The 112285-nt window shown below is 40.2% G+C and overlaps 5 protein-coding genes across 7 annotated transcripts; 4 read left to right on the top strand and 1 right to left on the bottom strand.

Moving 5' to 3' along the window:
• The first annotated feature begins 6180 nt into the window (after nt 1-6180).
• LOC129177903 (leucine rich adaptor protein 1-like) lies at nt 6181-11555 on the top strand. The gene is made up of 3 exons (XM_054769513.1): nt 6181-6732; nt 9322-9506; nt 9586-11555. Exons 1-3 carry the CDS (start codon nt 6535-6537, stop codon nt 9926-9928), a joined length of 726 nt encoding a protein of 241 aa, XP_054625488.1. The 5' UTR covers nt 6181-6534; the 3' UTR covers nt 9929-11555.
• A 640-nt stretch (nt 11556-12195) lies between these two features.
• pgap6 (post-glycosylphosphatidylinositol attachment to proteins 6) lies at nt 12196-24080 on the top strand. Of its 2 annotated transcripts, XM_054769008.1 has the most exons (13): nt 12198-12396; nt 12861-13044; nt 13111-13312; nt 15191-15318; nt 15400-15665; nt 18419-18711; nt 18808-18901; nt 18973-19087; nt 19548-19681; nt 20347-20525; nt 20609-20755; nt 20848-20964; nt 22808-24076. In XM_054769008.1, exons 1-13 carry the CDS (start codon nt 12333-12335, stop codon nt 23135-23137), a joined length of 2253 nt encoding a protein of 750 aa, XP_054624983.1. In that variant the 5' UTR covers nt 12198-12332; the 3' UTR covers nt 23138-24076. The 2 variants fall into 2 exon arrangements, with proteins under 2 accessions (XP_054624984.1, XP_054624983.1); XM_054769009.1 differs by lacking the exons at nt 12861-13044; nt 13111-13312 and having other exon boundaries at nt 12196-12396; nt 22808-24080.
• Nucleotides 24081-25789: 1709 nt separating this feature from the next.
• Nucleotides 25790-44207, bottom strand: rgs11 (regulator of G protein signaling 11). Of its 2 annotated transcripts, none has more exons than XM_054768812.1 (17): nt 44051-44207; nt 40202-40298; nt 40015-40065; nt 37974-38080; nt 37781-37832; nt 37643-37701; nt 35101-35177; nt 34923-35004; nt 33112-33180; nt 31846-31869; nt 31696-31757; nt 31300-31413; nt 29959-30074; nt 29779-29866; nt 29551-29689; nt 27758-27840; nt 25790-27681 (listed from the first exon to the last, which is right to left on the bottom strand). In XM_054768812.1, exons 1-17 carry the CDS (start codon nt 44111-44113, stop codon nt 27561-27563), a joined length of 1404 nt encoding a protein of 467 aa, XP_054624787.1. In that variant the 5' UTR covers nt 44114-44207; the 3' UTR covers nt 25790-27560. The 2 variants fall into 2 exon arrangements, with proteins under 2 accessions (XP_054624787.1, XP_054624788.1); XM_054768813.1 differs by having other exon boundaries at nt 40154-40298; nt 44051-44111.
• Nucleotides 44208-44616: 409 nt separating this feature from the next.
• Nucleotides 44617-51987, top strand: ints15 (integrator complex subunit 15). The gene is made up of 8 exons (XM_054769100.1): nt 44617-44718; nt 46799-46999; nt 47093-47314; nt 48960-49125; nt 49374-49651; nt 49731-49968; nt 50069-50108; nt 51584-51987. The coding sequence occupies exons 2-8, from the start codon at nt 46805-46807 to the stop codon at nt 51807-51809; spliced, it is 1365 nt and encodes a 454-aa protein (XP_054625075.1). The 5' UTR covers nt 44617-44718; nt 46799-46804; the 3' UTR covers nt 51810-51987.
• Nucleotides 51988-63771: 11784 nt separating this feature from the next.
• On the top strand, nt 63772-88080 carry tfr1a (transferrin receptor 1a). Its single transcript, XM_054769563.1, has 18 exons — nt 63772-63922; nt 74177-74226; nt 74425-74662; nt 77343-77526; nt 77619-77844; nt 77944-78066; nt 79828-79923; nt 81290-81429; nt 81514-81665; nt 82508-82627; nt 82708-82793; nt 82877-82940; nt 83018-83085; nt 83151-83218; nt 83291-83384; nt 83496-83717; nt 83796-83948; nt 85335-88080. The coding sequence occupies exons 2-18, from the start codon at nt 74194-74196 to the stop codon at nt 85575-85577; spliced, it is 2310 nt and encodes a 769-aa protein (XP_054625538.1). The 5' UTR covers nt 63772-63922; nt 74177-74193; the 3' UTR covers nt 85578-88080.
• The last annotated feature ends 24205 nt before the right edge of the window (nt 88081-112285 follow it).

Here is a 112285-nt window from a genome sequence, read left to right as displayed (position 1 = left end):
AACATGCTAACACCTAGCATTGCTAACATGCTAACACCTAGCATGATAGTGGTGTTTATATAAGTGTCTAGCTATAAAAATGGCTAAAAATGGTACGATGCTGTTAGCATGCTAAAAATGTTAACATGATAATGTTTGTATGCTCACACGTAGCATAATAGTCCTAAGTGTTTATATATGTGTCTAACTATGAAAATGGCTAAAAATGCTACTGTGCTAATGTTAGCATGTTAATACCTAGCATGATACTGCTAAGACTTATATGTGTCTACACATGAAAATGGATAAAAATGCTACTATGCTAATGTTAACATTCAAGATTCAAGAGAGTTTATTGTCATGTGCATAGTAAAACAGCAGTTATACCATGCAATGAAAATCTTATCCTGTTCATTCTCCCAAGAAAAGAAAGAAAACACAAGAAAGAATAAGAACATAAGAAACATAAACACATAAACATATATACCAATAAATTAAGCAACAACAACAGAAGAGACATTAATACAAGTAAATAATGCAAATAAATAAATAAAGTGCTATGAGTGTGTGCGTGTGTTGCGTGCGGCGTGTGCGAGTGCTTCGTTGAGGAGCCTGATGGCCTGTGGGTAAAAGCTGTTTGCTAGCAATGCTAACATGCTAACGTTAGCATACTAACTTCTAGCATGATAGTGCTACTGCTGTTTATACAGTATATATTATGTGTCTACCCATGAAAATACAGTAGCTAAAAATGATAGTATGCTAAAAATACTAGTTTGTTGATAATTTTTTGCTTTAGTTTGTGTATTTGTTGACTTATTTTGCACTTTTGACCTTATTGTGCTTAAACAATTAATATAGAATAAAAATAAGAAAGTATTATTGTATTATTTTGTGGATATTGTTAAATGATCTTATATTGTTTGTAATTTATTATTACATTTATTCACGTTAAATTGTTTACTAATTAGTTTGTTGATCATTTTCTTTCTTTTACATGTTTGCTTTTGTTTACTTATTTTACACTATTGGCTTTATTTAGCTCAAACCATTAGAAAATAAATAAAAATAAATAAAGGGAATAATTGTAGAATCGTGGTCAACAAATTAAAAGCAAAATCATTCAATGATCCTGAACATTTTCAAGTAAAAAGTACAAGTAATTTACTTGGTATCAAAATTTGCAGTATCGCCCAAACCTACCAGAGAAGAAGTCATGTGCTCATGAATTGTTCTCTATGATCCTACAGCTTGTTCTTTCACATTCTGCGTGGATTTCGGCACACCTGGAGGTTTATTCCTCTTTGGGGACTTTGGGAATGAATTTGGATAGTTTTGGGGGGAGTCTAATTGTGCAGTAAAAGTTCGAGATTTCCCTCCCTACCCTGATCCACTTTGTGTGCATGTGCACAGTGCCGTCTGCAGAACCCAGAGGACTTCCTGGCCCACTGGCCTCATTTGTAATGCCCTTTTTTTTCTTGATCAGCAGGCTGTGTGCACGTGCATGCACATGCACCTTTGGAAAAGGTGTATTCTTACAAATGCCTTCTGCATTCATAAGAGAGTTATGGCTTTATAAAGGCTTTTTGGTGCATGTTTGTCGCACTTAAATGTTTCAGATCATCAAACAAATTGAAATATGAGTCAATGACAACACAACTGAACACAAAATGCAGTTTTTAAATGAAACTTTTTATTATTAAGGGAGGGGAGAAAAAAACATCCTAACCTACATGGTGCTGTGTGGAAAAAGTGGTTTGCCCCCCCCGTTAAAACGTAAGTGAGATTAATTGAGATCTATCAGCCTGGAAAAGGTTATGAAGCCATTTTTAAAGCTTTGGGACTCCAGCGAACCACAGCGAGAGCCATTATCCATAAATGGCGAGAACATGGAACAGTGGTGAACCTTCCCAGGAGTGGCCGACCAACCACAATGACCCTAAGAGCGCAGCGACAGTTTATCCAAGAGGTCACAAAAGACCCCACAACAACATCCAAATAACTGCAGGCCTCATTTGCCTCAGTTAAGGTCAGTGTTCAGTGTTCCAAAACCACCGCTGACCATAAAGAACATTAAGGCTCGTCTCAATTTTGCCAGAAAACATATTGATGATCCCCAAGACCTTTGGGAAAATACTCTGTGGTCTGACCAGACAAAAGTTGAACTTTTTGGAAGGTGTGTGTCCCATTACATCTGGGGTAAAAAAATACGCTGCATTTCAGAAAAAGAACATCATACCAACAGTAAAATATGGTGGTGGTAGTGTGATGGTCTGGGGCTGTTTTGCTGCTTCAGGACCTGGAAGACTCGCTGTGATAAATGGAACCACGAATTCTGCTGTCTACCAAAAACTCCTGAAGGAGAATGTCCAGCCATCTGTTGGTGACCTCAAGCTGAAACCAACTTGAGCAGAAATAAATGTCAGTTTTCCTTTTCATGCTTGTACTTGAATATAACATAGTAAGCTTGTTTGCGACCATTATTGTAAAGAGCCTATTGTAGAGTCTCTCCAAGCCCCGTTTTCCTATCAAAACGTTGAAATTGCATGGTATACCTTTTACCTTTTACCTCTTTGCATATTTCAGAGCGTTCGACAGACCAGCTGCCCAAATAAACCTCACCCTACTTTATGATTCACCGTAATTCACTTGTAACGGCACAGACAGCTGCCGTTAAATGTTATCTGTTCCTAATGAAGGTCTTTCGACAACCTGCACGTTTCTTTTTAAGCAATCTGAAATGTTTGCTCAGGTTTATGATTTCCCTCAAACTGGAAGTTAGGGGCCCGGGCTCGTTAAAAGCATAATTCTTTCTGTGTGCCACTTTTTTTTTTAACCCATTTTCTTCATGTAATGCCCGGCTCAGAGTCATTCCCTTCCTCCCCACCAGGCTGCAGTCAGTTTATGCATGGCCCCTCCCCATGGAAATTACAACATTCTGTCAAGTATAACAAATTTGCTGGCTGATTAAATTGTGGAACCTGTTTGGAGCAATCAAGTATATTTGTCAAAAAAAAAATGTGGATGAATTAAGAGTTGGGCGCCTCCCATAAAATGACATATGACCTCTTTCTTGTGGAGGTGATGAGTCACTGTGTTGACCTAGGCTCAGTTTTCAGGGTTGCTCAGAGTTTGACTGCCAAGACGTCGCAACTTAATCTCTACTGGACCTCATGAATCGTAATCCCAGGGGCGAAAAATCAGCCCTGAACCTTCAACCTTGAAGGCATCATCTAACACCTGTGTGTTGAAATGTGTGATGACTGCTGCCCCCTACCGGCCCTGTTTGGTCGGCAGGCCATCTCTTTAGATGGAAGTCACGTCAGAGTGGTAAGTTATGAGCAAAGGTCACCAAGTGGCAGGCCCAGCAGATGTCCTCCTCCACAGAGACTCTACTGTGTCCTGTAAATGTGTCGCAGACAGCTCGTGTGGATGGAATATTAAGACACCCGCTTCTTTGCATCACAAGGGGAAAAAAAACACCAACCTTACCAATAAAGGACTCAGTAATGAGTAGCTGCAACATTCTTGTTAATCACCTTAAAAATGGGTTTGGGCATGCTTGATGCCAGCGTTTCCAGGAGGCTCGTGGGGATGTTGCTCCAGGTGGTGAAGATGGCTTCACGGAGGGCATCCACTGTCTGGAACTGATGTTCCCTTGCCATCCATCCCCAAATGTTCTCAATTGGATTTAGGTCAGGTGGAACACGCAGGATGGTCCAAAAGAGTGAGCTTATTCCTCTGGAAGAAGTCCTTTGTCAGGCGGGCATTGTGAACTGCAGCGTTGTCCTGTTGAAAAAGTCAGTCATTACCACACAGACGAGGGCCTTCAGTCATGAGGGACGCCCCCCTGTAACATATCCACATAGCCAGCTGCCGTTTGACGCCCCTGCACAACCTGAACCTCCACTGTTCCACTGAAGGATCATGATGGCACCCCTTCCACTGTCATCTCAGGTGGGATCTCCTTGTCATGCCAGTAACGTTAGAAGCCATCAGGACTGTCAAGGTTACATTTTTTGTCATCAAAGAATAAAACTTTCTTCCACCTTTCAATGTCCCATGTTTGATGCATTGCCAAACGCGCAATTTTGTGGCACTGAAGGAGACAAGGCCTTTGAAGAAGTGTTTTCTTCTTAAAACCCTTCTGTCGCAGATGCCGTCTGATGGTTATTGGCCCTCACTCGGCATCTGTAACAACCTTCGTTTGGGCCGAGGATGGGCTGCGTGTCTTGACGGACAGCCATCGGATTCTCCGGCTCAGGGCCGGTGACATCTTTATGGGTCTACCATTTGACTTTTTTGTTCCATAACACCCCAGGAGATTTTCAGAACTGTAAAATGACTGTTTTACTGCGTCCAACCTCAGGAGCAATCGTGTGCTGTGACAGGCCTTGCTCTGCCAGTCAGCGTTCAAAGAGAGAAAGCTTTTTTGCCGTCGCCATCAGGAGATCATGACAGTGTCAACACCTGACAGAAAACAACATTGGATCCCCATGTTTGCCAACATTCTGTCTTTTAAAGGCTAGGCTAAACTTTTGGACTTAAATTCTTGCAGTTTTTTTTTTAAACTGGTCTTAAAATATTGAGCGTATGAGCTGGTATGGTTTATTATGATCAAGAACAAGAATTGTGTCTCAGCCTTTGATCTTTCAGGCTAACAGTTTAGGAAATCCTAACAGTACAGCACGAACGGTACAGGTTGTGCTACCTTTGCAGCAATCTTTGTCTCCCTCTGCTGGTGGTGAAAATGCAAGGCAACCTAGTAGTGCTCCACAAATATGGGACCTTCTGCAACAGTTAGGAACAAGAACTTTCTTGGGATTATTTGTTTTCCATTGTAGGAAAAATGCCACAAATTTATTCTGACACAAGGTGGCTCCTTTGATGTGCATTCTTTTTTATTTAGTTTTGTATTTGTTGCACGCTTTAATTCCAGAGTACGGTAAGACATTAAACAGAGCAAACGGAAAGAATTGTGTCGTATTTTCGACAAGGAAATTGCAGATAACTGAACCACATTGATCTGATTGTATCATTCCAATACTTACACCCTTGGTAATGATACCGTCAATATTTGGAGCGGTGCAGAACTGCGTCACATGGAGCCGTTTTTCTCCGAATCGTGTTCCCTTTAGGAGCCAAACCAGAACGTGTCTCCGCGTGGCGCGAGTGAGGCTTGTAACTCGGAAACTTATTTGGATGCATCTTTCATCTTGCCCCATGTCGATTCTATTTACAACCAGGCCGACCGCAATGGGAACATCCTTTAACCCGTTTAAATTAGTTTAGGTTAACGCTGCATTTTACAATACTAGACACATTTTTGGTGCATTACACTACTAATCATTCATCTTACAACTGTGGGAAATTACAGGTATGGGTAGATTTCACACAGATTGTAAGTAGAACATCAATACAGTATACAGTGTACACAATATATGGGATATTTTGTTATACATGTATATATGTTGTGTACCTTTTTAAAAGTCTTTTTTTTAAACCTGTCTTGGAAAAGATGGTTCATCATATTCACAGTAGGGGTGGGCAGACTGATCCGTACTCAAGACTCGTACCATAGAGTGATACTCGGTTTGATACCAAGGCTTGTATCAGTATTGAATCAATACTTGCATGATGAAATCTTTTTCTTTTCATAAATACGTATGTTTTTTGTTGTGCTGTTGATGTTGTTGCATTATCTACAAATCATTGAGTAATTTCTTGGCCACAGGAGGACTTTGGGAATAAGGGAATAATTGTATTACTGTATTTTGCAGATATTGATATTGGTGGAAAAGCATAACTTTTTCTTCCTTACATTACACTTTTTTTTAATATTTGTTCACTTTTTTTACAAATATTTCAACTTTCTTCTTGTATATTTTTTCCTCGTAATATTCTGACTTTCTCATAATATTTTGACTTTATGTATTATAATTTTGCTTTGTTTCTCATATTATGACGTTTACCCCTATATTTTTCAACTTTGCGTTTTTTTCTCCTGATGTTAAGATGTTACTCTCTTAATATTTCGTTTTTATTCTTGTAGAGTTACTGGGAAAACATTTTTTTCCCCACGTTGCTTTTACTTTTGCTGTTGTTTTTTTTTTTCAGTTTTCTTGTTTAATTGTATTTTATTGGTATTGGTATCTGCAATACCGTGCCTCTGTTAACGAATCGATACCAACATTTGCAGTATCGCCTCTAGTGTAAACTGTTGGCTGGTCACGTGAAGCCGTATACACTATTGGCGCATGCGCGCTCGTCGCGTGCGCAATGTAGCAGGTGTCAACAATGAAGCTTGCGCACGAGACCAGCAGAATGAAACTACCGCCATTGTTTGGCTTCTTTTTTTCCACGCACACACACGCTAACCAGCATCTTCTATGCTGTCAATGGCGACACAAGAGATGGTCATCGCTTCTCCGTGGAATGTTCGTGAGCATAACGCAAACATGAGCGAATGTTGGCTTTACCTGCTGCTACTCGCAGATGTGACGTCCAAGGGAGCGCTGTTCCATCTTTTCTTCATAACTGGAAGCAGACGTCAACATGGATGAGGGCACTGCTAGTAATGTGACGCCAGATTTGAGGGAGCTGGAAAGTAAAGTGGGCAGGAAAACACCTGAAAGTCTTCTGCTTTGGATGAGGGATGACGTAGACGCGGATGTCAGTACGACAGAGGACCTCCAATATTCTCCTTTAAGCGATGCTTTTGCCGACAAATTGAGCAACTTAAAGCAAGAAATGGTAAATATTCCTCTCTCTTTTTTTATTTTATACGATATTTAAGAGTATAAGAAGTAATGTCAGTCAGGTGATATGAAGCCAACTAAAAATGGGCGATACTACCAATTTTGGTATCAATGTGATGTGTCGGTCGCGAACGAATCGGCTGGAAGAGCCAGCTGTTTGAAGTGAACGACGGGAGCCGGCTCGCGTCGCTGGGAGCCAATGAGTTTTTTCCTCGTCTTTTTTTCTGTTAAAGGCGAATGCCATTGGTCGAGATGTGTGGCACACTGAGCAGGAGGCGGGGCGGAGTTAGGTGCTCTTAGCGGATTCGTTCCTGAGGCAAGGTAGCAAGGTAAATACTTGAAATGACAATAATAAACAGCAATGTAAAACAATGTACTGTAACAACATCAACAAAATAATAATGTCTTATATTACGTACAATTAACTCCGTTTTCCCCTTCCTGTGTCCAAGAACTTATTCCCCGAGTTTGTTAATATATAAATATAACAATATATGTGAACAACACACCAAAAAGCTCACGTATTTGTGAAAATAAACTGAGGGAACAAAAATATCGATCTCATCACTGATCCGATATTGATCCGATGATACAAGTCATCCCTCGCTATATCGCGGTTCAAACATCGCCTGTATCGCAGCTTTTCAAAAATTAATAAATGATTGCTGTTTTGTGGTTGAATACAGCCTATTGGTTAAATAAATATGCATATTTAAGTCAATTGTACTTATTCTTGGCTGGAATTATGCTTTTTCAAGCTAAAAATGGCTAAAAAACAGTTCGGGGTGTCACAAGATCTTGCGAGATTAAAACGTGACAAGATTTCTCGTTCAGAAAAAAAAATGACAATAATAATAAATTCATGAACTGGGTCATTTTGCTGGACAACATATCGCCATGTGCATGCGTGTCCGTTTTCCTCGTCTCTCGCCTCCCAACAGGCAAGAAGAGGGTCTATTGACGTCTTTTGCTTTTTTTCGCAGCAGCTACCGATCAGTCTTATTCATCTTGTGTGTGAATTTCTGACTTGTAGGCAATGTATTTCTGTCCCAGTAGGGGGCAGCAGTTCTCTTTTCCTCCAACCGGCAGCAACAGATTGTCTATGAAGACGATGGATTGTGGGTTGAGAGAGGAAAATGGCAAAACACATGCAGAAAAAACACAGGCAGCTAACACTGTCACAGAGCTTGTCTGGCGGTGGATCTGCCTTTAGCAGTGACGTGATCGCGAAAGATAGAGGTGACATGGGTGATGTAGGTGACATAGACACCAATGCAGTTGACAAATGGCAGCTGAAGCGACAAGCTAGTGGTTAGCGTTGCTGACACCGGAAGCAGTTCAGAGTCGGGTGACTCAGAACTCAGAACCCCGACCCTGATTCTTCTGACGAGTGGCTGCCGTCTGGATCGGTCAGCAGCTGGGATTCATCCCCGCATCCAGCAGACGCCACAGTCACTCTGCTTGAATTTGCTTCTCTGCAGAAAAAGCTCGTTTTTTCATTTTGTTGGTCAAAATCAGGTGTTTTTGCTGAAACTACCTTATGTTCTACCGCCGATATCTAAAGACCCAAAAAGGCTACAAACAAACATTTTTTCTGATGAAAGAAGAGGGTCTAAAGTGTCTTTAGATAGTTTCAATGTTTATGTAGACCTAAAACTCAATATTCTGTGGGTCTTGAAAGATCAACAAAAATGCCCATAAACTCTGGCAGTATGGAGCTCTCTGCTCTGATCATGGCTGGTAGTCAAAGGGTTAAAAGTGAAGTTTAAAATCTTCTCGTAGAACCAATCTCATGCGTCATCTCGTGACACCCCTACTAAATGAACTAACTAAAATAGAAATACAAGGCGGAAGAAGCATGTTAACTGAGAATGTAGTGTTCTGCATTGGCCACTAGGTGCCAGTAATTGTTCGGTGAGACGGGCACTTGACGTGATTGTCAGAACAGGCATTTATTACAGGTTTAAATGATGTCATAACAGCCACAATGACAATAACAATCATTGTGATAATAACCCACGGAAAGCTAAAACTCAACTCTGAACCTCACTTCCTGTTCTCACCTAGGGACAACATTTAGTGTGACACACACGAGCAGGAGTTTTATTTACGTCTTAAGTGGCTTATTTACTCTTATTGTGTCGACTATATTGGGTCATACGGGTGTAAAGCTGCCATTACAATACACTGATGAGACAATAGCCACCGCAGGAAGTATGCGGTCCAGAAAAAAACAAGGAAGTGTTAACTTGTGAGTCTATGTTTCCTTATTTATGTCTAATATGTCTTCATTTTCCCTGGTTATATCTCCTTTATTGGGTAATACAAATGTAAAGGTGACTATGTGGGTGTTGTTTTATGTCTCGATGGCTCTAATAATGTTAAAAACTGCATTTAGAAGATCATCAACAGGTTGTCTATGCCATAACTATTCAATTATTAAATATATTAATAAATAATTCAATTTATTAATATTGAATCCTACTTTGAGGAAATTCGTATATAGTTTAGTATATAATTGGTAATGGTGTAGTTTATTCCCAATGTGCTTTACTGTTCCCACCATTCTCCACTCTCCACGCAGAGGTGGATGCGTTCCGCAGACGTGAGGATTCTGCGGCAGCTGGTGTCTGTGCATGAGGGTATTGAGGCCATGCGTTGGCTCCTGTCGGAGCGGAGCGCCTTGGCCAGCCGTGACAGCAGTTTAACAGGAAGTCTGAGCAACCTGATGATGGCAGAGGAGCATGGACCCTCAGTGTCTCCATGCAGGTGCACTCTTGTGCATGGCGTAGGAAATATGTTGAATAAATGTGGACGGGATTGCTTCATTGAAAATATATTCTTACAGGGACGTTCCAAGATCAACCTACGCTGAAAATGTGCACGGAAGCTTTAATGGAGGCTCATCAGATGGTGACGCTAATCATTCACATGGAAGGAGCACTGTAGAAAGACAGAGCAATTTCTCAGACTCACAACCTCGGCATTCCGGTACTCACCCGTCACTTGGTACAAAGGCATGTGCCGAGCCTGTCGGCGGAGTTCTACTCGGATCCACCACCACACCAAGAGACGTGAAGGCTGATGAAAAGTCAAGAGAAGAAGATGAGAAGATGGCTAACGAGGTTTTGTTTGGGTATGATGCTCGGTGGTGCTGGATCCAGTCACAGGATGATGTGACGTTTTTGTAATTCTGCAATTATCCATCCATCTTCTATGCCGCTTATCCTCACTCTGGTCGCGGGTATGCTGGAGCCTATCCCAGCTGACTTCGGGCGAGAGGCGGGGTACACCCTGGACGGGTCGCCAGCCAATGGCAGGGCACATATAGACAAACGACCATTCACACTCACATTCATACCTATGGATAGTCGCCAATTAACCTAACATGCATGTTTTTGGAATGCGGGAGGAAACCGGAGTACCCGGAGAAAACCCACGCACACACAAGGAGTACATGCAAACTCCACACAAAGATGCCCAACGGAGATTCGCACCCAGATCTTCCAGATCTCCTGACTGTGTGGCCAACATGCTAACCATTAGGCCACCATGAACCCCCATTCTGCAAGTAGTGCAACTTAAATGAATTATCCTTAATATAAAGCTATTTTTCTACAATAGAATGCCAATATTGTCATGTGAAACTTGAATATGAACGCAGGCTGTCAGTTGCAAGATGTGCATATCAAATAGTTATTTTGAGCTTTGCTTTAGAAATACTGTTATTGCATATTGAAATGCTCTTACTATTCTTTTCTTGAGTTCTTGTACGCTGCTTATATTGCCTTGCATATGTTATGCGACTATAAAACAAGGACAGTGTTTTCAAGATACTGTACAGTGCATACAAATGATCCTCTTAGAAGTGCATTCATGGGTTAGTCAATAAACAGCAATGTGGTGTTGCTGCTGTCTCTGCACAATTAATGGAGTTAGCCCAGTGTTTATGGTCTTTGTGGCAGGGGTGTCCAAGCTTTTTCCGCAGAGTGTGCATTTATTCGGCTGACTAGAAATATTTTTCAGACACCTACTGCAGTGGCGCACATAAGGATATTTTATTCATCAACCAAGAGAGTGAGACACACGCTTCCTTGTTCCGTTAACCTTAAGGGCACGCTATCATAAACTAGCCACGCATTTGACAGTAGTCACAATTGAGAGAAATCTCACCCTCCACACGGCTAACGTTAGGTAAGGTACATTAACGTTCATCTCGCCGATTTGAGCTACGTTCAGTTGACCTTGTCTCGGGTCTTTGGCTCCATTCTGGGTGTCTTCGGAGGAGTTGAAGAAACACTGAAGCTGTGCTGTTGCATGTACTATACATAAGCGCCATGTTACAACGAATACATTACTTCGCGGTTCGAACATCGCTCCCTCATGCTGGCTTTTTTTTTTTTTAATGACTTAATGATTGCTGTTTTGTGGTTGGGTGACTATGGCCTCTTATTAGTAAAAAAATACTGAAAGACAAGTCATACGTACAGTACGTAGTATTCTAGTCACTCGGCGTCAGTAACGTTGCACTGATGAGACATTATCTTACATTCCATTACCTTAACACTGCATGGAGTCAGCCTTGGCATCTAGCATTTAGGGAAAAATGAAAGGATGCAAGGGCCACTTGATATTTTGTAAAGCAACGGTATGCTAAGAAATGATGTATATATTTCAATAAAAACAGCTTTGTAACATCGTTGGAAAATTAGTATGAACTTCAGTCTTTGCTTTTTGTCCCCTATTTGCCTTTTTCCCCCTCAAATATTTCAACTTTTTTCTTAAATCTTTGTGAATGTTCTTCTCATAACATGACTTTATTGCCATAGTACAACTTAATCCCCAACCTAATCTTCCAAAAATTACAACTTTATTTTGTTTGGTTCCTCACTTTTAAATAATGCTGTATTTTTTCTTTAATAATTCAACTCCATATAACTAAAATGTCAGTTTTCCTCATAATATTTTACATATTTACATATTTTTATTCTGATAAAATTGCGCCTTTTTTCTCATTAGAATGCTCTTTTCTCTTTTTTGACTTTATTCTCATAAAATTACAGCTCTTTTTTTCCATTTTTGCTGTTTTCTTTAACGTTTCTTATTTTTTTCTTTGCTTAAATATATTCCCATAATATTTTGACTCTTGTAACATAACTTTTTCTGCAACCTAATTTTCCAAACAAATTACAACTTCATTTGTTGTTTTGTTTGTCATATTATGACATTGAAAAGTCTTGTTTCTTCAATATTTCAACTTTGTTACTAAAATGTTATTTTTCCTTATATTACATCCTTGTCAATCGTCAAATTTTTCGCTTTTTTCTTTTTAAGTTTTCCTGGTAAATTTAATTTTAAATTTGATAGCGCGAGGGTACACCGTATATGACATGACTTATCGTGACTTATCATACGATTCATCCTTCGAATAAATAAGCGACCAAAATTCCTTTATTCACACCCGCCCCCCGTGACGTCACGTATGTACACCAGGAACCCGGAAGCGAAGCATGAAGATGGGGTCGAGGGTAGACTTGTCTGGCGTTGATACTAAGCAAAGTACGATGTAATGTTTCCAACAGTCGCGACGGAAACATGGGAATGTATTTCACAAGTGGTCTACTTTTCTTCGTCCTTGCAACAACGGCGTTTGGAGACGGTAAGCGACAACTAATGGTGGGAACGGCACATTAGCCTGTTGGCTAAGCAGGTGTTCAGGGACGTTACAAAGTGCACATACTGACCTGATGGAAATCTTAAAACCAGTTGGAAAAAGTCGACCCATTTCATTTTTTTTGTTTGTTTTGTTTAAATTACAAGTTCCACAATGTTTTTCCTTTAATCTCAGAACCCCTTCTTGCTTTTGCATATTGTAGCTCTACTTAAAACCTCATTAAGATCTAAATGTGCAAAATGCAAATCCGAGCCATTTTTCAACTGGTCTTAAGATTTTGATCGGTTCTGTAGGTATTACTGCGTTCACGCAGTTTTCCCCGTATTTTTCTCTCATTTCCCGTCCCCCTCCTGTTGAAATAGCTTCCTGTAAATCTCCCCTATTTTAGCCTTCATTCAAAAACGAATGAACACAGGTGACGGTGCTTGTCGTTATACAACATCTCACAGATGGGGAGGTGACATTCGTATCAGAATTGTCATCCAAGCCCGCTCAGAAGCTCTCAAGGTATGGTTGGTACGGTAACGTAAGGTTGCAGAGGTTTCATATACCTGAGGAGACCGCCGTCGCCCGCTGGCTGTTCACCGTCACCAAGGGCCACAGCTTTCACTGCAGGCAGCGTAATGTCACCATGTAAGATTCAAGTTACTTCTCTGTCGCCCGCTCAAACTGTCACTGCTGAATTTATCTCTTTTGTAGCCACATTCGGCAGGGGGCTCCTCCGGTGATAAACCCGGCTGGCACAGCGTTTCCAAATGCAACGCTGTTGAGTCCTTCTCTCACCCTGACCCTCCCAGTGACCTCGCTCAGCTCGACAACGTTCAACCTGTCTAATCCTGCACCCGGGGACTGGTTTGTCGCTGCCCACTTGCCAGAAGACGACGGGCGCATTGAGCAGAAGGTGCGTGTGGTGGGTGCCGGCCACTGTGGCTGCACGTTGGTAAACCTCGCTCTAGTCCCAAATTCAATTCAATGTGGCAATAAAGATCATTACACATAATTCCTCACTAGTTGTGTCAGTCAAAATAGCTACGTGGCGTTCACTGGACACACTCGTCATGTGTTACGTCCAGTTAGCATTTGCAGTCAAAACATTCCCGATATACACGAAATGAAAATGATTATGCAAAGGGCAAGGCAACCGAAGTCAATGCGACATATTAAAATGCTTTCAGCAACGGGCGCATTTTGCAATTCACCATGAAATAAAAGTTTAAGAGAGGGAAAAGTAGAAAAACAGGCATTTCTGTTGTGGCGTTCATGACTCAAAGCAAAGCCCTCAAACAATTCACTTTTTTCTCTACTGAAATAGCCGCTACAAGTGATATAGGCATCTTACCGCTCAGGTAGTTTATCCATGATCGGAAGATGAAAGTTGCATCTCTGTGTGTAGTTTGACACATCTGTTCACCATTGCCGCGGGGGAGAAAGAGCCACTCAGGAGGGGAGCTTACTGTCAGCAGATTGATGTGGTGTGACATGTAGAAAGTGACGTTTATGCAATCCACCCAAACTACCTTTGCAATCGACGCAATAGGCAGCCCTGATTTTATACATGTCATAGTTATGTCACATAGGTATCAATGTGGCATGAAGGGTTTGAAAGACATGCACTTTCATCATCATATTGTCATAGTCTTTGATGAAAACACATTCAGTCTTGTCCAGTCACGTGAGGCTTATTTTTAAAAATATCTCAAATAGATTTGACAGAACAATTACATTTACAGTTCATGGCGTCGGCCTTGACGAATTAGCTCTCACAATTTCAGCCTCATTTGCAGAAGTGGCGCCATCGGCTGTACTGATGATGTTTACAGTGATTATAGCGAAGATTTGAGCGGCGTGTCAGTAGTTTTTCGAGGAGGAAGAAACATTTGGAGATGAAATGGAGATCCTGCAGAACATGGACTTAGTGTAAGCATTAAGACATGGAGATGAAGATTGATCACCTTCAAATCACAGAATGGTGAGTGTAAATTACCCCGGGGGTTGCTTATCCTTCAATTATTGTTTGAAATGGTCTCCTTAATGAGCGTATGTCGTACTTTCAAGCTTCAAGATTCAAAAGTTTTATTGTCATATGCATAGTAAAACATGCAGTTATACTATGCAATGAAATTCTTATTCTGTTCATTCTCCCAAGAAAAGAAAGAAAACACAAGAAAGACTAAGAACATAAGAAACATATCTACCAATAAATTGTTGTGCTTGCTTAGTGTCGACATGCACGGCGCCACACATTCGCGCTCGGCTTTAACAGGGGGAAAAAGAAAACAGAGCGGTTGACGGCTCCTTCACCTCAAAAGAGCCGTTTGGTTTTGTCAGCTGCTCGCTGAGAAGAGGGATACGTGCTTTCATCGTGAAAAGAGAAAAAGAGTGTCTGCAGGGGGCTGATTACTCACCAAATATAGCGACAAAGTCACTAAGTTGGCAACACTGATCCCTCCTGCTGCGTGTTCTTATTCTCTGTTATAAGCGAGGGCCAACCCCTAAAGTTAGCCCAATTTTCAGAGGAAAACAATCTTAGGAAGTCGCACAAAAACAAAATAAATGAATGCATGAGGAACACTGCCACTGCATAATGCTATTTGTCGGAGCGAAATGAGAGGCGTCTTTGTGAGAGTCTGCAACCTGTTCCGCCAGAGCAAGCGGTTGATGGACTGGTTGGTCAACTTTTAACCGACTACTGTAAACAACATTGGCATCCTGATGCATACGTTTAGCAGGGATATACTGTATTTCCACGTGTTCTCACTTTTTTCTTTATATTCCTCAGGGCTTCCCGTCCTGCTCCTATTTATTCCAGCCTCGGCTGTCAATCAGAAGGGCAGTTGACACACCCATTTTACAGCGGGGACTGCCGCTGCAACAGACTGTGACCTCAAACAACCCGGCACGCCTTAAGTACGATGTCTACACATTAGACTTCGTCCTTTTAACGCCACTGTGACTTAATAGTTGTACAATTGACGCGTGTCTGTTTAGGTTGTACGTTCCACAGTTTGCCTCCTCTCTCTCTGTGTCTGTGGATGATTGTGCACCAGTGGAGGGCACAGGAAGTGAAAGCTGTTCACTGGTCCTCAGCCTGGGCTCAGATTCACTGGCGGATGGCCCGGTTCAAGTGAACTGCTCAAGGAGCCGCTGCTCTGCTTCTCTCACCAACCCACCTTGGGACACCTGGTTACGAGTTTTCGTGGCGAGTGTTCAGAACAACCAGACCGTGACCTTTGGCATCATATCAAACTACGAAGGTAACGTACACTTCACATGTGGATGTTAATTGTCAGGAGAAGGAAAGTTGCATGTTCTTTTGCTGCTGTTGACTAGGGATGCATACCCAAATTTGGTAGCGTATCGCACCAGTGCGGTAGTAATCGGATGGGAAAATGAAGTAGCTACGGGTGCCTTATTTTCATCTTAAATTACTGCAGACGCATTATATTGGAGATGATCCGATCAGGGTTTCAGGCTGCCGATTCCGATACCAATCATCCATGAGTGAGATTGACCGATACCGATCACATGACTTTACTGTAGATTTTTCAATTTATTTCTGATGAGTGGTGTTGGCCAGGAGCACCGTTAGACATTTCCAAGGGCCCCTGACAAATAGGTACTTATTCAAAAAGAAACATTGGGGTGGATCGTTTTTTTTTTTTTTTTTTTTTTTACCTTTATTTGTGTGAAACAATTTTTGTACTTTTTGACACAAACCTGAGTTTAATTTGATGCATGTTTTGGATTAATACAAATACATGGGAAATCATTTTTAAGATCAAGATAACAAAATTAGCAGACTAAAATGATACAAGTAAATATCTTTTATTAAGTAGAAATCTGTCTTAATCTGCTTAAATTAAAAGAATAAATTGGGTGTCCAACTTTCATCACTATCAGAGATGTGAAGTCTTTGTTTTATTTATGACTGGCAACGTTTCAATTACACACTAATTTACTGACCAAGCACATCTCCACTCAAACAGTGTGGCCATCTTCTTTATGCTATTTTGGGCTCCTTTGTCGTCATATAAAGTCATGAAGTCTGAATTCAACAGTTATAATAAAAAAAAAAAACTACTAATTTGAAGCAAAAGCTTTGACCTAAAATCAGCTGGTGAGCTAGGTACCCCCGTCATAGTCTCACCGTCATAAGGCTGGACACACGATGCATTTATGTTCATTAAACAACCACAAACTAATAGTGTTTTGAGGACAAGACATAATTAGTATTATGACAACAAGATAGTGAAGCTGTTCAGTGACACTTGAAAAAGTTGGCACGTACCGCATGAACGTGATATCCACTTGTAGCTTAGCCATGGGACAAAAACGAGCTCCAAACTAACCGTATTGCTTGTTTGTTGCTGTGGTAAAAAGTCACATTTGAAGGCCCAAGACAAGAAGCTAGGCAGACACCTGGCTAGCTAAGCTTCAGCCAGTGACAGCTAGGCAAGGCGTGTAAACAAAGATGGAAGAATAGTCGATCGGCAGTAGGTTTGGGAAGGGAGTGATCAACTATGCTGGCACCGATTGGCGTAGACTGTGTCAAGCTCAATACGGGGCGCTTCATTTTGTTGGCAACCCTGCGTGACACAGTAGAAATGTAGGGTTTGCTGCCAGACGTCAGTCGTTTTTTGTGAAAGGCTTCGAAAGGCGTTTATTGGCATACGCCGATCACGTGTTTTGTACGGTGGCCGATCGATTGGAGCATCCCTAATTCATATTATTGAAGTACGGTATTTAAATTACAGCGAAACCTCGGTTAGCGTACACCCCTTGCATCCAAGTGTACATTTCCCAGTTAGCATACAATATTACGTAGCGTCTTGTCGTGTTATTAATACACTGCGAGTCCATCTATGTTCTTAATGTATTTTTATCACAAAACATCCGCGTCAGCAGCTTGCTAACACACAGGAACCGGAGGTCAGCTCCGTCGCCTGTCAATGTCATCAGAGGTTGACTCTAGTCTAGTTCTAGTTCTAGAAAACTAGCACAGTTACGCCCTAAGTCTCAAAAATGTTAACCCAAAACATGTTGTCATTGTTTTACAATTCTAATTTTACATGCATAAAACAATTTGAACACGCTGGCACTCGAAACTTGCATTGACGACATTTTAGGTTATTTTGCAGCCGTGATCAAAAGAAAAGGTGAGAAACACGATTGAATTCAAGAAATAACTCATGGCAAAACATGAAGGTGGTTTCCCTGTTGATCTTACTGCCACATTGTGTCTTTGTCAATAATCATGTCTTCAATGAAAAGCAACTTTAAAGGGAGAGTTGGGATGCTTTGACATGAACTTGTATGACATCCCCATCAGCAGTGGACTACAGCCACAGTGACTTACCTCCCCAATTGGTCCCGTGAGTCCAGTTCCCGTCGGAGCTCCGTGACAAGGAACGTAGTCCCGCTCAGTTGCTGGGGCCATTTAAGTAAAGAGTCTGGCTTCTCAAAACAATGTGCGTTCAAAAGAGGAATACATTTGCACCTCCAAAAAAAATTAGACCTCACAAAACGCTCTGCGTTACATTTTTCTCCCGCCGTATCGCTACGCACTCATGTGTCTGTGATGGAGACACACGCTCGCCGTGGAACACATACGTAAGCAAGATCCGCGGAAGTAGAGTGGCATTACCGCGAGCGTCTTCATCACGTTCGACCTTTTGGAGCGGATTAATGACGCTAACCAAGGTTGCACTGTACCATTCTGTTCAACTTGCATGTCACAAAATTCTGTAATAATAAAAAGGCATTGTTTTGGGACATCATTTTCCACTGTTTAAGTACCGGTTTGGGCACCGTTGCAAAAGTACCAATTTGGCACAGGTATCGGATAATATTTAAGCGATACCCTTTTCTCCAAAAGTGGTGCAATACAGATTATTAAGTAATTTGGTACACTTCACAATTTTAACAATGGAAACGTCCTAAATGTTGCTGTGAGGCTTGAAAGTAATGCCTTTCCTCTTCTGAATATTTTATTTTCATTGTGTTTCAGTGGGGTGTAAGCCACAAAGCGTGGGTCTTGCAGCAGATAATAACAGCAATCTCGGCAGCAACAGCAACTCCTCAGCAGCCAACAGCTCCAATGAATCTCTGCCTTTGATGCCGTCCACATGTCTGCGGAGCGTCCCGGTGCTCTACGAGGAAGCCGACATTCTGTCGCTCAGATTCACCCCAGTTAACGGACCCAATGTCAGCGTGGCGACGACGCAACCGACACTCCTAACATACCCGCTGCCGGCACAAGCCACAGGCGGCACGCTCAACTTGAAGCTCACGCTGAACACTGTGAGTACTGCTGAACTACACACGCGCTCCATGGAAAGGTGCGCGCGTGCGTGTTTGTGAAGTCTTACTTGGATTTGTGTGCTGCGTTTGTGCAAGACTAATGCAACACTGGGGAACAGTAGTACTGTGGTGGCCTGCCTCTCTCCCCGAGCACCTGTCCTTGAACTCAGCTCTCAACCATGTCGCACAGGTACGGCCCATGATGAACATTTATACAAAACGCATGATTTGTTTTTTGAGCCCGTGTGTATGTTTCTGCAGCTCTGTTCGGAGGGTACGGTGTTAGTGTGAACGCCAGCTCTCCCAAAGCCGTGGTGCACCTGCCTTTCCCGCTATCAACAACATGGTACCTCACTCTGCAGCTCACGTGCAACAGGTAACTAACACTTGGAGATGATTAGGGCGTACTCACGCTAGGCCATCCGTGGTGATTATTGCCGCTTTGTGCAGGGTCAATCACTTGCAAATAATTGGAGGACGCATCTTTATCACGCCAGCGTGCTGTGAATTCGAACGCATGTTTTATCACACATTTAATGGAAAACAAGAAGCAGAAGTGTGTTGAGGATGGCCAAACAGTAGGGGGCAGCAGCAATTCCCCTTTATAAGCTGGTGGACAACTGCTAATAGTATAATACAGGATATGCCTCACATCATGTACTAGTACAGCACGTGGGTATATTGACATTTCCACACGCACCGACTTCTGCTCCTTCATAATTGAATGACATCGCTAATTTTTTTTTTTCAACTAAGGGATGTTTACTTCAGAAGAGAGCGGTCAAATTCCACGTGATCAGCAGAATTCTTTATCGACATGTCTCGTGTGTTTGCAGCAGTGACTGTGGGAATGTGTCCGTGGTCCCAGAGGTTTTTGTCAGTGCCTGTGTGGAGGACTGCGGCACATTTGGAGAATGTAGACTGCTGAGCTCCTACACCTACCTGTACACAGCCTGTTCGTGCAAGGCTGGTATGACCAACACACACACAATAATTTACTCCTAATTCAGTGTTTCCCACAGAATGACATCTTATTTGTGGCAGTAGATGGTAGGGTAGACTCACACATGCGGTGCCTATTGGCTCATCAATGTAACATTACTGACACCTTGTGACCAGTGCAGAATACTGCTTTCATCTTTGACTGCATCTTATGAACGCCTCATATTTGGATTTTACATCATTACGCCATTTTATGCTTAATTTGGACAAACAATTATGTACAATTTGCTTAAAAATGCATCATTTTTACTAATAATAAGCCGTATTGAAGCAGAAAACAGCGATTTATTAATATATTTTTGAAAAACCATGAGAGCAAAGCCGCAAAACTGGAAGTGTGAAGTGGTGAGAGATTACTGTACATGTGACGTCTTGGCCAACAAAGTCAACAACAGTAGTAACACAAGAAAAATGAACAATGGAAACAAGTGGGCTGCATTTTATTCTAATGTGAAGTGAAAAATAAATATTTAAAAAATTAAATAAAATATACAAATAAAATAATAACAAAAAAAATCAAATAATTCCAACAACAGCTAGTTTGGCCTCGGAGGTTCTGCCGTACGTCTTATTTGGTGACATCCCGCTACATCCTCATTGTGTCATCATGTAAATGTGTGTTTGCATGTGCAGGCTGGAGAGGTTGGGGCTGCACAGACAACTCCACGGCTCTGTCACTCAGCCGCCAGTTGTCGGCCACCCTGCTGCTCACGCTCAGTAACCTCTCCTTCCTGCCGGCGATTGTGGTGGCCGTCCGACGCTTGTACATCACAGAGGCTTCCGTCTACCTCTTCACCATGTTCTTCTCTACAGTAACACTCCAGCACATTCATGCAAAGGCTGTCGATGGAAAAAGGTGGGACGGGACTGCAATATTTCTTTGTGATTTGTGCAGTTCTACCACGCCTGTGACCAGCCAGGCGCAGCCGTCCTGTGCATAATGAGGTACGACACCCTCCAGTACTGCGACTTCCTGGGCTCCATCTGTTCCATCTGGGTCACCATCCTGTGCATGGCTCGTGTCATGGACACACTCAAATATGTAAAGACGGAGGACCTTTTACTGTTGCTGAGTATTTTCCACAAGCACTTACTGTATGCATTGTTTGTTCCTATGTGTTTTTGCGCATGAAGACTCTGTTCCTGCTTGGGGCTCTGCTGATAGCCATGTCGCTGCAGCTGGACCGCAAAGGTCTGTGGAACCTGCTGGGCCCCGTCCTCTGTGCCATACTCTTCATGGTGGCTGCTTGGGTAAGCGGGGCGCCCTGGTGCCAATCTCATAACCAACCATTCCCACTCATAGTCACAGTTGAGTCTCCAGTTAACCTAACATGCAAGCTTTTTGGTGGAGGACACCAGAGTATGGTAGAATGGCGAAAAACCAAAATAATTTATAGGCCCATTAAGTGTCTATTTTTGACACACGGCTCACTTCCTCCCCCTCCAAACCCTCCTGCTAGCTTGCTGTTGATGTTGTCCTCCTATTTCGGATCAACATTTGCAATAAAAGTGACTGTTGGGATTATTAGATGACATTCAGCTCCAGAACCTTCAATAATATGTCTGACACACTGCTAAAATAGGGATGTCCAAAGTGCGGCCCGCAGAACATTCTAAAAAATATAATTTAGCAAAAGTTAAAAAAATCGAACAAAAAACCCAGCAAAACTGGAAAAATCAGCAGTAATTTTACAAGAAAAAAAATCATATAAAAATAAAATAACAACAAAAAAAGTAATCTAACAAGAGAAAGTCGTACTTTTACGAGAATAACATCATGATTTTATCAGGAAAAGTAACATCATTTTGGGAGCAAAAAGTTTAACGAGCAGCAAAAAGATGTTTTAGTTGTAATATTATGACAAACAAACAAAACAAAATGATAATCTTTGGAAAATGAGGTTGTAGAAAAGGTTATGTTCCGGGAATAAAGTCAAACTATTATGGGAGTAAAGTCATAATTGCAAGAAGAAAATGTACAAGTAGAAAGCTGAAAAAAGAAAGCGGAAATGGGGGCGGGGGAGCCGCAATTTTACGGGAATAAAGTCTAAATATTGAGAGAAAAAAGTTGCATTCTAACAAGAAAAAAAACTATTTTAAGAAAAGAAACTCGTAATATAATAATGAGGAAAAAGTGTCATTTTAGTAGCGTAGAGTTGAAATATTAAAGAAAAAAGTCTAAACATTGAGAAAGAAAATAAAATTGAAATTTTTTGAAAATTTGGTTGTGGAAGAAGTTAGAATATTAGGAGAATAAAGTCATAATATTACAAAAATAAAATACCTGAAGATTATTTAAGAAGAAATATGTGGATTTTTTTTGTTTTTTTTGTTAAAGAAGCAAAATTGTGGGGGGAAAAAAGCAAAGAGTGATGTTCATACCAATAATAGGCTTTTCCACCCATACAGTATCACAAAGCTCAGATGAAGTTTTTTTTTGAAATATATATAACTTCTTAGCATATCTACACTGGTTTAAAAAAAATATCAACGTGGCCCTTTTTCACGATGTGGCCCTCCTAGGAAAAAATTTGGACACCCCTGTTTTAAAGCAAAAAATGTATAGGTACTCAACACCAATAATGACGATCCATGAACAGATGGAATCGGCGTCACAGGGCACAACTATGGTGCGTTCAAAGCCCACCGAACAAAGCGTGAAATCTCAACGCTAGATGAAACAACACCATCAGTGAAGCATAAAGCCAAAAACATAAGTGATTCATGTATGGTGCACATTTGACCTGTATCATCACGTACATGATTACCAACTTATGGACACAGACAGCCTCTTTTCAGAGAAAAACACGTAACCAAAAAGCAAATACGCAGGGCCGTGGCACGGCTCAGGTGGTAGAGTTGCTGGTTCGATCATCCGTATCAGCCCATATCCAAATATCCTTGGGCAAGATGCTGAACTCCCAGTTGCTCCTGAAGGTGCAGCATCAGTACGTGAATGTGCTAACAGCGTCAAAGTGCTTTGAGTGATTGGAATGCTTCCACTATAATACTCAACCCACCAGCGTGACTCTCAAATCACCCAAACACACGTTGAGTAGATCTCCACTCAGTCTGGTCCTGTTTGTGTTGACAGATATACCGAGGGGTGCAACGCCGCCATTGTTACCCCCCATCCTGGCAGAGATGGGTATTCTACCTTATCCCCGGGGCGCTGTGCGCTCTCATCGGGGTGTGTTTGTACATTTTTGCCGAGACGGAGGCCAACTACTACTACACGCACTCCCTGTGGCACATCCTGGTGGCCACCTGCGTGGTGTTCCTGCTGCCTCCCCGTGAGAAGAACCTGGTTGCCATCGGCTGGTCCAAGGGGTGGAGGCTCAATTGGAATTGGGACTGGAGTCCTCGAGTGTGTGGATACACACTGTGCCCGAGCAGCAAAGACGAGCTCGACACGGTCACGTAACACTCGCACACTTGTCACATTGATTCTGTGCAACTGCTGCAGAGATCACAGAAGACGCACTGGAGCATCTGCTTCTGGCATCTTTGTCATGTACTTTAGCCGTTGGGAAGCTCGCGTTCACACATTGGCGCTCGGGGAAAAAAAAAAAAAAAAAAAAAGCAACTTTGCAAACCTCCTAAAACCTTTGACCTCGTGACCAGAAGTTTGTGCATAGTTTACGAAGGCGGCTCAGTGAAGTCCTACGTGAAGTCTACTCACCACATTTAAAGCTTTCTTGTATCCAATTCCGATCCCAGGTTTTATTTTTGCAAACTTTCTCACCATGTTTTTGCCACGATGTCATCCTGTCAAGTGAGTTCCCATGTGTCAGCTGCACTGTACCACTTTTTCTTTTCTATTGATTTCATTTTCAAGCACTTTGTGTGTGTATGTGATTTCCTTAAAAAAACATAATGAATGTACTGTAGATGCATATATCGTTGTGTGCCTCACCCCCTTTTTTCAGTGTGTTTTTTTTAAATGTTTTTCTTATGCAATATGTGCATTGCTCCTTTTCTTGGCTCGCGTCTCCCTTCAAATGTCTACTTCATATTTATAAGAGTAAGAAATACATAGAGAGAGACCAGGTTGCCTCGTTTTGCATGTGTTTGACTTACAAACCTAGCAAAAATAAATATGTTGTCACCAGTATTGTGTTTTTGTATTGCTCTGTACTGCAATGTTTAACACGCATACATAACGGCAGTGGATAGGAGTAGATTATCATAATCCTTAGAAACGTGGAAAGTGTGTGAAGTGCTGAAACACTGCGTGTGTGCGTGCATGTGAGATGCAGTAGCTTGAATCCATTAGTAAATTTGATACTCAGATCCTGCAAAGCTGAGCGAGTGCAAAAGGACACACCATGGCTTCATACTTCGTGCAATGTTGAGGTTAAAGTAATGTAATGTAATGTAATGTAATGTAAAGTCAAGTCTCAATGTTTTGTATCTTTAGTGCCGCCTAGTGACCAGAATACTGCATATCACTTGTATTTCAACATCCATCATCCATCCATTTTCTATACCGCTTCTTCCTCATTAGGGTCGCGGGGGCATGCTGGAGCCTATCCCAGCTGACTTCGGGCAACAGGCGGGGTACACCCTCGCAGGGCACATATAGACAAACAACCATTCACACTCACATTTTTCAATTTAGAGTCGCCAATTAACCTAACATGCATGTTTTTGGGAATGTGGGAGGAAGCCGGAGTACCCGGAGAAAACCCACGCACGCACGGGGAGAACATGCAAACATGAGAACATGCACACAGAAATGCCCAAGGGAGAATCGAACCCAAGTCTTCTCGATCTCCAAGCTGTTACTGTGTTGGCCAACGTGCTAACCACTAGACCACCGTGCGGCCCGTATTTCAATGTATTTAGACTATTTAGACTATTTATTTATTATAGACTATTTAGACTAATAATAGACCACAGTTTACCACAAAATAGAGATCAGTTATTAATTCATTTATTTCTGGGGAAAAAATGCGATATAGTGAAGGAGCAATAATATTGCGAGGGACGACTGTATTTCCATAATTACAGGATCATAACCATTGGAAAATGTGCTGAGTCGTCTAAATCACAGTCGTCCCTCGCTATATCGCTGTTCGAACATCGCTTCCTCACGTTTTTTGAAACAATTGTTCATAAATGATGGCTGTTTCGTGGTTGACCGTGGCCTATTAGTCAAAGAATATTGAAAAACATGTTTCGTGCAGTATTCTGGTCACTGCCTGCCGAGCCAGCCAAACCAAGCTGACAAAGGTCTCCTCTCATTCTGTGTGGAAGTGGTAAGTTTTCGGCTTCTTTCTTTGTCTTTCTTCCACACTTCGTTTGAAACACTTTTTTCAAAGGATGGTTCGGATTTGTTGACATGAAGTTGTATGACAGCCCCATCAGCAGTGTAGTGCATCAACAGTGACTTACCCCCCCCCCCCCGCTTGGTCCCGTGAGCTCAGTTCTGGTTGGATTCCGGGGATGAGGAACATAGTTCCGGTTAGTTGCTGGGGCCACTTAAGTAAAGAGTTTGGCTTCTCAAAACAATATGTGTTCCAAAGAGTAATACATTTGCGTCACAAAAACGCCTCCTGCAAAAAAATCCAATCGCTCGGCCGCTGTACAGTGGCGGAGCTACGTGGCGGCCAACGGTGGCCGTGGCCACCCTTGGTCACTCTCCGGCTACCGCACTGGCCATGTAGACATTTCAGTTATCAACTTATTGCCACCCGTACGTGAGTAATGGTCTCACCTTGGCCACCCGATTAAAAATTTCTGGCTCCGCCACTGCCACTGTAACCACTGGTTGTTTATACTAGGGACCGTCGATAAATGACTATTGCATTGATGAGAGTTTGTTAAAAAAAAAAAAGACATATATTCTAAATTTTGTTACTAATTCCATTACTTTTTTGGAGAAAATAACTACTAATTCGAACTAATTGCCCATCACTGCTTTTTAGTCTGACCAGTGTTGGCCAACAGAGGGAGCCAGTCAGCCTGAAACGCAACCCATGGAAAAGGAAACTAAACATTTCAAAACAAAACGAGACAATTGAAGTAAAAAAGAAAAAAAGTTGACCAACAAATGGTGATGACACTGAATGAAGAATGTTGATGTTTTATTGCGATGCAAACATGCTCAAGCAAATATGACAGTGGTCGCAGTCAGCAACTCCAGCACGGGATGAACAAAAACAGCAATTAAACCAGTAAATTTGGCCCACAGCACATTCTGAAGATATAATTTAACATAAAAAAACAGCAAAAAGGGACAAATCAGCTGTAATTTTAAAATAATAAAGTAAAAAATATTAAGAGAAAAAAATATTGTAATCTAATGATAAAAGTCGTAATTTGAAGAGAATAATGATGCAAAATTATGATGAAAAATAATGTCATTTTAGTAGTGAAATACTCAAGAAAAAAGACATTATTTTGTAAAAGTTGTAATATTATGAGAAATATTTGTGAAAAATCAGGTAGCGGAAAGAGTTGTAACGTTACGAGAATAAAGTCAAAATATTATGGGAATAAAGTCATAACCACAGGGAGAAAATGTATGAGAAGAAAGCTAAAATAGCAGCAGCAGAAATGAAAAAACAGCTGGAGTATTACGTGAATAAATCAACATGTTAAAAGAAAAATTTGTATTCTTATGAGATGTTTTTTTTTTTTTTTTTACAAGAGTAAACTAATATTTTGAGGAAAATGTCATTTTAGTAACATAAAGCTGAAATATGAAAGAAATGTAATATTATAAGCAACAAACAAAACAAAATCAAATTGTAATTTTCAAAAAATTAGGTTGCGGAAAAAGTTATAATGTTACGAGAATAAAGTCAAAATATTATGAAAATAAAGTCATAATTACAAGAAGAAAATTGACACGAAGAAAGTTGAAATTGTTGGAAAATTTAAAAGAACGACAACAGCAGAAATGGAAAAAAAACAGATGGAATTTTACAAAAATAAAGTGTAAATATTAAGAGGAAAAAAGGACAAAAAAGTCACAATTTTACAAGAATAAACTTGTAATATTATGAGGGTAAATAATGTCATTTTAGTAGCATAGAGTGGAAATATTAACACATTAATAATAAAAATGTTATTTTGTAAAAGGTAGTAAAATTATGAGAAAAAAAAAAAACAAAATAAAATGGTAATTTCTGGAAAATTGCGTCGGGGTAAAAGTTATAATTTTATGACAATAAAGTCATGAGTACGAAAAGAAAATTACCGAAGATTATTTAAGAAAAAAGTTGAAAAATGTGGGAAAAAAAAAGCCCAACAACAACAGTAAAAATGGGCAAACAAAGAGTGAAGTTCATACTAATAATTTGCTTTTTCAAGCTGAGATGCATTTTTTTCTTCGTCTTAGCATATCTCCATGTGTTGCTTTACAAAATATCAAAGTGGCCCTTGCATCCTTTCATTTTTCACTGTGTGGCCCTCGCTGGAAAAGGCCCTCAATTAAACGCTAAAGCAAACAAACATGCTGCGAAAACATGTAAATCACGGAATGCTGACCTCTACTGCCCGAGGAACAACCGCATCACACAAAATGAGTGTGACGGTTATAAAATGAATGGAGACAAATGAATCAGGAGTCGATATCAAACATTTTAGGACTGAAACAGGATGTGGACTCACAATGAATACTCTGCAGGATGTTGCTGTTGCACTAAAAGCTCTTTTGCAAACTGCTGGTGCTTCGGGAATACAATTTGATGCTTGCTGAGGTGCATCGCTATGTGCGCTGTATATATGTTATTTATTTATTTATTCCAGGAGGTTCACAAAGACAGAGAAGCTTTAGCTGTTGCATAGTTTGACTGAATAAACTGATTGTCACGAGGGTGACCTTTTTTTTTTTGGGATCAGACGGCCGCAGAGCTGGTACCTGCCTGCCCAGACGCTTTGGCATGCCCATCTTCGTGGCTGGCAGCCTGAGCGGGGGAGGGGCTGGAGTGCCGTTGTTTCCTCATGAAGGGGAACACGCTGGCGAAGGAAGTAAAGGTTGAACGATATGTAAAAATACATTCATGTGAATGAGTGGTGCAAGCGAGTGGGTCACCTTTTCTTCGTCTCCTGCGGAACAATGGCTCTGGCCAGCATGTTCTTGTAAAGATCAGATTTGAGATATCGGGGATAAGAGTCCTGCACACACACACACACGTATTCACTCTATCATGCTTTTTCAGAAATATATTAACTCATTCAATACCGACAACGTATTTATACGTCTTTTACGTTTTAGGCAAAAAGATGTGATGATACAATTTTGAGCCATAAAAACGGCCTCAAGGTGGCAGAAGGGCATTTGATAAGCAGGGATCATGTCAATGGAAGAATCACACATGACAGGAAGGAGGAAGTGAGAGCGCATGGAGGAGTGTAGCGTGCAGAGGTTACGCAATATAGGGAAATTTTAACGCGTGCACACGCGTGCACACACATAGTTCAGTTCAAATGTGCAACTGTAAATAGTTCAAGGTGTTATATTTGCGAATAAATTGTTATTTTTAATGTAAAACAACCCCTTTTTTGTGTTGTTGATGTTGTGGTATAGTTGTTTATATATTTCCAGCTGTCACAAAAGCAAACAAATATTTGTGTCAACGTGAAAGTTATGCTTGAAATGTATCTTTTTCACAGAAAGCTGGCTTTCTCCCTTTTATAGTTGGGAACTGATATTTTCCTGGAACTTACCTATGTTCAACTGCTGATTACTAAAGGACGGAAAAACCTAAAAACAAACGATGAAAGACGGGAGTCTAATCTGTCCTTTGGTAGGTTCCATGTTTATGTAGCCATAGAAGACAATAATCTGTGTGCCTTGAAAGATCAGTCAAAATCGTCTAAAATGGCTGCTGCTGAAGGGGTGAGTTAATTAAATCTTGTGGTTTCATGGTTAAATACAGCCTATTATGAGTAAAAAAAAAAAAAAAAAGCATATTCATTCTAATGTTATGTATTTTTTGCCTAAATTAATCATTTTCAAGCATAAAAATGGCTAAGTGAACTAAAAGTAGAAATATAAGGCATTCAAAGACGTTGACATAGTATTCTACACTGGTCACTAGGTGTCGGCAATGTTCCTGTCATGTTCGGCGAAACACACAAGCACCAGACTTGATCGCCGGAACAACAGGTTTATTGCAGGTTTGAATTATCCACAGTAATCAATAAACAAATAAAATCCCTCATACAGTTCTCTTATTATTTCTACTATATTGGGTAATAAAGGTGACTATAGGGGTGTTATTTCATGTCCGGAGAGCTCTAACCTATTTACAAGGTTTTCTATGCTCTAACTATGAAAATATTCCACTTAAAAATAAGAAGTCCTACTTCACGCTGGTCTGGAACCAATTAACGGCGATAAACGAGGGATGACTGTAGATGAGTCCAAGGGACAATGTTAGACTTTGAAAACCCCTCAGCGACTGTACCTTACATTGCATGCCTTGAAGCGCATACGTTTAAAAGTGATAAAATATCTCTGAAAATTGTCGGAGAGAGACATGAAAATTATTTGTTGAAATGATTCCGTGATTGATGACATGATTTTTGGCTTAATTCTTTTATTTTATGTGCTTGCCGAGCCCAAATGTTTGCGCCAAACAGAGTGAACTCGAAAGTGGAGCGCAAGCGTATTTAAGAGACAAATTGCATGCTGAGTATGACAAATTCATAACTACTGCACTAATATTGAAAGTCCTCCCTGCCTCTCGCGTCCCCCCCGACAGTTTGAGAAGTACTGGCCTGGCCGCGCAGATTCATGAAGCCATGCTAGGTTAGAATCAGCTTGCGTTTCGCTGGTGAGTTTGCTCAATAAAACTGTAGATGTCGAAAATCACCCCCGACCTTCTTCATGAGGAAGTAGATGTGAATTTGCGCGTCGTCCATGACGAAGCGATGTGGGTGTTTGATGCCCTCTAAGGTCTTATCCATGGTTTTGCTGTCAATGTTCACCCAGCGTGCCGCTCCGGGTGCCAAGAAGTTTCTGTTTCACGTACAGGAGAGCAACGATCACCAAAAAGGTAAAAATTCACGTGTGTGTTTGCGCAGGTGGGTCAGTTTTTCCAGACTTACTTGTATATTTCTTCCACCTTCTCTACAATCTTGGAGCTTTCTCCGTGTCTGATGTCCTCACAGGCCTGCCAGAAGCACAAGTTCTCCGCTGACGATAGGAGGGGAAAAAAAATAACGACGGAGTGAATTTAGAAGTGGTGCGAGTTCAAATCAGTCGCAGAAGCGATTCTGTTCTCTCACCGCTGAACTCTTTCTCCAGGTAAGTCATGAATTCACGCCGCCCCATGGTGTCGTTGAGAAGTTCCATGAAGCTGAAGCTCCAACGTTCCACGCGAAGACGAGTCGGGACGGGCACCCTGCTCACAGCAATTGTGATTATTGCTCATCATTTCAAGGTAACTTTATTGGAGGAATAGGTGGGTGCTCAAAACGGGGCCCGGTACTCTTCACTAAGAAGCATAGCAATTTTCAGGTTCTAAAAATAAAAGGTAAATAAACAAGCATATAGAAATGTTAATGATAGAACCCTACAGTGTTTCCTCAAATAAGGTGCTCTGTTGTAATTGACACAATAGAGTATCAACAAGATTATACATCTGATATACCCTATAACAAGCTATTTTTGGTCGTTTTTTAATTTGAAACAAAATAAAATCTAAGCCAAATCAAATCAAATGAAATCTGAAATATACTTCCTAAAATAAGCAAAATAAAATAAAAGTTATATAAAATAAAACATTTAAATACCCATTGTCCTCATTGGGGCGCGGGTATGCTGGAGCCTATCCCAGCTGATTTCAGGCGAGAGGCCGGGTAACATTTAAATATATAAAATAATATACAATAAAATAACATAAAATAAGCAAAATCCAATCCAGTCAAATAAAATAAAATTTGAAATATACTTCCTAAAATGAGCAAAATAAAATAAAAGCAATATGAAACAAAAAATAAAAAAATATAAAATACAATACAATACAATAGAACAAAATTAAATCTGAAATATACTTAAAATAAGTGCCAAAAAATGTGTCCAACAAAATGTGATTAAAAATTGTACTTGTTTTACCAGTCACATTTTCTTTCTCTTACATTATTATTATTATTATTATTATTATTATTTTGTATATAAATTCTATTTTAGCACATATTGCTGAAGATGAGCAATTCAGGCTAACAGCATGGAAAAATATATATTTTATATATTTTATATTAATAATTCATATAATTTATATATTTTTTTTAATTTATTTTTGACCCTGATTTATAGATTTTAGTGTGTGTGTGTGTGTGTGTATATATATATATATATATATATATATATAAATTATATGTATTATAATAATTATGTAATTATTTTTATTTGAATGAAATACTAAAAATAAACAGCCACCATGTGATGTAATGCAGTGTGACATGATGGTACAGTATATTATCATTATGTTTATGTTATGTTTATGTTAGAATACACAGTATATGACAAAGGATGGCTGGGTCTGGGGTTAAGTAAGCGTTAGGAAGATGCAACAACAGCGCGTGTGGACAGTTCATACTCTCCTTCGAATGTGTGTATTCGCTCACATTTCTGCATTCATGCTCCAAAGTGCAGTGTCATCAGAGATCCAGGGGTTACTGGGAAGACAGCCCTGCATAATGGGATCGTGGTTCTGGTACTGCTCGCTGAATTTCAAAAAACTGCTCAAGCACAGACACACGGACACACATGCAGACGTAGTATTATTGTATTAGTACTTCAGATCATAGCAGTTAATGGCCACTAATTCCAACTTGCCTCAGGAAGCATCCATTAGCGTCTCTTCTAGTGAGCGCACTAAGCTGTGTGTGTGTGTGTGTGTGTGTGCTGAAGGAGTGAAAGTTCTGTTCAGGAGGCTTCCAGTCCATTAGAGCATGCGTGTATTTGGACGTGTGTGTGTGTGTGTGTGTGTGTGCGTGTGCATATGTCTCTCCAGTACAAACCCTTCCAGGCAGATGGATGACTTGACACGATTTCTTCCCAGGGCCCTTCTGCACGTATGAATCTGGAAAACACACACACATGAAATGACTGGACACGCAAACAAGACAGATTAGAACACACTTGTGATGAATGTGATGAATGTCGTTTACCTCTCTTTTGTAGTAATCACTATTCTAGATCTGTTCAAGAACAATACAATGCATGTTAACGCTCACTTACACAATGAAAAAGTCAATTATTTCATGTAAAAAAAAAAAAGTAGCATTATTATGTGTTTATGTATGATCATTTTTAATAAATTTTGACATTTTGTATTATTAATTACTACTAATTAGTTGATTTTTATTTCTAAATATAATTTAATTCGTCATGTGTTCATATTCGATTATATTAAAAGTATATTTTTACATTTTATATTCATTTTTAATGTTTTATTTTCTTTTTTAATAATGTAATCATGCTTTTATATGTGATTGTTTAATATATTTTGACATTTTCTATTAATTATTAGTGATAATAATCATTTATTTAATTTTCTTTGTTAAATTATTTAATTAATCATTATGTGTTTATATATGATGATTTAAAAATATATATTTTGACATTTTGTATTATTAATTATTAATAATGATAATGTATTTTATATAAAAAATGTTTAAATAATTTCATTCATCATTATTGTTTATATATGACTTTTAAAATATATATTTTGTATTATTAATGATTAATACTAAATAGTGTTTTTTTAAATTAATCGTTATGTGTTTAAAAATAATATATGAATATTTTGACATGTTGTATTATTAATAATAATAATTGATTATATTTTTTAATAATTTCATGGATCATCATTATGTATTTATGTATGATTATGTTTTATAATATTTTTTGACATTTTGTATTATTAAATATCAATAATAATGGATTTTAATTTATTGATTTTGTAAACATTTTGTGAATCATTGTTTATGATTATTTTTTTAAATTTTGACATTTTGTATTATTAATAATATTAATAATAATAATTTATTTTATCATTTTTAATATTAATTTAATTAATATAATGTGTTTATTTTTTATAATACATTTGGACATTTTGTGTTATTAATTAGCAATAATAATAATTGATTTTATTTTGATGGACTTTTGAAGTAATTGAATTAAAAGTATTAAAACATATTACGAAATAAAATGACCTTGGCCAACCAAGAAACGATTGCTTCATGCTAAAATCAACAAAGCCACCAGAAAGTGAATCTAATGGTGCTCAGTTAATAATCATGCAGACGCTTACTTTGAAACAATCCCAGCAGCAAGGATGCGGAAACACATAAGAGGGATCGGAGTTAGTGTTATTTTCTCATACTGTACATAAGGTAAAGCCAGAGTAACAGTGTTTTGATGCCTTCACTGACCAGTACAACTTGTAAATTGTAGTTTTTTGGTCTTTCAAGGCCCATGTCGAGCACATTATGCACCCCGGGCTGAAAAACATAAACAAGCATTGGCACGTTAATAGCTTTTGTGTGTGCGTGTGTGTGTGTCGGGAGAAAATGCGCGTGAGTGAGCACTCAGCCAGCTTTGAGCTTTCCACTCCACTTGCTTGAGCCTTTTTATTCCCAGGTTTCCCTTTCATTCTGTCCGTGCCCTCGTTCCTAATTCATGCAGGCACGCCAAGATGGAGTCCCTCCTCCAAAGTCTTGTCCTCAGCTTCCCTCTGTCTTATCTGCATTACAGGAACTCCCCATCACGGCCCCTTCCCTGCATAACCCCTCCCCTTTCAATTCCTCTATTAACGCATATCATATTAGATGTTAATATATATACTGTATGTTTTTGTTTTTCTTTACCCTGTGTTCCTCCACCGCTGTCAGCGGAGGCTTTTACCAGATGGGTTGAATATTTCATGCAGCAGGCAGAAGCATTGGAGCTGAATGTTACAAGGTCCTCGGACTTCTTTTTTTTTATAGCAAGGATTGGTGATTTTTTCCCCCTGGTTAGCGTTAAGAAAATGCTAGTAACGATAATAAGTTTACCCAGGCGCAGACTCTATCATTAAATAGTGCCTGTTTGTCAAAATTATAACGACAAACCCTCCCGCTCGCTTGACGTTGACGTTCTCCTCCGATTTCGGATCAGCATTTGCTATAAAAGAGTGATCGTTTTAACTGCTAGATTAGATTCAGCTTCGGAACGGCTCCCTCGTCTCGCTTCCATGTGGAAGTATTATAAAATATAAATGTTTCATTTTTGCGTCGCACAGCAACTTTGGTGCGTTCAAGGCGGGAAATCTCAACACTTGGCGAAAAACCATGATCAGTGAAGCATAAAGACATAAACATGTAAAAATTGCTGGCCACAGCCTTAAAGGAAAACTGCACCTTTTTTTTTGGACTGTTGCCCATCATCCACAATCCTTACGTGGAACATCAACACACATTTCTTTCCCTTTTCTGTGCGTTCTAACGAGTGTTAGAGTTAACGAGTTAGTATGAGCCCGCTAACATTGCACATCATGGGCGGTACCTATTTCGACTATGAAGACCCCTGTTGGCGTTTTATTGAGGGTTGTTTGGTTATGGCTTTGTCAGCTGGATATTTCTGGAACGCACAGAAATATGTGTTCATGTTTCACATCAGGATTGTGAACGATGGGCAAAATTCCCCCCAAAAACTGCAGTTTTCCTTTAAGTACATCGAGAGTATTTGTCAGTTGAGTGTAGTTTATGGAACATCACTGTTTAAGGAGGGATATTACATGAGGCACAATCAGCACCATGGACAGTGCACGGATGTATTGGCACACGGTGCACATCAACCAGGGGTGCACATGGTCTGGCCTGGGGGCCATATGGGGCCTTCAAGTCACTTTCTACTAGCTCTCTCAACATAAAATCAAGGACATGTCATAATTTCACCTTAAAACAATTACAACCTGCTGTTCTGCAAATCTACAGTATGCATATACAACACAATAACACTGCATAGTGTATCATAGCTTTGGATCACCTTGACTATTGCATTGCATCAAACAAACCAACTGATTAACATTATAATTAGCATAGTTTACTCTAGCATTGCATTATATAGAACAATCTTTCAACATAATATGACATAGTCAAAGCAAAGCGTAGTCTACCATATTATAGTACAGCAAAAAAAGGTCGGCTTCCAAGCATATTTGCAGTGCAGCATGGCATACACTATCATCGCTACTCGTACATACCGGGGGTCTGTTGATGAGCCAGTACGCCTGCTCCTGACACTCGAGAACAATACGGTCAGCCTTTCGCCTTTGTTTGGATGCTCTGAAGAAAAATGACACTATGAGGATAATACACTGTGTGTGTGTGTGTGTGTGTGTGTGTGTGTGTGTGTCATTGTGTTAGTGTGAGTGCATGTACCTGAGTTGCTCTCTGGCTTGCATCACGACAAAGTCCCAGGTGTGGTTGATCCTCTTGTGCAGCAGACTGTACCGCTCCTAAAAAGCCAGGGCAAGGATGCAAATACTGATAGAAAATATATACTGTCATGTATACTTATACTATACTTATACTATGCTTATATTGTAATGTATACTTATACTATACTTATACTATGCTTATATTGTAATGTATACTTATACTATACAAGTGGTGGCACACAGGACAAATGCAGCCCGTTAATGACATCATGCCAGCCCGCAAGGCCGGTGACTAGCATTTTTAGAGACAATTCCAAAAAACAGCACAGGACACAGAGGATGCTTGGCAAGTGTTGTGTCCTTAAGTCCATATCGGGGATCTTTGACTGGCGTTTGTGCAGTTGATCCTTAAAATGCAGCAGAGCGCTCTTGACACACTGAGGATACTTGACGAGCTTTATTATGGTAGGTCTTTAAAAACATGTCATGTAGAGGATCTTTGATTAGCATTTCTGCAGAAGTGCCTGAAAACAAACAGCAGAGAGGCCCTACCATACAGAGGATCTTTGATTCGTGTTTCAGTTCTACGGTAGCTCTTAAAAGCAAACAGAAGACCTGTCCTGTCATGTAAAGGATCTTTGACAAGCGTTTTCACAGTAGGTGCTTTATGTCAGCAGAGCTCTCCTGTCTAATAGAGGATCTGTGACAAGCATTTTTGCAGCGGGTGTTTTGTCATATGGAGGATCTTTGATGACCGTTTTTACACTAGGTCCTTAAAAATAGCAGGAAGGTCCTGTCATATAGAGGATCTTTGTGCAGACATATCATGCCACGTAAAGGTTCTTTAACGAGTGTTTTTGCAGTAGTTCCTTGAAACAAACAGCAGAGTGCTCATGTCATTTGGAGGAACTTTGACTTGCATTTTTACAGTAGGTCCTTGAAAAACAGCAGGGAGGTCCTGTCATAGACGGGATCTTTGACTAGCATTTTTGCAGTAGTTCCTTAAAACAAACAGCAGAGCGCTCCTGTCATTTAAAGGAGCTTTGACAAGCGTTCTTGCAGTAGATCCTTAAAATCAGTAGAGCAGTTCTGTCTTATAGAAGATCTTTGACCAGCGTTTTTGCAGTAGTTGGTTAAATAAACAAACAGCAGAGCGCTCCGGTCATATACTGTAGAGGATCTTTGACTAGCATTTTTGCAGCTCCTTAAAACAAACAGCAGAGTGCTCCTGTCATTTAAAGGATCTTTGACTAGCATTTTGTACAGTAGAGCCGTGAAAACCAGCACAGCGCTCTTGACATGTAGAGGATCTTTGACGAGCATTTTTGCAGTAGGTGTTGAAACAGCAGACATATCATGTAGACGTCATGTAGAGGATCTTTAACAAGCGTTTTTTACAGCAGGTCCTTAAAACCAGCAGAGTGGTCCCGTCATATAGAGGATCTTTTGACCGGTGCTAACGTGGTGTTTGTGTTTTCATGTTTTGCTTCATTGCTTGATGAAGGTAAAAGTGTGAGTCTTGTGAAAGAAGTACGGCCCCCAGCCCTGATATACTACAGCAGGGGTGTCCAAAGTGCGGCCCGGGGGCCATTTGCGGCCCCATGCTGTGATTTCATCGGCCCGTAGCACAGTCTAAAAATGTAATTTCACAAGTAAACTTAAAAAAACAACAACAAAAATGGGAAAATCAATCAAAAGTCCAAATATTAAGAGAGGAGTTGTAATCTAGCAAGGAAAAAAAGCCATACTTTCACAAGAATAAAGTCATAGTTTGAGGAAATATTTCATTTTAGTAGCATGAAGTTGAAATATATATTTTTTTTAAAGTCAAAAACAATGAATAAAGTTGTAATTTTTGGGTGCAAATGTATAACATTGGAATGTATATAATATGTAAAATATTAGGAGAAGAAAGAAGAAAGTATCATATTTGGAAAATTATACCAAAAAAACCAACAGCTCTTACTCTTTACCAGAGTAAAGTCAAAATATTAAGAGAAAAAAATAGAACAGTTCCAATTTTATGAGAATAAACTTGTAAAATGAGGAAAAATATCATTTCAGTGACAATGTTGAAATAAAGCAAAAATACATGATTGTTTTAAAAGATATAAAGTTAGAATTACGAGAAGAAAACTTACAAGAGGAAAGCTGAAATAAAATAGTTGGAAAATGAATTTAAAAAAAACAGCAGAAATGGGGAAAAAAAACAGCTGTAATTTTATGGAAATAGAGTCAATATATTAAGAAAAAAAGTCATAATCGAATGAAGAACAAAAGTTGCAATTTTAGAAGAATAAACTCGTATTATTATGGAAAAAAAATGTCGTCTTTAGTAGTTTTTTCTTGAGCTGCATGTAGCTCCTTAGCATATCTCTATGTGTTGCTTTACCAAATATCAAAAGTGGCCCTTGCATCCTTTCATTTTTCAGTATGTGGCCCTCGCTGGGAAAAGTTTGGACACCCCTGTACCACAGTACATTTGACAAAGTGACTCTGGCCTACACAATAGACAATCACACGCGCGCACATTTGCACCTCACCTTTTCATATTCCATCAGCTCTCCCTGTTTTCTGATGTTCTTTTTAGCCAGGTAGATTGCTGGTGCGATAAACACAGTGACAAAGTGCATTATATGATTGATGATGGCGACCTCTGCACCTTCACCTCCTCGCCTTACCATAGTCCAGCTCAGAGGCAGGCCACCGAGTGCTGGTCCAGAAGTAAGGCGTCTGAAAAAGACAACGTTTTCAATTCCTGGATTATACTGTAAGTAGTCATTTAAGACTTTGACAACTGAATACATGTTGACGGGTTGCTGACTGTGTTTTTTTTTTATGAAGTTAGACTGCATTCCATCGGGTACAAAATACCTGGAAGCGGTAGGGTGATTCATCGGGGTGCAGCACAAGGGATCGTGGCTCCTTGAGAGGGTACATGTAGCCATACCTTACCATCATACCACCAAGATGCAGAGCCTCTGGTACAAAACACGACAGCAAATGGCGATAAACCACAGGTTTGAATTGAGACGCCCATAAATGTGTCTGTTTTTGACACTCCAACACAAACCAGCAGGAGGTCATCAAACCAAATGCCTCTTTTACACGGACTAAGCATGTAATAAAATAAACGCTAACACACTAATATAACACACAGTAATATTATACTCATTTATAACCCGCAAGGCATGCTGGGAAGCCCACACACACTTACACAACAGAAAGTTACACTTTGATTTTATCATCATTATTATCATAATCATTATAATATTGTAATTACATTATTAGACCTTTAGAAATCATTCTCAGTGTATTGCGGATCTGCAACAATCAATCACTGAATCGATGGTGAATCAATTATCTAATTAATCGACAACTATTCTGGTATTCCATTCGTTTTTTGATTTAAATAGATTTTTTAAAATTTGTGTTTGGTTCCTTTTGATTTGGTCTGTGAAGGGCAGCGGTGGCCAAGCTTTTTCCAGCCAGGCCCACATACTGAAAAATAGAAAAAAAAACAGAAGTTATATAAATTTCAAGAAAAAAATGCATCTCAGCTTTGTGAGTATGAACTTTGGTCTCTGCTCTCTTTTTCCCATTTTTGCTGGTTTTTTTTGTTTGTTTTTTTTACTTTTTCCAAATATTTCAACTTTCTACTTATATAATCTTTGTAATTTTTCTTTTATTCAGGTAATATTTTGACTTTATTCCCATAACATTCTAACTTGTCTTTGTTTTGTTTGTTTCTCATAATATTACTTTAAATAAAATAGCATATTTTTTTCTTTAATATTTCAACTCTCTGCTACTAAAATGACATTACTTTTCCTCATGATATTACAAATTTATTCTGGTAAAATTGCAACTTTTTTTCTCATTCGAATAGGCCTTTTTTCCTCTTAATATTTTGACTTTATTCTTGTAAAATTACAGCTGTTTTTTTTTCTATTTCAACTTTCTTTTTGTAATTTTTTTTCCTCTGAATTATGACTTTTTTTGTCATAATATTATAACTTTTTCCCCAAACTGACTATATTTTGTTTTGCTTCTTTCTCATCATTTTAAAACTAAAAAAATATATTTTAAAAAAAATTAATATTAAATCTCTATGAGACTATAATGACATTATTTTTCCTCTTAAAATTATGAATTAAGTCTCGTAAAATTGCAGCTTTTTTCTTCGTTAGAATATGACTTTTTTCTGTTAATATTTTGACTTTGTTCTCCGTTGTTGTTTTCTGTATATTTCTTGTAAAATGATGCTGATTTTTCAATTTTTGCTGCTGTTGTTGTTTTTGTTTAGTTTTCAAAAAAAAGAGCTGCAGGCCGCACATTTTGGACACCCCTGCTCCAGGGCCTAAACGATTATTCGATTAATCGAAACAGCAAGCTTCAGATTCACGGACTAAGACAATAATCGTTGGTTGCAGTCCTGGTATATTACACTGTAGTGTGCACTAATCAAAGCCAAGCATTATTGTCTTTTTAAAGGTACCATTTTTAATACAGATCCTACAATGTGGTGCAAGTGTGGCCTCGACTCAATAGAAGCGAAATGTCACGAACCAATTTGTACTGGCTTGTTTTGGTGAAGCATCATCATACCTCAACAATTCATTTAAATTAAATTAAAACCTTTGTGATGCATTTTTCCAACCTCTAATTTATTCAGGTAGCACCAAGTCTCCTGAGGTTGCAAAACTCCACATGGGATCCTAATCAAAGCAGGTAATCAAGCTTGGATCCTCTGGAGGGTGCGCTACATTTCTTTCTAATGGAAAACAGCACACCACATGAACGCACCATATCCAAGCAACACTCTTGCAACAACACACACACACACACACACACACACACACACACACAGCTCCTGTGTGTCAAAGCGACACAGGGAATGACAGCAAATCCTCACCTTCTTCACATATGTTGTATTTGTGGACGAGCCACTCAATGACGTCACGGCCTGCAAAAGAGGGCAAACTTTCCTCACTCGCTCTTCTTGCATCGCGCACAATACTCTCCAAAAATCCGCCCTTGCATTATGCATGTACCGCTGGGACCCGAGACGTGCTGCAGCGTGCGTCTCTACACATGCGCACCTGTCATGGCGTGCGGTATGACAGTTATAAGGAGCCTCTGGTTCCTCATCTTGACGCCCATGTCGGGGTCCTGCATGGCCACAATCACTTTCTCCATCTGGAAGTTAAAAACAAACACCATAAGCAAGAGAGGAATTTTCCAGGCGGGGTTTTTTCTTTTTTTTGTAATTGCACTGGAGTCATACGGGGTTACATCCACCGTACCATCCCACGGGATGGATCCTCCCTCCTAAATAGAATGCTGCGGCATATCACATCTTGATGATGCAGGCAAAATTGCCCTGCCGGCAACCGTTATCAAAATGATACTGGAAATGTCTATATTTGTGTGTTTTGGCACGATGCTCGATTATAAACGGACTTCTGAGAACCGCCCTGACATGGCCTGTGTCCCCAAGGCAGCATCTTGATGACAATGATATCAATGTATGCTACAGTAGATGCCCTCTCGTCTGTCTGCCGCTATAAATCATGGTGGATAATGTCTGCAGTGGAATTACTGGCAGCACACGTCGTAGATCACTGCAGGATCCTTGCAACAAACACTTACATAAGACAGGAGAATCCTTCCTGTCTAATGATTCCCATCCATTAAGCATCACTTTCTGCCATCTGGTGCCCTCCTCAGACATCATTCGGCTTAAACCATCACATGCAAACACTCGCTGTCGTCCTTTAGTCCTCTCAGGTGCTGCGCTACATGTGAACAGGGAATTCCATTGTATAGTTGCGTGGTCTTGGCATGGAGACGTGTTTGGGGTTTGATAACAGTTTGTTATCATTTCATTTGCTATCATCGCAGTAATTCAGAATAATATCTTTCATCAAGGAGAGATTTGCTTTGTTTGCGTGTTTTTTACTATTTTTACAGAGGGTCTTTTTACTGGCGTCTTTAAAAACAAACAGCAGAGAGCTCTTTCACAAAGAGTGTCTTTGACAAGCATTGTTGTTGTAAAGGTCCTTAAAAATAGCAAAGTGGTGCTGTCTGTTTTTGCAGTAGGTCATTCAATACAGCAGGGGGACCTGTCATATAGAGGATCTTTGACTGTCATTTTTGCAGTAAGTGCTTAAAAGCGGCACAGCGCTGTTGGCATATCTACAGTAGATGACCTTTGACTTGCTTTGTTGCGGTAGGTCCTGAAAAGCAGCAGAGAGCTCCTGTTAGATGGAGGATCTATGACTGGCGTTGTTGCGGTAGGTTCTTAAAAACAGCACACAGCTCCTGTTCCATAGAGGACCTTTTCACGGGAGGTTCTTAAAAACAAACATCAGAGCGTGCCTGTCACTTAGAGGATCTTTGACTAGCATGGTCACAGTAGGTACTTCAAATATATATAGTTGTAATTTTTGGAAAATTAGGTTGGGGAAAAAGTTAAAATATGACGTGAATAAAGTCAAAATATTACCAGAAGAAAAAGAGAGAAAGTTGAAATAGTTGAACTTTTTTTTTTTTTTAAACAGCAGAAATGGACTTAAAAAACTGTAATTTTATGAGAATAAAGTCAAACTATTAACAGAAAAAAGTCATATTCTAATGAGAAAAAAAGTTGCAATTTTACGAGACTAAACTTGTAATATTAAGAGGAAAAATAATGTCATTTTAGTCCCATAGACTTTAAATATTAAAGATTTTTTCAAAATATATATATTTTTAAGTTCTAACATTATGAGAAAGAAGCAAAATAAAATATAGTTGTCATTTTTGGAAAATTAGGTTTGGGATAAAGTTATAATATTATGTCAAAAAAGTCATAAAAATAGCAGAAAGCTCGCCTTACATGGAGGATCTTTGTCTAGTTTTGTTGCGTTAGGTGCTTAAAAACAGAGAAGACCTCCTGTTACACACAGGATCTTGTCACGGTAGGTTCTTAAAAACAGCAGATCGCTCTTGAGACATACGGAGGATCTTTGACTAGCCTTGTTGCAGTAGGTCCTTAAAAACAGCTGAAAGATCCTGTTACATAGAGGATTTTTACTTGCGTGCTTTGCAGTAGGTCTTTAAAAACAACAGAGGGTCATAGAGAAGATTTTTGAAGTAAGTCCTTAAAAATAGCACAGCGCTATTGACATTAATGGATGATCTTTGACTTGCTATGTTGTAGCAGGTTCTTAAAAACAGCACACAGCTCCTGTTACATAGAGGACCTTTTCACGGGGGGTTCTTAAAAACAAACATCAGAGCGTTCCTGTCACTTAGAGGATCTTTGACTAGCATGATGACAGTAGGTGCTTAAAAACAGCAGAGAGCTCCTGTTACATGGAGGATCTTGTTACCATAGGTTCTTAAAAACAGCTGAGCGCTCATGACACATCGAGCATCTTTGACTCGTTTTGTTCCTGTAGGTTCTTAAAAACAGCAGAGCGCTCTTGACATGTAGAGGATCTTTGACTACTTTGTTGCGTTAGGTGCTTAAAAACAACAGAGAGCTCCTGTTAGATAACTGGAGATGATCTTAAAACCTACCCCGGGTTTTAAAAACAGCAGAGGAGCAGTAGGTTCTTAAAAACAGCACGTAGCTCCTGTTACAGTACATACAGGATCTTGCCGCAGTAGGTTCCTCCATAAAAACAGCAGAGCCCCCTTGACACTTAGAGGGCCTTTGACAAGCTTTGTTGCATCATATGCTTAAAAACAGCAAAGACTTTCTATTACATTCTTGTCACGGTAGGTTCTTAAAAACAGCAGAACACTCTTGACATCGAGAGGATTTTTGACTAGCTTTGTTGTGGTAGGCTCTTAAAACGGCAGAGTGCTCTTGACATTTACAGGATCTTTGTCTTGCGTTTTTTTTGCAATAGGTCTTTAAAAACAGCAGAGAGCACTTGCCAGAAAAGATCTTTCACTGTCATTTTTGTTGTAGGTCCTTAAAAACGTCAGCACGTTCTTGACACATATAGAGGATCTTTGGCTGGTTTTGTTGCAGTAGGTCCTTAACAGCAGAGAAATCCTGTTACATAGAGGATCTTTAACTAGCTTTATGGCGGGAGGTTCTTAAAAACAGCAAAGCGCTCTTGACATATACAGTAGAGGATCTTTGGCTAGCTTTATTGCAGTACGTTCTTAAAAACAGCAGAGTGAATTTGACATACAGATGATCTTTGTGTCGCGGTTTTTGCAGTAAGTCTTTAAAAACAGCAGAGGGCACCTGTCCCGTAGAAGATCTTTGACTGGCATTTTTGTAGTGGTAGTTCTTGAAAAACAGCAGAGCATTCTTGACACATATAAAGGATCTTTGACCAGCTTTGTCACAGCAGAAAAGCTCCTGTCACATAGACCATCTTGTCACAAAAGGTTCTTAAAAACAACAGAGCGCTCTTGGCGTATAGATGATCTTTGACTAGCTTTGTTGGGGTAAGTTCTTAAAAACAGCAGAGAGCTCCCATAAAGGATCTTGTCATGGAAAGTTCTTAAAAACAGCAGCGCGCTCTTGACATATACATTGGATCTTGGACTAGTTTTGTTGCAGTAGGTGCTGAAAAAGAGCAGAGCGATCCTGTTATGTAAAGGATCTTTGACTGGCGTTGCTGCAGTCTCTTCTGTCATCAAGTAGAGATTTTAAATGTTTTTTTGTGTTTTCATTTCGACCAGATCTGGTCTAGATTGTGCTTTAATTTGAATTTATACAATTTCTATCATATTCCAACGGGTCATGTCAGGATTGCTGTGTAAGTAGTATTTTATTACATTTTGTTCCCATGTAGCCCCCTTTTAGCTGTTAAGATCCTCATCATTGTTTTGAATGAGTTTTTTGTCAGTAATTTCAGCATTTTTGGCAAATGTTGGAGACGTAAGAGCGCATGTATTCCCTGTTGTTATAGTAAAAACAATAACAAATAAACGAGCGTTACCTTGCGGAAGCATGTCATTTGTTCCCGGTGCCAGCCTCCTCTCGCCAGGGTGTTGATGGTCATCTTGCGTGTTGTGGGACGTTTCCACTCGACGGGACGATACAAAGTGTGACAGTGGGGCGAAGTGGCGGCGGGAGCGCGCACAAACAGCGTGCACTGTTTCCTCTTTGCCACCGTGAGCGCCCCAGTGGACATAAAAGCGGATTAGAGGATGGAATTGTTTTTTTAAATATGAATAGAACAACGAAAACATTCTGATGTGTGCTATTACGGAAATACCATCACATTTTACTGCATGTAGCAATAAAAATGTTTTTAGTGTACAGTATTTACACTGGCACAATCCAATATGTCCGAAAATAACTATAAGAGAAGCAGAGTTTAAATTAAAAATATATAGAATTTTTAAAAAATATATATTTCTTTTAAAAGTCAGCATACTCTAAATTCGACACAATTATAAGGTAACTATTACAACAATAGGAGTAACCAAAAACGCAACGCTTCTTTTGTCACAATTGACGTCTGACACACGGAACACTTAGGCAACACTTTTGTCCCACTGTGGTTTCCGTAGTAACAGGAAGTTGTTCTGGCAACATTCAGAGGCCATTAAGTAGTCTCGTTATCCTTCTGTTAGTAAACAAATATTGCGAATTCTGCCACAGGTAAGAACTTATTTCAATACGCGCGATGCATATTTCGCAGCGATACCAAGTTATTGATGGCCACAGTGTTTTTCTTGCGTGGAAAACGGTGACGTTAGCATTGCATGCTAACACTAGCCGCAGCCGGATGGAGGAGACCGACCGACCTTCTGGTGCTCACTTCGAAAGTGTTAGAAAGAGCTTGTTCTCTTACAACTTTACGACTTTAATACTAATATATAAACTGCAGCAATGTTTATTTGGAAGCCTTAACTCTCAAGTATGAACGGGTTCTGGAACCTTAATGATGTTAATCCAACAGCAGGATACAGTATCTGACTGTATTTCAGCAATCATTTTTCATACAGTATATCTTCGCAAAGGGCAGTAATGTAGAAACCTGCGTATACTTTAGACCAGGGGTGTCCAAACTTTTTCCACCGAGGGCTACGTAGTGAAAAATGAAAGCATGCAGGGGCCACTTTGATGTTTTGTAAAGCAGCACATGGAGATATGCTAGGAAATGATATGTTTCAAGAAAAATGCATCTCATCTTTATGATATATGTGAAAAAGCTTATTATTAGTGTGAATTTTTGCTTTTTTAAAAATGTTTCCAGGTATTTCAACTTTTCTCATAAATAATCTTCTCGTCATTTTCTTCATGTAATATAAATATGTTGACTTTATTCCCATAATATTATAACTTTTCCCCCAACCTAATTTTCCAAAAATTACAGCTTTATTTGGTGGTGTTTGTTTCTCATAATATTACAATTAAAAATATATATATATGCATTTTTTTAAAATATATTTATATTCTGTGCCACTACAGGGATGTTATTTTTCCTCATGAGATGATGAGTTTATTCTCAGAAAATTGCAACTTTTTTCTCTTTTTATATTTGTTTTACATTTCTGCCCTTGTTTTTTTTATTTCCCACTATTCCAACTTTTTTCTTGTACATTTTCTTTTATTTTAATATTATGTATTTATTTATTTATATAATATTATAATTTTATTCTCCTATTTTTACTTTATTCCCATAATATCATAACTTTTCCCCCAACCTAATTTTTTTCCCCCACAAATTTTTTTTTGTTTTGTGTGTTTCTCATAATATTACGACTTTAAAATTAAATATGATGCCTTTTTTCACTAATAGTTCAACTTCATGCTACTAAAATGAATTTTTTTTCTCTCATTATATTACGTGTTTATTCTCGGAAAATTTTGACTTTTTTTCATTCGAATATGACTTTTTTTCTCTTAATATTTTGACTTTATGCTTTTAAAATTACAGCCTTTTTTCCCATTTCTGCTGTGTTTAAGAAAAACATTATTCCAACTATTTAAACTTTCTTCTTGTAAATGTTCTTCTCGTAATATTATGAGTTTAGTCCCATAATATTATAACTTTCCTCTAACGCAGGGGTGTCAAACTCGTGCCATGGAGGGCCGAGACACTGCAGGTTTTCTTTCCAGCCAGTCACTAAAGCAGGTGATTTTAATGATTGACACCTTCAGTTTGAGGGAAGGAGCTCATCCATTAAATCACCTGCTGAAAAAGTGGTTGGAGAGAAAATCTGCAGCGTCTCGGCCCTCCGGGGCACGAGTTTGACACGTGCTCTAACGTAATTTTCCAAAAATTACAATCTTATTTTGTTTTGTCATATTATTCCGACTTAAAAAAACAAGCATGTTTTTCCTTTAATATTTTAACATTATGCCTAATTTTTTCTTATAGTATTCCAACATTATTCTCGGAAAATCACGTCTTTTTCCTTGTTAGTTTACAACTTTTTTCTCTTCATATTTTGACTTTATTGTTGTAAAATTGCAGATTTTTTCCATTTTTGCTGTGTTTGTTTCTATTTTCTTGTTAAATTATATTTTTAGAATGCGCTGCGTGCCAGTAAAGAAACAGTCACGGGCTGCAAATGCCCCCCGGGCCTCACTTTGGACGGCACTGCTTTAGAGTAGTCAGTGTACAGCTTATATGACTCATAGACCTACTGTAAAATAACACACTTGAGAAGATGGAATGTGAGGGATGTACAGAACTCACTTTTGTTGGATGCTGTACATTCATGTCTATTAGGTCGCGATGGGTGACATACGTCAGTCCCTGCTGCCTCGTGATGTGCTGAGTGCCGCCAAGGAGCTGCTCTACCACCTGGACATCTACATCAGCAACCTGGTTCAGTCAGGGAGGCAACCTCCTCAGGTGGACACTAAAACCTTAGAACTAGTGGAGGAATTTATTCTGCATGCACCCAAGGACAGAAACGCCCTGACCAGGGTAAGGCATGACGTATCACCTTCAACACTGAAATGGTTAAAAAAAAAAGAGAGACAGCTAATAACCATGGTGTTTTTTAATTTTATTTTTAAGAGAATGAGCGCGCTGCAGGAACTCCAGCTTCTGGAGATCATGTGCAGCTGTTTCCAGGAACAAAGCCGTGATACTGTTCGTCAGCTCATGTTCTCCGCCCTCTTCAGCCTCCAAGGCAACCAGGCAGATGACAGCCGCATGGGACTGCTAGGAAAGCTGGTCTCTATGGCGATTGCCGTCAGCCGGGTTCCCATCTTGGAATGTGCCGCCACCTGGCTCCAGGTAAGCATTTAAGTACAAATACACACATTTATCGAGCTGTTAGTTACTCGTATGATCTATTTGAAAGTAGTGTACACGTGAACTGGGACAGATCTAAAGAAAATATCAAACTCAACTGTGTGTTATTAGCTATCGTTGTGCACAAGCACAGAATGAGTCAAAGTCAAATGATACAAACACTTTTTATAGGCTTTGCTATGATAAGCTTATAGCAGGACTAGTAAAATATGTCAGACAATCCCTTTAAATGCATACCATGCCAAATACTTGTCCAGTAATCCCTCTTTTGGGGTTGAATACGGCCTATTATTAGTCAAAAACATGTAGTGTATATCTAAGCAAATCTTTACATATTTTTTGCCTAACTTCAGCATTTTCAAGCATGAGAACTGCTAAATTATTAAAATACAAATACCATATATGGCATTCAGAGGATGCATTCGTTGATGATATAGACGTTCATATAAGACGTTTTGGTGATATGAAGTATTCTACACTGGTCTCTAGGTGTCAGTAATGTTACATCGGAGTGTTATTTTGTGTCGGGAGGGCACTAATAATGTTAAAAACAGTATTTAGAAGGTCGTAAACTGGTTTTCTATGCTCTAACTGCTAAAATATCCCATTTATAAACTAGGAATGCTACTTTGCAGAAATTCACTTATCACGGCTGGGTCTGGAACGATTAACTGCGATAAACGAGTGATTCTTGTATATGTTCTCAAAGGACGATTCTATAGAACTGAAACCTGGATACACACTAGAATAGTCAGTGTACAGCTTGTACCACAGTATAGATTTACTGTCCACTGAAAACGACCCAGCACACAGCCACGATAGATGTTTCTTGTCTACAGTCAAACACAGTGGTGGTACCATCATGGTCTGGGGTGCATGAGTGCTGCCAGTACTGGGGAGTTGTGGTTCATCAAGGGAAACATGAATTCCAGAAAATGACTCAACACACAGCCAAGATAAATGTTTCTTGTCGACAGTCAAACACAGTGGTGGTAGAATCATGGTCTTGGGTGCATGAGTGCTGCCGGCACTGGGGAGCTGGGGTTCATTGAGGAAAACATGAATTCCAGAAAATGATTCAACACACAGCCAAGATAAATGTTTCTTGTCTACAGTCAAACACAGTGGTGGTGGTAACATCATGGTCTTTGGTGCATGAGTGCTGCCGGCACTGGGGAGCTGCGGTTCATCCAGGGAAACATGAATTCCAGAAAATGACTCAACACACAGCCAAGATAGATGTTTCTTGTCTCGAGTCAAACACAGTGGTGGTAGCATCATGGTCTGTGGTGCATCAGTGCCTTGTGAAGCGTACTCACTTGCGTAAATCTATATTGCTTTCCAAGCTAAGATATGTTTAAAAAAAACACATACTTTTCTATGCGATTTGGCCTCTCGTCTACGTGCAAATGTGTTTTTTTGTTGTTTTTTGGGGGAGTTGGTTAGTCTTGATAGAAGAAGTTTTGGCAAAGTCTGGTCAGAGTGGAGATGAATGTCAGTCAAATGAATGTCAATATGCTACCAAGCTTTTTATTTACAAAATGATCTGCAAACATTGCAGCACAATACTTGATGGCAATATGTGGGTTTTTTTTCTGTATCATCTGTGAATGTTTTTGTCTGGCAGAGGACCCACTGCGTGTATTGTGTGCGTCTGGCGCAAGTCCTGGTCGATGACTACTGCAGCATGATGCCAGGTTCTGTGCCCACCTTGCAGAATATCCACAGCGCCAGTCCCCGCTTTTGTTGCCAGTTCATCACTGCTGTTACCACGCTGTATGACCTCACCTCAGGTATTTGCTTTGGACGCACGGGCTGTTTATTAGGCTTTCATTTGACAAACGCAATTTTATAATAACATTATAGAATATACAAAATCATTACAATAGCAATGGGTGGAGGCGGGGCCGCTAGCATACACACAGAGTGCAGAAAAGTGTAACGTAGTAGAAATTCAGTTAGTAGATTGCAGTATATTGTCAGTATGTTGACATGTTGTTGGATCGGAAACAAAATCAGCGTTGTTTTTTTTTTCCCTTAGAGGAGCTCACGCCTCCTCTAGAACTCCTCCAGATGATCGTGTCATGGATCCAAGAGGACCCTCGCATCGTCCTAGTCACCTTCCTGAACACGCCCCTGACCGGCAGCCAGCCGAGCAGCTCGCTCGATGTCACACCTCTCGGCGGGCTGGTGCGCTGGTGTGTCAAAGCCCCGCTGGCGTACAAGAGGGACAAGAAGCAGATGTTGGCACACAGCAACTCAGGCAGCGAACAGGAAGTGGCGGGTCTTTTCTCCGCACTCCATTTGAGCGTCCTACAGGTCCGTGTGTTCCGATTTTTGGGTCTTTCCACACGTGAATGCGTCAACGTTTGCACTGGAAAATACTTTTCTGTTTTAGGTCTTCATGCTCCTGCCAAACATACTAAACGAGAAAGGCATTTTCGGTCGTCTGGCCCTCCTTCAGATGGAGTCCTTGGCCTCGCTAACTTCCGACCTTTCCCGGCTGCTGGACCAGGCCGACAAACACACCCACACACCGGCCGCCGACGTACATGTGCTACCGCAGCTGGCTCTCGACCGGCTGGCTCAGGCCCTGCAGGTCGCCATGGCCAATGGAGCATTGCTCTGCTCGAGAGGTGAGCGTGTCAATCACCAGGACAAAGGAACATGTGTTTACATGTATTTTGTGCGGTCTCTTTGTCGCGTGCATGATGTATTATTGTCGTATCGTTGCAGAGGACCTGAGAGCCATCTGTTCACGCCTCCCACACAACAAGTAAGAAACTAACGACTTTGCTCTTCCACTTTTGCATTGTTTCCACTGCAAATTCGCATACTGTCAAAGTGTGGTACAGCAGTGTTCCCCAACCTTTTTGGGTGCGTACATTGGCTTGCCTCCGCCAAGAGCAGCGCAAAGCGCAGTGCGGAGGTTTTGCCAGCGTTTATGTGTTTGTGTGTTTGTGTTCAAAATAACTTGATAAAGTTCTGAATGCATTTGGATGAAATTTTCTGGAATTGTCAGAAATGGGATATGGAAGAACTGATTACATTTTGGAGGTGAACCGGATCACCGTCTGGATCCACAAATTTTTTAAAGGATTCTTTTAATGTTGGGAGACAGAACCATTTTTGGCTTTTGTGCATATAACTAAAAAAAAAAAATGGTCAGAGCACTTGTTTAGGACATTTAGCTGTTCCGGTACATTGCGCTATCATGCTAGGTGTTAGCATGATAACGTTAGCATACTTGCATTTTATGCATAATGTATATAAACACTTACCACTGTCATGTTAGGTGTTAGCATGGTAACATTAGCATGTTAGCATTGCTAGCATGCTAATATTGGCATACTAGCATTTTTTGCGATTTTCATGAATATGAACATAAACGGACACATAGCACTATCGTTAGCATGCTAACATTACCATGCTAGCATGCTAAAATAATTATACAAAACCTTTTTAGCATTTTCAGAAGTAGGCACTTATACAAACACCATTATACTAGGTGTTAGCATGCTAACATGAGCAAGTTAGTGTTGTTGATGTTGGTAGAGTTGTCTCCATATTTGAGCTGTCACAAAAGTAAAAAAATATGTGTGTCAAAATGAAAGTTATGCTTGAAGAAAAGCTGTTTTTCTCCCTTTTTTAGTCGGGAACTGATATTTTCCTCAAACTTACCTATGTTCTACTGCTGATTACTAAAGAACGGAAAAAGGTAGAAACAAACTTCTTTTTCTGATGAAAGATGGGAGTCAAATCTTTCTTTTGCTAGGTTCCATGTTTATATAGCCGTAGAACACAGTATTCTGTATGCCTTGAAAGATCAGTCAAAATCGTGTAAAATGGCCGGTACTGAAGGGGTTCTCTTTTGTAAAACGCCTGGGATTGAATGAGTTAATATTCTTCCGTGGGAAGAATGACTTCCTGGTCCCCAATTTGCAGTACAGTAGCTCAGGGGTTTCCAAAGTCTAAGACTCTGGTCCTCCCTCCAAAATGCCCTGACATTTGCGCCTCTCCACGTGCTTCCCTATGGAGCAGACAGTCCATAAAACTACAACACAGCTGTGAGCCTCGGATTCATCTTATGGGTCTTTGTCGCCGTCTGCTGGGCTTAGAAAGTAACTACAGTTTTCAATAGTGTTGTCTGTAATATTCGAAGCAGTGCATGCCTCCCCCCCCCCCATTAGATGGTGGCATCACTCATGTATTCTAAAGCATGTTCCCTCCGTTGTGTGTTTGCTTCTGCAGCTTGCTCCAGCTGGTGTTGTCAGGACCGGTGATGTACTACAACAACATCCACACCCCGCCTCTGGCCTTCAGCCCGCACGCGTCCCATTCCCCCATCGCCTCGCACCCCATACACCCGGCACACGCGCCCCACACGCCGCTGGCCTCGCACCCCTCCTCCCATCCACAATACCCCGCTCAGCCCTTCATGACAGGGATGCCGTTCCCCTTCCGGCCCAGCCACTGAAGAAAAGCGTCCTGTGAGTTGAACTTGTTCTCGTGTGTGTGAGTGAGGGCGTATAAAACGTGTACGCGCGTGTGAATGTTTGTCAAATGTGTCATGTATTATAATGCTAATTAGCACACTGACTTCTGATTGAGTCTGCGTGGCTAACATGTTTCTCCAATAAATATTTTTCTATGTACGTGTTTATCTAGTCGTACTACTCTCGCTGTCACCAGCAGTGGTCACTGTTGTTCCTTTTCTTGCTCCAAATGTTGGAGGTTTTTATTAGAGACAGACTATAGACAGACTGTACCTGCGGAAAATGGAATTTCATCAGGCCAAAGAACACTTAAGCGGCTGCTGCTCATCAATGAATTGTTACACAACCCGAGATGTCACACGTATCTCTGCCACGCGCATATGTTTGGAGATAGATAGCGTATCGAGAGCCTTCAGCACACCCTGAAGAGATGTTCAAACCCCCACTGAACACCAGCTCACCTCGCCCTGGGGGAGGGTTGCATCAGCCGTTATAGATGTTGAATGTGTGTGTCATATCGCCACCTACGCTTACAGTGTGTCAGTATGCTCTGTTAAATTCTATTCTCCTAGACCAGGGGTGTCCAAAGTGCGGCCCGGGGGCCATTTGCAGCCCGCGGCTGTGATTTTATCGGCCCGCAGCACAGTCTAAAATTGTAATTTAACAAGAAAACTACAACAACAAAAAAACACCAGCAGCAAAAATGGGAAAGTCAAAGTATTAATTTAAGAGAAGAGTTGTAATCTAGCAAGGAAAAAAAGCCATAATTTCACGAGAATAAAGTCACAGTATGAGGATGTCAAGAAATGTCATTTCAGTAGCATTAAGTTGAATTATTAAAGAAACAAAGTTTTTTTTTTTTAAGTCAAAAACAATGGATAGAGTTGTAATTTTTGGAAACTTAAGTTGGGGGAAAATGTATAACATGGGAATAAAGTAAAAATATTAGGAGAAGAAAGTATACAAGAAGAAAGTTGAGATATTTGGAGGAAAAAAATAAAAAATCAACAGCAGAAATGGAAAACGGCATAAAATTTTAAAGAGTAAAGTCAAAATATTAAGAGAAAAAAATATTTTTCTAATGAGAGAAAAGTTGCACTTTTATGAGAATAAACTTATTTGTTAAAATAAAGAAAAAATCATTTTTTTTTCAAAAGATATAAAGTTATAATTTAAAAAGAAAATATACAAGAGGGAAGCTTAAATGAAATAGTTGGGAAATGTGGAAAAAATGTGATTTTACAGGAATAAAGTCAAAATATTAAGAATAAAAGTCAATATCGAATGAAGAACAGAAGTCACAATTTTACAAGAATAAACCCATTATTATGGAAAAAAAATGTTAGTAGCATTTCACCTATATTAAAAAAGCTGAAATGCAGTTTTTTCTTGAGCTACATATAGCTTCTTAGCATATCTCTATGTGTTGGTTTGCAAAATATCAAAGTGGCCCTTGCATCCTTTCATTTTTCAGAATGTGGCCCTCAGTGGAAAAGGTTTGGACACCCCAGCCCTAGACACTGTTCCTCATCTGCTTTTAACGTTTTCATTTTATATACACTCTTGATCCAAAGTTTAAGACCAAGAATTTACATTTTGCACTGTTGGATCTTAAGGAGGTTCTACGTAGAGCATCGAAATGCAAAAAGAAGAAATGGGAGTGAGACCAAAAAAAATGTTGAGTAAGCAATTTATTGCAAACAAGCATTAAAGTTGAACGTGGTCAGATTGTTGACATGGGATAACATGGGAGCAATGTATTACAATAGCAATTGCAATACATTTCTGACTTAAAATTGTGTTTGTCTCACTACCATTTTTACTTTTTTTATTATGAAGCTCGACTAAGAACCTCCCTTAAGATCCAACAGTGCAAAATGTAGATTGTTTCAATTTTTCAACTGGTCTTAACATTTTGATTGTTGAGTCAAGGGTGTGGCAGTGATAAAGTGGCACTTTTCCAGGAAAGTGACACACAGCTGTTGGGCCTCGGGGAGGTGACGCAAACTGAAACAATTTAAACGAAAAAGGCGGGCTTGGTGAGAGTGCGTTTGTTCTCAAGCGTGGTCGAAAAGGAGCAGGAAAAAGCAGAGTTGACTTAATCCTACCTTCTTAATCCTACCTCCTTCTCCATGTCTCAGCTATTACTGATTTTGTTCACTTCCTGTGTTTAACGTGGAACATTTTCTAACGGGGAGAAAGTAATCAAGAATGTGTCATTACATTATGTAGTGATAAAATACAAGGAAACAAGAAAGTGGTAAAAAAAAATAAATAAATACAATGAAACAATATATATAAATAAAATAAAATACATTTCTATGTATTTATAATTTACGGAAATTGTGACTGTTGCGTTTCATACTGTTTACACATGCAACAGATAAAGTTGGGTGAAAAAGTGTTTGTCCGCTTCCGGATGTCTTTTTCTTTGGTATGTTTGTCACACTTAAATGTTTCAGATCATCAGACAAATTTAAATATTAGTCAGTGACAACACAAGTGAACACAAAATGCAGTTTTTAAGTGAAACTTTTTATGATGTAAGGGTGAAACAACAGCTTACAGCGCTCTGGAGGAATTTTGGGCCACTCATCTTTGCAGAATTGTTGTAATTCAGCCACATTGGAGGGTTTTCCAGCATGAAGCGCCTTTTTAAGGTCATGCCACAGCCTCTCAATAGGATTCAGATCAGGACTTTGACTAGACCACTCCGAAGTCTTCATTTTGTTTTTCTTCAGCCATTCAGAGGTGGACTTGCTGGTGTGTTTTGGATCATTGTCCTGCTGCAGAACCCAAGTTGGTTTCAGCTTGAGGTCACCAACAGATGGCCGGACATTCTCCTTCAGGATTTTTTGGTAGACAGCAGAATTTATGGTTGCATTTATCACAGCAAGTCTTCCAGGTCCTGAAGCAGCAACACAGCCCCAGACCATCACACTACCACCACCATATTTTACTTTTTTTGTTTGATGTTCTTTTTCCGAAATGCAACGTTACTTTTACGCTAGATGTAATGGGACACACACTTTCCAAAAAGTTTAACTTTTGTCTCATCAGACCACAGAATATTTTCCCAAAGGTCTTGGGGATCATCAAGATGTTTTCTGGCAAAACTGAGATGAGCCTTAATGTTGTTTTTGTCCAGCGGTGGTTTTTATCTTGGAACTCTGCCATGCAGGCCATTTATGCCCAGTGTCTTTCTAATGGTGACCTTAAGTGAGGCCTGCAGTTCACTGGATGTTGTTGTGGGGCCTTTTGTGACCTTTTGGATGAGCTGTCACTACACTCTTGGGGTAATTTTGGTTGGCCGACCACTCCTGTTAAGGTTCACCACTTCCATGTTTTCGCCATTTGTGCATAACTGCTCTCACTGTGGTTTGCTGGTGTCCCAAAGCTTTTAAAAATGGCTTTATAACCTTTTACAGAATTATAGTTCTTTAGTTAAATTATGTTTTAACAGGGGGGCAATCACTTTTTCACAAAGGGCATGTAGGTTTGGATGTTTTTTCTCCCTTAATAATAAAAATAAAACTGCATTTTGTGTTCAGTTGTGTTGTCATTGACTAATATTTACATTTGTTTCATGATCTGAAACGTTTAAGTGTGACAAACATGCAAAAAAAATAAGAAATCAGGAAGGGGACAAACACTTTCCCTCACCACTGTGACCTCTATCAAACCTGTCAATCTGTACTAGCCTGTTGACAACCAGGAAGAAAACCTAGCCGTTTGTGCTGTCTCAGGGGGAATTTCTTTGTGGCCGGTCTTGTTCCTCATTTGCAGGTGTTTGGTGTAGTTGTGTGGGAGTTTGTATAAACAGCTGCACAGTCATGATTCCCTGTGGGAGAATGGCAAAGCACGACGCTACAACACATTGTAGTCAACCAAATATGTCCAGTTAAAGTTCAGCCCAAATAAATGTGCACGTTTTGTAGCAGTTTAAGATGCTCAAAAGAGGAAAAGAGCAAAGATTGTGTAATCTTTCAAGGCACACAGAATATTGTGTTCTACGGCTATGTAAACAATGAACCTAACAAAAGAAAGATTCGACTCCCGTCTTTCATCAGAAAAAAAAAAGTTTGTTTCCACCTTTTTCCGTCCTTTAGTAATCAGCAGTAGAACATAGGTAAGTTTCAGGAAAATATCAGTTCCTGACTAGAAAAGGGAGATGACCAGCTTTTTGTGAAAAGATACAATTCAATCATAACTTTCACTTTGACACAAATATTTTTTGCTTTTATGATATTAGATGATCTAAACAACTATACCACAACATAAACAACACAAAAAAGGGGTTGTTTTACATAAAAATAACAATTTATTTACAAATATAACACCATGAACTATTTCCAATGTTCACATTTGAAACTGAACTATGTGTGCGTGTGCAAGCGTTAAAATTTCCCTACAATGCGTAACCTTCTGCACGCTACACTCCTCCACGCTCTCCCACTTCCTCCTTCCTGTCATGTGTGCTTCTTTGTCAAAATGATCCCTGCTGAGCTCTCATCAAATGCACTTCTGCCACCTTGTGGCCGTTTTTATGGCTTAAAAGTGCTCTGAAGTGAAATGCATCAGCGGAGAGTTGCGTCATCACCTTAAAGCTTCGCCTTGAAATATCTGACAGTTAACAATTCAACTACCTAACACGACAAAGGCCGTATATTACATGCTCAAGCAGCACCTCCAGAAAGCCCAGTAAATATTACATACAAAACAGAGACAGTCTAAATCCTCTCTGACAGCTCAATGGTTACCTCACATTCCAGACCTTCAGTATATGAAACTATCACAACGCCTAATTTAAGAATGCAGCTGAACTTTCCGAGCTCTAAATCAAGACAGCATCTCGAGGGTGAAAGTGTCTGTTTCGAACAGAGGACAGAAATAAAGCTCATTTGTGTTCGGTCTTAAGTCAGGGAGGAGAAATAGTCTCTGCAAACTTTTGGTTTTTTGTCATATACAAAAGGACCTTGCCTATACAGCACTGTTCGGTTAGATCTGGGTGTAAATTGTGTGTTTTTTTTTTTTTGTTAGGATTCTAGATGTAATGAAAGGGATCGCCTTTAATTTATGGGGGCTTCACAAAAATATGGCATTTTTTCTTCAACATCATCGTTAGCATAATTTTTTTAAATTTCCCACCGCAGCCACCTTCACTTGCTTCTTGGTTGTAGGTCTTCCTACCTTCACTGTCATCTTCGGTACGTGAAAAGCATGCACTGTTGTTAAGTTTATGGTTCAGTTCATTTTTAACATTGAAGTACGTCACATGTTTGTTATTTGTTCACTCCCTGTGTTTAGCATGCACCAGTTTACTTCTTTTTTGCTTCTTTTCCGCAGTACAGTAGGAGAGTTAATAGGGCTTGTAGGTAGCTTGTTCAAAATTACATAATTAAAAAAAATACAAAAAATTATTATTTTTTTTCTTTTTCTTTAAAGAAAAATTGAAAATAAATTAATTGGATAAGAAGTAAATGTTGACAAGTCACTGGTATTTCAGGGTATATGATAAACAATACCTCTGTTGAATAATCAATAGAATAGAGAATGAGGATGACATTACTACCAGGCCTTAAATTCTAGACCTGAATATACGTAAGCTGCACCCACCATATTTAAAGAGAATTTTTTTTCCATGTGAAATTTCTGATTTCTTATTTAAGTAATTGAGATCTATCAGTCTGGAAAAGGTTATAAAGCCATTTCTAAAGCTTTGGGACTCTAGCAAACCACAGTGAGAGCCATTATCCACAAATCACAAAAACATGGAACAGTGGTGAACCTTCCCAGGGGTGGCCGGCCAATCAAAATGACCCAAAGAGCGCAGCGCCGAATCATCCAAGAGGTCACAAAAGACCCCACAACAACATCCAAAGAACTGCAGGCCTCACTTGCCTCAGTTTAAGGTCAGTGTTCATGACTCCACCAAAAGAAAGACACTGGGCAAAAACGGCCTGCATGGCAGAGTTCCAAGACCAAAACCACTGCTGAACAAAAAGAACATTAAGGCTTGTCTCCATTTTGCCAGAAAAAAAAATCGTAATGACCCCCAAGACCTTTGGGAAAATACTCTGTGGTCTGACGAGACAAAAGTTGAACTTTTTGGAAGGTGTGTGTCCCATTACATCTGGCGTAAAAGTAACAGAGCATCAGAAAAACATCAGAAAAAGAACATCATACCAACAGTAAAATATGGTGGTGGTAGTGTGATGGTCTGGGGCTGTGTTGCTGCTTCAGGACCTGGAAGACTCGCTGTGATAAATGGAACCAGGAATTCTGCTGTCTACCAAAAAACCCTGAAGGAGAATGTCCGGCCATCTCGTGACCTCAAGCTGAAACAAACTTGGGTTCTGCAGCAGGACAATGATCCAAAACACACCAGCAAGTCCACCTCTGAATGGCTCAAGAAAAACAAAATGAAGACTTCGGAGTGGTCTAGTCAAAGGCCAGTGGAAAAAGAGCCGCTGGCCACAAATACAAGTACCTGGGCTGCACTTTGGACACCCCTGCGTTATATTATGATATTATAATCATTCATTTTCCTCCGCTTATCCGGGTCCGCGTCTCGGGGGCAGCAGTCTCAGTAAGGAAGCACAGACTTCCTGGTCCTCGTCCACCTCCTCCAGCTCCACCGGGAGGACACCAAGGCATTCCCAGGCCAGCTTTGAGACATAATCCCGCCAGTGTTTTCTAGGTCTGCCCCGGGGCCTTCTCCTGGTTGGGCATGCCCAGAACACCTCACCAGGGAGGCGTCCGGGAGGCATCCGGACTAGATGCCCGAGCCACCTCAACTCCTGCTCCTCTCGATGTGAAGGAGCAGTGGCTCTACTCTGAGCTTCTCTCTTTCTGCCACCACCACCCCGGTCTGCCAATCCAAAGGTACTGTTCCCGACTTCCATGCAATGTTGAAGAGATGTGTCAGCCAAGACAGTCCCTCAACATCCAGAGGCTTGAGGAACTCAGGGAGACTCAGGACTTGTCCACCCCCGGAGCTTTGCCACTGGGGAGCGTTTTGACTACCCCAGATACTTCTGCCACGGTGATGGAACTGTCCGTGTTTGTGTCCTCTGACTCTCCTTCCTCTAAGGAAGCTATGTCAGTGGGATTGAGAAAGGCCTCAAAGTATTTTTTCCACTGTCCAACTATATCCTCAGTCGAGGTCAGCAGGCCCCCATCCCCACTGTAAACAGTGTGGACCGGGCACTGCTTCCCCTTTCTGAGGCGTCGAACGGTTTGCCAGAACCTCTTCGAGGCCGACCGAAAGTCGTGCTCCATGACCTCACTGAACTCCTCCCACACCCGAGTTTTTGCCTCGACCACCAGCCGAAGCCGCGTGCCGCCTGGCCTGCCGGTACTCGTCAGCTGCTTCAGGAGTCCCACAAGCATATTCTAATCATGATCAATAAATTAAAGGCAAAATCACAAGATCATTCGATAATCTTGAAAAATGTCAGGTGAAAAGTATTTCTTTCAGAATATTGTATAATACTGACCTTGTACTGTATGTACTTGATATCAGATTGATATCAAATTTGTAGAATCACCCTCATCTGATGGCTAAACTCTGCTGCGCAGCCTTAATATGCAGCAATAATTTCAAGTGAAAGCCGTGGGAAAATGGTTGAAACTCGAGCTCAGACCACCCAGTGACCGGCTTCCACAAAATACACGTTAGCAGCTCTGCAGCCAAGCAGAAACATGCGACTGCACAGCAATTATGCACACCAAAACCATACTTTTCTTGGAAGTGTTTTGGTGACATAATTGTAAAAATAATGATACCAAATACTTAGAAAATAGAAGTGTTTACGAAAAGATTTACTAATAATTGACCACCACCGGCGTCTCCTTTGCCCCTGCCCACCAAATATATCCAATCCCAGTGGTGACTGAGTTGCCATCCCCGTCTGCAGAGACTCAACAGTGACACAACACTGTCCCCTTTCTTAACAGCTGGCACCGCGTTTGTGTGTTTTTCAGCCAATGCCAGTTTACAAAATAAAAATACTAGGCCATCAAAACAGGGGTGCTTATTCTTAATCCGCCACAATAACAAGCAGCACTCCTTTATGGAAGATGGGAAAATTTGACTTTTGTTTCTTTTTATTCCATACAAGAGGGGGGAAAATCTTCACTGGAAAAAAAAACTGGACCTCTCACTTAGTCAGCCACCTGATGACCACATTAAATATATCTCCACTTCCCCCTGCTCCTTCTCCTAGAGACGATATTTTCACAGCTGTAGTACAAGCCACCTATTCTGTGGATTCTTAACAGTCTGGCTCGCCCTGGTATTTTGTTTGTTCTCATTTCAAGGTGAACAGCGCACCACAATTACCCACGGCCTACGTTAACCCTTTAAAGTGCATTGAAATACTTGGAAATTGGAAATTTCCATTGAAAATTCACTTCAATTCACTTCAATTGTAGTTCATAACAACTTTAAAGGCACGGGTGTCCCACATTCTGAAACTGCAATTACTTTAGAAAAAAAAGAGCAAAAAAAAAGGCGTAATCATTTAAGGAGAAAATGTTGAAATATTGATGCTAATAACGCAAAGCTGACATGTAGGCTATTTTTAATCAGGTATACACTGTGTGCACAATTATTAGGCAAGTCAGTATTTTGACCATATTGTCATTTTTATGCATATTTTCCAAATCCTAGCTGAATAAACCTGAATGTCTATTGGGTTTAACCCTACCAGGTGATGTGCATGTGTGGACTGAGGGAGGGCGTGGCCTTAGGAGATCAACACCCCTTATTAGGTGTGCACAATTATTAGGCAACGTCTTTTTCTCTGGCAAATTGGGCCAGAAAAGAGATTTAACAGACTCTGAAAAGTCAAGACGTGTAAAACATTTTTTATAGGGATGCGGCACTTTTGAAATCGTCTGAAAGTGCACAAAGAAACGTGTCGGGAGAAAAACATGAAAATGAACTGCCAAATATTTGAGAAATATCAAACGTGAAGCTGCCAGGAACCCATCATCCTCCAGTGCTGTCATATTCCACAACTGTAATCTACCTGGAGTGTCCAGAGGTACGGTACATGGTTCAGTGCTCAGAGACATGGCCTAGGGAAGAGAGGCACACAAGTTGAAAGGCTATGACTTGGCCAGGAAATATCTGAAAACAGATTTTCTAAGGTTTTATGGACTGATGAGATGAGAGTGACTCTTGATGGACCAGAGGGATGGGCGTGTGGCTGCATCAGCCATGAGCAGAGAGCGCCACTCCAACTCAGACGCCAGCAAGGTGGAGGTGGGGTACTGGTAAGGGCTGGAATGATTAAAAGATGAGCTTGTTGGGCCTTTTCAGGTTGAAGGTGGACTTTTTTTCACACAGTGGTACAGGGAAAAGCGTGCATCTTTGAAGAAGACCGTGATTTTTTTGCAGGACAATGCTCCATCTCATGCATCCAAGTACTACACTGCGTGGCTAGCTAGTAAAGGTCTTTAAAAAATAATGACATGACCTCCTTGCTCACCTGACCTAAACCCTGTTGAGTACTTGTGGGCCCTGAAATGTAAGATTTACAGTGAAGAAAAAAGGTACACCTGTGAACAGTGTCTGGGAGGCTTTGGTTGCTGCTGCACAAAAACTTGATGGTGGAATGATCAAGAAACTGACAGACCCCATGGATGGAAGGCTTTCCCGTGTTATTGAAAAGAAGGGTGGCTATGTTGGTCATTCATTTATTTTTGGAAATGTCAGAAATATTTATTTCTAAAGTTTGTGTTGTCTGTTTATCATTCTGATTGGAAAAAATACAAATAAAGTAGTGATATGGGAATATTTTTGTTTTTCTTTGAGTTGCCTAATAATTGTACACAGTTTATTCAGCATATAACTTCTTAGGATACAAGATTGTTGTTGTTTTTTTAATGAAAAATATCAACACAGCAGCATGCATCCTTTAATTCAGGGGTATCCAAGCTTTTTCCAGTGAGGGCCACATACTGAAAAATGAAAAGATGCAAGGGTCACTTTTATATTTTGTAAAGCAACACATGGAGATATGCGGAAAAGTTACCGTAAATTCCGGTGTGTAAGCCGCTCATCAGGTCATTACTCAATATAACACTCTGAATCTTACAAACAACGCTAAAATCATCACACAGCAACTTAACACCCAAAAAGTAGCTAAGAAATATACAAGTACCAATACACGTTTTAAAAACAACAACTATTTTAACAGCTTCTCATCATGCATTTCGTCACAGCAAAACATTTCATTGGACATGGCTGCAAAAATTCATCAGTTGCCTCTGTCCATCAGAGGAGCCCGGAGCCCAGAGGGAGGCTCCTCTGGCTCCCTCTCCCCTGGCAGCCATGTCCAATGAAATGCTTTGTTGGGACGAAATGTATGATTGGAAGCCATTAAAATACAAGTTTTTTTTTTATTTTAAACTTGTATTGGTATTTATATATCTCCCAGCTAGCTTTTGAGTGTTAAGTTACTGTGTGACGAGTTTAGTGTGGTTCGTATGATGACACCATGAGTCAGACTGTTATACAGTGTTCCCTCGTTTATCGCGGGGGATAGGTTCCCAAAATGGCCCGCACTAAGTGAAATCCGCGAAGTCGCCAACTTTTTTTTTTTTTTTTTACAATTATAGTATATGTTTTAAGGCTGTAAAACCCCTCACCGTACACTTTTCTCAGACGGGAATTAGCAATTTCTCACATTTCTCTCTTTTTTAAGCACGCTCAAAGTTCAAATTTTGTTTGAATTTTAATGCTCTACTGATCTAAAGCCATTGGCCAAAATATTTTACAAGGCTCGCTCCTCCCCCTCCAAACCCTCCTGCTAGCTTGACGTTGACGTTCTCCTCAGATTTGGGATCAACGTTTGCAATAAAAGTGATTGTTCTAATTTTTAGATTAGATTAAACTCCCAAACCCTGCCCTTCTCTCATTGATTGCCATTGTTTACTCGCGACACAATGCAGGCTTAAGCCCTAAGTACGCTTCACGCATTTATTAAACACATTTAAAGCGTAAAATGGATAAGTACTCGCCACTGATGAATGATAATGTACGATGATCCATGAGTCACGGTGTAGCCAGTCACAGCACACAACCATGGTGCGTTCACAGACCGCATAAAAAAAGTGCGAAATCCCAACGCTTGACATCCGTGAAGCATAAAGTCATAAACGTGTAAAAACTGTGGGCTTTCTAACAGTGGTACATCGCCGTCGTGTTATAAAATAGAAAATAGAGCATAGCTCTTCAGGAAGGAAGTAAACTTCCCTCTTGCATCAGGCAAGCTTTTATTGATATCGTGGCAGCAAAACAGAGCAGTTGAGTGCAAACAGATGAGCATGTCGAGCTCTTCTCACTTTCGCCTTCCTTACCGCGCCCCCTCCACATGCCCAAGGCCAAAGGTCATATAAGTCCCCGCTTTTCATAGCTGTCTCAGGCAATGCCTGTAACATAAAGTTCCCAGTTTTTTCTAACATTCGTAACAGGCATTGCCTGAGACAGCTGCGAAAAGCGGGGACTTATGTGACCTTCGGCCATGGGCAAAGGTAATATTATGACTTTTTTCTCATCAGTGTCCGCCTTTTTTTCCCTCGTAAATTCATGACCTTATTCTCATAAATGTACGACTTTATTCTGGTAAATTGACAACTTTATTCTCAAAAGCTCAGGTATGTTTTCTTTTTTCAATGTGGCCCCAATACTCGGAACCAATTAACCGCGATAAACGAGTTTAAAACGTATTAATTAATTAATTAAAACGTATTAATTACTTAATTAATAAACGTATTTTTGTTGTATCCTAATACAACCGGAAGAGGCTTGGAAAAGGTCAACGCTCTTTCTCTCTCTCTCTCTCTCTCTCTCTCGCGCGCTCTCTCTCTCTCTCTCCCCCTCTCTCCCTCTCCCTCTCTCCCCCACTCTCCCTCTCCCTCTCTCTACCCCGCCCGCTCCTGACCGTAACCAGATATAAGCAGCAGGGCCAGGCAGCATGTGCTGAAGGACACACACGGCTAACAGACCACCATTGCTAGAAAGCAGCAAGAAGGGGAAACTTGGTGTTGTCAGACTACGAAAGTAGATTTACGACAAAAGAAGGTAAGCTCAGATAAGACGCACTTTACTATACCACTTAACCTATCAATGAGAGGAGCCTAAACGAAGGGGCTGACGTCGTTGTACTCTTGAAGATGTGTTCATGATAATGGTATTTGAAAGTGTTTTAGTGTACGGTCATACGGTGATATGCGGGTAATCCGCTTTATCATATCACAGAAATGTCGTGCACGTGCAGCGTACGAGCGTTGGTAACCGCTCTCGTGACGTCACGAGCGCTCCTGTCCTATCTTGTTTGGCACCAAAAAAAGAGAGAAAGAATTGTCCACTGGAGCTTTTTTGGGAGGGCTGTTGAGAACAATGAAAAGCGAGTCCAAGCTTCACGTTGCCACAGCAACCGCGGCGCCATCGCTGGTAAGCCTGCTCGTCACGTCCGTGTTCCACTAACCAGCTGCTGGCTAGCCCGCTAGCTACCCTCAGTGTGACCTTCCAGCTCCGGGATAACGGTGTCACTAGGTAGACATTATACTGCCATGCATGTCTCCTGTCCTGACCTTGCACCTTGATGTGATATCATGATAAGATATCGCTATCTAAGTAGCTTAAAGTAAAGCAGGTGTTTATTTGCTCAACTTGGAAAAAGGTCTTTTTAGGGGTCTAAGGTCATGTTGTTTGGACAAGCAGCAGGTGAGCTTGACAAGTGTTAGCCTAGCTGGCTCATATGGAAACCATATGAACACATCATATTGACAGTTAAGAAGAGCCCCATGTCCAGCTCTATCCATTTCATTCCCTGCTACTTCTGCCCGGGAAGGTGACTCGCAAAAGGGACCCTCAGGTCACGGCCTGGATCTTTTATTGACTAATTTGGACTTGGACCGTAGTTCCTAATGGATCGGATTTGTCTGCCTCACTGTCCCACTTTTTGGTGTCACTTTCTCATGCTTTTCGTCCAGTGTGACTCTCACATGATTCGCACAATGACTTCAGTGCAGCCGCCTAACCCCACTCCCACTGTGCGCACCAGCTTCTGGTGCAGTTGCTCTTTTTCCCATCACGTCTGGCACGCCTACGTCTTCTTCCAAAATGTCTCTGCATGTTCTTTTTGAAGTTCTGTTGGGCATTATGCAAAGTTAGAGCTATTATTGCAAAGGTGTCCAAAGTGCAGCCCTGGGGCCATTTTTTAATTATTTATTGGCCTGCAGCACATTCTAAAATTATAATTTAACTAGAAAATTTCAACAGAACATAGCAAAAATGAAAAAAAAACAACATTCACTTCTATTTATAATGTCAAAATATTAAGAGCAAAAGCTGTACTCTAACGAGCAAAATGTCATAATTTTACGAGAATAACGTTGCAATATTATGAGAAAAAAAACGTAATTTTAGTAGCATAAAGTTGAAATATTAAAGAAAAAGTCCAAATATTATGTAAATAAAGTCATAATGTTACGAGATGAAAATTTACACAAAGAAAGTTGAAATTGTTGGAAAATTTAAAAAAAAACCCAACAACACCAGGAATGGAAAAAAGCTGACAATTTTACGAGAATAAAGCCAAAATATTAAGAGAAAAAAAAGTCGTATTGTAATGAGAAATAAAAGATGCAATTATACTAGAATAAACTCGTAATATTATTGAGAAAAAATTGTAATTTTAGTTGCAGAGTTGAAATTTTAAAGATTTAAAAACATTTTTTTAAAGTCATAATATTATGTGAAACAAACAAAACAAAATATAGTTGTTATTTTTGGAAAATGATGTTGGGGAGAAAGTGGTCGGAAATTCGCGCCTTTTTTCTCCTAAAGTTGCCCAAAGCCAAAGGTCACATAAGTCCCCGCTTTTCATCGCTGTCTCAGGCAATGCCTGTTATGATGGAGAATTCAAGTAATCTGAGATTTTGAGAATAAAGTCGTAAATGTACGAGGAAAAAAATCGTAATATTATGAGAATAAAGTCCTACATTCACCAGAAAAAACTCGAAACTTTATTTTACAGGCATTACCTGAGACAGCTATGAAAAGGGGGGACTTACTTGACCTTCTTGGGCCTGTGGACGGGGTGGGGTAAGGAAGGCGGAAGTGAGAAGGGCTAGACATGCTCAACTGCTCTGTTTTGCTGCCATGTTATAAATAAAAGCTTGCAGGAAGCAAGAGGAAAGTTTCCTTCCTTCCTGAAGAGCTATGCTCTATTTCCCCTCTGACACGCATGATACACGTAATATTCAGACTTTATTCACGGGACTTTTTTTCTTGTAAATTGATGACGTCGTAAAAAAAAGTCGTAATTTACGACAATAAAGTTGTACATTTACGACTTTGTTCTCGGAATCTCAGTTGTTTTTTTTTATGTGGCCCTAATACTCCGTCATAATATTGAGAATAATAATATAAATATGAGAAGAAAATTTAGCAAGATTATTTAAGAAGAAACTTGAAATAAATAAATATGCTACTGGTTTCATTTTATTTGAACATGCATACGAGTTACAATGGAATACATCACATAGAACAATTTGCAGTTCCACATGTCCAAAAGTCCTACACCCCCCACCCCCACCACCCGCATCCATTTTACATCTGTTGCAGTGCATTTATTCACTTCCTGTATTTCATGTATGATTTTTTTAAATACATACAAAAGTGATCAGTAATGTATCCATGTGGTAATATCAATGTCAGTGTTTTCTCACAATCATAATAAATAATAATCACATATAATGATCAGTATAATAATAATAAGGAAGTAATAATAAATACAAATGGACATACCAGAACAAGTTCAAGACTCTTCCTCATCAACTGCTTGTATTGTTTCTTGAAATTGCTCACCCTTGAGTTCCTTACTCAAGCCAAAATAAATATTAAAAAAACAACAGCAAATGTGGGAAAAAAGAGCAAAGCTCATACATTTTTTTGCCTGTATCACAAAGCTGAGATCCTGTTTTTTTCTTGAAATATGTATAACGTCTTAGCATACCTACAGTATATGTGTTGTTTTACAAAATATCAGAGTGGGCTTTGCATCCTCTCATTTTTCACTATTGTGGCCCTCGGTGGACAAAGTTTGGTCACCCCTGGCCTAATACATGTAATAGCGAACAGGCTGAGCTGCCATACAGAGGTGGGTGATACTACAAATTATGGTGTCGATCTGATACCAAGTAAATACCGTGACGGAATCGTAATGTTTTTCACATGGACATGGATTATTCAAGATCACTGAATGTTTTTAACATTGTAATATTTGGATCACCAGACATATTTGTGAACAGTTTAATGCAACAACCTAACACACACAAAAACATTATTCCCTTTTATTACACAATAATAAATAAACAAAACAAAACCACTAATGGTGCTCATGCAAACACTTTGGCTTTTTGCCCTCGAAGTCCTCATGTGTCCAAGGACCTTTTCCCTGAGTTTGTAAACATTATACATCCAAATACACAAAACATGGTCTCATCACGCTAACAATATCTACCCCGATATCAATATTAGCAGAGTTACAATGCCACCTAGTGTACAGAGTTGGATAAGCTACATCCATAGTCCCATTATAATGTGTTTATGAGTGAAGGTAAACAGGCAGTGCCAAATCTATTTGTGGCTGTCAAATTTACTTGCAGGCCGCCTCAAATAAGTGAGAGGATGGGAAATACCGTTATTTGGCTCAATGGGCCCACCTCTACTACAATGTATTTTTGTGATGGACACTGAAGATGAATTTCTTAAAGGAAAACTGCACTTAAAAAAAAAATAAAATTGCCCATCATCTTCAATCCTTATGTGAGACATGAACACACACACACTTTCTGTCTTCTGTGCGTTGTAAAGATCTTAAAACAGCTATAAAGATAACTATTCCACCCATTAAGCCTTCTGAAAAAACCTCCAAAAAGGGCCAACAACACTTTTCATAATGTGACGTTAACCAAGCTACAGCAACATTGTTTTTATTATTGTTATTAACATTGTTACCATTGTTGCCAAAAACCTACTTTACTGGTAGAGTGACACCTCGCTACACCACACCGGCTACCTACTAGCCGGCTAGCGACTCGCTTCACCACATACTCTCTCATAGCGCGTCAGGCCACTATTGAAAGGTATCGCTACGTATTGGTGCTGCAGCCACTGCTGCTGTGTTCATGTTTGTAAGTTTGGAGAAATTACTGCTCTGCGTAGTGTTAGTTTTACATGTTATCATGAATGTGCCTGTTACATGATGGTTACAACATGAATAGAAAATGATACAACGTTTTTGGAGGTGTTTTAATAGCGGGCTTTTATATCTTTAGAATGCACAGTAAAGACAAAGACTTGTGTGTTCATGTCTCACGTCAGGATTGTGAATGCTGGGCAAAAAAAAAAGTGCAGTTTTCCTTTAATAAATTCATTTTCAGTGTTCATCACAAAGAATACACAGTAGTAGAGTTAGGCAGAATGAGCCAAATAACGGTGTTTCCCATCCATTCAGTTTTTTCCATTCACATTTTCCTTTTAAGCTTGCTCAAACCCAAAGAAGTTTTTTCCATTTCTTGATCCACCTCATGTTTTTGTTCTTAAAGTTCTATTCTTGGCATGGCATCATGACGAGATTATGCTTTTACTGTCAAGAAAATAATTTGCCTTCAAGATGATAAACATTTTTGGCCAATGAAGACAAAGGAGCAGTCGAGACTGACTCAACAGCACCTCTTCTGGTTGCAGACAAGTACTGCACTCCATTTTGCCTGAATTGCTTGACGACACAATGAATCAACCATCAGTTTGACTCAACTGACAGAATTCTGTACAGTCAGTGCAGTGATTATTTGGCCAATTCCTACTTCACTGTCCATTTAAACTCGACCTGGGCCTGTCACTAAAATAAAAAAAATCAATAAATAAAAACAAAAGTCGATAATTTTGCCTGACTCGATATGTTGACATGTGCATGCGTGTTTGTTTTCCTCCTCTCTCTCTACCAAACAGGCTGCAATGAAGGGATTGCGTGAACCCTCCTGTCAGTCATTCAGTCTCTTTGCCTTAGTGGGTGGAGGCGGGCCCCCTGGCGAGTGCACACACAGTGCTGCTGCTTGCAAGCAGGAAAACGCAAATATGAATGAAGGTACAAAAGCGATGGTTTCTAAGCTGAAGGCCACAGCCCCAGTGTGGGAATAGTTCGGTTTCAAACGTAATGAACAAAGTGAGCCCATGAACATCGACAAGCAGATGTATCACATTTGTTGGAAAGTAGGTGCGACAAGGAAGGGGAATATGACCATCCTGTCCAGTTTCCCAACTGGAAGAAAAAAAACTGCCTCTCGAGGTGCAGCACAGCCTTCATCCCGACAGTCAGTGCTTACTGAGGCGTTTGCTCGGCAAAGTAAATATAAACAAAACAGCGCAAAATGGTGTGCGGTCGCAAACAGTGCCGTTTGCTCAGCGTTCCTGTTAAGGAGACTTGATATTCCATTTTATTGACTGTATTTATTGTTGTGTGTGCTTTTTATTGGAATGTTTTTTTTCTTAACAGAGACAGGGTCTATTTTTTATTGTTTTTGGTTATGATTTTTATTTAACTGCAAATTTGACTAAAAATGACCCCTGAGTCCCTTTGTTGTTTTTTTGTGTCTTTTTTTTTTGTTTTTTAATTGATTATGTTGTTTGTTTATTTAATTTATTTAATTTAAAAGCTGTTGACATTCCAATTACAATGTTAAATACTCGTGAGAAATTAAAGTTGATCGCTTTTGATATGGTGTACTCGCATTATTATGCCGTATATTATCATTACATTCATGAAAAAATGGTCTCAAAATGATGTTGACAATAATATCGTTATTGGCACTAATTTGTAGGACAATTATTGTCCAGCAAAAGTTGTTATCGTGACAGGCCTAACTCCACCATTATTTTAAATCATGGATTCACTGGAAGACGTGGTGTCAGGGTTACTAAAGTTTTGTCAAAGGGATTAGCTTCGTTACCGAGAACATCAAGAACACTTACACTTGACCCTAGAATGCATCACAGTGACCGCTGTTCCATTTGTTCTCGAGTAAGAATAGGATTGCTTGGTCACCAGTTTTCAAATTCATTGCTAAATAGTCAAACTTTCATGGCTCAAGTGACAAAGCTGAACCGCCCTCTTCTAATGTGCGTTGCTCCCGCAAGGGTGTGACGCAACTAGGCTTACTATCTCTAATGCACAGCCGTCAGTCACAACATTCACGGAATAAGAGATACAGAGCATGCCTCATCAAGCACATGTGGATAGCAGGTTCATTCATAGCAGAGCAAGGTTGTGTCTGTGGATCATTTGGATTTCTCTGTTCCGTTTATATATTGGCTCACAACCGAGAGTGAAAGAACAGCTAATCTGATTAAAGTATTAGCTTGGTTAAGGCGCGGTATGTTTGGCATGTAAGATTAAAGAAATTTCTCTACCCACCTAAATGACCAATTAGTTTTATAGAGCAGGTAATTTCTGTCTAATGCCATTTTTCAGAGCCCATAGCTGCCAACTGTGCAGTGCAGCCAATGCTCTGAAGAGAAAAACAGCAGGTTGGGCATTTGTTTACATTTTTAGCACTAGTTTCCTGCATTGTTTAAATGCTTTGAACCACAAAGTCAAGGTTATAGTTAGGCCTGTCACGACAACAAATTTTGCTGGATAATAATTGTCCTACAAACTATTGCAGATAAGCGATATTATCGTCAACATTATTTTGACAACATGTTTTCATGAATGTAATGATAATATGTGGTATAATAATACAAGTAGATCATATCAAAAGCATTGAACTTTAATGTCTCAAGAGAATTTAACATTTCAATTGGAATGTCAAGAGCTTTTAAATCAAATAAATTAAACATAACAACAAACTAAATTAAACAGGCAATAACAAAACACATGGAAATAAAATGGACTCTCAGTCTCTTTTAGCAAAACTTGCACTTAAAAAAAAACACAATCACAATATTTCTGATTTTGAATCAGTGTCACTTTCGTTATTAAAAACAGAGAAATACTCTGAAGTTCATAGTGTGTCAATGCAAATGTCAGATCATTTGCATATACACTTCCTTGATTCACTGTTATCAAGATTCTGTGCGGAGTACGTTGTGTATGTTTAATGGGGTGTAACGTTTTGTCGGAGTTTGGTCAAAGTACAAGTTTTGGATGCTGCCCAATGAGGCGTTATACTTTGGTAATTACTAGGGGTGTAACAATACGTGTATCTGTGTGGAACCGTTCAATACACATGCGTACCGAACCGTGACCCCTGTATCGAACAATACGCAGTTTCATATTTATTTTATCAACTTCTGACGCCGCTCTGTGCTGAAAACTCAGTGTATCCGCGATCAACTACTCTGGCTTGCATTGCCAAGCACAGAGCCACTGAGCTCCGCCACCCACATTCATATCATGCTGAAAATGTAGAAAGATATGAAAAATGTTGGCAATTTCAATAAAATTCAAATAAAAAAACGCAAGGTAATTAATTTTTTTGTATCGAAAAAATATCGATCCGTAACACAAACCTATCGAGCCGAACCGAACCGTGAATTTCGTGTATCGTTGCACCCCTATTAGTCACGGCAGCTGAAATGTATGTTCCATCGTTTTATATGATTTATTTAACTGTCTTTGTCACAAACCTTTTCATGTCACAAAATGGTGATGCACAAACTGAAATTGACATGAGGTCGTGTTTTATGCACAACAGGCACAAAGAAAGTATTCGATCGTGAAGCACTTCTATGGTTATGGTTGGTCAAAATGTTGCACGTGCAATTGTGTAGCGCTGCTATTGTATGTGCGCACCTTGATTTGTTTTATATATTGGCGTCTGTTCTGGAAATGTTGGCAAGGTTGGTTTGATTGAGTAAATTAGGACAGACCTTCCTGCTCATTTGTGGCGTCTTGGCATTTGCCCACCACAAGTTCCCCTCACGCAATGGTCAGCTTCCAGTGGAGCTCATAAATTGGCCCAGAGAGGTCATTAAGTCCCCCTACCATTTAACTGTAGAGTGCACACACTTCTGCAGGCCACTTTGAGTTCAGCAATCTATTTTATTTAGTCCAAAGTTCAGTGTCATGTCCCACCAATCTCACATTCAATGATTGTTTTCGAGGAGGTGTTGGATTAACCTTCAAGTGTTGATAAATCCAAGGTTGTCAACCAGTGTTTATTTATGACTCAAGGTCAGACCAGGCTATTTGGGGTCATGTCTGTTCTCTTCATTGGAACGCATCGTAAAGTTCAATTTTAGTCAACCACTTTAGGCTTTAGGGGGAAGTGCACATAGGTGAGCCATAACCAACCATTTCTGGAACTATAAATGAGTGGAGTTGGTGTCATTCGGGTGAAGAGAAATTACACCGGCAGACAAATATTAAAAGTTGGTTTGCCATGTATTTCAGACCTGTCAACATGGATGTATTTTTCTTTAATACACTTGTACGCTTTAGCTTGATGGTCACACAGTCAGGAGATCTGAAAGATCTGGTTTTGTGTCTCCTTTTGGGCATCTCTGCGTGGAGTTTGCTTGTTCTGCCCGTGCGTACGTGGGTTTTCTTTCTTCCACATTCCAAAAATATGCATATTAGCCAATTGGAGACTATAAATTCTCCATTGGTTTGAATGGTTGTCTGTTTGTGCACTGTGATTGGCTGGCGACCAGTTCAGGGTGTACTCTCGGCCAAAGTCATCTGGGATTGGCTCCAGCATACCCCTGCAACCCTAGTGAAGACAAGCAGTATAGAAAATGAATGACACTTTGCTACACTTTGCTGCTGTCTGATACTGATTTTGTTGCACTTTGCTGGTTATCAAAAATAATCAACCTGCGGTGATGCGCACCGTTAAGGCTTGTAGTACATTATTTCTTGCCTGTATACGACTTGTTCAGAGGTCGGACAGACAACATCCGCGAATGCCTTCTCTTCCGATTTTGGATCTACTGATCAGTTCCAGCTGCAATCACACTGCCCTTCTCTCATTACTTACCATTGTTCACCCACAACGGGAAGCTAACAAGCTAAATCGTTCAAACAACTTTGAATGAGAGAAGCACCCACTCTTCTCAGGATGATCACTTTCATGTCTCTTATTACGTTGCTTTTCAATTGTAAAATAAGTAGAGATATTTATGTAAGCGTTGCATTTCAGGTCTGACTGTTTTGTTAAAATCGAATCTCGCTTTGTTTGGCCTCAAACGAGCGGGAAGCCAGTTATTTTGTTATTGTATCATTCTAACACTGGGAGTTCCCATGCAGCCTATGGTGACCAGTGTTGGACACCGGGCTTTTGTGTTTCTGAAACAACTGTGCCTTTCTTGTATGCTGCAAAGGAAACTGCAATATTTGTTTGGACAAGAGGTGGGATGTGTCTTTGGACGCCCCATTATTCCCAGGAATGAAACAAGAACACACTGCACTCTGTACATTTTGAAAATCTACCTGTCTAAGAAGCACGCATTCATTTTCTTTTTACTTTAAAGGTGCAGCTCTTTATTTCTGGGTCACATCATGAATGTTGTCCTACACTGTGGTCCACCCATGAAACTAACTGAATTGTTTTTTTAAAAATGTACAATATCTAGTAATTACCATAAATTCTGCTACTTTTTTCTTAAACTTTGAACCCTGCGGCTTATACAGCGGTGTGGCAAATTTATGGCTAAATTGTAATTTGGTGACATCTCCTTTACATCAGAACTACGACTAATTGTTAAATACTGTGCCGCTCTCGAGTCAGTGAGGAAACTGTAGCTCTTTCTTTGGCAGGAGCCAATCATGAGCTATCAGTGCACTCACAACAAGCTTGTCAACCCATTGGAAATCGCAGGAAGTCATTATATATAACAATATACAATATATGTCTGACTCACGGTGTCATCTCATCAACTTAACACTCATAAGGTATACCAGAGAAATATACAAGCATGTACCAATACAGCAAAACAACTCTTTTTCCCATAATTTAGGGCTGCAGCTATCGAATATTTTATTAATCGTGTATTCTACAATTTTTTTTTCTCGATTAATCAGTAATTGGAGAAAACATAGTTTTGCTTGGCTAAAGTGCAATTATAAATACACAAGAGAAAATAAAAGGCCTCCAATTTGGGTAAATGATCAAAAATAGGCACATTCAGGGTTTTTTATGGGTGCATCCAACAGTCATGGTTTCTTGTCATTCACTAAGGTTTTTGGAGCGTAACCAGAATAACGAGGATCTACTGTTAACCAATCCTGGAGTTGAATATTGATTCTTTGCTTTCCTTTCTTAGACTTCCGTCAAGCAACGATGGACCAAGCAAGGTCAACAATATCAAAAATAGTGAGTATTATTACATTAATTGTTACAGAGTTGCTTCTGTCAGTTCTTTGGTGAGGGGGCTCTATTTCAGAGATCAAAAACAAACCCACGTAGTTTAAAATAAGCTAACCCTAATTTTATAGACTCTCCTGAAATCACAAGTTTGAATGCTTTGTATGCCTAATTCAGAACACTTATGGTCTTCTTCCCCTGCTGTAGTTTAATGGGGAACCACACTCGTACACACGGTTCAACTTGACCCAGAACATGGAAGGCGACAACAGCCAAGTGGAGATGAAGCTGTCGTCCGACATGGATGAAGAAGTTGGAGGAAATGGAGTGGGAGCCCATCTCGGTCATAACGGCAACCACAAATCTTACATGAATTCAAAGTTTGGACGCACGCCCAAGAACCTTTGCTTTATGGTAGCCACCATCCTCCTCATCTTGATCATCGGTAAGCAGGGATTGTTTAATTATGTGTTGATTTTGTTCATTTAAGCGTAATTTTAAACTCGTGGAGCTCCTCAGTGATTACTCATTGGGCCATTACTTATTTTTTTGTTTATGTATCCCCATCAGTTGTGTTGGCATGAGGAATAAGCTAGCTGAGTAATATGCTAGATGGAACTGGATGCGGTTTCTGAGCTTGTGAGTTTTAAGTTATGCGGTCTGCACAGTATGGCTCATTGCTGGTGCAGCAAAACTGCAAAATGCTGACTCCAGGTTAGCTTGCAATTTAATACTTTGTTCGGTCAGTGCTACAGTAGTGCCTCCACATTTCACGGATTGAATTTCACAGCTTCACTCTATCACGGTTTTTCAAAAATATATGAATTTAAAAAATCATGCTGTTTTGTGGTTGAATACGGTCATATTTAAGCAAATGTTACATATTTTTGCCTAAATTAAGCATTTTCAAGCATAAAAAAGGCTAAATGAACTAAAATACAAACATAAGGCATTCAAAAGACATATTCAAAGATCCTGACGTACTATTCTACACTACTAATTACGGGTGTCACGGAAGAGATTAAAACATGATGAGATTTGTCATGTGGAGAAAAGCTGTATCGCTATGGCATTGCTACTATGGCATCACTACCATCCATCCATCCATTTTCCTCCGCTTATGCGGGTCCGGGTCGCAGGGGCAGGAGTCTCAGGAGGGAAACCCAGACTTCCCGGTCCCGGCCACCTCCTCCAGCTCCACCGGGAGGACACCAAGGTGTTCCCAGGCCAGCTGTGAGACATCATCCCTCCAGTGTGTCCTCGGTCTGCCCCGGGACTTTCTCCCAGCTGGGCATGCCTGGAACACCTCACCAGAGAGGCGTCCGGGAGGCATACGGACTAGATGCCCGAGCCACCTCAACTGGCTCCTCTCGATGTGAAGGAGCAGCGGCTCTACTCTGAGCTCCTCCCAGATGACTGAGCTCCTCACCCAATCTCTTAGGGTGAGTCCAGCTACCCTACAGAGGAAACTCATTTCAGCCGCTTGTATCCGCAATCTCGTTCTTTCGGTCACAGCCCAAAGCTCATGACCATAGGTGAGGGTGGTAACATAGATCGACCGGTAAATTGAGAGCTTTGCCGTCCGGCTCAGCTCTCCTGCTCCGGTTGTACAAGGGCCGAATGGCACGTAGTAGCGCCCCCAATCCCGTACTCCTGAAACACCCCCCAGAGGACACCGCGAAGGACACGGTCGAATGGCTTTTCCAAGTCCACAAAGCACATGTAGACCGGTTAAGCAACCTCCCAAGTACCCTCCAGTACCCTTGGAAGGGTGTAGAGCTGGTCCAGTGTTCCGCGACCAGGACAAAAAACACATTGTACCTCCTGTAGCCAAGGTTCGACTAACGGTCGTAGCCTTCTCTCCAGCACCCTGGAATAGACTTTCCCAGGGAGGCTGAGGTGTGTCATCCCCCTATAGTTGGAATATAGTGCTTGTATATGGATATAGTGCTTCTCAACGAAGCACTCGCACTTCTCAACGAAGCACTCGCACACGCCGCACGCAACACACGCACACACTCATAGCACTTAATTTATTTATTTATTTATTTATTTGTATTATTTGCTTGTATTAATGTCTCTTCTGTTGTTGTTGCTTAATTTATTGGTATATATGTTTATGTGTTTATGTTTCTTATGTTCTTATTCTTTCTTGTGTTTCCTTTCTTTTCTTGGGAGTATGAACAGAATAAGATTTTCATTGCATGGTATAACTGCTGTTTTACCATGCACATGACAATAAAACTCTTGAATCTTGAATCTTGAACACAACCTCCGGTCACCCTTCTTGAAAAGGGGGACCACCACCCTGGTCTGCCAATCCAGAGGTACTGTTCCCGACTTCCACACAATGTTGAAGAGACGTGTCAGCCAAGACAGTCCCTCAACATCCAGAGCCTTGAGGAATTCAGACGATTTGCAATTCAGGCATCACTACTATGAATGATAATATACAGTAGTAATGTGGAAGTGGCAGTGTGCAAGGCATTGAAATCCAACCAACCTTGGCGTTCACAGCGTCAGTGACTGACGTGTGGCTGTTTTTGTGAGTTGAGAGTCTCGTGACACCCCTATTAGTAATGTTTGGTGGGACACACAATCACCAGACTCGATTGCCGGAACAACAGACTTAATTCAAACCTGCCATGTTTAAATTATGTCACAACAGGTAAAACAACCCCAAATAAAAAAACAGAATAAAACTACTGTTGCAACCGTAACCCACAATAAGATGAAACTCAACTCTGAACCCCTGACTTCACTTCCTGTCCGCCACACACTCTCTTCCCATTTACAGCAACACACACGAAACACACACATGATTCTTATTTATGTCTTAAATGGCTTATTTACTCTTATTGTGTCTACTATATTGGGTAATACGAGTGTGAAGGTGGCTATAGTTGTGTTATTTCAGAGTGCTCTAATAATATTAAAAGCCGTATTAAGAAGGTGGTAAACAGGTTTTCGATGCTGTAACTACAAAAGGAATCCTACTTTGCGGATAGTCATGGTCCGGTTTGGAACCAATTTATTGGAACCAATTAACCGCGATAAACAGGGGATCACTGTATTTGCTTTGTGTGTGCTGTATCTTCCTCTTTTAAAACTCCTGCTACTTTCAGGGTACTTGATTGGTTATCTGGCCCATGGGAAGAAAGATTCGCCCCCCAGCTGCTCAGCATCTGTGCAATTTTCTGATGCGCCTGTCATGCATGAGACTGGAGCCGCTCCTGTCATGAACTGGGATAATGTCAAGGATGCGCTTGCTCAGAAACTGAGTGCATCTAACTTCAAAACCGCCTTCAGGTGATTGTGAACCCCATACCCAATTTATGAGAATTGCAGTGAGAAAAGTTGTCCTTATCAAATCCATTTTTAAAATACTTTTCTTTCGCTAGTGATTTTTCCCATGTGAGCCATCGGGCTGGTTCTCCAGGTGATGACGCCTTGGGAGACAAGGTGGTCAGGAACTTTAAAGAGTATGGCATGAAAACCTGGACTGATGAGCACTTTGTTAAAGTGCAGGATCCTCCACTTTCTGGATACAACAAAGTTATTTTCAAGAACGGCGTAGAGGAGCGTCAAAATGGTTTTCTGTCCTACAGTGCCAATGGAAGAGTGCAGGTATTCTAGCTGAGAAAGAACAAAAAATATGTTTCCACTTTATGTTTTACAGTGGCATGTGAAACAGCACCATAAGACATATATTTTTGTTTCATCCAGAGGGCTATCCTGTACGCCCACTATGGACAGGAAAGTGACTTTAGATTGCTGCGGGACAGAAACATCAACATGAGTGGGAGAGTTATGTTGATCAGAGCTGGACTGATCAGCTTTGCAGAAAAAGTGGGTGTTGCTTTTCCAAATACAGTACAGTGGTGCCTTGGTTTGCGTCATTAATCTGTTCCAGAAGGTCGGACTCAAACCCAAACATATACTCTAATCAAACTGATTTTTCATTTAAGAAAACATGTAAATCCAATTAATCCCTTCCAGAAAGCCACAAATTTGAGCACAAAAGACTTTTTTTTAAAAATAGTTTTACAATTATAGTTTTACATGCAGAAAACAATTACAAATGCATATAAAATGCATATATGCATGTAAAATGTATTTCTTGATTTCAATACTGTTTTTACTGAGTTTTAGGGCCACACTGAAAAAAATAATACTCTTGAGATTTCAAGAATAAAGTCTTAAATTTACGAAAATAAAGTAGTAAATTTACAAGAAAAAAAGTCTGAAATTGTAAATTTACGAGAAAAAAGTTGTAAATTTACAAGAAAAAAATGTGTAATATTACCTTTCCCAAGGCCGAAAGTCACATAAGTCCCCCCTTTTCATAGCCGTCTCAGGCAATGCCTGTTACGTATGTTAGAATAAAGTCATACATATACAACAATGAAGTCATCATTTTACAAGAAAAAACTTGTAACTTTTTGTTACAGGCATTGCCTGAGACAGCTATGAAAAGAGGGGACTTATGTGACCTTTGGCCTTGGGCATGCGGAGGGGGCGGGGTAAGGAAGGCGGAAGTGAGAAGGGCTAGACATGCTAATCTGTTTGTGCTCAACTGCTGTGTTTTGCTGCCACGTTATAAATAAAAGGAATGTGTCCTTCCTTCCTGAAGAGCGCTCTATTTTCCCTCTGACACATATGACACAATAACATGTAATATTACGACTTTGTTCTCGTAAATTTACGACTTTATCCTCATAAATGTGCCATTTTCTTTCTCGTAAATTTACAACTTATTTCTCGTAAATTTACAACTTCTTGCTGATACATTTACGACTTTTTTCTTGTGAATTTACGGCTTTATTCTCATAAATTTACAACTTTATTCTCAAAATCTCAGGTTTTTTTTTTCAATGTGGCCCTAATTGCTCCGTCATAGAAAACAATTAGAAATGCATATAAAAGTTATTTCTGGATTTCAGTAGTGTTTCTCACCTCAAGTCTCTGCTTTTTTTTCCACGGCTGCAAAATAACCCACAGTGGAGGCAAAGAAAGTTGCAAGTGCTAGCATTTTTGACAAAGATGGTGAGAGACACTATTGGAATCAAGAAATAACTCATAGAAAAACATGAAGATGGCGCCTGTGTTGATCTCGCTGCCACTTTGTGTCTTTGGGAACGATCACGTCTTCAATGAAGGTAGAAGTACTCTTAAATGTTCATTTATCCCTTTCATCCGCCATTTCTATGTATTTATAATTGTTTTATGCATGTAAAACTATAAAAGCGTCTTTTGTGTTAACATTGTTGAGACTTGTGGCGTACTGTTTGCCGTTTGCTGCTGTTTCCATGTATTAGCAAGCTAATAGGCTGCTAAAAAAGAGGTTTTGTGATAAAAATACATAAAAAACACAGTTGGACTCATAAAGTGGATTAATAACACGACAGGACCCGCGTGCCATATTGTAAATTTTTGACATCAACCGTTCACCCTAACCCGCTAACCGAGGCTCTGCTGTATTTTTTGACTTAAGATTTTAATTCTTCCTGTCCCCAAAATCACCCCCTAGCTGTCAATAAAAAGTTTATTCTGTCTTTTTTAGCATTCAATACATAGTATGTACCTCATCTGTTGCATTTGTTTTTTCAGGTAGCCAATGCTGCCAAAATGAAGGCCTCTGCTGTGTTGATCTACCAAGACCCCTCTGATTACCCTTCTGAAGAGACCACTGAACTCTTTGGTCATGTGAGTATGGAGCTTTTTAGAGGTCATACTCAAAGCCTGTGAAAGCCTGGAAATAATGAGCGAACACGCAGTGAACACACTGTATTTAATGATAGACGAGTAGTGTCAGAAAAGTGGTCAATTTGTTTTAAGCACAGGTCACTGCATGGTGCATCGTCACAGTGAGGAAGTGGCCCTTTGTCCCACTACAGTCATGTGGGGGCATGTGTTTAACATCACAGACAGATTTTTCTGTATGGAGGCTTTGCAAAAAATGCTTGCGATTAAAAATAAATATTCATTTATGTTGTTTCCCATACGTAATGTACGCCTAAATTAACATTTAATATCACGCTTGGTATATACCTGTATACATTTGTCCCTCGCAATATCGCGGTTCAATTTTCGCTCCCTCGCTATAATCGCGGTTTTCCATAAATTATTTAAGAAATGATCATCTTTTCCAGGTAGATTATTGTTTATTATTAGTCAAAATATATTAAAATACAAGTGATATGTAGTATCATAGTCACTTGGTGACACAATGACACAAAACATTGAGACATTATCTTACATTACATTACCTTAACACTGCATGATGTCATGAAGTCAGCCATGGCATGTCCAACATAATAGTGTGAAAAAAAGTTCTCCTCCCATCCCATGTGGAAGTGGTAAGTTTTTGGCTTCTTAAGTTTAGAAGAAATAAATTCGAGGCTAACTAGTTAGCTTGCTAGCTAGCGGCCGTCTTGAGTCCCTGCAGCGTAAGAGTTGCAATGTGGTGTAAACAATGAATAATAGGAGTGTAAAGGTGACTACAGGGGTCTGCAGGGCTTTAATAATGTTAAAAAACGTATTTAGAAAGTCATAAACAGTTTTTCTATGCTCTATGAAAATATTCAATTTATTAACATTGAGTCCTATACTGCGGAAATTCATGTAACGTGGTCCGGTCTGGAACCAATTAACCGCTATCAACGAGGGACGACTATACGCTGATCCAGAGCATCCCAGACATGGGTGACATGACCATGGGATGTGACATGGGATGTTCTCAGCTTCCTGGAATTCCATACAGATCTTTACAGCATGGGGCCGTGCATTATCACGCTGCAAATGAACGGTGCAACAATGGGCCTCAGGATTGGTCACAGTATCTTTGTGCGTTCCAAACGCTATCAATAAAATTTGCTTATGTTGCGGATTCAGCGGCCCATGGTGGCGGTGAGGGTATGGTGTGGACAGGCATTTGTTATGGACAATGAACACAGTTTATGTGGTTAATCTGAAAATATTTCATGATGTCTTCATAAAAAAGACAAAAATAAGGTTCCTGTATGGTTACTGAGTTTTGTAGTTTGGTAACCTTTTTCTGTCGTTTTCAAAGGTCCATTTGGGTTCAGGCGATCCCTATACCCCTGGCTTTCCCTCCTTCAACCACACCCAGTTTCCACCTGCCCAGTCCTCAGGCCTGCCAAATATCTTGGCTCAAACTATCACCACTCGCACAGCCACCAACATTCTTAGGTAAGGTTTTCAAACTAAAATGTACTCATAAAAAAAGTAAAAAGGAGAAGTTTCACTTCTTTTATTTACTTTCTCTCCCCATAGACAACTGGAGGGTCAGAATGTGCCGGAAGAGTGGGGAGGTTTCAACAAACTTGGTAGTGAGAGTGATGTCATCACTGTGGAGGTCAACAACTATCTTACTGAGAAAAAGATCAACAATGTCTTCGGCGTCATCAAGGGCTTTGTGGATGCAGGTGTTAACAAACGTCTTATTTACACAAACAGATATGCCAGATACAGGTGGTCCTCAGGTTACGGACGAGTTCCATTCCTAGACTGTGATGTGCTCAAATTGATGTGCACATGAAGGGCATATAAAGTACAAAAATAAAAATAAATAATCACTATAATTAAATGAAACAGTAATTAAAAATAGAACAGCTCCTTGCTATTGTCCTTGTGGTTGTCTGCAGGTCTTTCTACCTTCTAGTCTGGACGGATAACCTCCTCTTCTCCTCCCAGATCCCTTTGTAACAGTACACAGAATCCATGACCTCTTTTGCATTTATTAACATTCAGTAATATGCTCTATTTGCATGTGACAGTTAAGCAGTTGGGACCAAAAGAGCGGGCAATATTGTTGGGCGTATCTTTTACCTTTTATGTTTATTTTCACGTCCATGGTGACGGCTTTCCTTTTCTTTGGCACACTGCCGCTTGGGAGACACAATGAAGTGTAAAAGGTTAACTAATTAGCAGTGTTATTGTTCCTCAGTGTGGCTGTGCAGGCACACACTGTAACTACGGTAGTTGTCGAGCGAGTCTCCAGTTTACAGACCAAAATTAGGTTTTTAATTAATTTATGGGAGTATGTCGATTGGCTGACGACCCGTCCACGGTGTACCTCGCCTCTCGCACGAAGTCTGCTGGGATAGGCTCCGGCATACCCGCGACCCTAGTGAGGGTAAGCGGCATAAAAGATGGATGGATGGATGGATGTGTCATAAACTGAGGACCAAGTGTATAATTATCATGACTGTAGTATTAAAATACAAATATGAGAACTTAGTATCTAATAACTGTGTTTTGATTCTAGATCGTTACGTGGTCATTGGTGCCCAGAGGGACGCCTGGGGTCCAGGTTTTGCTGCGTCAACTGTTGGAACCAGCGTTCTGGTCGAACTGGCTCGTTCCATCTCCAGCATGGTAAAGAATGGTAAGTAGTTTGTGTACTGCTGTTGAAACCCTCTGTACATAATTAATTATTACCGCCCCCTTTGTTATCCTTTTGAACAGATGGATTCAAACCAAGGAGGAGTATTGTGTTTGCTAGCTGGAGTGCTGGAGAATATGGGAGCGTTGGCGCCACTGAGTGGCTGGAGGTGCGAATTGCAGACTGAAATTTGCACTACCAACCACTCTGTTAATGATAGATTTGATAGTTAGATTTCTTTCTTGTGTTCAGGGCTATGTATCATCTCTTAGTATGAAGGCCTTCTCTTACATCAACCTTGATGGCATTGTAACAGGTACTGTACTTACTGTCATAGCAAATATTCCATTCAAAGATTTGACTTTTGAACATTCTGTTTGTTTTTTTCCCCAGGTCACAGTGACTTTAAAGTATCAGCAAGTCCTATGATGTACACTTTGATTGAACGCACTCTCAAGGAGGTAGGGTCATAATAGCGGTAAATGATATTAGGACTGCGCATACAAGTAAAAACTGTACGTTTTAGGTGACCCTTCAGAATGAGGCTGTACCCCTACTCTCTCAGTTTGGAAGGGACAGCTGGCAAGCTAATGTGTAAGTTCATGTTTAAGATGTGTGGTCTCATGTTCCAATTTACAATGTTGGCATACTGTCTGCATGTTTCAGGCTGGAACCCCTGCAGATGGATAACGCTGCTTATCCTTTCATTGCCTTCTCTGGCATTCCATCTTTGTCGTTTAGGTTCGCATCTGGTAATTTAGTAAGTACTTTAACTTGTATATAACATATCTCACACCTATACTCACAAATCTGTCTTATTAATTATGCTGTGCATCCCCCAACTCAACACACACAATGTGCTCCTTCCTAGGGCTATCCATATTTTGGCACATTCATGGACACCCAAGAAAAGCTGATTTCTGTCACGTCCAACCAGCATCTACAGCTGGCTGAAGCAGCTGCCAAATTTGCAGGCCACATAGCACTGAGGCTCACCCACGACCATCTGCTGCCGATGGACCTGTTGAAGTACAACAAGGTTATTCGTTCTCACATGATTCAGATCAACAAGAAAGTGGATAATGTTGAGAGGGTAGGTGATTTGGGTGGAGTACAGCATTTCCTGTCACATCTGGGAAGATACATCAACCTAACTCACCTCTGTGTCCAGATGCAGCCTCATCTCGTCCCCGTCTCAATGCAGTGGCTGTTCTCGGCCGCCGGCTCCTACAGCCGAGCTGCTCGTAACCTGATGACCGATATTCAAAATAGCGACTTGGGGGACATTGAGATGTGCCGCATCTACAATGACCGCATCATGTCGGTAAGACTTGCTGAGCTTCGTGTTTGGACACATCCTCAGTGAGGAGAAGCAACTACAGTGGAACCTCGGTTTACATTGTTAATCTGTTCCAAAAGGTCTGAAAAAACCTCATCTCAGTTTTCCCATAAGAAATAATGCATTTCCAATTCACCTGTTCCAGACACTCAACAATATTAACACAAAACACATTTTATAGAAAATAATTATTGTTTTACATGCAGAAAACAAAGCAAAATACATATCAATGGAAAATGAAATGGATAAATAAACATTTAACATGACTTTATTAAAGACAAGCAGACACAGAGACAAGTGGAGGGAGGAGAACTGCGCGTGCATGTGTGCGTGTGCATGCGTTAACATTTTTATACAATGCGTAACCTTCTGCACGCTACACTCCTGCACGCTCTCTCACTTCGTCCTTGCTGTCGAGCGTGTTTTCACATGCGAATAATGCATGCCGAGCTCTTATCAAATGCACTTTTGCCACCTTGCGGCCATTTTTATGGCTGAAAACTGATCTAACATTCACCTCTTTAAATGTGCAATTGCGTCATCACCTCTTTTTGCCTCTGGTGCAAAAAAACATAAAAGTCGTATAAATACGTCTTTGGGATCGGGCGCTCGGGATTATAAAAAATTACAAATACGTCTTTGGTCTTGAATGAGTTGATAGAGACCACATGTCCGTATTTTTCAAATAATAGGCCGTATTCAACCACAAAGCAGAAACCATTTATGAATTAATTTTGAAAATCCGTGATGGAGTGAGGGTGCGATGTTCAAACCGAACTGAACGACTATGCATTCAAAAAAGAACAGCAGAGGTCTGTAGCCTCCCTGTATAGAAAAATAAACAACATTGTGCTTATACATTTGCTTATAAATAACAACAATAGTCAACTATTTTAAATTCAGAAAAGAAGAGCAGTTGTTTTTATGCAGGATTTTCTATACAGTACGTGAAGGCTCAACACCACTACTTACCACACTAAACTCTGGTGAAGGGGGCCACGAGTATGAGACTCCTGCTTTACAGTGTAAACAAAAAATAGTTTTACTTCAAATACCATAAGATCAGAGCTAATGTTGCGTATCATGATGGTATCGTTGTATTATTAGTTAACCATCTCTGTTTACATAAGCATAGCAAGCTGGCTCTCAAGCCCAAAGAATGGAACATAGATCGCAGGCGTTCTTCTTCGGTGCTGGCTGCTCCAAAGTGTTGTCAGGTCTCGCGAAATAACCAAGCTCTCTGAAAACAAGCCTCGCTCTTAAAGCGCCACAATCCACAATAATCGAGACGTGTTTGTAGCAGTAATTATCGTGGAAAACCGAGGTTCCACTGTCATCACTTTACAAAGCTCATCCTGCCTCTGGCTACAGGTGGAGAGGAACTTCCTGTCAGCGTATGTGTCCGCCAGAGAATGTCCTTTCCGCCACATCCTGCTCGGCTCTGGTCCACACACACTGAAGGGGCTGTCCGACCACCTTGACGCCCTCAGGACCGACAGCCCACCAGTGACCACAGATGAGTTCCGAAACCAGTTTGCCTTAGCAACCTGGACACTTCAGGGCTGTGCCAACGCACTAGCAGGGGACATTTGGCCATATGATAGTGAAATGTAAAAAGTTCTTTTCTTGTTTTTTCACATGGTCCTGATTGTGAAAAAGCATATTACGTAAAATTGAATAATAATAATAATAATAATAATGATAATAATAATAATACATACCAGGTAAAAGCTGTCTCATCTCTCTTTGATCTTGAATTAAAGATGACAGGCTTTTCACCTTAACAATTTACAAGTATTTTCTTAAACGTTCTGCTGAAAGAAAGTTTTGCCAACGCGGTGCTTAATGAACCACACTGAATGACATTGGTGCTATTGTATGTGCCTTCATTGCTACTGCAAAATCCAAACCGTATCACACAAATGCCAGTACTTTAACTTGCAGACTTGCAAAACCCAAATGGGCATTATGTCTCGATCAAGTCATTGTTTTGCATCTGCTTTAATCACACAACTCTAAGCACAAAGGACGTAGAACACCTCTACAATAATTTGCAATATATTGAATGGGATAGATAACAGCTACAATAGATTAGGAACAGGTAGGCACCATATGATCGATGTGCTGCACGGATGATATGAGAAAAAGTCCAATGAGAAAAAATGCCAAAATCAAAAAAATTACGAAGCACTGAAACAGGAAACTATTTATTGTATTATTTATTTATCAGTGGCAGGGCTCACTATAAATAGTTTTTTATATGACCTTTTATAGAAAATGTATAATTATCGGGAGCAGTGCCTTCCATAATTATGACAGTTATACTGTCGAAATGACAAAAGCAGCATCTGCTAAAAGAAGCGTACATGCACCGAGCGCAGTTTTACGCTGGAGTCGAGTCGCTCATCAGAGCTCACGTGCTGATGTACGCTTCCCATCTTGACAGCATTATCGGAAGCAGTGTCTTCCATAATGTGGAAACGAAGAAGGTAGTTTTTGCCTACCGACGTGTGTCTGTATCGGAGGCAGTGCCCTCCATATTTCACTGTACGGGGTGGATTTTTATATTATCGGGAGCAGTGTTTCCCATAATTTTTGTATATACATTAGCTCTACTTTCCTAGTTGATGTACTTTCTTCCAACATCCAATAAAGGCTGCAGTTTCTGCTCACAGTTATCAAAATCGTTTTTTTTATAGGCATTTTTCTTTGTTTCAAATCAAACATTGATAGTATGTTGATATGGATACACTCCTGATCAAAATTCCAAGACCAGTTGAAAATTTGCAAGAATTGACATTTTGCACTGTTTGATCATAAGGAGGCTCTAAGTAGAGCTTCAAAACGCAAAAAGACAAAACAAATGAGTGAGCAAACAAGCATTGAAGTGAAATAGGCTGTTCATCAGCTGGTCAAAACTTTAAGTGGACAGCCTTTAAAAGGAAAAATCTTGGCAAAAATGCAAATTCAATGTCGTTTTCTGTCAGGTATTCAAACTGTCATGATCTCTAGATGGCAAGGGCAAAAAAAGCTTTTTTTTCTTTCAATGTTCGGATTGTTGAGCTTGCATAAGCAAGGCCTCTTGCAGCGCTCCATTGCTGCTGAGGTTGGACGCAGAAAGGCAGTCATTTGAAACTTCTAAGATCCTGAGGGTAATGGAACGAAAAAGTCAAGCGGTAGACCCAAAAAAATGTCTGAGCCGAAGGATCCCATTGGCAAGACACGGGACCATCCTCGGCACAAATGAAGTGTCGAGTGCAGTCCGATAACCATCAGACGGCATCTGTGAGAGAAGTGTTTTAACAAAAAAAAGTCTTAAAAGGCCTCGTCTCCTTCAACGCCACAAAATTGCCCAATACACAACATGGGACATTGAAAGGTGGAAGAAAGTTTTATTCTCTGACGAGGAAAAAGTTTAACCTTGATGGTCCTGATGGCTTCCAACGTTACCGGCATGACAAGGAGATCCTACCTGAGATGTTTTCCACGCGGCACAGTGGAGGGGGTGCCATCATGATCTGGGGTGCTTTTTCCGTCAATGGAACAATGGAGCTTCAGGTTGTGCAGGAGTGTCAATTTTTCAACTGGTCTTAAAATTACGATCAGAAGTTTATGTAATTGATCTATAGGATCGCAGTAACATTTGTGTTTCCTTCCTTTTGGGTGTGTTAAGAAGGTCACATGTGCCTTTTGTTTCATGACTGCATTGCCGCTTCCACCAGCGCTGAAAGGGTTAAGTCTAAGGGTAGCGAATTAGGCTTGTATTAGTTTGTACATTTCTGTATGCATGTCCTCGGGTGGGCGTTTATGACTGTTCCGCCACAATCAAAAGTTACTGACCCAAAAGCTGGCCTTGCCATCACACATTTTCCTCAGTAAGTTAAGCTACCAATCAAAAGAGATGAAGTGAAATGATTTATGTGTCATTTATGTACTAAACAAATCATGTTGCACGTTTTGCTTCATTTAAGTAGAGCAAAATTGTGTCATTATTTTGGCTCAGTAGCCTTACATTGATGTGGCGTTCTGGGCTGAAGGTGGCAAATCAGTGTATCTCCTCCAAATGTTTGTGTGCCATGTTACACTTCTGTTTCTGCAATAAACAATCACCTCACAATTGTTTGCTTTGGGAATTCTCACACAACATCCAGTTAGGCCCAGACGTGTTTGGAAAAGTGGTGGGCGGTGCATTTGGTACCTGGGCCTTCAGTGGGGGCCGGAACGACCCAGTCCACCTCTTGATCATGTCACAAACGGTCAATAATATGTGCGGCATTACAGAATTGGGGATGAACACCACTAGAATTACAGCAATCGACTCAGTTAAACCTTTATTTTTGCATACATCATCTCTAAACAACTCCACACTCCAAATGTCTACACTACAATATCATCTGGAGCCCTTGAGAATTAATATTTATCTAATAACGGCCTTTGTGGGATAATTAAAATCAGCAATAAAAGTCTGTTGTTCCGGTGGTCAAGTCTGGTGCTTGTGTGTCTCCCCGAACATGACGCCTAGTGACCAGTGTAGAATGTGTCTTCTGAATGCCGTATATTTATATTTTAGTTCATTTGGCCATTCAATGCTTCAAAATTGTGCTTAATGCAAAAAATGAACAAAAATGTGCTTAAATATGCATATTTTATGGCAAGATTGTATTTACCTAACACTCATCTCAAATGGTAGCCGAACATTTGAACTAACCGTGCAATCAAGAGCAATGAGGGAATGCGTTCAAAGACACCGTAAGTGTATTTTCTGGAATTTCCAAGCACACTTAAATGCTGGTAAGATTAGCCACTTATTGTTTTTTCTGTCATTGTTCATTTAGACCACGCATAATAAAGATGTGATATTCGGAGTTTGGAGCGTTCGTGAATGCACCTCGAGAATGAGGAAGTGAAGAGAGACGTGTTTTTGAGTTTGTTGGAATTGCATTGGTGTTGATGTGTCCAGGTCAGAATAAAGTTATAAAGGAGCGTTAGACTCAGTGGGGACGCGACACTGTGCCTCAGTGTGGCTTGCCATGATGCGCATGCGTTTGTTGCGCAAAAAAAATAACGTAATTGAAGGAATAAATTACCACCATTAACGCACTATTTTTGACAGCCCAAAAAAATAATACTTTTCCAACAGTGGTGTGCCATCAGGGCCACCAAAGCCTTCTCTGCTGGCCTAGACAATGAAGCACCGACCTCTATTTACAACTTAAATTCGAGTATGTGTTCCATGAAATTGTATTTATTTATTCCCAACAGTGTAAGCATCATTTCATAGCGTGTCTCTTGGCTGCACTGCTTCCAGTAGTGTATGTGTTAAGATTTTTCTTTATCCAATCAGATTGCAGCTTCCATATGTTGCCATGTCAATCTAATCTGCCCAGGGCCTTCAGAATCAGGAGTGCTAGCAAATGTCACTTCAACTCTGTTAGCAATGGGGCTGTTTCTTGCACCAATCCGATTTTAGATTCACCTCAACCACGGCAGCATTTTCCGTCTTCTGATTGGTTGATGAGCAACACGTCGACGAGCTGGATAGCAGGTAGTGATTTGCATACAATAACGCCCACAATGGCTGACGGAGGAGTAGGAGAAATGTTCTGCCTCAGCCCCTCGGAAAGTGTCAATTTCTGCCATTTTTGGGTGTTGCCGGGACCGCCTATGAGGATGTTGGAGGGCCCCCCCACCTCCCGGATCCTAAATGTGCAATTGAAGCAACCTGAAAAAAATATGTTATTTTCATGCGTATCAGCTACAGTGTATTAGAGGGTTAACTGGGTTTATTAATTAATTATTTAAAATAGTTATGTATTTATATGTATATTTATTTACTTCAATTTTTTTGTAGTCCACTAACAATACCGTAGTTACGAGAAAGAGCTATCCATTATTGAGGAAAATTTCGCCTTTGGCCAGATGATGGCGCCATAATCAACTAATATAGTAAATTCAGTAAAAACAGTTTTACATTTTCATCGTTGTTATCTTTCTTTATCCAGCCAAACTCTGTAGAGGCGTTTGGTATTAAATTACAGTAAACATACTTAACCTTAAACTCTTAAACAGATTGTTCTGGTTGGTTACCACGCCAACAGGAACATGTAACATTTAGATCGGAATCGTGACTCCCATATATTTTTTGTGCATTAAAAAAAAATCGAACATAGTAACTGTAATAATATGCAACAATAATATTGTAAAACGGTAGCATGTCCCTTTAAGAGTGGGACGACAGACTGAATAAATATCACAAATAGCGGAGGATGTCCCACTTCGCTGTGGATTGCGAATGTCGCCCAAGTACTGCAAAGTATATGGAAAACTTCAACAAGATGACAAGCTAAATTAGTGTAATATATAATGTAATATATTTAAAATACATATTCTATAATATATTTAATTTGTTTACTAATACAGGGGCAGTGTATCTGTAAACAGCTACCCTAATTGTGATACATTTGTAGTTGTAGCTCCAAAATGTTCCATTTAACTCACCGTAGCAATAGATCAGAGATAATACATGTGTGTCTTCAGTCGTAACGTTTGAAATAGAAATTACAATGCCAAATGGACGTTGAGGAATTTCGCGTGGCGTGATGCCTCGTTCCAAGTTTTGACGATCTTTGTGCGGTACAAAGACGCCACAGAACGGGCGCTAGCGGCTTCAGTGCTGCGTGTGTTATTTAGGACGGGACTTGAGTGCTGTCTGCGAACAATTGGACATATTGAGCTCACAGTACATGCAGGCTTTGTCCGACCACTCAAAGAGTCAAATACGTCACTCCTCGCCCGCTCCTGTCTAACGTGCTGGGCTGTCAGTCACACCAGAACACCGGAACAGGAGGTGACAACAAGTGGCAGGAGCCGAGATTGGCAGGTACGTGCACGCGCCTCAAACACACGCCGGGTATTAAGTGTGTTAACATCATTTTTGCATTTTACGGGGGTTGACAAAATGTACTGTCTGGCGTTGAAACTCACTTGTAAAGTTCAAGAAACACCTTAAGGCGGGAATTGGAGTCAGAAGGTGAGCCGTCAGTTGGTGTTGTGAAACACTGCAGCACTTTGTCACACATCTGCAGTCATTTCACAAACCACTCTGGAAGCCGTTCTCAAAAAAAACATTTCAGGACACCCAGAACGCAGTTCCCGTGTGGATGAAAGGCTTAAACAATAAAATACTTGTCCGTTTTGACCTGAAAACGTTTCCGTGTGGATAGCCCCTGAGGTGGACGCAACCGCCCCAGTGTGGGAATATTTCGGTTTTAAACAGAATGAACAAGGTGAGTGCATGAACACCGACGACCGACACGGGCAGTTTTCTCAAAGGGGGAAAAAAAACTACTGATGGAGGTGCCTCGGGCAGCAGAGCCTTTGTCCTGACAGTCAATGCTTACTGAGGCCTTTGGTCGGCAATGTGAATATAAACAGTGCAAAATGGTGCGCGCTCACAGAAAATGTCGCTTGCTACATTGCAAAAGAAATGCAACCATTCAATACAGTTATATGGCATGTAAGGCATACATTTTTAAACAGCATACATACAGGCAACTTCTCTGTCAGGCTAATGTGGCTCACACAGGTCCACTATACTGGAGTATCATCTAGTGGTTCAAATGTGAATTACACCTTTCATTACAATAATTCATTAAAAAAAATTGTGTCTATGACGATAATATCGATTATCAACGATAATTTGTAACACTATTATTGACAAGCAAAATGTGTTACCGTGACAGGCCTACCAATAACTAATTATAACGCACAATAACTTGAAAAAAAAAAAAAAAGAGAGACAAGAGACAAGGACAACAGCAGCAACAACAACAATTGTGATAGAACAACAGAAACATGCAGGACAACATCAGCAAATAAATGTCCGTGACAACCACAAAGACGAACAAGGACATTAGGACAAAACAACATCAACAACCACGATGAGAAAGCTGTCAATGACAATCACACATAATAGTAGACATGAAATGATGAATTATGATAGTGATCACAATGACAATACTGCATTGAAACAGTCACACATAATAGCAGTCATGAAATGATGAACTATGATAGTGATCACAATGATAATACTGCATTGAAACAGTCACACATAATTGTAGCAATGAAATGATTATCCATGATAGTGAACAGAATGAAAATTACTGTAATGCACATCATTGTAAAAAGAAAAAAAAAAAAAACCTTAGTCATACTGCTGATATCAAGTCATACTGCTGATATCACAGCTTGGTGTTTTTAAGAGGGATTTTTATTAGGGATTATTGCGCCTGTTGTTCCAATGATCGAATCTCACAGCAGCACTCGCTGCTCGCTTGAAGAGCGACGCATGCTTTCATTTCAGTCTCCAAAAAGACTCTTCACTAGATTTGTCGCAAGTCGCTTTTTTGAAAAAAAAGTCTCTCGAGGGTCTGATTACTTGCTAAATACAGTGACAAAGATGCTAAGTTGGCAACGCTTATCTCTCCTGCTACATCTTCTTCTTCTCTGGCAGACCAGGTGCATTATAATGTGTTAAAACAGCAAATCTACATGTGGCAGTCCAGATTTATCTGTGGCGGGCCTCTGCACTGTACAAACTGACTTGAATAGGATATCAATGATAGCCGTTTGTTGGGTATAGCAAAGCTTATATTAGTTGTTACAGTACACCCACTGTAGGAAACATGTGCTTGTGTTTTATGGAAGCCTTTCTTGTTCTCACCAGCTGTAATTTATCTGACTTTCTCCGTTTACTCGTACTTCCTGACATCTACACACACACCTGATATCAGGTTTGAGGCCTGAAGGCAGCAGAACAAAGCTCTCTACCTCATGCCCCCCCCAAATTTCACTCCAGCTCAACCTAACCATTGTATCACTATCATTGTGTTATGTACAAAACACACACACACACAGGCATAAGGAGTTGGGTGTTGTTAGCGTTTTATCGCCGTCATATGCATATCACCAGGCTGACGTAATTTCCTTTGTTATCTGCAAAAGAAATAATCATGCTTTTTATCCTCATTATCTTGCATTATGCAACCCATTTGCACATAAACGACATTTTTAGTGGTACAGTAAACCTTAAGGGTTGCCAGTGTTTGACAATAAAATCCAATTGACCCAGTGTCTCCTGACAGGGCAAATTCCAGTTTGTTCTCATTCATTGTGCATCGCAGGGATGAACATTTTTGCCCCCCCAAAAAAGTGGAATCACAATTTTCTTGCATAACATGTTCTGAGCCGTGTGCCTTTCTTTTAAAATAATCACACACCAACGTGCTAACCAGAAATGAGCGTCCCTATGTAAGTTGTAGTCCACCGTCAGTGGCTGTGTTTCATCAGACTGCATCATTCTTTGTCGTGTGGGGGGCCTTTCAGTTCCCTTGACCGTGCAGCCTTTTATATCTGCCCAGTTCCTTGGTGTCTTTGACAGCAAAGTTCTTTTTGGTATTCTGGTTCTCTGCGCTCCAATTGCCTTGAATTTTACCCTGCTTTCGTACGTTGCGTGCTTCTTTGTGTGCGTGGTGTGCGTTGAATCATGCATTCAGACAGGTCATGGTCATAAGGGAAAGGAGATGAGTTTTAAAATTTGGCATGAATCAAGGCCATGAAATGCAAGGAGGCATACAACACCAACATTTCTTAGTTTTTTTTTTTTTTTAAGAAACGCCTTTCTAGCTGAGGTGCAGGGCTAATAATACCTCCTGGGAGGGCTTAGTTGGGTTTATTTCTGTTAACATCAGATACTGGGGGCAGATAAGAAATTACTTCTCCTACAAAGCAAATATTTAAGATTGGTACAGCTTCATAAATACTCGGATGAATACGTCGTTTACTTTCCTTGAAATAGGCTGTTCACCAGCTGATCAAAAGTTTAAGACCATAGCTCAAAAATCCCCCAAAACCCTTCTAAGATACAAATAAAATATAAAAAAAGCACTCAGTAATGGTTAGCTGCACCATTCTTGTTGATCACCTCAAAAATGGGTTTGGGCATGCTTGATGCCAGTGTTTCCAGGAGGCTAGTGGGGATGTTGCTCCAGGTGGTGAAGATGGCTTCACGGAGGGCATCCACTGTCTGGAACTGATGTCCATTTTTGTAAACTTTCCTTCCCATCCAACCCCAAATGTTCTCAATTGGATTTAGATCAGGGGAACACGCAGGATGGTCCAAAAGACTGAGCTTATTCCTCTGGAAGAAGTTCTTTGCCAGGCGGGCATTGTGAACTTCAGCGTTGTCCTGTTGAAAAAGACAGTCATTACCACACATACGAGGGCCTTCAGTCATGAGGGTCGTCCCCTGCAACATATCCACATAGCCAGCTGCTGTTTGACGCCCCTGCACAACCTTAATCTCCATTTTTCCTTTGAAGAAAAAAGCAGCATAGATCGAGCCTAGATGGACCATGAACATCTCAGGTGGGATCTCCTTGTCATGCCGTTGGAAGCCATCAGGACTGTCGAGGTTCCATTTTTTCTCATCAGAGAATAAAACTTTCTTCCACCTTTCAATGTCCCATGTTTGGTGCTGTCGTGCTAATTCCAAATAGGCAATTTTGTGGTGCCGAAGGAGGCGAGGCCTTTGAAGACGTTTTTTGTTCTTAAAAGCCTTCTCTTGCAGATGCCATCTGATGGTCATTGGACTGCACTCGGCACCAGTAACAGTGTGAATACTGGACAGAAATTGACACAAAATCCACATTTTTGGCACATTTTTAAAGGCTGCGCCTGCTTTCTCTACACAACAGCCACAATTTTAAAAATTAATATATTTTGAAAACTACAATGCCGCGAAAGTCTAAGCGCCAAGTGGAGAGGGACGACTGTAATTGATTCCATTGTTCACGTTTGAATCGGTTCTCCAGCTCTGAGCTGTATTCGAATCATGCCTTGTTGGTCCGTGATGACTGTGCTGCTCAAGTAGATTTACTATATAGCCAGCGATAACATTTCATTGTGAGAGCTGAGAGGGAGGGACGCCCTCTGAGGTGATATTTTTTATGAGATACCCAACCCAACCATGCTGCATTCTGACTCTAAGACATTGTATTTCATGGAATCTTTTGTAAGTCAGCCATAAATGTAGTTAACACAATTACTGGTGCAAAGTCGGCCATATTCGTCCATTTCCTCACTGATTTAGTTAGACGGATGATGTCAGCAGACATTTGCAGGTCACAGGATTGGGTTCAGTAATGACACCGTTGTCTTTTTGGAATTCTTAGTATTTGTCAAAGAGTGACAAGGTCTAATGTCCATCCCTTTTTTGTGTTTGAAGATGGAGCTTGGTCTTCCCTTTCTGCAGTCATACATTTTGTCTTGTGTGTGTTTTGCGTTGTTTTGTTAACATATGCACATGTATCCTGGATTTTGACCAGCACGCAGTCTCGGGTCAGCAGAAATGCAACTTTTATTGAAGGGTTGTTCTGACGGTGAGTGTACATCATGTGGTACAATGTTCTCAATGGTGTTAAACATGCAGTCAGGTTTGAACTATTTTGGTGCTTTCCTGACTACACTTCACGAACACAAGACCAGCACTGCTTGCTGAATCCCCCAACTTTCACTTGGATAGGTGAGGTACAGATTCCTTGAAACACACTAGTTACAAGTGTTGATACCTGCTAGCAAGTCAAGCTAACTTCTAAAGTCCACAGAGGTTGCCTAGCAACAATACCAAACATAAAGCAAAATGATACTGGCTCTGGATTTACGGACTCAAATTCAGGTATAACGTCAGTCAGGCTGTCGGAGAAGATGAACGCTGACTCGAAACAACTCCAGGATTCAAAGATGTTCTCAAGAAGAAGACACGAGAGAATGCAGGCTCGGATAAAAAAGCAACTCAAGGATTCGAATATTTTCTCAAGAAGAAGACAAGAGAGTACTCTATTACAAATAGTGCAAGGAATTGGGAATCTGCCATTAAAATCTGTGCGAAATTCTGCAAATATAAGGATGGATATATCGCTTCTGAAATCAGAAATTAAATGTAATTACAATAGCCTCTATGAAATGATCACGAATGCCCATAATGACGTCACAAACATTAGCACTAAGAGAAGAAACCAAGGAGTTGCAAGATGAAAATGTGGACTTGCGCGCTGCTCTTAAGGAGGTTAAAAACCCTATAGAAGATATCCAGGCTCTGCAGGATGATATTGAGGTATTATTGAAAGACAATGCTCCCTTGCACGCTGCTCTCAAGGAAGCTAAAAACCCTCAAGAGTATAGAGCATTATGCAAGGATGTTAGGGTTCTGCAGGATGATATCAGGGCATTATTGGAAGACAACACTGCCTTGTGTGCTGCTCTTAAAGGGGTTAAAAACCCTATAGAAGATATCCAGGCGCTGCAGGATGATATTGAGGTATTATTGAAAGACAATGCTCCCTTGCACGCTGCTCTCAAGGAAGCTAAAAACCCTCAAGAGTATAGAGCATTATGCAAGGATGTTAGGGTTCTGCAGGATGGTTGATAATAGGGACCTTACAAACACTACTAAACATGTCGAAATGCCAGCGAAAAACCTTGGAAACTCCTCTGTTACGGAGCATGAATGGAAGCTAGCGGGGTTCGCTTGGTTTAGCTAGTGCAGCTGTGTGTGTGTTCGACACCGGCTGGTTGAGTATACTTTCACCGTGTTCTGTTTCACTGCTTTAATGTAAGGACCATTTTACATTTCCCACTGATGACATGCAGATTCTGAGAGAAAAAAGACGAGAGGCGCATTTATCTTGCACCCGGCGAGTGTCAGCCGTCTCTTGCCATTCTCAACACACACGACACATTCCGGCTTTCAAAATAAGAACACTCTTTGTCACATTTGTCATTGTTGTAATTGTTTAAACAAAATAAGGGTGTCATTAAATATCTTACATGAATAACGCGATCGGAATTACATCTGTGACTCCATCTTCCTTAATCAGAAGCACGGCATTACAGTTTGTTGAAGATTTCGTATCAATATGTGCTGAGGCTGACATCCCATTAGAAGTTAGCTAAGCTACATGTGCATTCATTTCGAAATTACTGGACAAAATGGGCCAATGATGTATTACATCAATAAATGTAAGGATTTTTGCATTTTATTGCTGGTAAAGTAAGTGCAAAAGTAAAAACAAATGACTTCTAAAAAAAATTAAACGGAATTAAAATAAAACAGAGTTCATAGGAGAGTTTGTTAAAAAAAAATCTTCTTCTAAATCACACCACAAATTGATCTATAATCATGTCAAATGATTAGTCCTACTCTAAAAGTATTTGGCACGCCCATTTTTTCCAAGTTTATCTTTTATTGGATCATTTATTGGATTAGGCACCTGACTCACAGAGTTTTGGTACAAAAGCCAAACGATATTATTGGTCATGCTGTGTAATAAGAAAAAGTAAATTCAGCAATACTTTGTTCGCATGATGTTTAATGCATTGAAGAGCTATTTGCATAACCATATTCAGTCAAAGAGATTAATGATTGTAAAAAAAGCTTATTATTATTATTATTTTTATTATTATTATCATTTTCATTACTAAAACAAACAAACAAAAAAAACGTATCGGATCGGCAGGACTGTAAAAAAGATCGGATCAGATTGGCAGCCAAAAAATGTGGATCGGGACATCCCTAGTTCACACTGTCATTATCTCTTGATGGCAAAGGCAAAAAAGCTTTCTCTTTTTGAACGTTGTCGGATTGTCCATCCATCCATCCATTTTCTATACCGCTTATCCTCATTAGGGTCGTGGGGGTGTGCTGGAGCCTATCCCAGCTGACTTCGGGCGACAGGCGGGGTACACCCTGGACTGGTCGCCAGCCAATGGCAGGGCACATATAGACAAACAACCATTCACACTCACATTCATACCTATGGACAATTTAGAGTCGCCAATTAACCTCACCTGCATGTTTTTGGAATGTGGGAGGAAGCCGGAGTACCCGGAGAAAACCCACGTGCACACGGGGAGAACATGCAAACTCCACACAGAAATGCCCAAGGGAGAATCGAATCCAGGTCTTCCCGATCTCCAAGCCGTTACTGTGTTGGCCAACGTGCTAACCACTAGACCACCGTGTGGCGTTGTCGGATTGTTGAGCTGCATAAACAAGGCCTCTCGCAGCGCGCCGTTGCTGCTGAGGTTAGACGCAGTAAGACAGTCATCTGAAACTTGTTTAAAGCTGCGGGGGGTTATGGAACAAAAAAGTCAAGTGATAGACTCAAAAAAAATATCACCGGCCCTGAGCCGGAGGATCTGATTGGATGTCCGCGAAGACACGTGACCATCCTTCCCCTAGGTTGTTATTGGTGCCGAGCGCAGTCCAATAACCACCAGACGCCATCTGCAAGAGAAGGGTTTTAAGAACAAAAATGTCTTCTACCTCGTCTCCTTCAAGGCCATAAAATTGCTTGTTTGATGGCTTCCAACCAGGATAAGCGGCTTAGAAAATGGATGGATGGATGGATGGATGGATGGATGGCTTCCAACGCTACTGGCATGACAAGGAGATCCCACTTGAGATGTTTTCTACACGGCAAAGTGGAGTGGATGCCATCATGATCTGGACTGCTTTTTCCTTCAATGTAACAATGGTGGTTCAGGTTGTGCAGGGGCGTCAAACGGCAGCTGGCTATGTGGAGATGTTGCAGGAGGCATCCCTCATGACTGAAGGCCCTCGTCTGGTAGTAATGTGGTAATGACTGGCTTTTTCAACAGGACAACGCTGCAGTTCACAATGCCCGCCTGACAAAGGACTTCTTCCAGAGGAAAAAGCTCTTTTGGACCATCCTGCATTTTCCCCTGATCTAAATCCAATTGAGAACATTTGGGGATGGATGGCAAGGGAAGTTTCAAAAAATGGACATCAGTTCCAGACAGTGGATGCCCTCCGTGAAGCCATCTTCACCACCTTCCCACTAGCCTCCTGGAAACACTGGCATCAAGCATGCCCAAACCCATTTTTGAGGCGCTAAGAATGGCGCAGATATCCATTACGGAGACCTTTTTTTCAAAATGTTATTTCTATTTTAGGGGGGAGTTTGTTTTTTTTTGAGCTATGGTCTTAATCAACTGATGAACAGCCTATTCCAGTTTAACGCTTGCTTACAATAAATTGCTTCCTCCAAACTATCTTTGTCTCACTCCTATTTCTTCTTTAAAGCTTCTAAGCTCGACTTAGAACCTCCTTAAGATCCAAATGTGCAAAATGTAAATTATTCAAATTTTTCACGTGGTCTTAAAATTTTTATCAGAAGTGTAACAGAGCAACAGAAACTGAAAGACTCCCTGCGCTCTCGTCTTTCAGAAAAGAGGATAATGTTCACCTCTCCCACGGTGTCTCATCTTCACCTATGACCATCAGAGAAAGTTTTGTCCTAATATCCAATTAACTTGTCCCTTCCTCTGTTCCTGCGTGCTACGATAATAGCCCGTGTGACACAGTATTGCCACAAAACCCTCCCTGCACTGAGGGCATTCCTAGTCGTGAGCGTTTGACACTTTCTGCCATGTTTATATCGGTAATGGGAAGCAACATGAGTGAAAGGCTTTTTTTGTTGACAGTGGAGTGAATCAGCAATGAGAGAACAGAACAAGAGAGGTAGCCCTTCTCTTCATAATGAGCTCATTCAAATTGACTGAGAGCTGCTTCAAAGGGCAAATGTTCCACAAGTACCACAGTTTCCTTTTGTTGGCAAGTGGGTCCTTTCATTTCCGAGGCACTTGAGGTTGATTTCACAAACCTTGTAGTTCAGTTTTGAAGGAAATATGTGTGATATTTTGGATTTAGAGCTGATGTCTTTCAAGTCCAATTGCCACAATATTTCTTTGGATTTTTTGATTCCCCAAAAGTATACAGTAGACGCCCCTACAACGTAAATAATCCGTTCCGAGAACGTTTATGTTATAGGGTTTTTATGTTATACGAAGCGTAAAATACAGGTAAATAGCCTAATCCGTTCCAAGATCTTCCCAAACTCACCCCTTTGGCCCTTCAAAATATTCAAAGTCCACCAAATATGGTGGGAAGATATAAGAAAACTTTAGCATAAACATAGTAGATTAACATTCTAATATAAAATAAGGCAATAAATAACATTACTGTAAATGAATAAAACTGAAAGGAGTCACCAAGTGTACAGTACTCTGTTAGTCTGAACTTGCACCGACTTTAAAAAAAACAAACAAACTTGCACCTATTTTAAATTTGCCAAAGTGAAACCCCTTTTTTATGTTTTCATGAAAGAACTGAAGCTGTACTTCAAGTCAATATCCTCTGCTAATAACAAGAAAGCTATCAAGACTATAAATCTGTGCTCCCACTTCAATATCCTTAATTCAATTTAATTTTCATTGCTCATGTCCCGGCCGCACGGTGGTCTAGTGGTTGGCACGTTGGCCAATACAGGAACAGCCTGGGTTCGATTCTCCCCTGGCATTTCTGTGTGGAGTTTACATGTTCTCCCCGTGTGTGTGTGGGTTTTCTCCGGGCACTCCGGCTTCCTCCCACATGTTAGGTTAATTGGCGACTTGGCTGTCCATAGGTATGAATGTGAGTGTGAATGGTTGTTTGTCTATATGTGCCCTGCGATTGGCTGGCGACCAGTCCAGGGTGTACCCCGCCTGTCGCCCAAAGTCAGCTGGGATAGGCTCCAGCATGCCCCCGCGACCCTAATGAGGATGAAGCGGTATAGAAAATGGATGGATGGATGGTCATGTCCCCTGGTGTAACTTACTTTAATTATTATTATTATTATCTTTTTTTATTTTAAAAAATTTTATTTATCACTTTTCTGTTACGTTTTTATTTCTTTCATCTCGAGTTCTGTGTGATTTATTTTATTTTATTTTTTTGTTATCCAGCTGTTATTTTTTTAATGCCCATGGTTTGATGCACTGTAATTTGTAAGGCATTAATAAAGTTGACTGGAAAAAAAAAAGACGCTTTACTTATATGGAATTTCTTACGTAATACGATGCAAAAACTTTACATAAATTCTTTACGTTCAGTGGAATTTACGTAAAAGAAGGTTTACGTAATGCGAGGTACTACTGTACTTAAAAAATAGAGTCATCCCTCGTTTATAGCGATTAATTGGTTCCAGATCCGACTGCGATATCGGAATGGAATATTTTCGGAGAGCATAGAAAACCTGTTTATGGCTTTCTAAATACGGTTTTTAACATTATTAGAGCTCTGTAGACGTGAAATAACATCCCTATAGCCACCTTCACACTCTTATTACTCAATATAGTAGACATAACAATAAATACAACATACTGTGTCAATTTGCTGAGGTCTCACGTCGGTTTCTGTGCTACTTATAGGCTGTATTTTCCCCACAATGTTGGTGGAATTCTAAATTACTGACTGAGTTAGAACTTCCGAGGTCAGCGCAGTAACTCCTCTCCAAATTTGTGGTTTGTGTGCACGCGTTGACTTTGATGTTTATTTTTGCATTCTGTTATGTTCTATCCGGACCTTGGTAGGGACTTAAACCATAAAGTACCTTCTTCCTGTCCAGCCCGCTGGCGTAGTTGCATAACATATGTAATGGTGTCATGTGTGGTTGGGTTTGGGATGTGACAGATTATTGACTGTTCTTGACTCACTGTAAACAACTTTTGACCTCACACGCGTCATATTGCTTACGTGTGTCTATTTACAGCAGGAATCGCATGCATAAAGATTGAACGCGCAGGGTGGGGTGAGTGTGGGGGGTGGTTGGGTGGTGGGACACTTTGATACATTTTGTACCAATCTAATATCTGAAGAAAACATCCACATATTAACTGTGTTATAGGTGATAGAGCAAATTAGTGTACAGTAACCCCTCGTTTATCGCGGTTAATTGGTTCCAGACCAATACTACGGCTTTTAATTTACAACAATAAATGTGTAAATTTACGACTTTGTAAAAAGTCGTACATTTACGACTTTATTTTCGAAATCTCAGATTATTTTAATACTCCGTCATCACAGGCATTGCCTGAGGCAGCTATGAAAAGGGGGGACTTATGTGACTTTTTGCCTTGGGCAAAGTTAATATTTCGACTTTTTTTTCTCATAAATTTACGGCTTTATTCTCGTAAATGTACAACTTTTTTTCCTCGTAAATTTACAACTTTATTTTTGAAATCTCAGATTATTTTAATTCTCCGTCATCACAGGCATTGCCTGAGGCAGCTATGAAAAGGGGGGACTTATGTGACTTTTTGCCTTGGGCAAAGGTAAGATTACGACTTTTTTTCTCATGAATTTCCGACTTTATTCTCGTAAATTTCCGGCTTTGTTCTAGTAAATTTCCAACTTTTATTCTCGTAAATTTCCGACTTTATTCTCGAGATCTTAGATTTGTTTTGTCAATGTGGCCCTAATACTTCGTCGTAGTATTCAACCACAAACCAGCATGATTTATTAATATATTTTTGAAAAACCGTGATAGAGTGAAGCTGCTAAATCCAAGCCGCAAAGTGGCGAGGGACGACCGTGCTATCTAACAATATACAGTAGCTCATTAATAATGAATTGTAGTTTTAAAATAAGCAGACGGCCAATAGAAAACAAGCTCGGGTCCAAAACAGCCGCTGGGCCAAACTTTGTGCACAAAGATGTCATTTGTGGAGCAAGAAAAGCTTGGTGTTTCAACCACATATGTCCTTCTTTAGCCAGCTACTTTTATTTGGTGGTGTGTTGACTTGTGTGCGTGTCAGTGTTCATTCATTCACCACCGTTGTGGGATTTTTTTTTTTTTTTTTACCTCAGCCCGCAAACCTGGCTTGGAACAATGTCAAGTCAATTCACATCCAGCACTGGAAATTGCTCCCACTACAGTCTTATTGATTCTGCAGGCTGCAGTGCATCATAACTCGAAAGTATATGAAATGGTGCTTTATGGATTTACCGCCAGTAATTGATGTCAGATTTAGTTTTGTGGTCGAGTGGTAGTGTTAGTGTAAGTTGTGCATTTCATCCGACTGACGGGATTGGTTTCACTTTGGTCATTTTGAAAAAATGACTAACACCGCTTGTCAACACTGATGTCATGTGTTTACAGTATGAGTGGGTGGCTGGTGGCTGACAGCTTGTTTTCTGTGTGCACACATGCCAGGAAATGGAAAAAAAAAACATGCAACACGCTTTCAAGCATGTGATTTTGTCTTTTGGAAGTTATTCCACAAGAGTTCATTATTTATTTATGAGTAAAAACTATTTCTAGAAACAGAAAATTGTTTTTTTTCCCCCTCATTACAATACATTACACATTTATTGACCCGTGGCACATTCGAAAAAATAGCAAGAAAAACAACAGCAGAAAAAATGAAAAAAAAACCAGCTGGAATTTTTATCTTTCATCAGGAAAAAAAATGGTGTCTATCTTTTTCCGTTCTTTAGTAATCAGCAGTAGAACGTTTCAGGAAAATATCAGTTCCCGACTAGAAAGGGGAGAAAATCAGCTTTTTGTGAAAAGATACATTTCAAGCATAACTTTCACTTTGACACAAATATTTTCTGCTCTTATGACAAATATCTAAACAACTATACCAACATAAACACAAAAAATGGTTGTTCTACATCAAAATAACAATGTATTTACAATTATGACACCATGAACTGTTTACAGTTTTCACATTTGGAACTGAACTATGTCTGTGCATGCGTGTGCACACGTGTGCATACGTTAACATTTCCCTAAAATGCGTAACCTTCTGCACGCTTACACTCCTCCACGCTCTCTCACTTCCTCCTTCCTGTCATGTGTGATTGAAATGACCCTGCCGAGCTCTCATCAAATGCACTTCTGCCACCTTGTAGCCGTTTTTATGGCTTAAATGTGCTCTGAAATATGCATTAGTGCAAAGTTGCATCATCACCTCTTTTTGCCTGTGGCCCAAAAATTGTAAAAGACGTATAACTGCGTCTTTGGAGTTGAAATAGTTACAGAAAGTCCTTATGTTTTAAAAGCCTTTATTTCATGAAAAACAAATAAAACAACAAATAAAGTTTTAATTTTTGAAAATTAGGTCATGGAAAAAGTGCTAATGTTGTGAGAATGAAGTCAAAATATTATGACAGTAAAGTCATAATTACCAGAAGAAAATGTATAAAAGAAAGTTGAAATAGTTGGAAAAAAAAAGCTATAATTTTATGACAACAAAGTGCAAAAATTTTAAGAACTCACAACACGCTGCCAAGTGTCGGTCCCCCAAATGCCGCACCAAACATGATTGTTTTGGCTTTTGAAGGGAAAGTGGGCGGGTGACGATCGTTATAGGCCGGATGCTGCAATGGGGGCGGATGTGATCAGCGTTATAAAGCAAGAATCGGCATTTGCCGATACCGTGCTTTTTCACTGAAATCGGCCGATACAGATCGGTGGCCCATCAATCGGAGCACCTTTAGTAAATACCGTAATTCTAATTATGGATAACATTCTATGTAAATATGGATTGTAGTATTCTTTTTCTCCTCCTTTATATGTATACTTCATTTACTACTGTTTTGATTTGTTTCAGGGCACACACCTGGATTAGTTTAGACCAATGAATGGCGATGAAATCCAGGTGCCATGGGCTTGGAGCTGGACAAATGGACTGGGGGCCTTGTCTAAGGTTGTCTGACCTTCTATCATCAACCTGAGAACAGCGTCTGTGTTAGAAAACCACATTTCTCGGGCTTGAACATCTCAGGTAGGAATGATTTGTGCATGCTTGGTTCTATACCAGTGCCATTAAAACAGCTATGGCTTGTTATATCTGTGTGACGTGGTGCCAGAGCAGTAATGCATGGCTGATGTGGGAGTGTTGGAGGAAGTGCGACTCACTGGTGACTTTAATAGAAACACCGGTGTCCTAGATGACCCACACAGAGGATGCTGGCCAGCCAGGCACTCCCGAGTTGGTGTCTGCAAGCTTCACTTCAAAGCGAAATAGTAAAGCGTTGAGATTTCCAAACTCCGTTGGTATGTGCACCCGTTTTTGTTGCCTTAAATGGCAGAACACGACTGCCAGGCTTGATGTCTACTTATCAGCACCAGACCGTCAGTGTTTATGTTAGTAAATGGCTGCAAGCATTGAGCAGCATGAGGGCCACTGTTGTCAAAGATGCTTATCCTAAACCTGTTTAAGTCTGACAGGACTCCTCGCAAACATTCTTTTGCGACTAATTTACTTAAAATTTCATTTCTACAATTGACTAACAACTAATTGACCATTTAGTTGATTTTCGGTGTGTACTGTACTCATTTATGTAACTTTGAGGTTATTTTCGGTTCTGGGCTGTTCCACCTGTTTCCATGAGAAAGCGTTTCCCACAGGACTGCAATCTATCGGTGGCGTTGGGTTGCGGGGCAGGGGCAGATGACATTGTCGTCTAATTTGCATAATTACTCATGACATGTTGCATGTGTGCTTTGAGACCATGTCTGCTCCAATATGGGTATTTTAAAAGTGCTTATTTTCTATGCCAGGGTTGTGCGGCCCCGCGGGTTGATTTTTTAATGGCCCCCGGCACATGGTAGAGATCAAATTAAACCTACATGGGAAAAATACAGCAACAAGGCAAAATGGAAAGAGAAACTACTAATACTACTTCTAATAATAATTATCATGATAATATTTATTAGTAATAATATTAAAATAATATTACATTTCAAATAATAAAAATATGTTTAGCCTTTTTATAAAATTAAAAAAATACATAAAAATATGATATACTGTATTTTAGAACATGACATGAAGTTATTGACTTACGGGTGTTTCATTTTGTGCACCAGGTGATTAAAATAAGTAAATAAATACACACATTCTTGATGTTTCCCGGGCTCCTTGGAAGTGTGCGCTGATTTTAAAGCAAATGTACACGTCATTGTACGCTACACAGACTGTCCCATTATTAATGTGTTCATGAGCGAGGGCGAACGGGTCTTGCCAAATCTATTTTGGACCAAATGTATTCGTGGCAGGCCGCCACAAATAAATGAATGTATGGGAAACACTGAGAAACTTATTTGTTTATACTTTATAGGAAATGTTTTAAATAACATCGTTGGCGCAATGTCATTTTAAAAAGTACTTACCTAAGTAACTGTTAGTAAAAACGTACAAACTCTTACACTGCTAGCACAATTTCTGAATAATTATTCAAACCTTGACATGAAGAACTTTCAACACTACTTCCGTACGGTTAAGATTTCAATGTCCCAGTGATCGTACAATTTGTAATTTGACGAGGGCTGTCAAAATTATTTAATGACTTGCGTACATTTTTAAAACGTAAGTAATGCATGCGCATCATGGCAAGCCACGCCTCTCTGTTATGACAGCAGACGGCGGCACGGTGTAGCTCCCCTACAGTCACACAGTCTGATGCGCTTTTATAACTTTATTCTGACCCAAACCCATCAACAACAGTGCCTTTCCAACACCATGTATGTGCCTGTGACTCACAAACACTGTCCGTCCAATCCTTGGAACAACACCACACTCACTCGAGGTGCATTCACGGACGCTAAAAACCAATGCTTTTAAGATTATTTTGCATCAAAATGGCATTCAAATGGATCAATAAATTGAAGAAACAAGGGTGGTCTAATCATTTTTACCATGACTGTATTTGTAAAGAAATTGTTATTTTGATGTAAAACAAACACTTTTTTGTGTTTTTTATGTTGGTATAGTTCAGATATTTGAACTGGCACAAAAGCAAAAAGAAATTTGTGTCAAAGTGAGTAATGCTTGAAACGGATCTTTTCACAAAATGCTTCTTTTCTCCCCTTTTTAGTTGGGAACTGATATTTTCCTGAAACTTATCTATGTTCTACTGCTGATTACTAAAGAACGGAAAAAGGTCCAAACAAACTTTTTTTTTCTGATAAAACACGGGAGTCTAATCTTTCTTTTGGTAGGTTCCATCTTTATATAGCCATAGAACACAATATTCTGTATGCCTTGAGAGCTCAGCCAAAATCGTCTAAAATGGCCGCTACTGAAGGGGTTGTCTTTTGAAAAATGTCTGGGAGTGAATGAGTTTCATTTTACATTTTAATTATTTTACTGCCCTAAATTTTGGTTAATAATGTGCCTTAAAAGTCACACAAAAACTTGGAGGTTGAACCTCATCATGTGTGACGTCACTGTGGCAAAAAGAGGAAATAACTTGGAAGCCTCCGACAATGGACTGTGTTGAATCTTTTGAGGTTCCACTGCAATCCCTCAAGGTAAAATATATACTACAGTCAGACCTTGAAATACCAATAATATCACACGCATTTGTCAAACAAATCCCTAACTTGTGCCCCTCCGCAAAAGTCCCCTTCGGTTCAATCGGACTTGAAAATACTGTCGTGCAAAGAAGGGTAGATGGAAACCACGAGGAGAAAGGATGGAGGGCTAGGGAATAAAGGATGTGGACACCACAGAGTGGATAGAAACCTCCTAGAATAGCAGCAGAGACCAATGAGTGAGCTTTTTGTGGAGAGTGTCTCCAAATGCTTGGAGGGCCTCGGGGGCTCAGACTGACAGAGTAGACAGAGGAGGAAAGGGAGCCTCCGGGAGTCTAAGTGTGTGTGTACATGTGTTTGTGTATGTGTGTATTACTGGTTGGGGTGGAGAGAGGGGGGTGACAGGCAGGACAGTGTTATTTTAACCCTGACCATAGATCCGGCTGTCACACCATACCACCCACTGCTGCACTCCTCATATCTCGTTCTGTACTAAATATGTGCACTATATATTTTTTTAAACCTACCCCATTTTCCATTGTATACTCATTGGCAAGTGCACACTCAAGGCCACAGGGCACAATGTGTTGTGTTGTCTTTCTTATCTTCTACTATGCTCAATCACTCACTTCTGGGTAGCTGGGCCCGGAAGAGCTGATTGCATATTGACTGACCACACACATGCATGCACGCACACACACACCGCAGAGGTGATGCAATTCTGCAGTGGCCAAGAATGAGACCGTATCACTGCTGAAACGCACACACATACACACCTGCATTTATTGTGCTTGTGCTTGGCACACAGAGAGAAGTGTTGTAACCAGGAAGGAACCTTGCATATCGTAGGTGAGATTGCTATTCTATGAATGTTATATTTTTTTACTCTGTGTGCCTCATCCGACTTGCGATCCTTTTGTCATTCTATAAGCTTTTCGATATTTAAAATGTGTTTTCACAAGGCAGATTTGCAGAGGATTCTGAGATGTTTGCTCTGCTGTAAAGATTCACATTTTTTATGGGTTTGAATAATGACTTTTAAGTCCAGTGCCACTTTCCTATTACAGTACTGCTGCACTCTGCCCCCATGTGGCCAGATGGAGAACATATCCAACGTGCGTACTGTGTTTTTGTGGCATGGACCTATGCGAATGACAGCGAGACATGTTAAATTCCAATGCAATGTGAGATTATGAAAATATGGAGAATCAGAAGATGGCCAACATTCAACAGGAATTCAGACAAATCATAAATGGAGGCAAGAAAAGACATTTGATTTGAAAACAATAATAGCGATATTATTAACACACAATAAACCCCAAGAATGACATGTATGAGCAGACATCCGGATGGCAGTGAAACGCCGAGAGCTTTAGCTCCTGATGACTTGTAAAGCTCATCACCTGCGACCTTGGCGTAAACACTCGTATAGCTGAGCCACTGGGGCCCTCCTGTCATACTTGTGTCCCCCTAATCCTGCACTCCGCTTCCCTGCACTGCTCACCAGGCTTTTGCTCTCCTCTTAAATCCCACCTGTTTAGCCTGAAGCGACGCCGGAAAGCCAACACCTCCCAAGCCCGTGCGTGCCTTCTACATTTCCTAGAAAGACAGCATGAGAGCTGTGAATTATGTCGCATGTATCACACACACACACACACACACACTGAGCTGAAGTGGAAATCTTTCTGGGAAAGGGGCAATAAAGAGGATAATATTTCTCCCTACAACCTGTATTGTGTTCTGAACTGTAAATGGAAGTCATTAGAATGTTTGAACCTGCCTAACCCTGATTGATTTAAAGTGAGCCTGCAAGGGACAGGCCATCGGTCAACAATGCATTTTCCATTAGCTCTACACCTACGGACTCAAAAGCTGCACACGGTCTTTTTCACACTGTAGCAGCTGCCATGAGAGTAACAGAACATGATGTCTCATGGACACACACCCCCTATGGCCATCTACTGTACCTCGGTACAGTACAGAAACCCAATGCAAAACATAAAACTGCTTAGCTTTTGTATGAAATGATTTTTATTCATTTATTCATTCTCCAATAAATAAAACTCCCAAATAAAAAAAGGAAAATATTCACATAGCACACAGAAAAATTGGAGGATGTGGGTGGCCACTTTGGTTTTTAGCATCTTTAATGTATCATCAATCTAATATACAGGCAGGTATTGCTCTATAAGCTTAGTGTTATAGGTGACAAAGCGAATGAGTGTAATATCTAATTATATATCTCATTTTAGAAGCCGTGGGCCAATGAAGAACAAGTTGCGGGCCAAAACCGGCCCTGGGTTGCGCTTCGGACATCCCTGGTGTACAGTACAGTAAACGCTTGTTCATCATGGTTGATTTATTCCAGTCCCGACAGTGATAAGTGAATTATTTCACATATTTTTTTTTAGTTCGAGCAAAGGAAACCTGTTTACAACCTTCTAAATATGTTTTTTTAACATCATTGGAGCACTGTAGACATGAAACAACACCCTCATAGTCACCTTTACATTTGTTGTACCCAATATAGTAGATATAATCAGAGAAAACAAGCCATGAAACATAAATACAAATTTCGCAATAAATGTGTTTCAGACATGTGGACAGGAAGTGATGTCAGAGGTTCAGAGTTGAGTTTGAGCTGGATTACGGCCTCAACAGTAGCCCGTGTTATTATGATTAGGATTGTTATTAGTGTGCGTATTGTGAGATAACTCAATCCTGCAATAAAAGCAAGTTGTTCCGGCGATCAAGTCTGGTGCTTGTGTTACTAGCGACACCTAGTGACCAGTGTAGAATACTACATTCCATCAACGTCTTTGCCTTATATTTGTATTTTAGTTCATTTAGCCATTTTTATGCTTGAAAATGTTTAATTTAGGCCAATAATATGTATAATTTGCTTGAATATGCATTTTTAAAAATTTTTGTCTAACAACAGGTCGTAGTCAACCACGAAACAGCAGTCATTATTTTTTGAAAAGCCGCAGTGGAGTGAGGATGCGATGTTCGCACCACTAAGTGGCGAAGGATGGCTGCATTTCTTTTCAGGACGGGGCAAATGAAACCGTAAGAGTTTGAACAGAGTGATGATTATTACTTCCGCCAAGGAGGTAATGTTTTTGCCGGCGTTTATCTGTGTTCAAAAATAACTTGAAAAGTTGTGAATGGATTTGGATGACATTTTCAGGAATTGCCGGAAGTAAGATGGTGGACAGATGGTGGCATTGCAGCGCCCCGGCAGCAATAAAACCAATGACATGTTTTTCTGGGATGAAATGCATTATGGGATGAAGTTAAAATAGCTCTTTTTTTTTAAATTTTAACTCGTATTGGTACTTGCCATGTACATTTCTTACCTAGCTTGTGAATTTTAAGTTTCTATGTGATGATATTACCATTCTTTGTAAGATGACACAGTAAGTCACTGTTATACTGAGTAATGACCTCCTGCGGTTTCCAATGGGTTGACAAGCTCGCCGTGAGTTCACGTAAAGATCGTGATTGGCTCCTGCTAAGGAAGGAGCTACCGTTTCCTAACTGACTCGCGAGCGTCACATTATTTAAACGATTAGTAGTAGTTCTGAAGTAAAGGAGATGTCACGAGCCATAAATTTGCCCCACCGTTGTATAAGCCGCAGGTTTCTCAAAGTTTTCAGAAAAAAAAGTATCTGCTTATATAACAGAAATGACGGTGCTTTGAACTGCCAAGTCTTTGTGTGTTGTGTCTTTTAATATCCTTGTAGTCGAGGTGATGTCATCCTCAATATTTGTCCAGTTCCTTGATGTCTTTGACAACAAAGTGTAAGTTGAGTGTATTGATGTTGTCCCCATCCACCCTCTTTTATCGCGGAAAGCCGGCCGCCTGTTGCTCTGTTGAAGCAACATCTTCTTGTTCTCGACACTCGTAGCTCGTTTTTTTTTTTTGTTTTGTTGAGAAGTTACATGTCTATAATTATGGTCGAGTTCTGTCTTTGGGAAGTGTGCCAAAATAGTCCAAAGTTTACAACCAAGAAATCGGTGCAGAGATCTTTTTCAGTCCATCCTCAATCACAGGAAGTGGCAAATATATCAAAATGTATTTCGTACACAGATGAAGTCTGATTATAAACATATCTGTCATACCGTGCAGTTAAAAGTGATTATTTTTCCATTTTTCCACCAAGCACCCCACAGGTAGTAGACTCTAGGGATTTCATCCTACTCCTGTTCAACAGCTTACTGCTGTCCCCAAAAGGCTGCGGCTCCTCCCCGCCACAATCGTAAAGAGACAAGCGGGACCGTGGAGTCGTGATCCTGCAAGGGGTTAAGGACCCTCAATGGTCTCCTAGCGGTGGTGTTTGGTCTGAGAGTTCGAGTTCTATACCATTACACCCACAGCCTGTCTGATGTACTTTTCCTGGCGTTCCATCATATGGAAAGAGAAGGCGTTTACATATTTTAACAGGCTCAGCTTTACTTTCTCCCTGACTCAAATTGCCTGACAAATGAAGCTGTTGGGGTCATAGGTTAAAGCTCCAGCATTTTTTTATTTTTTATTTTTTTGCTCAACGGGTTTTCCAGGTTTTCCAATGGCAGTTTTTCAAATCTAGGCTTTGGTGAAGCAACATTAAACTTTAGGGTTTACTGGGTGCGTTGCTAAAATCATATAATAGAATTGCATTGAAGTTAATGGTGCTTCAATTTGGTGTTATTTTTTCCCAAATTCAGTTTCTTCCATTTCCATTTTTAAAATCCTGTTTGTTTACCTTTCACACTTATTTTACCAGCATTAGAGTGTGTAGTTGTGACAGTAAACCAAAGGCCTGTTAATTAAATGCAAAATCCTTACATTAACTGACTTTGCTCTGTATTTAAATTCTTAAAACAGATGGAGTTTGGCTAACTTTTCTAATGGGATGTCAGCGTCTGCACTCACAAAATCCTCAACATATTGTAATGCCCGTCGTGCTTGTGGTTAAGGAAGACATAGTCACCAATGCAATTGCAATTACGTTATTAATCTAAGAGATTTTTTTATGACACCCTTGTTTTGTTATCACAATTAGACAGTATGTGGCGAACAGCGCTCCTATTTTGAAGGCCGGAAATGTGTTGTGT

This window comes from Dunckerocampus dactyliophorus, chromosome 2 (genome assembly GCF_027744805.1).
Source record: "Dunckerocampus dactyliophorus isolate RoL2022-P2 chromosome 2, RoL_Ddac_1.1, whole genome shotgun sequence".
NCBI classification, from domain to species: Eukaryota; Metazoa; Chordata; class Actinopteri; order Syngnathiformes; family Syngnathidae; genus Dunckerocampus; species Dunckerocampus dactyliophorus.
The sequence above is the reverse complement of the archived record's forward strand: the minus strand, read 5'-3'. Positions and strand labels throughout refer to the sequence as shown.

Coding starts and splice junctions, on each gene's coding strand:
- rgs11 (XM_054768812.1), bottom strand. CDS start 44,113: ATGACCATCAACACCCTGGCGAGAGGAGGCTGGCACCGGGAACAAATG. Junction 37,702..37,780: donor TGCCTCTGAGCTGGACTATG/GTAAGGCGAGGA, acceptor TTATCGCACCAG/CAATCTACCTGGCTAAAAAG. Junction 33,181..34,922: donor GGCTCATCAACAGACCCCCG/GTATGTACGAGT, acceptor TATGTTTTTCAG/CCCGGGGTGCATAATGTGCT.
- tfr1a (XM_054769563.1), top strand. CDS start 74,194: ATGGACCAAGCAAGGTCAACAATATCAAAAATA. Junction 83,385..83,495: donor GGTTCGCATCTGGTAATTTA/GTAAGTACTTTA, acceptor GCTCCTTCCTAG/GGCTATCCATATTTTGGCAC. Junction 83,949..85,334: donor ACAATGACCGCATCATGTCG/GTAAGACTTGCT, acceptor CTCTGGCTACAG/GTGGAGAGGAACTTCCTGTC.
- ints15 (XM_054769100.1), top strand. CDS start 46,805: ATGGGTGACATACGTCAGTCCCTGCTGCCTCGTGATGTGCTGAGTGCC. Junction 47,000..47,092: donor ACAGAAACGCCCTGACCAGG/GTAAGGCATGAC, acceptor TTTATTTTTAAG/AGAATGAGCGCGCTGCAGGA. Junction 49,126..49,373: donor GCTGTATGACCTCACCTCAG/GTATTTGCTTTG, acceptor TTTTTCCCTTAG/AGGAGCTCACGCCTCCTCTA.
- pgap6 (XM_054769008.1), top strand. CDS start 12,333: ATGGGAATGTATTTCACAAGTGGTCTACTTTTCTTCGTCCTTGCAACA. Junction 18,712..18,807: donor TGAAGCTCACGCTGAACACT/GTGAGTACTGCT, acceptor CGTTTGTGCAAG/ACTAATGCAACACTGGGGAA. Junction 18,902..18,972: donor CTCTCAACCATGTCGCACAG/GTACGGCCCATG, acceptor ATGTTTCTGCAG/CTCTGTTCGGAGGGTACGGT.
- LOC129177903 (XM_054769513.1), top strand. CDS start 6,535: ATGGATGAGGGCACTGCTAGTAATGTGACGCCAGATTTGAGGGAGCTG. Junction 6,733..9,321: donor GCAACTTAAAGCAAGAAATG/GTAAATATTCCT, acceptor CTCTCCACGCAG/AGGTGGATGCGTTCCGCAGA. Junction 9,507..9,585: donor CCCTCAGTGTCTCCATGCAG/GTGCACTCTTGT, acceptor ATATTCTTACAG/GGACGTTCCAAGATCAACCT.